At 39.0% G+C, this 144,179-nt stretch overlaps 3 protein-coding genes across 3 annotated transcripts; all 3 read right to left on the bottom strand.

Annotated features, from left to right (window-relative positions):
* Positions 1-15,804: 15,804 nt before the first annotated feature.
* On the bottom strand, positions 15,805-17,354 carry LOC134046244 (homeobox protein vent1-like). Its single transcript, XM_062496575.1, has 3 exons — positions 17,114-17,354; positions 16,711-16,931; positions 15,805-16,347 (listed from the first exon to the last, which is right to left on the bottom strand). The coding sequence occupies exons 1-3, from the start codon at positions 17,337-17,339 to the stop codon at positions 15,988-15,990; spliced, it is 807 nt and encodes a 268-aa protein (XP_062352559.1). The 5' UTR covers positions 17,340-17,354; the 3' UTR covers positions 15,805-15,987.
* An 8,319-nt stretch (positions 17,355-25,673) lies between these two features.
* LOC134045964 (homeobox protein pv.1-like) lies at positions 25,674-26,683 on the bottom strand. The gene is given in 4 exon segments (XM_062496139.1): positions 25,674-25,985; positions 26,084-26,329; positions 26,331-26,405; positions 26,408-26,683. Coding segments are annotated over 4 exon segments (909 nt in total).
* A 13,000-nt stretch (positions 26,684-39,683) lies between these two features.
* Positions 39,684-96,570, bottom strand: KNDC1 (kinase non-catalytic C-lobe domain containing 1). The gene is made up of 30 exons (XM_062496349.1): positions 96,466-96,570; positions 91,761-91,959; positions 88,449-88,507; positions 72,386-72,532; positions 70,120-70,237; positions 68,751-69,772; positions 61,268-61,382; positions 58,273-58,344; positions 58,109-58,170; positions 55,746-55,904; positions 55,337-55,414; positions 54,621-54,711; positions 54,287-54,449; positions 53,346-54,190; positions 53,092-53,236; positions 51,459-51,550; positions 49,633-50,030; positions 47,732-47,825; positions 47,529-47,626; positions 47,035-47,246; positions 45,655-45,768; positions 45,105-45,252; positions 44,661-44,840; positions 43,456-43,671; positions 43,074-43,156; positions 41,666-41,816; positions 41,138-41,260; positions 40,976-41,035; positions 40,206-40,363; positions 39,684-39,915 (listed from the first exon to the last, which is right to left on the bottom strand). Exons 1-30 carry the CDS (start codon positions 96,568-96,570, stop codon positions 39,684-39,686), a joined length of 5,739 nt encoding a protein of 1,912 aa, XP_062352333.1.
* Positions 96,571-144,179: the final 47,609 nt, after the last annotated feature.

Raw genomic sequence — 144,179 nt, 5'->3', positions numbered from 1 at the left:
GCTACCAACTTTATGTGGCTTTCAGAGGAATGGAGTAAATTTCATAAAACATGCCTTGAGGTTAAAAAGGATTAGGTCACCACTTTGTATTCAACATCAAAGACAAAAGATTGACTGGTGCGTTCTTTCAAAATTTTTGTCTAAAACTTTGAAGTTGCCTGCTCTATTTATGTATTTCTAAATAAAACACAGTTTAATAAAGGTTTAATTCTGCAATCCAAATCAAAACCAGCTTTAATTGTATTCTAAAGAAAGATTGATACACAACTCAGCTGTAGCAGGTACTTTACAAATCCACAAAGAGATAATAGCAAATATAAAGCACAAAAATCAAAAGACTGCTCCTTCACACACAAGTGAACAACCTTATTGCTCTCAGTGAGGACCCCTAGCAGAGCCCTCAGACCCCACACCAGATTTCATTATGGTTTTCTGGGGATAGAACCCTTAACCTAAGCTTCACTCACCATCTAAAGGCATTAGATGGCCTTCCTGGAGCTCAGGACTAGAGCTTAAATAGCATCCATATTCCAGCTGCCAATCCAGCAATTTAGTGTTCAAGCCCCCAGGAAAACAAAAACCCAACAAACAGCCTTCCTTCTCCCCCTCTCCCTCAGAACACCATACAGCAAAACCAAAACTGACAATTCCCTTAGCACAGCTGGTACATGCAAAGCTGTTGAAATGTGTTCACAGCTCTGAACACTGTGTCCTGCTTTTGTGCAGTATATATTTCTCTTTCCAGGTGATACAGCTGTCTGACTGAAGGCAGAAAACCCAGCAGAACTGAAGTAAACATTTCATATTAAAGATCACAAAACTAAGTACTTGCTTCAGATCACAACTGGGATGGCTTCACAGGCACAGAACCTGAAGAAAAGCATTCACTGTAAACTGAAAAACAGATTTTTTTTTAAATTCAAGGTACTGTATACAAGTATTGTTTTGTGTGACAGAAAGGAACAAAATGAACTGGAGATTAAAAAAGCAAAATTAGGAAATTAAAGAAACTTTGAAATCTTCTGACAATGAAAGAACACACAGTGAATTTCAGGAGAGTCCAAATTTATGAATAAACAACATTAGGTAACAATTAAGATTGTGACTGCTTGTGACACTGCTGTTATCTGCATTCATTTGAGCCACTTCAAGAAATTTTAGCTGATCACTTCAGATTCTAATATATAAAGTAGATTACATAGGAGATGAGATGCAGTTTTAAAGTGTAATAAATGTCCTAAAAGAAAGATAGCAACTTGAAAGAAAATGGTTAATGAATTTGTTAGCAAATAGGACTAAATATGGTGAAAGATGTTTCCCAGCCTTGGCATCCAGCACGGAGCCTCACTGGTGCCTGGATAAGCAGAGGAAAGCCTTGTACACAGACCTTGCTATCTCCCCAGCAAAGCCACATTCGCAAGTGAAGGACATTGATAGAGATTCTCAAAATAGTGTGCTGGGGAAAAGGGGGGTGAGTGAGACTGAGAACACAGCGCAGGCTTTGAGAACAAAAGGTCCTCTCACAGATTTACACTTTCCAAACACCAGTGATGTATGTGAAAGGAAACACAGACGATAAATTCTCATTCTCAGCACACATTTCAAGACATCACTTTAATTATTCCTATCACTTCTGCTGTCTATTGCACTCCCCCAGCTTATGAGCAATACTTCCCATGTTTTCAGCAGCACTTTTTGTGTACCCAATGTGCAGGTGCAGCAAATACCTTGGCAAGGGGCAAAGCGATTATCACTTAAGAAAACAGTAACACTGTATAGTTCATACTTCTTCAAGGTCTTGAGCAAAGCATAAATTCTCATGAAAACGAAGTCACTGCACTTCAAGCATCAGACAGCGAACCAGGTAAATCTTACTGCTGCTTGTAGTGCTGATCTTACCATATTTTGTAATTTATAGACTTTTTCTTTATTTCTCTCTTGCGTTTGTTCAGTAATTCAAACAAGTATTTTCTCAGGTCTTAAAGTGTCAAATATTGTGCAGTAGTGCAATATATTGAGAAGGGGATATTGTTACCTACTTGTAATTAATTTTCAAGTCAAATTAACGGAGCTGCACTTCATTTTTTTTTCTAAAAGAACTCTGCACTTTCTTGAACGTATTTCAAAAAAATAGGCACTGATGAATTTTTAACATACTAAGTACTACTGAATCCTATGTATGAATGTTGGTTACCTCGTATTTCAACCTCTGTTTTAGTCTGCAGTAGTTTTTAACAGCCTTATAGCTCAAAAAGAAATGGTACTGTGTAAGGAATATAAACCATTTTTGTTCTCCCTAATATATGCATTTATATTCCAGGTTTACTCTTGCTGCAAGTGGAGCGAATTGTGATCTGGCTCGTTGTTCCTTTTTCCTATGCATATACTTCTTTGAGAATTCCTTCTAAAGAGGTATAGGGCATGGGAAAATGGGGCAACTGAGGTACTTCACCACTCATCTCGAGCAGCACCGAGAAGGCAGTGGCAGAAATGTTTAGAGAAAACAGATGGGTGAAGAAATTAAAGGTAAATTTATGAAACTCCCAATTAATCCTCAAAACTTGTGTAAAGAGATACTGGCACTATTTACTCTGAGTTAGTGTCTAAATGTTGGTTTCCTCTTAAAACCTGATTTATTACAGGAGTAATATTTTAAGTATTTCTCCAACCAGATTATTAAATAAAGCTCTTGATCTATTCTAAAACACATGCATTGCTAAGAAATTACTCCTAAAGTCCTTATTCCCAGAAGTTTCCAACTGAAAATAATGGAAATACAGTCACTCAAACTGCAGAAAATGTCACTGTTTCTCCCTGTCTCACAGGTGCTGGGATCAGCTGTCACTGAATCCAGGTAATGCTGACTCGCAGGTGCAAAGCCCTGTCATGCAAATGCTGCCTAAGTGGGCTGTCTGTAATATATCAATTATTTTTAGGACTTTAAGATCCTAAGTACCTTTTATATGATGCATGTATGCGTGGAATTGCAAAGTCTTCTCTTGTAAAATCAGTTAATAATAAATCAAATTAAAAACATGCTAATTTTTTTTCTTTCTTTCACCCACAGGTGTCTTGGAGGTGGAAGTAGAAGATCTCTCTGCTCATTTCATTTCGTAAGAAAACAGTCATTAAACATAATTTGTGTGTTTCTGTCTAATTACTTTCATTTACTCTAAACAGCAATGTGCCACATCAGTTCTGAGGGGCAAATACTGATGTTATGAAACAATGTAAATGTACATAAGGTGTGTCAAATAAATATCTAATGCTTCAGTCACAAATCAAAAGTTTGTGTTACACTGCATTACATTTACATTTTACTGGATTACATTACACTGTGTTTCCTCACAGTTTCTAACAAGTGCTGTAAAACTGTGAGGTCAGAAGGAGCACAACAAGGTGCCTTACAAGTAATTTTACCCAGTGGTTATTGTTATGCTACACTCTTCAACATTAAATTAATATTTTAGAAGGTACTTTTCATCTGTCTCTAATATAACAGTGTCAAAGGACTATTCTATTTACATATCATTTTTTTCTTAAATTAAAAGGCAATTTAAAAAATTACATCCACGACCATATCTTTATTCACTGGTTTCATATCAAAGCTTGTGGTAAAGAGAGCTTGTAAGGGTTATTTCTGAATATAAAAAAATGAATCTATTAATAGTCATTAAAATCAAAAGGAATCCCCAGAATTTCTGCACAAAATGTGGAAAAATACATACAAACCAAACGAAAGTATAACTAAACAAGAGACAACCTCACCATATAACTTAGTTCCTCATATTTCACTGAAATTTCACATTAATATGAAATTTTCAAAGCAATTGCACCAGAAAGGTGTCTATTTTACCTTTAATATGTCTCTTTCAAAACTTAGCCTATAACAGATCCAAGATTCCTATATAACAGGACTGCAACTGATTTTTTTTTTTTTCTCGTGGCACAGAATGCGCAGTTTAAGTTCAAAGCTAATAGGAATAATAATGCCATCTCAGTCACTACCAAAAATAGAAGGAAATAAATTTGAGTTGGAGTGAAATCTATAACAATATCAGGCCAAATATCAACCACAGCAATCACAGTAGCAGCAAAGCAAGCAGCAAGATTAAAGTGAACAACATGAACTGATAAACAAACACCTCTTTTATATTATTTTGGAATTTTATATGATTTGGGGTTGTTGGATTTTTTTGAGTTTTTGTAATGCTTCTAAAATCATTTAAAGAGAGCAAATCCAGTTCTCCCTCCTAACACCACTGGTTACTGATGCCACCTTCCGTGGCTAAAGTAAAAACTTCACAAGGCACAACATAACCTCGAATGGTTCCTAAACTCCAAACATCAGTCTCTGTAAGCATCTATAAAGTGAGGAAACAACAGGACATAAAAATGATAAAACTCTGAGCAGAGCTACCAAATCTGGAAGAGGGGTTGGACAGCGATGGGACAGTGAAGCACAGATAATTTACAGGGTTTTTTTACCTCTATCCAGCGTGTACTTAATCTTTCAAACACAAACCACAACCCTATGCTTAAACACCTTCCTGAACAAGGCTGAAAGGAGAGTAAAAGATGTGTTTAAAGTGTGGGTAGAGAGACCTTCCCCTCCTTTTTCTTCAGCATAGTGCAAGATACACACTAATTTTCATTTTTTAAAAAAAATATTTTAAGTGGGAACAATAAACCTAGGAGATAAGGACAGGATGATCTCATTCTGTAAGGTTTAAATAGAAAGACAGAATTTTAGCTATAGATATCTTTTTCACCTCCTGAAAACATCGGGCTAAGATAAACCTATGGAACGATGTGATGAAAATAACATACCGAGGTACGTGTCACATTACTAAATAGGGAATACTCAGTGGTGTAAAATAGGGGGCTGGAAAAATGCAAAAAATATTGCAATATAAAGGAAATCAGTATTAAGAGTTGTAGAGTCCAGCAAGTGCATTACAGTTTGTACCACTGAGTTAAATGAGCAGTGAAAGCTTTCACCAAGTTCCTCCACACAAATGTAGTCCTGCTGCTCATTCTGTTTGTCATTGCTCATGTAACTGCAGGGGATGGGAAAAAATTGAACACAAGATATCTTTTTTCAGAAATCATGTCCTCATATTTGGAAACATAGTGCATTTATAGTATAAATGTTATAGTGCATCCTGCAGTTCTCATGGCTCCCTGTTCCTTCTTTTGCTTCACTGTACCTGGGCTTTAAACGATCAGAGAACCAACCTACCCTGGGGGAAAAAAAAAAACCCGTATCAGACAAAAAATTCTGCTTCCTCCTCCCTGTGGAATGAATACCCTGATATAATCATTTTTGTACCTGCACAAACAGCTGCATCAGTTTAGTGAAAGAAATGAAAGAAGTTGCTTATGCTGGCAGGACAGTTTGGAGGAACCCCTTTGGAACTTCAGTGTGAGAAAAAAAATTTCCCCCTCTTCTGTACCCACTTTGCCAATAACACAAAATACCCACGACAGATTTGTCCTAGAGAAAAAATCTTCATCTCTGCCTATTTCAAAGACCCACAGACACTTGTAAATGCAATTCATCTCTAAACACCACCTGTCAGCACTGCCATTTGTGACAATGGAAAAGCAATAAGGAATTGTGGTCTGTACATCCAAATACAAGGGTTTTGCTACAAAACCAACACAAATAGGAGCAACATACTATACTGTGGACACCTACATTCATTGGTTACTGTAACTGAAGCTAAATATTCAAATACTATTCCAGCACACACATGAAATTTCTTTTAGGATGCCAGTAGTCAGCTTCATTACTCCATGTGAACAAGAGAGGTACAATTCTATATGCAAAACTGCACAGATTAAACAGCTCACTGATGCTGAAAAGGAGCAGTACGTCACACCTTTTTCCTCCTTCTGATCACCTTGGACAAATTCAGGCTAATTTTCTGAGCCACAGCTAACTCTTACAAAAGACAGAAAGAGGAAAGAGAAAAAATCTTGGCTTTGGGATTAAAAATGCAAACCAGAACAAACAAACAGGAAAAAAATCCACCGAAAAAACTTTGTATTTGTCTTCGCTAATTTCGTGGGGCTTTTCACTAAAAAATTGCAATTTAATGATAATCTACACACCATGCATGTGAGCACAGAGAGAGAAAGAAAAACATAAAGAGCCTGACTTGATATCAGAACTCAAATAGCTCAGTTTGAGACTAACCTGAGGGTTTCTTGCTCTAGTAAACAAATGCTACATCAATTAAATGAACGAGCTCTAATTCTTCCATCTCCCAATACTTGGACCAGACAATCAGATTTCACACAGCCCCTAGAGAGGAGCCGCTGAGATGCAGCTTGTGCCCAGAGCTTTGCGCCAGGCTCGGCGCTCCCCCTGCTGACACCGCCGGGCCGCGGGGCCGGGCGGCAGAGCCGGGGGACGCCGGGCTCCCAGAACACCGATGGAGGCACGGAAGGACTGGATGTTGATGGAGTATATTGGAAGATGAGGTCTAGTGCTAGAATAGAAGAATCTGGGGCCTTTAGGTTTTAGGTGGTTCCCTTTCTGCAGGCCGTTCATTTTAATAGTCCAACACCCTTCACGACCTGGGGTTACAACACTTACTCCTGTCAGTAAAATGCTTCTTTTACCATTATTGATAGTCAGCTTTGATACGCATCCACAATATGGATTTATTTATTTATTTTTAAAAGTAATCTTTGTAAGTGTTACACAAACTACCATGGGCTTAAAAGTAAAAACATACTGGCATTATTCAGTGTTAAATCTAGTTCATAGAACATGCCTTACAATGTGGACTGAATTTTCAGTGTAATAAACCATTCTATTTTTTTCCATACCTCTTCTCCATTCTTCAGGACCAAGTAAGAGAAGCTGTAGATCAAGTGAAGAACGGAAATATAAAAAAAAAAAAAATTGCAGTGAGAAAAGGCTAGTGACAGAGCAAACAGGGACATGTTTCCCACGAGATGAGTCGAGGTTTTAACAAAATCTCCCAACCTCCCTGCTTTTTTTTTTTTAAATGCTGTCGAGGCGGTTAAATGAAGATTAAGCAGTATTTGAATTGTAATTCTAAAAAAATAAGTACTGTTTTACATTAAAAGCGAGCGAGATGGGAGGATGATGTTTATTATCGTATGGATGATTCAAGGAAGAAAAGCACATCCCGACCCAGGGACGCGTGGCACATCCCGGCGGGAGGCGCTGCCCCAGTGCGGGGACCGAGCGGGACCGAGCCTGTCCCCAGCCGTGCCCGGGACCGAGCGGGACCGAGCCTGTCCCCAGCTGTGCCCGGGACCGAGCGGGACCGAGCCTGTCCCCAGCTGTGCCCGGGACCGAACGGGACCGAGCCTGTCCCCATCCGTGCCCGGGACCGAACGGGACCGAGCCTGTCCCCATCTGTGCCCGGGACCGAGCGGGACCGAGCCTGTCCCCGGCACAGCCCGGGATCGAACGGGACCGAGCCTGTCCCCAGCCGTGCCCGCCGGCTCCGGGCAGTGGCAGCCGGAGGGAGGCAGAGAGGGAGGGAGGCAGGGAGGGAGGGAGGCAGGCAGGGAGGGAGGCAGGGAGGGAGGGGGCCAGAGAGCGACACCCGGCTGGAGCAGCCGTGGGTTGGAGAGCTCTGCTGAAGCAGAGGGTAAACAGCTAGAAAAGATGGCAAAAGGAAGCCGTGACAGTAGAAGTCATATTCAAAAATCAGTATTTATTTACTAGCGAGTTACATGTCCATCTGCACATCAATCCAGCTCTCACCTTATTCTACCTTACTATCTCCATCTGGAAAAAGTAAGGAATTATAGTGACCCACTGACTGTAGAGACACCTGAATTTACTTATATAAAGCAACAAATCTATTCACTACTGAATGAAACATCCTGGTTCTTCCTCTTCCCTTCCATGCTTCAAGCATTGCTCTGTGCAAGTTACAGAGCTCGTCCAACTTTTCAGTAAGTGGGTATATCTTCAAACTGTTAAAAAAAAAAAAAGCCATTTTCTTTTTTTTTTTTTCTTTCCCCTCTCTTTCCTGCTGGCTTAGAAACCTAAATGGACTCCTTGATAAACCAGAGGGGCATCTAAACTCAGAGCATATGGGGAAAAAGCATGGCAAAAAAAACATGGAAGCAGGAGGAGTGAAACAATTCTTTCCAACAGCAGAGCTGGTGTTTCATTTAGATAGGCATGTCCGTTGTATGAGATAGAAATTAATGTAGTTTGTAAAGTTTTTATCTGATTAATGTCATTAATATTTGTTAAAATAATTGAATAACCTGTTTCCAGAAGTCTTCATTGCTAGTATATTGACAAATCCAACTACACCTTCTATGCACTAATATTTTCTGTGCTCAAACCAATACGAGAAAAGTAATTGCTGCTTTGCAGGAAATTATCTTGACAACTGATACAATGATTAAAAACATTAACAACTTTGAGACACATCATAAAGTTATTTCCAGAAGACACTTAGACAACAGAAAGCGCAGCTGTAGGTGTCACCAGACGTTCTTACAGAGGGCTCTGTCAAGAAAAGCTGTCATTAAATTGCAGCAGTAAAACGTGGGTCAGTTGCAGCTCCACTGCACTTACTACCAGCTTACCAGTTACGTTCAAAGTTTGAGTCATCATGGATTTTGCAGTCCACGTGTTCATAAAAAGTGCTGATAATCAATGGAAAATGGGATAAATGTTTCATCACATCTTCTGACGAATGTTAATTGCTAACCAGAAACACACGACAATTACCTTTTGACTTGTAATTGCTCTCATGTGATGGTCGCTTATGAGATCCAATCACTCCATCGAAGTCCTTTTAATGGCAACTTTGCCTCAAGCCATGATCGGTATCTCATGTAAATCATCACAATAACACTCAGGCATGAACATTAGCGTATTTTTAAAATAACGTATTTCAAGTGTAATTTTTCAGGAGTTTATCACCTTCATAGCCACCGGTACTTCTAGTTTTGTTGAGTTTCCTGTTTAGTTCTATCATTGCAGCTCAAATGACAATTGGCAAAAAAAAAAAATTGTTTTTAATTAGGACGTCGCCTCCCCAAAATCAATCAATTACACACCACAATACCTCAAGTCTCTAAATTTGAAATATCAACCAAAGGAAACATAACAGAAAGATCTTAGAGAGGTAAATAACCACACTAACAAGAATAAAACCTATTAATAACAAAATAGAACACACTATTTTTCTAACAAAATAGAACACTATGCAGCTTTTTTAGTGCAGTCACATGCCAGCACAGGAAAGTTTAGTCATTATATCATCTACTTCTGTTTACAGTAATAGAGCTAGTGTCTGAAACAGCCACCAGAGTCACTTTCATTGTATGTCTGTACATGGTTTTCTGCATGAAAAAAAGTAGGAAGGAAGCCTCACGACCTAAACCATAGTCTGAAAGGCTGCTTTGCTTAGAGAGAAATAAAATATTGTATTAGCTTCTTGTGTCTTTTGAAATTAGGGCTTTTCTCCTGAAATCGTGCAATCAATTATTTCAATATAGTCAAATAATAGCATGATCCATGAAAACAGGGTAAAAAAAGCTGAAATACCCACAAACGGAAAAGTTTCATTGACACTAAAATACAAATTTTAAAAGTGTCATCACAGCGGCAAAATCGTCATTGTTTCAACACAAGTATTCATCTAGTAAAATAAGCACTATAATCAACAACTAGGAAAATTAATATAACAAAGGAATCCTTCTGGTTAGATGTTACCTGTAGCACTAAAATTACAATAATTCACTTCAGAAACTGTCCAGAATTTACTCATTTTTCCAGACCAAACTTTACTTTCTGGAGGATAAATTTGTAGGGTTATGAGACTAGGAAACTAAAAATAACTAAAAAATAATGGTCCATTATTTAGAATGGTCCATTCCAGACAAACCGTCCTGAACACTGAATCATTTTCCAGTAATTTTTACCATAACCTTATGGAAATTAAGAGAAGGGGCGGGGTGGTGGTGGTGGGTTTGGATTGGTTTTTACTAAAAAGAAAAGCTGTAGCTTTCAACTTGCCTCTTAATTGCTTTTAAGAGCTGCAAATTACTGTGGATGGAAGCAGGAGCACATGAAGACAATGCAACACTGTCTCTGTTAGCTTAGTCAGAAGAGCTTTTCTTTAAACCTTAAGTGTCAGGTCAGCCAAGTCATTGCTTTACGACAAAGCATATGGAGTCACCTATTAGAAGTGTCGTGTTTATTAAAAAAAAAAAAAAAAAAACAACAAAAAGACACAAAAAAAACCCCCCAAAACAACAAAAAGTTCCTCCCAGACTCCTCAGGTAGATATTAAAGAGATTTTTTTTTTTTACTACAAGAATAACAAAAGACTTTATGAAAGCAGATGAATGTATGAAGAATATTCAAAATCAGAGTGTAAAAATTTCTTAGGTGTGTCACGCCTCAACATAGTTAACAAAATTATATTGCATTTTAGGGGAGAAAATAAGAATCCTACCTGAGAAACACAGAAAACCTAAGACGAGGGAGAGCTGCGAGTGTAGCATTATCTTACTTACAGCCATCTAACTATAAATACATCACCCTTCATAAAAGGTGACATGAAATTCTTTGAAGTTTAAGAATTAGCACGTTGCCTCAAACATGTTCCGCTCCGCGTGGAAGCTGCTTCATTATCTCTGGCTGTGTAAACTCAAGCAGCGGTGGCTGTTTACTGAAACAACCTGTAAATGTGTTAGCCCGTGCTTGCCGAGGATAAGGACTGTGCCATCCCAGGCCCACTTCAGACCGTAAAAGTGGTTCTTTTCTCACCCTTATCTGAATCATCCTTGAACAGACTGCCTCTGAACAGAGTTTACACTCCTCTTCTTTGATCTACTTCATAAGAACATCAGAACTGTTTACTTTGAAATGCACACATTTCTTTCTTGGGATTCAGAGGAAAGAGATGGCTCTTTAAGACATGAATAGATAAATTCAAACGAGCTAGTAACTTTTTCAGTGTTTCTGATCTTGTCCAATATCCTGACACATAACTGCTCATTGCTTAATCTTATTCTTAAATAAATTCATAAGCATGAACTCAAATCATTCAGAACTTCCCACCCCGTTTTCTGAAAACGACCTAGCAAATTGCTATGCAAATGCCTCTGTCCTCTAGTTTCAACCATTCTCTTCCTGAAGCCTTCTTGAAATCTCTTATACTACATAAACTGAAGTCAACAAGTGTACTTAAGACTCAGAGGAAGATGAGAGTCCTGACTGCAGCACTCCACCTCATGGACAGCACCAAAATATTTAACCCTGCACTTTCCAAGTAACTGCAAGCTCAAACAACCTCTACCCACCCAGACTTAGTAAAGAGCACTGATGTCCTCACAGGCATATCGATAAGATACTGTATCAGTGTTTCTTCAAGATTTCTATCTGACGAGAACTACTCACTTGTTCCTGCCTCACGTCTCTACTTCCTTTGCTGATGGAAAGGCAAGGGGATTCTTTCAAGCCTTGCATCAAACAGGCAAGAGGGGCTCAAAATTTTAGCATAAGACTCATAAAAGGGGCTTCTTCCTGTTCTTCTTTGTTATCAGTCCCTTCCGAATCCTCGTCTTTCATAGCAGGAGATGAACGCTGGGAATCGAGGGGCCGAGGGCAGCTCGGGCAGCGTGAAGAAGCCCAGGCCGTGATGCAATTCCCAGCACCGACGTGCTGAGACGACTCCGAGCTGAACTTGGCGCCAGGCCAGGCAGCCTTGAGTTCTGCAAACTAGCGCGCTGGGAGATTAGGCGGATGTAACAATCACCTGAAAGGGGAGATTAAAGCGCCTCTCAACGAGGTCTTTTGTCCCCGGCCTCATTTGATGCTTTGGGCTTTTTCAAACCACGCCGGCGAAGGCGCTTTAAATGTTTGCCCCGGCGGCCGGGGCGGCTCCACCGAGGGCCGGCAGGGCTGGGGACATGGAGAAAGGGCCCTTCTCGGTGGAGTGGCTGGCCCAGAGCAGCCGCGGCGGAGCCCGGGAGATGCCCGGTGAGTGCCGGCCGCGCCCTCCGGGTCCCCCCGCACGGCGGCGGGCGCGGCGCTTTCGGTCCCCGCGGGCGGGGCACGGCCGGCACTGTGTCACCGCCCGCGGGGCCCGGGGCCCGCCGAGGGACGGGTTCCCCGAAAGGTTCCCCTTCGGACGCCTCCGTCTGTCCCCGCAGGCTCGCCCGGGGAGCGGGAGGCCGCGGAGCGCCCCGGGCACGAAGCGGTGCCGGAGAGCTCCGCGCCCGGGCGGTCCCGCACCAAGTTCTCGGCGGCGCAGCTGCAGGAGCTGGAGCGCAGCTTCCGCGAGCAGCGCTACATCGGCGCCGGCGAGAAGCGGCGCTTGGCCGCCGTGCTGAACCTCTCTCAGAGCCAGGTGAGCGCGGCCTCGCCCTCCGCCCGAGCGGGACGCGGGTCCCACGGGGCCGGGAGACATCGCACCTGGGAGCGGGGCCCAGGGACAGCTCCCGCAGGTGCGGCGGCCCGGGCCGCTCGCCGGCCTCGCCCCGCTGGCAGCAAACGGGGCTCGGGCAAATGGACAGCCCCGTCTCGCCCGGCGCAGCTCCGAGCGCTCCAGGGACAAGGTGCACATTGAAAACGGTGGATGCAGGTTCAAAAGACGAAACCTCGCTGGGTGGTAAAAGTACTTTTGCAATCTCCGACACTGGAGTTTTCAAGCTACTTCTTTCTTATGTTTATGTATCTCTTTGATAGGTACATTGCAGGATTTTTGAACAGAACTACCTCTACCCAGCCCTTTTAGCCCCACTGCACAAGTCTTGTGTTACAGCCCTGATCCAGATCTGAGTATTGGCTTCCCATGCATCGTGGAGTGTTCATGGCTTTAATTCTTCATCATGCCGAGACAATTACTCTGCATTAAATATAGACCAACGTTATTAGCCCTACACGTTAATTCATTCTGTTACTTTGGCAATAAGTCTGCCTTCAGGGTGCATTACTATATGGAAAAAGGATGAGGGGTTTGGTTCTTGACTCTTTTTTTTCTTATCCTCAGATAAAAACCTGGTTTCAGAATCGTCGTATGAAGTTCAAACGCCAAACTCAAGATGCCAGGATCGAAGCTCTTTTCTCGGGCTTGTTTTCGCCCTATCATTGTTACTCAGACACGGCTACATCCAGCTGTCCTCATGGGGTGGGTGTCAATGTCTCTGCTGCCTCTGCTGTTTCCCTTCACCCAGCTATGCCAAACACTGCCTGGTTGCTGCCTTCTGTTCCAACTCAGTCTCTTCAGTCAGTTTTGCCAAGTCCAGCTTTACTATTGCCTCCCGGGCCAGGATTATCTTGTTACTCTTCTGTGCTTCCAGCAGTGACTCTAACCACAGAACACGAAAGACTGATGTTCCAACCAGATCCTCCTTCCTGTTAAAAATGTCAACGATTATCTGTAACCTCAAAAAAGTGCCAAATATATCTAAGAGTAACTATTTATTTTGTTATATTAAAAATATTAAATTTTTTTAATTGTTTTCTTTTACATAAAAAGTTCTATTAGGGGACAAAATAATTTACCCGTATTATAGGAGTTATACTGAGTGTAAAAGTGGAGGACATTAAATTTCTCTGTTCCTACAGCCTTCACCATGCTGTATGGAAACTTCCATATAATTTTTCCTATCTAAAAGTTTTCAGATAATAACCTATAATCATGTGGAGATCTCCACTAAAAAAGTGGTGTACTGTTTACACTGAAATGTACGTAGTAACTATGTAATTTAATAGACAATTATGTTAAAACTTTGTCCCTTCTACCTGATGGGTGTTTTTACGGAAACATTTGTGAGGTAAAGCCAAGTGCATTGAAATTGAAATGTTACCAAAGGTAAGAGCACTATAAAGAAATCTGAACAAGTTGCCCAGTATTTTCTTTTATTTTTATATTCTACACCATTCAAGTGGTCTCACCTGTTTTTTTGATGGACATGTTGCATTTATGCACTAAAAAAGATAAAGATAAGGAATTAATTGGCAAGTTATTGATGCCAATGCCAAACATACTTAGAACTTAAATCTGCTTATGAAAACGAATTGTTCATCAATTCTGCTCTCTTTGAACACTAAAAGAAAACATTTCTTTTTACTTCCAAAAGTTGAAGCTGTAACTTGATAACCTTCCCTAACTTTTAAACTACTGTATTAGTTTAGGCTTGATCTTAGGAACCCTTAGGCCTGTTCCAAAAAGCCACAAAGCAAGTTTAATGTAAAGTGGCAAAGCCAAGCCTTTAGACAATGGGAAACAAGAGACCTTCCATCAATATAAAGCAGCTGCAGCAGATGTGACTACATCACCTTCCCCAATCCAGACCAAACTTGCTTGCCAGGTGATGGTTTAGACTACTCTGCAGTTGTAAAGAGAGAAAAAATTAACACAAAACAAAATGAAAAACCACCAACAAAGAAACCCAAACCCTCCCTTCCTCTGCTCACAAGGCAAAAAAAGTACCCTCCCCACCCCAACCCGGTTGGTAGGCAACAGGGAAGAGGGGAAGCTGGGAGACACTCAAAGGAATTTCCCCCACCACAGCCCTTCTGTGCACTACCAGGGCAGCACTGATCTGTGACACAGCCAGGCAGCTGAAGGGGCAACCTGGGCATTTCTGGGTCACTTTGAACACACTCTACAGAGAATTCTCTTTAGCCCTCCCAAGTATCTTTTTCACAAGTGAGAAGCCCCTAGGCTATTACATCGAAACTCTTGATGACTCACTGAATGAGAGGGCGGAGGGTGGAAATTTAGACTACAGTGCAACAATCAAGTATTTAAGAGGCCTTACAGGTTAACTGAGGAAACCTTATTAAAATCTAGACTAAGAAACGAGTGTTAACTAAACTCTTTTAGGAGTGAGCACCAATCCCAGGAAGAACTAAAAAAAACTAACACATTTCAGGATTACTAAAACAAAACTTTACATGCTTAAAGGGAATAGATGAAATTGCTTTAAAAAGTGCAAATTGCAAAGAATGCAATTATAATTGTTTTCTAGCTGTGAGACAAATGCCAAATTTTCAGGTTACAATCCTATTCAGATGATACGGCTTTGAACTAGACACAATTACACCCAAAGTCTTTTTTTACCTAGCATTTTTTTGGGCAATTTAAAAACTAAAATTCCGTAATGAAGCCCTGACCCGTTACTTCCTGTTCAAAAACATTCTGACTTAATAAATACTCTTACCTCTGCTGCCTGCACATGGAAAATGGGACTGGACTTGCGAGAGAAGTCGAGAAGAGAAGAGAAGAGAAGAGAAGAGAAGAGAAGAGAAGAGAAGAGAAGAGAAGAGAAGAGAAGAGAAGAGAAGAGAAGAGAAGAGAAGAGAAGAGAAGAGAAGAGAAGAGAAGAGAAGAGAAGAGAAGAGAAGAGAAGAGAAGAGAAGAGAAGAGAAGAGAAGAGAAGAGAAGAGAAGAGAAGAGAAGAGAAGAGAAGAGAAGAGAAGAGAAGAGAAGAGAAGAGAAGAGAAGAGAAGAGAAGAGAAGAGAAGAGAAGAGAAGAGAAGAGAAGAGAAGAGAAGAGAAGAGAAGAGAAGAGAAGAGAAGAGAAGAAGAAAGAAAAAAGCTCACTGACAGCTTATCCTTTCTTTGGAGGATGTACTTAGCTCAAAGCGCAGTACAGGGCAACTGGGTGCAGTCACCTCTGTCCAAGCTACCAAACACTCAACAACAGACAGACAGTCTCGGTGGGAGGGTAGGAAAATCAGACAAAACATGCACAAGTGCAACCTCTTAAAGAGCTGACACGTATAACTCAACTCATGCTTTATTTATTTACATACACATTTATGAAAAACCTGGGTGGAGCAATGAAAACCATATATATATATACAACACATTTTATACTAGATTTATTAATATTTTATTATCAAATATATAATTATTCATGTTAACATTTAACTTGCAGTAAAGACACTCTTCCAAATCAGGCAAGAGATTCTGAGCATTAAATACATAACGGTATAAACCACTTTTTTCACTATAATGCATATAAAGGATGGCATTGCCTGTCCATTTTGCTCTGAATAACTGGATGGAAAGAAGGATGAGGAAGAAGGTGTTGGTGATAGTAGGGGAATTCGTTTGCCATAAAGTGGTAGGTGCTTTGCGATGCATCGTATCTGGGAAAGGAGAAGCTGAACTGCACAGCAGGTATCGGGGCAAAAGGGAGGAGTCTCTGGTGCTGGGCAGCGAAGGGGTAGTGGAGACCATCCTGGAACAGAGTTGGTGAGGTCCCCGGGGAGTAGCTGTGGGCTGGAACAGGGGACACGAAGCTGTGCTGGTGGTCCTGGATCTGTCTCTTCAGTTTCATCCTCCGGTTCTGAAACCAGGTCTTAATCTAAGCAAGAAAAAAAAATAGGATCTGTGGGATGTAGAGGGAAGAGTGGCTGCGTTCAGGGATTTTACAATAATCAGATTCTTTAAGACCAGATATAAGGTCTGCATGGTATACACGCAGATCGCCATATATCCAGGACAGTTTACCTCACCAAGAAATAAATTAAAAAAAAAAAAAAGCCTTGATAGCCTCCCGATAGAAAGTGACGAAAATTTGCCGGAGTGGTAACTCGTTAATCCCCGAGGGATCCCAGAGCCCCTACAAAACTCGAGTGCTACGTCCGGAAAGACGGATGCGGGACCGCCGACCCTGGCTGCTCCTGCCAAACGGGGCGGGGAAGGATCCGCTTCCTGCGGGACTAACCTGGATCTCCGAGAGCTGCAAGGCAGCCGCCAGCTTCCTCCGCTCCGTGGCGCCCAGGTACTTCTGGCGCTGGAAGGTTTTCTCCAGCCGGCACACCTGCTCCGAGGTGAAGGCGGTGCGCGCCCGCCGCTGCCGCCCGCGGGTCCCGCCGCGCTCCCCTCCTGCGCTCTCGCTCTCGTAGCCCGAGGACTCGTCGGCGCTGAGCCAGCCGCCGTCGGGGGCTGCGCAGGAGGAGGAGGAGGAGCGGCGGTGAGACCCCTGCCCCGGCTGGAGATGTGCCTCCGCCGCCCCTCAGCCCCGCCAGCGTGTTGCACCGGCGGGAGCCCGGATCCCGGCGTGTCCCCAGCCCGCCCGCCCGCCCGCCCGTCCCGCTCTTCCCTCCGCCCGTTCTCGCCTCACCCACCTGGCTGCGCCGGGCAGGGGTCGGTGATATCCCGGGGATCGTCCGGGCTCCGCTCCGCCACGCAGGGCTCGCTGTCCGGCTGGGGGCTGCCCCGTCGGGGCTTGGCTCTGACCAGCAGGGTGGGGCTGCCCAGAGAGGTGGGGGCGCGGGGAGGGGGCGCACAGCAGATGTGGGGCCTGACCCCTTGGGGCTTGGTCTCCGCCGAGGGGATCTGGGCCTGATTCATGGCGAAGAGAGGCTGGGCGACCCGCGGCCGCGGCCCGCTCTTATATGGGCGCTCCGTCCCGGGAGGGGTGGTTTGTAAGTGCGAACACACATCAAAGTGGGAGTCGAGCAGAGATAGCAGCTACCGGCGAGGAGGAAAGTTCACACGTCTGGCAAATGTCTACAGCCCATGGCTCCAGCGTGTCTGCGAGGTCGGGGAGACCCCCTTGAAGTGCAAAGCTGCCCCTCTCCCCTGGAGGGCAGGGCACGGCCAGCCCCAGCCCCGCAAACGGAGCTAAAGACTGGTGGCTGCCGGACACGCATCCACGGGGCCGGGGCAGTGGTGAGAGATAAGGAACCTCGGATAGAATCTGCCGGTCCCACCGTTCTTTTCCCTCCCTGGAAAAATCCACGGGGGGCCAAAATCAAGAAGCCCCTCTCCTCCAGGCTCAGCCCTCACTCTCCGGGCCAGAGTCAGGCTGGAGATGAGCAGAGCCTCGGGCTCTCTCAGCTTGAACTTGGCGCCGTCTGTCTAGCCAGAAAACGCAGCCCATCTCCCCAATCCTTCAGTGATCAAAGCACTGAGTGAGCAGCGGAGCTCGCACCTCATCAGCTTCATACTACCCCAATCCATATGCCGATTCCCGAGAGGGACGGTGCCCTTGTAATGCAGGGAGGATGCCAAGACATCTCCCATCTTTGGCTGGGGGAACGGGGTATCTCGGCAGCTCAGCCCGTCTCCAGGTTCTTCTTTTGTTCAACTTCACCGGGCTTTCGGTCACGGCAGTAAAAAATACCACACAGACCACGAGCACATCGACAGTAGCGATAATTGAATAACTCACATTCTAACCCTCGCTAAAAGGAGAATGGAAGCCAGCCCCAATCCCTCCCACTGGGAAAATGCACTGAGAGGAGCTCAGTTTCAATGACGACTCCAAAGTCCTCAGAGTTCCTGCTCGGATGCATCACCGGAAGGAGTGGACACCATAAACCTGACTCTAACAGGGAAATAGTCTGTTTCTTTCTCAAATACAGCAATAATTTTGGTTCCCACACAAATGGGCAATGTGAGGGGTTTTTTTCTCTTAAAAGAAAAAAAAAAACCAAAAAACAAAAAGTCAACCAATCCCCAGCTAAACCACCTCCCCATTTTACAATGAAAAACATTTGGAAAAAAAACCCCCTCATTTCGTGCTATTCATTTTCATTATCTCAGCTGTTCCCGTAACTTCGCGGCCGCGGGAATCGATAGAGGGTTATCGACCCCTCCCGATCCCACAGAGTCGGCTTATCCCCACACTGGCCTCGGGGGAGGGATAAAGCCCAGGCACCTGAGCAATGCAAATACCTCACCAAGCCCACTGAGCCCGAGAGCTGGATGCCTCCTGAAGCTTTGCTTGCAACACCATCCCCTCAGGCCAGGGATGGGAAAGGCCGTGGCTCCGTCGGCACAGCCCCGACAGAGAGATCGCCCTGCTCTTTGAGGGGTGCTGGGCACAGGCACTAAAGGAGTTTCACTTACTGCTGGCACAAGACTGTCATTTTGTCTGATATGCACAAGCCAATGCAAACGCCCAAGCACTTGAATACAGCTGGATCCCACCCTGGATCAGAACCGCACACCTGTGAGTGCCACTGACCCCAACCAAAGCCATTGTAACATGAACGTTTAAATCCTAGACGCGTTTCAGTCAAGCAGGGGTAGGTCACTCACTGTTTCCAAATTTAACTAAGAGCCTGCACATTAATTTTAATGACTTCAAGTTTTAATAACTATTCCTGAACTATTCCACTTGCGTTTGGTCCCTCTTTTTCTGAAGCAAATGTACCGCTGTGTTGTCTCCTATCTTACTTCAGAACAGCAATTTCTGAATTGCCCTATATGTGGACAAATCCAAGCAGAGAAACTCATGTTCTGGACACAGAAACTCATTCATAGCAAGTTGTCCTTGGTAAAGCAGTGAGTGCTACCTGCAGAGCCTGACTACCTCACTAAAAAGAAGTTTAGAGTCAATACATGAAAACCACTATCAGGAACTCCTAAACTGAGTGCACCTCTACCAAGCAAGCAGCATGACCCCTGCTTCCAGCAAGGCACTCTTCCCCCACCGTTTCTCCAGCAGAAGAAACCTGTACCCAAGCCAGGCAGCCTTGGGTCTCCCATCCGAGCACACAGAAACACACAGGGACAACCCTCGAGGAGAGACACTTCATCCCCAGCTGCCAAAATTGAACCAGACACAAGATGACCACTCAGTGCTGTGCCCAGAGAATAACATTTGCAGTGGTAGGTTACATGTCTTATAGAACGGAACTGTTATTAACCCGGAAAAACTGCTGCCATTTCCTCTTTCTCCTTTGGCTGGGAATCGAGGGAAGCAGCTGACCTGCCCCACTGTTTGCTGAAAGTCAATGAAAACGGATTTCTTTTTTTATTAGACTCCAATCTGAATTGCCTATTTAGCGACACATTTAAATCCAACACTAGGAGCCCCCACCCCCAGATGAAAGTAGCTGCATCTGTGGACCACAAAACCTTGGAACAGATGGGAAAAGTGTGGAAGGTGTTATGTGGCCATTGCAGTTCCCATTAGAAAGAGGTGGCAGCTTGAGAAACTTGAAAACTTTAATGACCCTGAGTGGACAGAGGCCCTGCATCTGCAGTTTAATCTTCCCCTCACCTTGCAGTAATATGGAGCTCATCTGAAACACACATTTACTTCCATTCAGTTCTTTTCTATCACGTGAAATTTTTACAGCATTCAATTGATACATAAACACGATGAAAAATAAATCTAAATTCTCTCGGAAATTGTGTACTTTCCTATAGAATTCTGTATACTCAGAACTTCAGAATATTCAGAAATGTGCTGAAAATTTATGCCCTCTTGTAACTTGCTGTGATACCCTCAATGTCACTGCAGTGATTCATGCCAGGATGTGATAATCACAGATACAGCTGTCAGGACAGAGTGCTCTTCTCATGTGAGCTCTACAAGACTCTTAAGGACAAATGGTAGATTTCTCTCACTGCTATGCCTGGGAATATTTCATCTGAGGCTTTGTGCACACATGGAACATAAACCCATGGGAACAGGCAGGACGGCAGCAGCCCATCGTTCAGGCTGCAGCATCTCCTGCACAGGACACTAGATACTCATCCTTTGCCAGATGCTGAAGTACTTTTGTTGCCCAGGAATGCTGTTGGTGTGCCAAGGCCTTCAACAGACTATCACATTGATCTTGCATGAAAACATAAGAAAAAGTGGCCATATTTTGCCAACAGAAAAATAGTCATTCTCAAGGGGAATATTGCTAGCATAGTTGGGCAAATTATGTTGCAAACTTTCTTTCTATCTGCTAGCCATGCCTGTAAGTAGACCATGGGGAAAAAAAAAAACAAAAACAAAAAACAACCCAAACAAAAACCTCAAATCAATAATCAATATACAGACCAAATTGTCATAGCATGTATCATAGATTGAGAGCTGATGTACTAGGCCACCAGATCTGGAATAGTGGCTCCATCATAGGCAGATCCAATGATATTTATGAGAAGCACAGATTCTCCAGTATTTTCTTGACAAAACTGGAGAAGTGGCTATTTATAGGGGGTGCAAAAAAAACCCCAAACAACTGCAACGCCACCCACTCCACCATGAGAAAGTGAAAAACTCATCAAACCCAAACCAAAAATACCCCAACATTCGAACCCCACAAGAAACACGTTCAGCTGCACAAAGGGACAGGAGGAGAGAGCCTGGAGAAGTGTAGCAGCCCTTCGGAGGTAAGTGAACTCTTTGTAAGGAACGGGGTTTTAAAATGCAGCAGGACAAGCCAGTTTGCTGTGCTTCAGAAGGGGCCCCAGGAATCCCAGGCCCACAGGCAGCCGCAGGGCCCGGGCTGGGCTCCTGGCCAGTGGACAGCTGATGGCTGTTTGTACCCTCCACTGCTCCCCTTTGGAAATGCTAACTTGGTTATTCAGCGTCTCCTTTGATGTCTTGATAGGTGCTATTAGATAGTCAATTAGGCATCAACGAGATCGATTGTTTGGGAATATATGCTTTTCTGTTTGAAGTACCCGTGAACACTAACAGTGCCATCACCCCGCCGCTCCTTTGCCCACGGGAACAATGCGGGCTGACACACAATAAATGACAAATGCTACTGACTCAGCCGACAGTGCTGCACCCTCTTCACTCCCGACTCACACGCTGCAAGCCCAGATATTCCCATTCAGCTACTGTGGGAGCAAACACGCACTTTGCATTAAAAAGGGTTTACCAGGGAAATATTTTTGTGCGCTATGCAGAACTAATGGACAAAGCAACTCGATAAGTACAGTACAAGTCAGCTCGAAACAAACTAGTACTTGAATTTCTATGTACGCCATCGCCACATTGCCTGAGGACTTGTGACACCTCCACAGTTGTTCAGAATTGCCCAGGCAGAATAACTAAGAGCTGAAATAAGAACTAAAGCACTTAGCCTACCTGAACACCGAAGAGACATAGCAGAGACATCTCCCTACTATGTACTATTGGAGGATAACACTAGGTCGAAGCATAGGAGTTTAAGACACAAATATAAAGGAAGAGTAGTAAAATCAACACAAGGGATACGTTAAGACTAAGAAGTCTCTCCTCTTTCTTTCCCCCCCTCCACTTCGGTGGGATTTAGCAAGTTAATTGTCATCTAATTGAGTATCAAAGAAAGAGATAATGGGCAACAATTAGATGTAATGGCCTAACAGAGCGAGATCTCTCTGGATTAGCACACAACGCCGAGTAACTTCACCCAGTTTGTAAAGAGGTCCCTGGAGTGGCTCCAGCATGTCTGGGAGCTGCAGGGGGGTGATACACCCCGATCCTGTTCCCAGTCCCCTGATGGCTGCTTTAGCCAAACTGGGACGGGCGGTTCCGAGCGCGGTTCCTGGCGGCTCCCCCGGCCCGCGGTGTTAATTAAATCAGCGTTCTCCCCCTCAGCGCACGCACTGCAGGGGAGAAGGACTTTGAAGTTAGCGCTCTGGCAATTTCTCCCTCCCATCCCCTTCTCCTCCCCGGGGAGCCCAGTTTCCAGATTATACAGCCTCTTCTCGAGAGCCGCCGGGCCGGGGCTTCCGACAATTTCTCACCACGAGCATTAAACTACTCCTCCCCAGCTAATCGACTTGTCTTTTTTTTTTTTTTTTTTTTTTTTTTTTTTTTTTTTTTTTCCTTTTCCCCCTTTCTTTTCTTTTCCTCCCTCCCATTTGTAGCTGACATGCCCAGGCCGCTTGCGCGTTCCGGTGCTGGGTTGTTGCGGTGCGGTTGAACACACGAAAGCGGCGTGGTCCCCGCCGCGCTGCCCGGGATCGGCTGCGGGGGCTGGCGGCGGGCGCGGTGCCGGAGCACTCCGGTCTCCTGCCAGGGGCCGATACCGTGCAGGGGCCTGCCCTGACACTAGTGCCCCTTTACTGCTGCCGGGGCTAAAACACGGCGAAGGAGGAGTTCAAGTAAGCAGGAATAAAGCATGAAGTCCGAGTTTCTTTCTCTCAATCAAAGTAAAAACGTGCATTCGCATTTTAATGCCAGAGTTGGACAGCTTTAGCAAATGTGAAATTACTTCATGTAGAGTTTTCTAGACAACTGGAACGTAGTAATTACCTTCCAGAGGAGGCCGATTTTTGCAGGTAGGAGAGAAATTACCATGTAGACGTTCGGAGGAACCTGATACCATTAGGGACTTAGCCAAGTGAGCATCACCTCTCGCGTTCACTTGAGCAATTACCAGGAAACAGTACAGTATTTGCCCTGCCTAAACACTGGCAAAGTATTTCATGTGCTTGCTGAGTATATCTGTGGCCAAGGAGTCATTATGTTAAGTGACCATTAGCACCCCTTCGAGCAGAGATCAGCTTCTGCCTCGCCAGGTGTTCTGCAGCTCGTGTGCCCAGAGTTGGGATTCCCCGTTACTCTCCTTACCCAGCGTTCATCCCGGCACAAAACCCGCCAGCCTCGGCCAGAACACGGGGAGCCGCACACATCCACCCGGCGTGGTCCCCACAAACCCCGCGGGTTTAAATCACGGCAAGGATGGCAGCACTGCGCGTTGTCCCTGTCGCACCGGTTGTCTGTGCCTGGCTCTAAACCTCTGCACGGAGGGGAAGCTGCTGCCCCACTCCGGGCAGCGCTGGACGCGGTGGAGCCGAGCTCGGGTGCGGGCAGGGCAGCCCAGCCCGGCGGCTGCAGCCCCGTGTTACGGGCCCTGGAGGGCAGACCCAGGGGTTGAGGGCTTTTTCAGAGCCGCCCCAGATCACTTCTCACCGGGGACACGGGGGACCCGATAAGGTGTGCTCCCGCCTCTCCCTTTTTACCATTAAGGTGGGAGACGACGACACCCGCTTTGCCCGCACAAACTCCGTCCCCGCAGCTCCCCTCCCGGGAAACTGCTCCCCTCCTCCGCAGGCGGGAGCTCTTTGTTCTTCCTCTCTCCTCCTGAGCCTTTCCATCTGTCTCTCACTTTCCCCGGGCCCAGCTGTGGTGCTGCCCGTGCCCACTTCCCTTTCACCCTCCCCCATTTGGTTCGGGGGTGTTCGGCTCCCGGAACGCTGCGGGTAGTCCCGGTGCCCTCGGAGTGCTCCGTCCCTTCTCCCCCGGCTCCCCAAAACGCTGCTCTGGCTTCCGCGAGCAGGAAGGGTTATTACCATTATTCCTTTTGTACGGGCTGGGCAGAACATTTGGAGGAGTGGTGGGCCTCTCCTCTGTGGCTATGCAAGATTATAAAGGGAGCACCTAACCCTTCAACCAGTACTCCATTGAAAACGGAATAGCCACATGGAGTCTAATGCTTAATACTTTTTTTTTTTTAATAGTAAATTGTACATTTATTTGCCTTGACTGTTGTTTTGTTGCTTTAAACATGACTGCCTTAGAGCAGAGGAAAATACTCACGACTGCAGCTCTCTCTGGAGACACCCCAGTTTCCTAATGATGTTTGAAAGAGTCGGAGAGACTTATTAATGTTACCGTTTAAGGATACCTGACTTGAAGAAACAAGTCTCCATCGAACGGGAATTTTACTTACGTTTCAACAAATTTCCTTAATCCATGACTGCATTATTTTCCTGAGACCTCAGCAAGGTGAGCAAGGGCTCACTTGAGCCCTTTTTAATTAAGCTTAAACTCTTGCATTACAGACACACAATTTGTGCAATTGCAAACAAATACTAACATCTCGAAAGACTAGAAGAATACAGCATAGATTACAAAATAATCAAGGAGACTTCCAGAAGCGACTGCAAGCCCGCTGCCCACAGCAGCACACAAATGTTGCTTTTTACCAGGCAAGGGTACTCAAGTGGCAGATTGGCCCCTGTATACAAAAGATATTCAAGGCAGCTGACAGAGAACCCTCAGACCATTCATTACAGGAGTTTAAATCACCAGTGTGTCGGAAACCTTCTAATAACACCCCAGATCACCTCTAAAGTGATGGAAATTTTTATTGCTCTTTTCATGTTAGCTGACAATTGACTTCGTAAGATTTATGTCAACTGTCAAAGATCACTTCTCAGAGCCCTTTTTCTGGCCTGAAATCAGGCCATTTTGATCATCAGTTTACTGGCTCATTATCCAAATTTTAAAAGTGCATAGGGCAGTGGTAAGGAATTTTACTGCCACTTATGGAAAACCAGCTTTGGAATATTAAAATTCTTTTGATCATCACCCTTGTACCCTGATAACTGCATGTGAGATGGCTAGATACTGTTTTGTAGGTGAGAAATTTCGAGATAATTTCCATGATCTGTTTAGCTAAGAGGTTCTTACTAATGTACTGAGGCTGCTCATAAAAGCATGAAGATATACATATTTAGATTTTTTTTTTTGACTCTTAAAAGCATCTGTTCTGCTACTGTAAGGATACCAGTATTAAGTAATACGCGTATCCACATATTTGGCTAAAAGCACAGTTTCATGACAGAAATTCTCATCTAGTAAGTAGCCACAGAGTAAATTGTAGGGAGGCAGAACAAATCTAGATAAGGAGTCTATGCTTCTTTAAATGAAGAGGAACTTTCTTTTGGGGCAAGATGAATACCTCTACAATCCTTGAGAAAAGAATTCACATGAAAGCTGGAAAAAATAGGTTTATTAAAAGATTCAGTTTATATTACTGTTTATCCCACCTCGTTTATATTTTACAGTTGCCTATAAATGCAAGGGCCTGAAGTCCGTAATTCAGATTGTCCAGCGTGTCTGTAAACGTTCGGATCGCTGCTGCATCTTAACTCCACCAGGCAGTTACAGACGACGGCAACCCAGATCTTTATCAGTAGTGCAAATCCTCTTTAGTCATAGTTCGAATCAGAGGGTCAGACACCTAGCAAGAAAGCTCTGGGGTCCCGATACCCGACGAAGCAGGGTGCTGCCCAAAAGCCAACTGGCTGTGCTCTGCAGGCGCTGCTGAGGTCCAGGACGGGTGCCGGCAGGGCAGTCAAAGGGCAGCCCTCAGAGGCAGCCCCTTGCCGGGGCAGAGGCGGCGGCCGGGCCACGTACGCGAGCGGCAAGGGCACCACAGCGCCCTGGGGTCCGTAAGGAAGAGCGGGGCTGCAGAACGGCTCCGTCCTCAACTCCTGCAGCTGCCGCTTGAGCTTCATCCGCCGGTTCTGAAACCAGGTCTTGATCTGTGGGAAGGACAAAAGACGAGGTTACGACGCCGCCCAGGCTTGTTTGTCCGGTTGTTTGGAGCCGCGCCGCCGCCGTTCCCCGAGCCCGCGCTCACCTGCACCTCGGAGAGGCGCATCCTGCCCGCCAGCTGCCGGCGCTCGGCCGCGCCCAGGTACTGCTGCCGCTGGAAGGAGCTCTCCAGGGTGCTGATCTGCTCCGCGCTGAACGCCGTGCGCAGCCGCCGCCCGCCGCGGCCGCAGGGCTCCTCGGGGCCTGGGCACTCGGGACCCTCCTCCGGCACGGGCTGCCCCGCTCCCGACGGCCTCCCGCCCGCTCCTGGGGACAGGGACAAGGAGGAAAGGGGTCGGACAGGCCCGGGCACCGCGTGGGGAACCGCCCGCCTCCTCCGCCCCCGAGCGGCCGCCGCTCACGGCGCTCTGCCTTCCCGGGCCCGGGGGTGTCCCGGCCCCGCCGCCCCCCCCCCGCCCGGGAGCCCCAGGCTGTCCCGGTGGTCGCGGTACCTGCTGCGGGAGCGGCCCCCACGCTCTCCCTGCTCCTGCCGCCTCTCCCATCCCGCGGACCCGCGGGCTGCTCTCGGTTCCGCTCGCTCCGGCCGAGGCCAGAGCCGGAGCCGGGCCGGTGGCCCGCGGACGATGCTCGGTGCGGAAAGCCCTCGGTGGGACCCTCGAGAGCTTGGCTGCTCTGGGACAACCATTCCACAGAGAAAGGGGCCTTAGTCATCCTGCCTTGTTTCGGAGATGACGGGAAGGAGGGAGCGGAGAAGCACGGGCCTCTCCTTTATAGTGCAACTCCCGGAGAAAAACGTTGTTTGTGTAACTACACATCAAAGAGCCAGATAAGTATCATCTAATTGCTATCAGTCCTCCCCCCCCCCAACAAAAGATATCGTTCACACATTGCCCCGGCTCGCGGAGGCTCGGCTCCGCCGTGTCTGCTCCAGAGGAGTTCACTCCGCCGTCAGTGATTTACAGCTCTTGTTACATCCTATCCCCATGCAAATGGCATTTATGGAGCTGAGCAGCCTCAAACAGCGCTGGGGAATGTACCCCCGGGGAGCGCAGCATCCCCGGCCGCCGGAGGGAGAGGGGACGCTGCTGCTCCTTCCGATCTCCCTTCCCCTGCTGCAGTTCGCTTTCCCATTCCTTTTCAAGGACCAGGCCCCTTGCTCTTCTCAAGTCTGTTCCTTTCCGGGCTGATCATTGTGCTCCCGAGATAGCCTCAAACAGGCAAGCGGAGAAACTCACTCACTGGGTTCTCCGGGATTGCAGCTGCAAAATATAAACACCAGGCACAGGCTGAGGGGCTTGGAGGAGAAAGCTGTGAAACAGAAAAAGGTAATTGTCAAGGTCATTGGATTCTACGAATCGACAGGTTTCTGATCGTTTATATAAAAGTATGGTTTCTGGACTAACAACAGGAACACTTGGCTGCTGCAGTAAAGCCTCTGTAGTATATTAACAAAAGGCTCTCGGTGGTTTATGGGCAGTTTTTCACTGCAGGGTAACCATGAATTCCCTCCTCTTTTCACCCTCCCCTCCTGTAAAAGAAGAGAGCAGGACTCCCAGTGCATTGATAATTCCTATCACAGCCCCGCTTGGTATCAGTCTGCCTCCAGAGATCATGATTGCACATCTTTATCTGTCCATGTTATTGCCTGCTGCTTTACACCCGCCCACCACCTGCACACAAACCCAGTGCTCTGCTGCCTGTCTGCCCTGTGACTTGGCCGACCTGTTATTCTGTCACTCTGGCTGAATTCCTCAGCATTCACTTTCTCTGTGATAACAGTTACTGTAACTACAGTTCTATTTCTTAAATACTCGGTGAGGCAGAGATTTGAAGACTGAAAACTCTCCTACTGAGTTTATGTCTAAATCTTCCAATGGATTCAATTTTTAATATTATACAGATATATTTTTTCTTTCTATTAATCTGGTAAGTCTTATTAAAATCCTTTGTCAATCTTATCCTAAACCAAACATTTCAACCTCTTTTTCACTCCAAATATAGTTGCTACATCCATTCATCAAGAAATCCTGCAGATTTTTGTTCATCAGAAGATTGTTTCATTGTACTATATTCAAGTTAGACTTGTGAACCACTTTCAGGCTCTGTCTCTCATTGATTATTTATTTTCATGGCATAGCATGAGTCCTACTTTGCTTTACCAGTGATGATACTGTTCAAGAGTTTGTCTCTAACCAAACAAAAACACAAACACGATAGTCACCTTTATTTAAAGGTGTCGAATAACTGATTTAGAAGCACAACCATACGTGACCAGAGTCCTTCTGGAGCCCTTTGTTTCTGGCCTGTGTAGGTAGGGATTGACATTGCAGCCTGAGCCCACTAAACAAGCTTCCTGCAGGAAAAATGGTGTAAAAATGTGTAAATAAACATCCAAGCATTAATACCTCCTCCCATATTTGTTATCTATCTAAACAAGTCCACAAGCACTTCTAGCCTGGACAAAGCCACAGACACACACACACGTATATATGTATATGTCTGTGGTGTTTTTCACCAAACAAATTGGATTGTTTGATATCTAATTATTTGAATCCTGATCCATTTATCCTTCCCAAACATTTTCTGATTAACAATGGAAAGTTTAGAAAGTTTACTTGACTGGACTGTACAAGATTTCTCTTAAATTTCCTGTTTTATAACACACCCACCAAACCCCCACCCCACCTTGAATATTTCAGGTTCTTAATTTTTTTTTTTTCTTTAACTATTATTTTCTTTAGGTAAATGTCAAGATTTCCCCACCACAAACCTGAAGACAAATTTTAAAATACCAGAACTTCTGAGCATTAGACAGTTCTGTTGGCAACATATGTCACAGAGCAGACCAAGCAGGGAGGAGATGGAGAGGAGACACACAGGAATGTGCTCTGTTCACTGAATTACTGAAGGACAAATCCCTTTACTCAGCTGCATTTACACGTGGCCTGGCAGCAACCTCTCCAGTCAGAACTGGGAATATCAGCACCACTGCCTGCTTGCAGAATCCTGCCAAGCCTCCCATGCAGTCAGGAAAAATGCCATTTTCAAGGACTAATTCCCATGAACATGGAAAAAGAAAGTGTAACTTTTCTGCAAGCTTCCTTCTCAATTTAAATATTTCTGATCTCTATAACAGCATTCTGCATCACAAGTGAGGCACAATCCCATCCCAATGACATAAATATGTCCCATGTGCCCAGAATTACTTCCAGCCTTAGTTCTCACAGAATTTTATGTATAAATATAAACAATAAACTTATATCCTACTTACATTTTTAAATATAACATATATACTTTTTTATGTCTATACAAATACTTAAAAAAGAAGTCTATTTCTATAACTTTCCTTTTTCCAGGTTTATGTCATCAAATAAAGAGACTTGGCAAGCTGTTGTATAGGACAAAAAAAGAATACATGTCCTATGATGGAGCTCTAAAAATAGAAATATTGAATTTCATCACCCACTGATACATCTGCCTTTACAGATTTGAAGACTTTTTATCATCTGAGCTGCATCTTTATACACCACTGGTTTATTAATTGCATTGTATTGAAACAAATGGCACTGCAGAAAGATGGTGTCAAATGCTGAGCTCCCAGAGATACAAATTCATCATGGTGTGACAAAATTAAACCAATCTCATTTCCATTACACATAAAATGTAGAAGTCTCCTGGACAGGTAGCAGATGACTTCTGAATGTAATGACTGCTAAAATATTTAACAGCGGCTAGTTTAATTTTATCTAAAATTCTTAATCTGCCTTCTTTCAGTTTCTATCTATTATTCATTAAATGCTTGTTTGAAAATCTCCTGCTAAAGTGTGATTTAGAAATACCATGTCTGAAATCAAGCGATGTTACCAAAGAGATGAAAACCTGCTCATGCTAATGAAATTTGTCAGAGTAGGGCAGGGACAGATAGTAGCTTTTACTCTGCTAATACAGGGGCCAGAGACAAAGAGGTCAGACATACCAACATGATTGCCACTAGCAGGAGTCTGGAGATCCATTACCATAGATAATGGCAATACTCTCTGCAGATGTTTGCAGAATACACAGCTGCCCCCTCTGGGGAGGCAGCACCTTCCCCTTCAGCTTTGCAGAAATCTTCACAAGAAACACGGGTCTCATGTTGAGGAGGTTCTGCAGAACTACCTGCTTGGCTGCCTACTAGACAGTTGATAATGTTTACAAATATTGGATAATACATAATAAATGGAAATATTTTTGGATTACATCTCTGCCTTTGAGAATTAATTGTGGCTTCACATCTTCCAGCCCAAAGCTCAGCTCTGCCCTAGTAAGTAAGCTGAGCTCAGAGCCCTGCAGAGGGGCAGGATTGTGCTGAGCAATCCCCTTGCTATTGGAGCTGGGGAGGAGCTGAAGAGAGAGCAGCTGAGGGCACGACTGCCTTGGGTTCTCCACAGGTACCAGGGAGAACTTGGCCTTGCTGCAGTGGGTAAACAAGACCAAAGGAAGGGACTGTCATTTTGTACAAGCAGGGGACCCTTTCCCATAGCATTGGAGGGTCCTGTGAGACTAGAGGGAATTTGTAGTTCTTAGGGAGTAGCTAGGTGGTGATGCAACTCAAAGAGTAAAAACCAGGCAGTTTATGCCACACAGGGTCCATGTGTTCACCTGTGGACATGCAGATTTCCCATGAAGGTCTGTCCAGGCAAGCAGGGGCTGCTGGCATCTGCCATACAATTTACATGGTCTTTGCTCTGGTGTGTTTATCCAAACATTCAGTTTCTGAGTAATCCCTATTTAGGACTTAAAAGCATTACAAATGGCCTCCAACCAATCTCTTAATTATCAGTTATTATAATTCTTTCCTCTTTGACAGAATAAGAGCTACTTTCCAGGAGCCATTTAAAGACCATATGTGCAGAAATACCAGGAAGGCCTGGTATAAACATAGTGACAATGCAGAGACAAAAATTAAATGTCTCATCATGTTTGGAACTGATCTAAATCAACACAGCACTCAAAATGCCAAGAGCTCCCAGGCTCCTTAACACAAGGCTCCCACCAGCAGCTAAAAAGAATCAATGAGATGTTTTAAATATATATATATATATTCTGCAGAGACATGCTGCAAATATTAGGAAAGAAAACACTTACTTGTTTTAATGGCTCCTTACCCAAATTTAAGCTTAAAAAAATTTTAAAAAGAGTCAGATTTAGTATGAAGCATGACCACGTTTAGAACATGGTTTAGTACTGCTGTTTTTACAGAAGCAAGGTACAACAACAGAGCTTTTTTGTTTATTTATTATTAGACAAAGTATTATAGACAAACTATTATAAGTTGGAAAACCATCCAAGTTTCAGGAATGTAAATCCTACTTCAGCCCTCATTCCTATCATATTGCCAGAGGGAGATCTCTATGGACACTGCTCAAATGAAGCTGCTCAGGGGTCTGTAGTTTAATTCTGTTTACACTAGAAATTAGACACACTTAAACACCCTGCAATATTTTCAAAACCTAACAGAGAGGCTACCTTCACATTTTACATCAAGGCCTTTTTCTTTGTCAGTCTTTGCTGAAAGATACATTTTTTTCAGGACGATTACTTCAAAAGTTACATTTAGCAACATAGAAAAGTAAGAATGCATTAAATCAGTAATTTTTCATTACATTCGTTTCTCCCATAAATACTTTCTAAAGAAATTGAGAAAGAAATGAAAAAAAAAATATACTGACCAAGCATTTATTGTTCTTGAAAGTAACTTTTCAGTTTCGGCTATTAAAGAACTAATTAATTTTCTCTCTTGATTTTAGAGTTAGCATTTGAGCATGGTGAGTCAGTCAGCAGGAGAATGAACTGTCACAGCTGGGACATCTATCATGCTCTGTGCCCATCCTGGCCTATGCCATACAATGATACTTTGAAATGCATTGGTCTCAGCAGTGAAAATGCTTTACTGACTCTTTCTTCCCCCTTTACTTACACCTAAAAAAAATCAGGTCTTTGTATTGCTCCAAAACCAGCCTGTTCGAATTAAATGGAAATAGCATTTACCTTTTTCTTTTTTTACTGACTTCAAGGCTCTTCTCCATTTCACATTTTTAGTTATTTCTCCTCTTCATCTGTATTCTTCACTATAGACCGTTTCTTCTTATTTTCTTTATTCCAGTCACTTTCATCAAGTATCCTGCAAATGTTACTATTGCCTGATGAAGAGAGTAACTTTGGCAGGATATACAACTGTAGCAACAGAGCATAAATGACACTGTATGTCTGCCTTCACTTGTACCAAACAGGGTATAAGTCCTGACATTCCCTTAGTTTACTCATATGGGAAAAGCTGCGCTTAGTGGGTGAGGACAGGAATGTAGTTAGGTTAAGATGCTCAACAATGCCCCTGTAACCTGCAATTCGATGTCTGTGTTTCCTCCAGGCAGCGCAGTGTAATTTTTTTTGCCAGGTTTTACAGAAACGAGTGTATTACACATGGATAGAAGATAAATTGCTTTTAAGACTATGACGATGCGTGTGCATGTTCTCTAAAAAGATTAAAGGGAGCAGCTGAACGCTGAATATTAATACATGTTCGTTTTACAAGTGGAATATAAACCCCCTGTCATTTGGTGTTTGCATGCTTCTAATGGGCAGATTTTGGACGGTGGGACACCGATCCTTGTCTCCCCTTGCTCTCGGTGCAGCACCAACATCCAAAACCCTGCGGAGAGCCTCTTGTGCCATCTCCTGGCTGTGCCGGGGCTTCACAGCCAGAAAGCTGCTACAGAAAGGAAGGCAAGTAGTACAAGTTCAGCTGAGGCAGTGACAGAATCGGGGAAATATTCAGATTGGAGAAAACCTCTAAGACCATTGAGTCGTTAACCCAAGTCCACCATTAAACCATGTCCCTGAGTGCCACTTGTACACAGGAACACTGGCAGCTAAAACGACTCACCCAGCACGGCAGGTTCAGCTCTAATCCCTCTGGCTGCTGCTTTTAGCATCGAGTCACTTTTTCACTGCGTTAGCATATGTATAGAAGGGAAATTCAGCATCCCTCTAAGACATCCTTGACATCAGTTCTAGCAACTTATCCCACAGCACCACCTGCTTTTGGTATGCTTCAGAGGAAGAATGCAAATAAACCCCTGAAAACTGAAGCGACTAGAATACAATTAAATTAATAATCAAATTAATGTAATTGTCTGATTGCAGGTAAGTATTTGAATTAGTGTCCAATTTACTTTATTGAAGATCCCTACCTAGTCTCTCTCCCTTCACAGGAACAAGGAGGCCTGTGCACTTGTCAGAGTTTTACCTCACTTGTTCTTAAAAATTTACAGGAAAGCAGATCTTAGGTGCATGTTACAGATGAGTAACCTATTTCAGTGATTCATAGGAAGCTTTCCAATGTAAAAACTGAAACAAAATCAGCCTTGTTTCAAAATCAAGTGCTTAGGCTTCACAGAACACAAAAAACCCCCTCACTCTGCAGCTATTACTATTTTTTGCAGCAATATTTCACATTCACAGGTCTGCTCAATCCAATCTTTCCTATATAAGTCAAATTCTTTCAGCCTTATTTTGTGTTTCCTAACACATACTTATTGTGGTCCCCTACTCTCTCTTATTTTGGCTGTATGTATCCTAGCTGCACTGCCTAAATGGTAAAAGTATTCCTGTTGATGCTTCTCTATTACCAAACGGAGCAAAATAATTACCTTCTGTCATGTGCAGCTCTCGTGTAGTACACATCAGGTCTTCTCCCCCCACATTCTTCTTTTCTTTTTGCAAACTGTACACATGGATTCATATTCAGCTTGTGATCTGTTATGGTCCCCAGAGATTTTTACTGAAGCTCTGTAGTTATTCTTCATTTAAAATTTATCCTTCAAAACCATAAGAGTTGAAGCTGAAAATTAAACTGTCGTAATGATTATTTTGAGTTCTAAGCTTGTACATTGTATAAGTGTGCTTTCTATCCCACCTTGTATTTCAGCAGTAAAATTCACAGGCATTCCTACACATTCCATACATTGCCCTACTGCAATCCCAATAGCTTGCCTCTCTCATTGGAGTGTGCAGAGTTCCAAGCAGGTCTTACCCTGTTGTTACTGTGATAGTTCCCTTCTTCATACCAGGGTGTGTTGAGAACCAAGCATGTTTTACCTCTTTACTGTAAGCCAGAATAGTCTGCTTCCCCCCACCTGCACGGGTGTCAAGGTGAAAGCCACCTGCAGATATTAGAATTCAAATAGCAGCACCTGCATTACAGGGGGCAGCTAATGAGCAAAACAGGACATTGCACATGTATGAAATGTTCATTAGCACAGGTTTCTTTACTCACCCCCACAGCACTTGCCCTGGAGCACCACTCCTTAGCAGGGCTCCTCATTTAGCATTGGATCCTTATTTGATTGGTGCTCCAGGATTCCCACTGTGGGAACGCTACACTTCTGATAAAGCCAAAGCTCTCACTTATTTTTTTGCCTTGTCCCTGAGGGATCTGCACCTGCTTTTCACTCATAACATCTGGATAGTCCTAACTCCACTCAATTCACTTTCACAATTTAACAAGCATGTTAATTACCCTTTGAAATGATGTATTAACCAGTTGTGTATTCACCTTAGAGGCCCATCATCTGAATCTGAGTGACCAAATACAAGATCAGGCCAGGAGGATCTGGTGTCAAGGCATATATTAACTTCAACGTACAACATGCTCTTTTTATCTCTTGGGACAGTAACATTTATTATTAGGTCATTTAAAAATTACTTCATGGACAAAAGCATGCCAGCCTTTTAAAGTAGTCTCTATGCTTGCAGATTTTCAGACAGCTTTTTCAGTAACTCTTCTAGTGTCAAAGTCTTTTCTGGCTGATTCTCTGTCATTCTCTTTACCTTGCCTTTCCACTCATTCCTGTGATTTTTTACCATTTAAAAAAAAAAAAAGTATTATCTTCTGGTTCTCTGGGAACTCACTCATTCTTCCTCAATCAAAAATACAGTAATTCCAAGATGATTGCAATTTTCCTCCTTATTATTATAGAATGGGTTTAATCAGAAGTTAATGTTATGATACATCTAATTAGCTCGATAGCCTCTGACCTGCACTCCTGGTTAGCTTTGATCATGACACACCACTGTTTAGAGGGGAGGCAGTGGAACAGCAAGCACTCCAGGCTTTTGCACCATCTGTTACTTGCCTCTTCAGGTAAGCAGAAAGCTCTTATTGTATAATAGAAAAATATTTAAAAGTCCATTTTTACTGTTTTGCTTTTCTCTTGCTGACAGAATTTTTTTGTCTGTCTAGTTTTGTTCCTAACCTGCTGTGCTGTTCTTTAATATCTGTTCTGGAAAATGTAGCTGTCTTGTTTCTAATTTCCTCCCCCCGCCCCCCAGTATTTTTTTTTATTTTTTTCAGGTAATTGATGAGCCCCTAATGCAGCCACAGTACTATCTGAGTTTTCTTTCCTTTGCATGTGGATAAACGGTTGTTATACTTAAAATATAGCCTTAGAAACTCTTCTAAGAAAGTCTCAGCTCTCTTGAATTGTTCTTTGTGTTTTAATTCCTTCCCCAGGACCTCATGTACCAATTCTTTGAGTTTGTTGAAGTTTGATTTTTTGAAGCCCAGTGTTATTATTCTGCTTCTTTCATCTCTTTCTTTCCTTTGAATCATAAACTCTGATGTCTCATGGTAACTTTCATCTTGATTGCTATCCACATGCAGATTTTCAACAGTTAAACGTCTTAAACAGTAAGATTGTTCCCTATGGTTCCAGCACTAGCTTAAATACACAAAGCTGTATCTGAAGTGTGCTCACTCCAGGCTCAGAGCAAATCATATCCTGGCTGTCATCTAAGAAAGTGGTATGGGTAGGGATGTGAGCACAGTGTACTTCAATACATCCCCCGGCCTGGAGAAACAATAAATGAGAGACTATTTGTGACATTTCAAAATACACCATCCTCACAATTTTAGATGTAGCTTGGGATACTCAGTATTTCATCAGCTTAGTTGATAGAACATCAAAACTTAGTTGTTTGGCACTCTGTTGAGTTCTCCACATCTTTCTCTAGGTTTCAGTCCATTATCTTTTATTTAAATAAACTAATTTGGTGATTTTGTATTCCCAACAATGGTCTTTAGCAGAATTATCCAACCTTTGACCTGCAGTTTACCTTCGTGGAGAAAAGTTATTTTGCTCATGTTTGTGGATCTGTACTCTCATGTCGCCTGCTCTTTTCCACCTTTTATTTTCAAGTTCTTTGCCCTTTCACTTCCTTGCATCAAGACAATGAGAACTAGGAGATATTTGGAAGGAATATCAAGACACTTCTTCCCCAGAAGACGTGACTTTACTTTCCCCCTTCCCCAGAAAACCCAATAATCCTAGTCTATGACTGTGCATCTGATTATCCTGGAATTTTGCTGTTCAGGGGAATAATTTACTACAGTTACTCTTTATGAATTTTATCACATAGGACAGCAAATAAGCATCTATTTGCAGAGCTTTTATCATTCATTGATAGATTATAAACAGTCACATTAAAAGAAATTATGAGTTTCAGCAATGCCTATGAAACTAATCCAATACACAAAGCAAAGTCTAGAAGTGGTTGAAAATTTTCTAAGGAAAGGAATTTGCCAGAATCATGAATCAGTGCTAATTCATTAAGTATGTCCCAGCTCCTTGGTTTGGGATTCTATAGAATGAATCATAAGATCCAAGTGAATTCCACCCCTGTTTCCTGGTAGGCTTCTGGAGGTGTTGGAACTGGAAACCTGATTTAAAACAGAGCTGGTGTAAGAAGGACACACTTCCCAGCTCTCTCACAAGGGGAGTGAAAACCCCAGGGATCCTGGGAACAAACGTCTGCTAAGGGCACCAATACACAAAGCAACTGGAAAATCTCCCAAGGAGCAGACTTCATATCAGAGCTCCATGGGTCACTGTTTGAAACATAAACATAAAAGCAAGATGAGGGGAATGTGAAAAAAAATGAGGAATAGCTAGGACATCTGGTGGAAGTGGATCAAAGAACAAACTCAAATTTTTTTCTCCCAAAAATTCTAGTTTGGTATTGGAAAAGAAGCACAGGGCTAGACTGCAAAGTCCCTCGCTTATGTAGTATGATTACTGATGCCAGTAATATTTTGCCAACTACATAAAAACATGTTTCTTTGATGTGTTTTGTCCCATTTTTATTTTCTTAAAGGACATTCCCCACAAAGAGAGAAAACTTTAGCTCAACCCTTACTGCTTGTTAGTCACAAATAAGCAGCACAGTTATATGCTAGATGTAACTTTCTTCTGAAATCTGTGTCATATAAGATGCACGTACCTCAGTCTTCATGGAGAAAACCAAGCCAGTTTCCTTGTAAAGGAGTGGATTTTTTTCATTAGCTATTAACATTTGCTGCTAATTATTTTTTTTTTCATTAGATATTAACATTTGTTGCTTTTGTTGTTGTGGGGTGGTGCCTAAACACAAAATCTGAAAAGTCTGATTGATGGAAATACCCCAAAGGAGTACCATAACTCAATACTATGCACTAATACCAATAAAAGATTTGATACACTGAAGCACCTACAGAAGACATGAGCTGATTTTTAAAATCTTGCATAGCATCACTTATCATCATAGAATAAGCAATATTTTCTAGCTGTAGTAACATAGAGCTAAGAAATACATGACCAAATTCTCATGAGTGCAAAATATAAATGATAAGAAGATTCACAAAAGCAATTTCAAAAGTCTGACTGGTAACTGTATAAAATGAATTTATTAGGATCATGTGATTAGCAAGTCTTGTGGAGTACTTTGCGTTAGTAAAACTTACGCTACTTAAAATTTTACTGTTGTTCAAAGGCAAGGTGTGGGCTTAAGTAAATGGTAATCTTTAATTGACAAAACCCCAAATAATTACTAACAAAACACATTATTTAAAATAAATGCATACCAATAAAATATGTGAAATGTATGTCTGAAGATAATGTTATCATTAACAATCTTACATCATAAAGGTAAGAGGTAAATATTAAATGTTTTCACATTTGGCAATTTTTAGAGAAACAGCAACGTGATTTACTTCCCTATGGGTAAGTCATAGAATACAATAATTAATGACATGTTAAACCTACATATGGAAAATAAAATAAATCATATTTAAAGTAGGACAAAAACAAGAAAACTCTGTTGACGATTGAGTTCTTCAGAGTTTAAACGAATAAGAGCCAAAAGTTAGTAGTACTGTATTAGTAGGAAAAAGTAACTGAGCATTTAAAGGAAAGTATGGACACACCTTGTTCTTACTGAGGAAGATGAGAGAGGGTTGAGATGTAATATTGCTGTTACTGACAAGAGAAAAGGAGACTTCTTCTTATACACTGAGAAAGCTACAGTTTAGCATGAGCACGTGCACTTCTGTCAAACACAACAGTACAACTGTGAAATACCAGACATGTACACACTCCCATTTCTTACATCATTATCCTTCTCCATCACTAACACTCAACAAGATACTTGTTCACAACCGCCCTTCACTTCTCTCAAAACGTTTTCATTTTTTAAACACAATTTTAAGCAAATCACTTTCAGAACAGTGCTTAAGTGCTTCTTGCCCTTCCCTACTTCTCATTGAACACTACCATTGCTCCCTCTGATAGAAATACTTGTATTTTCAACTAATTTGTAGCCTTAACATTCTGGTCTTGCATAAACCTGGGTAGCTCAACAAATTTTCTAGCAATAGCAACACATTTCGTGGCCATTCACGTCTTGTAAGTACAAGCTCTAAGAATAGGTTAGCACCACAGTTTTACAAGTTGCACATCCAAATTTCACATGGTTATCTTCTGTTGGACGCTGCTGGAGCACTGTGATCTACAAAAACAACCTCAGGAGCAAAAGCCATACTCAAATGTGCACACATACAGACAGACTAAAATGGCAAAGTGACTCTTGTGCCAAATACAGATAAAAAAGCAATTTCACATTTACTGTCACAATGCCAGGAGTGCAGAAGCAGAGCAACGAATTGGCAATACTTACATTCAGATCTCACTTTCATTTGAAAACAGGTTAATCTGATGACTTTAAAATCAAACTAAAAAAAAAAGTAGAAGGATAGCATTTCTCTCCTTCCTTGACAGGAGAAATAGACAGCCAATTATTTATGTCAGTTTTCATAATACACAACATAAAAGCAAGACACACCAACAGCCAATGATTAGCAGAGGATCTGTGTTTCTGAATTATATGCACAATGTGACAGGATGTAAGTGTACTGTGTTTATATAAAAATAGATTCAACATTTAATGAACTATGTTTTCAACTCTCCTAGGCCAACTTGACAACAGGAGCTGGAATTTAAACTTTCTCCGCAGTATTTTTTAGATATTGGTTTTCAGGCTAATTAATTATTTATGCTAAAGAAGAGCAACAAAATTAATAAACCTTTTCATCTACACTCTTCAATTTTATATCTCTTTTTATTCTTTTGATCTGCCATCCAGTTGCCACTGATTCAAATTTCATTAGTCAGCATTTTATAATTCCATGTTATGAAATATAATAATTCCAACTTGAGACAGTATCTTCTGTTGCTTCCTTTCAGTATTTGCTTGGAAATTGGTCCAGTAGATGAAGTCAACTTAATTCAGTTTTACAGTCTAGACCCAGAATAGAACAGATGAAATATAAATAATTACTGAAATGTTGCTTTCATCCTGCGCAGTGTGTCCTGAATTTTTCGAGAATGTTTTTCTGCTGGTATGTGATGGAAGTTGGCACAGTTGTCAGCTGCCAAGGCAGAAATGTCTGCATCTTTAAAACGAGTTATTCTTTGTCTGAGGTAAGACTGCAGCTTGAAATCTGGTGCATACGTATAAGGATTCTCTTGAAAGGCATGAACTTGGCTCACAACTTTTGCAATATTTCTTGTAAGAGAATATGATAAAAAAGATTAGTTTGTTTTGTTAATGATAAAAATGAAAGCATAAAACAAAAAACAAACCTTAAAGGAAATTCAAAGGCATCAAGCATTTTATTCCATTGTATATCTACCTCTAATTACATATCTAAACAAATGAGACTATTTGAACTGTTAATTGTGAAATGCTGCATTAGCTCTCATTTTCTCATTAGACAATATTATCAGTACACACATATATATGTTATTAGTATAATAAAAATACAGGGGATATAAGCACATAATTAAAATAATTACCTAAGTTTAGTCCACTTGTGAGCTCCATTTGTCATTGTGAATCCTCCAGTTTCAAGTTGTTGGACATGCATAGCCAAAACATGGGCTGATGGAATTGTTGGAAGAGTTTTGAATCTGTCTCCTTCCATCAGACATAAGCTGTCACTTTTTAAAAACACCTAGTTAAAAAACGCACACAGATTAATCTCACATGAAGTCCTGGGAAAGTTTTTACAAGTTCTCCATGTACTTCACACTATCTATTTATTTGTCATTAATATTAACTTTCGGCACTGAAGTTGAAGACAGACCTGTGAATTCATCCAGCGGCAAATTTCTTAAAGTACACAAATAAAGTAACTTTAATCAAAAGATATTTCATACATAATTTCAATTGTTCTAAATCACAGGCAAAACTGCATTTTAAAACCTCATGCTATGTTTCAAAATCGTACAGATCACTCAAAGAATGCCTATATTAAAATAGGCATTTGAGATTTTTCAGAACGCATTACAGCTGCAAAGCTTCTGCAGAAATCTTCTAATGCAATGTAGCATATCTAATGCTTTAGCTTGCTTTTGAAATTTTGATTTGTCACACAGGACACACGTTAAAGAAATACTGAGATTAAAACTTATGTAACTCCTGGATTAGGAGCAAAAATCAAATTAAACTAATTATTAAAAGCAATAATTATGGTTTTCATCTTGCACAGACACCCATTTAAGCAGATCTTGCACCTTCTCCAACCCCAAAGATGGAATTTTGCATTAAGGACTTCATACTATACCTCAACAGCCTTGAGTTCCTCCATTATCTCGGCTACTTTTGCAGGTAGAACTTTCCAGGCCTTACAATAAAACAGATTATATTTTTGTTTTACACATTTATGTCTATATTGGAACAAGATTATATTAAGCAAAATGGTCACAGAACAGAGTCCCAAACTTACTGGCAACTGTCGTACAATAAGATTTTCCAAGCCTGCTAGGATTTGCATTGCAGTAGCAAAATTTCTTTGTTCATAGCAGCATTTTGCTATAAGAAGAAATTTTGATAACAAGCTCACCTGCCGCTGGAAAAAAAATTAAGATATATAATATACATATATACATAGCAAACCTACATGATACAATTAAATGAGAAGGAAGAAGAGGTATTTCCTTTTACAATTTGTTATCAGAACTGCTGAGTGTACTAACATTTCCCCTCACACAGTTTTTCCCTTCCTGTCACTCAGATGTCCTTGATAAAAGGTTTGACCTGCATTCCCCTCAGACAATCCATTTCTTACATCCTGTTAGACACCTGCTACTAAAAAGCATCCAAGACCCTCCTTGTGACAACAAATCAAATTGTTAACTGCCCACTCACAGGTCTATTTCAGACTATTTCTTGCAGGTTTGCTACATAGCAAGTAATAGATAATGACAAATAAATAAGTGTATTGTAGTTAGTAGTACAATAAACAATGACAAACCTTAGTTGTGTGACATGTTACAATTTCAGCAGCAACCCAGGTACTAATACTGTCTGCATTTTTTAATAACTGCAGAAGGTACTGGTCTTGTACACACTTTGACAGAAACAGATTACAGACTTTAAATGAAACTGTCTCAGCAGAAACTGCCCTAAGGAAAAAACAGAAAAAAAAAGAAAAGCAAAAATAATTCTGGCTGATACTGGATTTTTAAAGAAAACTTTGATTGTGAAGATGTCAGCTTCTAACAATTTAAAATAATTTTGCATTGCTTGCCGTCTTGATTTTATACTTCATGATGTACACAGCAAGCCATGTTACTTTTTCTTCCTTATAATTACAAGGTAAGTATATCTGATCAAAAAATAAGCATATACAGGATATACTTCTATACATAAAAACACTTTCAACACTCATTAATGCATAATAAACTCCCAGCCAATCTGACACAAAATAACAACTAGAAAACCAAATTCAACAACCACATAAGAAATCGAGCTGGATATCAAGTGGCACCACCCATGAAATTTTCCATGACTGAACCCCAAAATCTACATAAACCAGGTGATCTAGCCTCAGCCATTGAACAACCTGTAAAAATGAGTTGCTTTAGATGTACATTCCCTATCCTTAGAAGAAAAAATCTACCATAGGTAGTGCAATTAACAACTACTAATTAGAAGTTGAATCCACTGGGTATGTAAGAAGAAGACTAGTATAAAAATAATTAGGTCTATGTGGTTGGATGAAAACTTTAATTACTGACGAGCAAATAATTTAAAGAGGTTAGTAACCACTCCAGAAACTACAGGAAAATTCCCATGTATCTATGAATACCAATAATGAATCTCCCTAACATACAAAAGCAACATTGTACAGAGAAGCTGTGGAGTCTCCATCCACCTTCAAAACCCAACTGCACACAACCCTGGGCAACCTGGTCCAGCTTGAACCTTGCTTTCAGCAGGGTGGTTGGACTACATATCTTGAGAGGTCCCTTTCAACCTCAGCTATTCTGTAAGACTGTAAATGTCTTTGAGATTTTATATACATATATACTCAATGACCAAGGGTCCACTTCAGAATCCGTGACATTTTTTCCCTGCCAAAAATGAAACCTTTCAAGCAACCCCCAATGCAAGTTCTTAGAAATATTTTGGCCTCAACACACTTCAGCTTTCAAAGAAATCACCTGGCAAATGGGGCCTTCCATATACATGCATGTGCATAGGTACATACCAGTATCCACATATGAAATATGATATTAAATAACCCATATAAACAGGCTACCTAGTCTGTAAAAAATACTAAGTATTTAAATTTTCTCTGTTCCTGGAAGAATTTAAAGTGTAACACTAAGTTATTGTGTATCTACACACTCCAAGGGCAGTAAAAACAAGCAACTTACTTTGGCACAGCAACACATTTGTCTTTAACACCAAGCGCTCGGGAATTTAGGAAGTGTACTGGATGACATTTATTAAATACTTCCTAAACAAAAAACCAAGATAAATCTGCTGTTAGTTCTAACAGTTCTTTTAAAATGCTCGAGGATTAAAAATGACAGAGTATGTCCTCCTCCTACCCCACCTGCATGAATTATGAGAGGGATCCCAGCCTAAGAATAGCATTAGATATTCTAAATGTCACTGTAGAGATTAACAGAAAAGTTTTAATTCAAAGTCTTATAAAACAATATGAAACAAGCTTGAAACAATAGTAAAGAAAGAAGAGAAAGAGTAAGAAGAGAGATATTATTTGTTCTTCCAAATGAACCTAGATCTTTGTACCTGTTGCAGTAGTGTCAGCTGCCAACAAAGCTGTTGGGCACTGCACTCGGTCAAGAGAGCTGGTCCCACTTCATCTGCTCTAGCTAAGGAAACAGAGGATTCTTCTGCCAAACTGCTACAGCAGGGCTTTGGCAAAACTGCTGAACCTGCACGCAGTCGCTCTCTCTGACACTGTGCAATTGGTCCCATACCTTTGGATAGTTTCCAATAGAAGTTCTGTAGAAAAAATAAATGTAAGGTTACAACTTCTCTAAAACAAATACTAAGTCTCCCTTTGATGTAACTTTCAAGAAAGTGTTGTTAAGAGAAACACCTTTGTGCATGTAAAACTCTTAAGCTAATCTTCAAGGTTAGCCCAGAACAAACTGGTTTACTCAACACTGCTATTTTAAGCTAATAGAATATGCACAGTGGGTGAGTCTAAGCAGGAGGCTGCCAGATCTCAATCAACAATCAGTATTTAAAACAAACCTCTATGTATTCAAGCTTGCTTCCGTCAAATATTTTACTTATCCTTTTTGCTTTAGAATCAAACATCCCTTTCCAAGAAATACTTGGTTTATCGTTCTTTTCCCTTCTTCCATTTTCCATTATCATTATTGTGCAGTGACAATAAAAAAGTCCATGTTCTCCTATTCTGTTTGCCCTTTCTTGTCTGAATCCCCAGTATACCCATGGAATTGTGCACCTTTATCACGAGGCTGATGTTTAATTCAGCTTGCAAACTATTGATGCATTTGACTTCCACATGTTATTTTGATCACTCTGTAAAGACATCTATTTCTGGGAAAAGCCTGCAGTAAGTTCAGACAAGTTCTTGCTACAAGCTTTGAAGTTCTAGCAGGGAACCTTGTAGCTCCTGCTGTTTTCTTGTATTTATATTCTTACAAAGATGCCTAATAAAAAGCATTAATGGTTGACGAGGGAAAAAGGTTTCCTAATAACTATGAGTCACATGCTAGTGTCTCAAAATTTTGATTATCTCATCTGAGGTTACTGAAACAGCTGTCAGGAATAAAAATGTAAGATTTTTGTCACGGTTACAGAACTGTCTAGATCTTAGATATTTTCAAAAGAAAATTTAAAATGCGGGTACAAAATTCTTACTAAGTTGGTCTGGACTTTAAGTTGGACACTTCCGGTTTTGTCAAAACTTAATATACGGAAATGTGCTCCATACACTGCAGTCTGAAGAAAAGACACACCTTTCTGGAAACATCTTCTGAGAGCTTTTTACACAGGGAATGCAATGTTCTTCTGCCCTCCTCAGTTTCCTCTTCACATTTGTCCACACCAGAGCACAGATCAGGACTGCAACTTTTCCTGGCAGAGGCGTCCTCCAGCAGTGACAACAAGCGCTCCCCGTAGCCATTTAATGAAGCAACCTGGGAATGCAAAATAGGCTAACAGCACACAGAACTCAATTTCCCAGAAATTATAAGCAAGTTACAATACAGTTGTAAGATTTTTACCTGTCGAAAACCAGACATACTGAACATAGCTGTCAAATACAGCATAATTTTTCTTTCATTTACTTTAATTGTACTTAGGGCAGCTTTTTTGTAATAACTTAGATTTGTTATGGGATATGTAACAATTTTTTTCTTTTTTTTTTTTTTCTTAAAGGATCTGCTGAAATTCTGAATTACCTTGGAAGAAATAAAATCTTTTAGGGTGCCCAGAAGATGAGTATTTGTTGCGAAGTCTACACTGTAACAGTCTTCAATCCATGCCTGGAGGATGTAGAAACTGCGGTTACATATTTTGGTAAGGGATGTGGAAGGATCCAGGCTTGCACTGGTGGGAAGAAAAAGAAACTTATTATGTCAAAATTGACATTCAATTCCAATTTAACAATAAGTGTTGACAAAACCCACGAGTTTTATTTGGTATTTAATGTAGTATCTTAAATGCCTAAATTTCATGTCTCTAGAATCCATGGCTCTTGGAAACAAAGCTGAGGTTGTAATTACTACCCGTTAGTGGATAACTGGTAAAAGTGAGAAGCAGAACTGAGAAGTAAACACATTGTCAGATGCAGCTCTTGCTCTCATTTTGCTCTCACTTGTTAAGAGAGTCTTACAAAAACAAACACAAAAATCATTTTAAATTAAGTAGGACTTTTGAGAAACAACTATTTGTTATAGGGAGGAAACTCAATTTTACTTTGATAATGTTTTTCATGGGAATTTACTGTACCTGGATAAAGTGCTGCTGATTCTATCAAGAAGAAACTGCAAAAATTCTTCTTGTGTGCAGAAATAGCGAAATGTGTAAAGAAACTGTTGTACATAACCTTCTAAAAAGGCATTTCTGAAAGCACAAGAAAAACTTCAGACAAGCCAGAACTTGCATTTGACTACAGCAACAGCAAAAAAAATTCCTCAAAATATCAATAGGCATTTTAAATTACCAAGCTCTTCATAAAACCTTGGTTCTTTTTAAAATTACTTTTACACATCAAGTACTGTGATTGCCAACCCTGAAAGCATAATTTGTTTTATAAAGAGTTTCTTTACTTTCAATTTTGTGAATAACCACTTTGACATTTCTATTATTAAGGCAAGTTGCAATCTAAATAGTATGTAAGAACATAGTACATTTTCTTTCTTTTTTTCTATTATCTAGCTTGATGTTGCTTTAAAACATTTTCATTATAATAATAGCATAATAAGTAGATACATTAAGCAAGGAAATATTCCCTGTAGCTCTAATTAAAGGAGAAGTTACTTTAACAACAGAATACACTCATTATACACACATTAAAAATGAGGGCATTTTATTTTTTTATATACGTACACACTCTCAAGGTCTTAACACAGGTTAATTATCTTTTTTCCCTATTGGCTTACAGCTAATCATGAGAGTTTGGGTTTGATGAATGTGGAAAGTCAAATTCCAAAACATTTTCTTCACTTTTGTGCAAAATATTAACTACCAGGAAAAGCAGCACTTAGTGTAACTAACTGGGTCTCAGAGTCAGGATGAACTGTGAGGAAGTTGCTCCCTTTGCAGTGGCACAAGTCTGAAGGAGCCTCTGCCAATTTATATCCTTCACACTATTACAGCTTAGGTACCTTAAAACAACACTGCCCTCACCCACCTCTGTCCCCCATGAAACCCCGAGATAAGCCTGCATCTTGATCAGTGCCAAGGACTGATTATTGGGGCAATAATCTGTAGAACCAAACTTAAACGTTTTCCTATCCAGACCTTATTAATAAAAAATGCCAAATTATATGATTATATGTTTATATGAAAAATTGTACTGCTGGCAGTAACGAAGTCTTGATTCCATGGCAACTATCAGAGCAAACCTCAAATAAGTAAAAGATAAAAAAGTTTAAAGTTGATAGTTTTTATTTATTATCAAATACTTTTAATGGAAGCCAGATGATCTTTTGACATTTTCACCTCCATTTCTGCAAATGAGCGTTCACGGACATAACACAAACTTGAGAGAAGAGAGAAGAATTTATTAAATGTTGAGTAACTAGGATTTATCACAGAGACAAGTTTTTCCTGATTTAGCAACTATGCTTCAACCCACTCCCAATTTATGTGCAAAATGTACTATACCTGGAATACAAGTAAGCCATTAAACCGAGTGGTGTTCCAGCCTGCAGAACTCTCACTCCATTTTGACTGTTATACTGGTGTCTCTCTGTGTTATAGTAAAGGAGCAATGATGATTCATCCATAGGTGCCATGTCCACGGTGTCAGCTTTCCCATTGTGAATGACTGTAGGCAGCACATAGGATTCCACACCCCACTGCTCTGCATACATCATCTGCTCAATGAAGCAAGGCCACGATAAAACAAGAAATTGAAGAGGAAAATTCACACAAAATACAATCATTATAAAGACAAATTGCTTTTCATACAATTGATGTTTTTTTCCTTTTAAAATAATACTAGTAGCAATTACCTTCAATCATTCTTTTGGATCTTACTTAATTTGGCAGTTTGGCAGAAATTATTTCACATTTCATATATTGATCTGAGCAGCCAGTTACACTGATGCATTAATGAAATTACAAATGAAGCACAAGTGAAATAAAGTCTGACTTGCCTGCACGTATTTCTTCACCAGTTCAAGAAACTGCACTTTTGACTTCATCTCCTGTAGCTGTCCTCTCAGTTTGGGCAACATAGATTTAGTTTCAGGACCTTCAGATTTAAAATACATGGTATAAGAACACCGATGATTTACAGAACAGGTCCTTAGAAGTACCATGCAGCCATTTTATTACTGGCAAGTTGCTGCAATCTTACTTTTGCTTCCTCTTTCTTTCTGCAACAGCTTCTGGTAAAACCTTATGGTCTTTCTGTAATTTTTTGTCTCCATCATTAGCAATTGTTCTAGTTCCTATTTAAAAAGAAATAGGATTCTGATCAGAATGGTAAGCAGAAAGTGGTCTTAGTAAGAAAGTGAAATTTCAGAAGATAATAATTTTGTATGAAGACAAAAGAACATCCAAACAGACAAGGATATGACATTAACAATGAAAAACTACCTTTGACATCTGTATTTACAGGCAAGATACAGCAGAAGTTGCCTGTTCCCAGAAAAGCATTAGTCATGTCACAGTTCTACAACTTAAGAACTGGAGCAGGTTTGTTTATGATGAGACTGTGTGGAAGTTTGCCTGAATCTGTTCACATAAATGCACCTTTAGTTATTACTGCACTTCGCTGGTTGTTTTCAAGAGCATTTTTAAACTTAAAATCACAAGTCATCCAGAATTAAAATTTGTATGTTCTGAATTTAGTGCAGGCCCCAGAAACACTTCAAACAGCTTTGCAGCAAGAACTGAAAGTCTGACTGAAATCAATGGCTTCCAAACAAGTATAACTACTTGATATTATACAACCAGGTCAGAAGGCAGACCAGAGAGCTGCTCTAGAAATAAAGGACATATAAGTTTCAAAGTTCAGCTTTCATATTTTCTATTTATGTATTTCACAAAATTGAAAAAAAAAACACCTAAATTTCTATAGAATTATGTAACTTAAGCAATAAATAGAAATGAAAGTATATCAGGCCCCTCAAAATACATCAATTTAAAAGTAAACATTTACATTTATAATTGTTTGCATATCAAAGGTTTCATTATCTTACCAGCCAGTAAAAATGAGCCATCCACTTTGGGCTCAGCTTCTGATTTATTATGACACAACAAACATGATGTATGTTGTGCTTTATAGAAGTGGTGACTTTTGCACTTGGGTCCTAAGTTAACTACCAGTGACCCACTTACATGAAACAGCATTTTAAATGCAGTCAGTTCACAGAATGCAGCAGACAACTCCCACAAGCAGAGTGATCAGAAAACACACAGCTCAGAACTAACATATCAAACAACAGATTGGTAAATAGGTTAGCTTTAATGGGATGGACTTGCTAGAAATTAATTTGAGCTTAACAAAAACTTGTCACTGTTTTTCAGAAAAGCTCAAAAGGTTTAACAACATAGCTCATTAGCATAGAGCCATAAAAGCCCCCTGGATTTTTAAAAGATGTACTCCTACAGAAGCATTACACAGAGAACAGGGAAAGCACAGGAAAGCTATTATCCAGATTCTAATTGGAAGCTGCTTGCTTTTACTTCAAGATCTGCTTTTGCTCCATTAATTATAGCAAAATCAAGGTGATTAAGAGACTACGTAAACAGAATGGGAATCAGGAGAAGTGACCATTTGGAATCTGGTGGACAAAGTGGTTTGTCCTGTAAAATATCCGGGGTTGAGCTGCAATGAAGTCAGAGGCAAATCCTCTGTTTATTCTACAATATTTTCCGATTTAGGTAGGTCTAGATAGAAAAACTTTGCTATGCCTGTGGTGTGCTCCAGTCACAGTCATTCTTAGCTCTTTTCTATAGTATCACCACCATGGGGTTGGTGCAAAGGGCAGACAGGGCTTTTCCAGTCAACTTTAAGAACAGAAGATGGGTTGTAGATCACTGATTGCACTTTTGTGTCAGTGGGCTTTATTTTGGAATACTGCACCTCTACTGTGCTTTACTGCTGAGATGACAAATCTAGAGGATTTTAAACTGCTTAAGAGCCAGTACTTAAAAGAATAAATAGTGTTTTGACTCACTATAAAAGAACAAATTTTATCACACTTTCAACCAGCAAGATGTATCTTAATGATTTAAAATCAGTGTACTCACCACTTTTTTAGCATCTATAGTTTGTGACTCACTTGATTTCTGATTTCCAAGGTTTTTCAAGTAACTATGAACTCCTGAATCAAAACATTCAGCTCCATAAAAAGCACTGCTCCAACCAGGACTACAGCCACAAAAGTCAGGTAGATTGGGAGATGCCAGGTAGCTGTTTCCAGCTCTCTTTATCATGGCTTGCTCCTCTGAACTTGCATTTTCTTCTGCAAAGCCTGGACCACAGCCGCCGCTTTGCAAATATTGTTGCTCTTTTGCTACGGGGATTGTACTCTGCAGAGTCAATTCTTTTTTGATATTATCCAAAGGTGACTCATCAAGATTCATTTCAACTAATGATGTTTTTATCATAGGCTCAGCCTTCACTTCAAAGTTCGCTTCCCCTTTTCCTAAAGAAGGTGTGTGGGGAAAAAGAAATAATGGTCACGTGCTGTAATGCATGCTTTGTTGAACTTAAGCACAACAAACACAAAACACCATTATGGGACTACCTATGTGCTCTAACAGTGGGTTTGGATGCTTATTGTGACTTTACATTTCTTTTTCTCAACTACACATTGTAGAATGATAAAGGATAAAAACATTACAGAACTATTAAGCAACAGTTAAACAATATATTTCTGAAAAGTACAAAATATTTTCCATGCATATTCAGCAAGCATTTAAACAACACAGAGAAACTTTGAAACAGAAATTAAATATGTCAGACCTAAGCACGTATTAGTAAAATGCTTAGCTTTTGAGTTTTTTCCCATCCATAAGTCTTGAAGCTTTTATTCCATACAGAGAGGGAAAGAATACTTTATATAGCCAATAGATATTAAACTTTCTAGTCCTACAGGACTCAATCCCTTGAGTTATGATGGGAGTTTTTTGCAGTTATAACAACTACTACCAACCTTCAGGGACTGAGGCGACAGCCAAAGGTTGGTATAATGCTGACAGGAGCATTTATACCTGCCAGAAGTCTCCCTTTTCACTAGAGCAACCCTCCAGGGTTTAGATATGCCACTCTGGAGTCAAACAAATTCCTGGTGCAAAGAAATCACACACTCCACAGTAAAGTCTAGCTCTACATTTGCAATCATTCTGAACCAAAATAGAAAACTGTAATATTGAACAGTAGCAGCCAAGTGAAAAATTACACATATATGTTTTGCTATAAAATCAACAATAAAAATGTATAAGCCCTTCTGTAAAGCACACACATTTTCACTTTGCTCAAAACAGAGAAGCAACCAAGTTTAAATGCTGAAATTTGTAAGAACTATCTTGGAAAAAAACCTCACACTGGTAAAACAGCAACCAAATAGAAGCTGTCCACCAATGTACCAAGCCTAGAAAGGGTAATGGCTTTGTTAAAATATCAGGATTCACCAGCCCCAGCTCAGTTTTGAGTTCACTTACTGAAAGATAGATGTTTTGTAAACTTCCAGTCACAAAGTATGTCAGGAGAAATGTAAAACCCAAACTGAAGAAGTATAAATAAACAATCCACTAATATAGTAGACACTGGAATATCTACTCAAACACAAGAAAACCACATACAGGAGTTACCATCTTTAGGGTTTTCAACAGAACCATCTGTTTAAATAAAAGTAAAAATAAATAACATCCCACAAAATAACATTGGGTCATATGTAAGCTTCAAATAAAAGACATTTATGTCCTTAAGGCATTGATCAGGTTCAGTGAAAATGTCTGTAACTGTTAAGGAGAGTGCTATCCTGAAGACACAGGCAAAGTGTCTCAAAGCTTCTGGCACTGATAGTTTCCCAGCACACACAACAATCTAGAAACATGAAATCCCTTCTCACCCTCTGTCTGATCACTGCTTGCCAAAAAGCTCTCAGATTTCTTCACATCTTGCAATCTACTGTTGCATTTTGCTTCATCTGCCTCAGTTATGCTGAAAATACAAGGAGACTAGGAAAAATTAATATTTCCTATGCTTTTATATTTACATCAGCAAAATGAGATCTTACAAGTTACTGTATCATGCACATAAAGGGCTTTATAGACTTTATCTAATTCCTAAAGTTTTCATGTTCAGCTTCAGTTGTTATTTTATGAGAAAAAAAAAAGCTCAAATGGCTATTCATGCACAAGATAGAGATTTCTGTGTACAGCATTGGGCAAAACTCCAACAGAACTATCAGAGCACACACAAACAGAAGCATAACTCCAGACTCCTGCAGTGGGTTTTTCACTCAGGATTCAACCTCTGGATAAAACTGACTCTTAGTCATCCCTAGTTAGATTCATAATCTTAAGTCAAAGAAGCTCAAACTGAAAAACTGCTATCAGACTAATGTTAAGTAAGCAGTGTCAGAGAGATTTCAAGACAGGCCTCACATGTGATGTAAAAGCTAGACATGCATTTTTCTCTGGATAATAAATTATTATCTCTCCCTGTCAAAAACCACTTTGTGATGGAAGTTCATACACAGAATAACCTTTCATGCATGTCAGTAATTCAGCTGCAGCAGCTCAGGTTTCTCCTACCATATGACTGAACTTTGGGGAACTAAGAGTCTAATTTCCAACCTGTTTTCAATATCTCCTTAAAAATCCCAATCCAAATGCAAAATATATTGGCCAGCATACCAAGGTTGGGTATTTGGAGGTCATAATAGATTATCTCTGAAATTTTCTGTAAGGTTTATACACTTCCCAACACCAAAGTTTTTTCTAAACTCTATCTACTAAGGTTCTTTGCCAAAACTTCAAATTTGTCATTTCCAAAAACCCCTAAATTAACTTTGGCATAAATTGATTATTTTTTTTGACAGTCTTCAGCAAGAAGCTTTTATAAAAGTGTGCTACATTTGGAGGCTGCAGTAAAACAAGAATTTAAAAATTATTTTTCAGGTAGATACATACGTCACTGAAGACTAAAATTAAAAAAAAAAAGAGAAATAAATTTAGCTGTTTTTTTGTCACTTAGCAGCCTACTTACAAAACACTGCCAGGAGAAACACTGAGTCAAACTAAACCAGTTAAGCAAAACATTTATAGCAAAGCTAAATTAATTTCCTTTTTCTTGGGTGCGATTAGAACACATGAGGTATAAAGAACTAATATCAAACAGAATAAACAAAATGAACAATAAGAACAGTATACTTCTGATTAAACAGATTCCTTCTAACAAGACTGTGAAGCTCTCCATCAGTGGTTGTAATGGATCAGAACTGGGTTTTAATTACTCAGCTATCCTAAGATGGAGTTACAGAAAAGTGTGGTACAAAATATTTTTGATTGAACCATTAAGCACTATTTGCCATGGAGAAAGCTTTGAAAAACCCTGAACTGTGAAATTAATGGTTTACAGGAAACAAGTACGAATGCCTGAAGAGAAAAACATATATTCTTTCCTGCTCCTGTGAAGTAGGGATAAAAGCATTAAATTCAAATATAAGAAGGTAGAAGTATGGTAGGAAAAACACCTACCATAAATTTGAAGATCTTCCTCCATTTACTACCTGATAGAGATTCTCCAGTAACTTTTCATCCCAGTAGAGGTCACAAAACTTCTCACAAATTCTATCAGAGAACATACCAAACTTAATTTCCTTTAAGTTTAAAATGAAGTTACCTTGTTTAAAATAAAAAAAAAAACAGGAACAAATAAAAGAGGGAGAAAAAAATTAATAGCGATATTCTTATAAATCAATGATAAAACATACAGAAGAAAATGCACATACCCATATCAAAAACTTCAGCTCCATTCTCTAAATAACCATCAAATGCAAACTCCTCTTGTATAAGATGAATAACTTCTTGTAGTGAAGTGTCACTTGTTGTGTTCTGATGGGGCAGGACTTTACCACTGAACAAACTGTAACTGTCTTTACTCACTGAAGTACATGGTGTGTGCTCCTGTTCAGTGAGAAAACTGTTTATGCTGGTAGCACACTCAGTTTCTTGGCAGCTGGTTTGAACAACTGGGCTACTTTGATAGAACTGGTTCTCTGTATCAGTAGTCTCATGACTTTGCACTTTGCAGAGGGAGGCATTATTTTCTGCTTGCATGCTCATTTTATAACTTGCAATAGTACTTGAAAGTAGCACTGGCAAACTGTGATAGCAATCATAAGCAATTCTTGAGCGAAGAGGCTTATTTGGTATTTGCTCTGATACAGCCAAATGTACTGGTACAAATGTCAGAACTCTTTTCTCTGAGTCCTGTTTGAGAATGATGTTATTTATATGAAGAAAATTAGGAGATGTAGGACAAGCTGAAGAACTGGAGGGATCTTCAGATAAAATGCTCTTCTCTTGTAGAACATGTGAGGAATCAGACAGTGATGGTAACCTAACTGTAGAAGTAAATTTATTGACTGAGTTTTGCTCTTCTGAAGACATCTGGAATGAGTGGCTTGGAACTTGTAAATCACACTCAGCTGTTTCAGGTACAGTTTCAACAACACCTGGAATATCAATACCACAGCTTTTGGAGTCTTCTATATATCCTGATTTGTTGTGGTTCACGTGTTTTTCTTTCCTTGTCTCTTTCTTGAATTGGTTAGAAACTGGTGTGTGAATCTCTCTGAAAAAAAAACAAAGTTTTTTTTTAAAGGAAAATTCAAGTAGATTTAACAAAGAAATTTAGGCTTTAACTTATTCTGCTTTAGGATATACTAACTTTGTTATATTTGCATCTTGTTGCAAAATAATAGGCTTAAAGTGAGTTGCAGGAGAGGTAAATGCACCAGGTAATATTGCTTTCTCACAGTTTAGTGAAATCTGGCATGGTACTGGTCCTTTAACTGCTACAAGTTTACTTTCAGTGGTAAAAGGCACAAATCCTAAAAGCAGAAACACAGAAAGGTGATCAATATGTAAAATATAAATGTAAGGAAAGTAGCAATCAATTTAGATAGAAAAACAATTGCATATTGGTCTGAGAAAATCTTATGTGGAGAACTGAACTAGAGAATATTAAACCAGAGTAAACATGTCAGAACCTGACTGCTTACCCAGACTTGACTCTGAAGGGTCCATTTCATGTTTCTCAGTTTTAAATTCAAAAGGGATGTGATCTTGAGACAAGACTTCTTCCTCAACAGCCTAACAATAAACATTTTGGTGTTATTAGCATTTTCATTTTTCAAATTCTGCTCAGCACATTACTATAGAAAACCCCAATCCTCATATACACTAGAATATTACAAAGCAACAACCTAGCCATGCCAAGGTGAGGAATTTAAAAAATTATATACAGAAGTCTAATGATTGGTTGAACCGTTTAGAAATCTTGATAACTTGGTGTTTTGAATCAGAACCTTAACATAATCAGAGTTTTGAACAAACTCAGTTCAGTGGATTGACTGAATCTTGTGTGCATCATATAAACACATGTGAAACACAAACAGAAGCCAACAATTGCATATTAATTTCCTCTGTGGGGTGGTAAATCAAAAGAGAGATTATGAAATTAGTTACTTGCTCTTCACCCATACAGACTGCGGAGTCAGAACATCACAGTCTGTGATTACTCCAACAGCAAGAACTAGAAAAAGGCAATACTTACAGACTACTTGAAAATTAAAAAAAGAAGGCAACCAAAAAAATCACAACAACAAAACCAAACTCAAAATCTATCTACACTTGCAGGGGACAAAATTCTTACTGGAATACATTTACAGAATTAATTGAAAAAACATACAGAATTGAAGGAAGGTGGCACTCTTACCTTAAAGATGGGTTTACCCAGTAATGTCAAAATATTTTTGCTGTTTATACCTTGTTCAAGTAAATAATGATTGCATGTCTGAAAAAAAAAATTGTAATTTTTAGTCAGTAAATAAGCTTTCCATCAAGTGAGGTATTCTTGGATAAGGACAAGGTCAAGATAAATAGTCAATTAGAAGCAACCTAAGTTTAAAAAGTCTTACGAACCTTGTCCAAGTCCAAATACCTTGATAATTTCAGTATAAATTAAAACCACACCCCTCTGTGTCCCTAAGGAGGCAGCTTTAAAAACAAAACCCAAAGTGACTGGTTATGATTTAGTTAGATATCAGTCTATAACAAGTCTTAAGCTATTATTTTGATTTCAAAAACACTAAAATGAGACTTCAGAAACAACTAAATCTAGTAACCTTAATTGCAGCAGTTAGAGAAGGTCTTTCTTCAGGGTTTTTTCTTGCCATATCCAGAAGCAGTTTTTTAAATTTTCTTGGCAATACTAGTTTGTGACTCGGTGGAACATTGTATTTTGCAGCCATCCACAGAACTGCAGCAACACCATAAACACAGACCTATTGGTATAACGTAAGAGACAAGAAAGATTTAAACAGACTAAAAAAAGCCTCCATTTCAAAAACAATTCCAGCAAATTATCCAAAAATTCCTCCCTTTTCCTGCCAGAAAAAAAAAAGAAAAAAACCTTACTGTACCTTTTAAAGTACAGATTATATCTGCCTTTCGAGGGTGCTGATGAAATCCCAGTCCATTTCAAAATCTAGCTGTTAATAATGCATGCAGGGCCAAAAACACTGGCTATTTTTCTACTGGTGGAGCAACAGACATTAATTGTCTTACTCTTTACCTAGGGATACTATTCAGGAAAAAAGTATTTTAGAACCATTTTGAAGAACTTCTTTCTCAAGTAAAAATATTGCTGCAAGCTTCAGAGTTCTACCATAAAATCTAGTCAGCAGCAATTTACTTAAAAAAGGTTATTATAATGCAGCAAGTAAGTGGCACACAGTAATTACAAGCTAGCCAGCACAAGTCATATTTTATAGAGAAGATTACACCTGTCAGAAGTATGAGGCACTGTATATTTATTTTAGCAATTATTGTGCTACCTGCAGCTAGACCAATTGAAGTTGCCCCAGTGAGGGACCTTGAAAAGGACTTGGTCTTTACTGGCTTTCTTGTTCTGTGTGAAGAATTACCATTTTCAGAGTCAGATTTAGTCCACTTAATGCTTAGTTTTCCTATGCTTGCATGTACTATAAATGTAATTTTAAGAAATTTAAAGCACTACACTTTATACTGCCTCTGGAAGATATTACAAAGGCTCAATGCACAGAACCTTAAGCACAGTAGTAAATAATCTGTTCCCATAAAACAATGTTTTCTGGCACTCTTTTGAGCAAAGTGAACAGCAATGACCAAAACGTAACAAGCAAGTTCACTAAAAACAAAATAATCTCGTGAATAGTTCCATTTGCACTATGGAACAAAAGTTACTAATAGATACAAAAACACCTGAAACTGAGAAAGCAGATAAATCAAAAGAAAAATAATTTTCTTCCTCTTGGGTTTAGAACTTCAAGATTACCTTAAATTTATTTATTTAGGAAAAACTTGCCATCCAAGCCATCAGAGCCTTCAAAGGAAGTTCTTTTTACTGTTACTGTGACTGACACACAGTCTGCATTCCCATACCATAAACTGAACTCAATGTTCATAACTAGAAAGTTATACAGCCATCAGGAAAAAGGCAAAAAACTCCATCAGCTTAATCTATATATAATGTTGTAGAAAAAGAAAGAAACAGATGACTTCAGATATTCTAAAGAAAACAAACAAAGTGCAAGAACTTTAGGATTATTAATTTCTATTGTCTGGTGAAACTGCTGTATTATATTTCAGGGTTAGTTTAAGCTTCTGAAGCCTTTGAAAAACCTGCTTTGGATCAAAGCAGTTTAAGAAATAGCAATTTTAGGAAAGAGATAAAAATATTTTCTAGTTACAGATACCTTTACAGAAAATGAAATGTTTTTAGTAGATTTTTTAATGAACTTTTCTGATTCATGATTATTATGTCTAATTCCAAAGAACTCATGTGACACAAGGCACATATTAGCTAACCTCTTTTCTTGTTACATAACACAAAGGTACTGTAAATTCTGTTCCCCCAACTTTTAAGATCACTGTGGTACAGTTTGCAATTCAAAAATAGTGGCAGTGGATTCACTTGCTGTTTGACATTTTTATTATCTTTGTTCTAAAAGCTCCTTATGGTTTTCATCCATAGGAAAAAGTTCCAAGAAAACTATATTGGGAGAAGACATCATTCGTAATGCTTCCAAAAGTAAAAACGTACTGGTAATGATATTTTTATCTAGTCTTCTAAATATGAATAAGTTTGGGCTTTTGCACAGACAGTCTAAAACACTGATCTTACTGTGACCTTCAGAATGGGAAAAAATGACCTCAAAGTCTTTCTTACTGCTAACACACTGAAAATAATTAAGTCTTATGGAAAGCCACCGAATAACAAATTTTCAGCAGTTTCTCCAAGAATTCTCGAAGGCAAAATTACAGAAGCAACTAATTTTATGAGAGATCAAGATATTTAAAAAATCCCCACAGATAATCAAGAAATATTGGGAGAAATGAGAAATATTAACACAACCTTAGAAGAGTTTAGCTTTCTTCTTCAACTAGCAGAGATGTAAAACTGTCCTTTGATGAAACATAAAGCAACCTACATAACCTACCACATTACCTTCTCAGTATCCACATCCTCTTCTTCAATTTCAGGAGCTAAATAAAATACATCACAAGATTCTAAATGAGAAACGAAATAAGAAACAAAAGGTAAGATGTTTGCTTTCTTCTCCAATTCCCCTGAAAAGAAATAAAAGCTGAACATGTAATGTCTTATTCTACCTTCAGCTTTTGGAGCAGCAAAGAGGATCCTTCCATGGCAGTCAATCAGCACAGAGTCCAAACATAAGACCACTGCAAAAAAAAAACCCACAAAAGGGGAAGGCATAATAAGTATCTGTTCTTGTAGTTATTTAGCACTAATAGAAATATTTTTAAAAGAATTTGCAGTGTCAGAAATTACTACACAACAACTGATGCTTTAAATAACACTTATGCTACAACAGACACAAGCCAATAAAGACAGTAGCTGTGCAATTACCCAAAGCAATTTCTGCAGAACAAAGACAAGAAACTGGAACCTATTCATGTTATACCCAGCACTGAAAAGGAAGGTCAAGAAAGAAACAAAACAAAAAGAAATAAATGCAATGCGTAGATATACTCAGGTCTTCTCACAAGGTACCAATAAAAGATGGTCGATTTTTCTTCAGATTTTAAGTCTCTCTTCCCTCAAGCCCACAAAAATAGAGGGTCATCATCTAGAGAAAGCTGAAATACATGTGGCCAAATCCAAAACTCCTCTAGGTGCAACAGGATGTAAAGTCCAGCACTTCACAAATAGTTATAATCACACTCTCTCAGTGAAGAAATGTTACATATGTCAGCATTTGCAAGGACATGAAATTTTCCATTGATAAAAAAGAAATAATGGACCTCTAAAAGCGATTTTAAATTATCTGAGGTGGCAAAACTGTGTCTATCTGTTTGCTAACTTCAAAGCACATTTTAACTGAATGTGTTCTAATATATTAGGCCAACTGGCCAGTAATGTAGTCCTCTATTTCTAGACTACCATCAAATGCACTGTTTTCTTATTAAAAACAAAGTACTGGAAGAATAGATTCTTAAAATAAGAAACGAAATCATTAAATGTATTAATTATTAAATAAAATATTAAAGATGTCCAAGAGACACACAAACATTAATTAATAAATAACCAATTGAAGAGGTCTAAGAGGAAAAAAATAAAGTAAGAAAGGCAGTAACACTTGCTTTTTCAGTTACCTGTACAAACCACATCTAAAATTAAATTATTCACTACACTTAACATATATAAAGGCTTGTCTACTATCTCCAGTAATATTTAAGCTGGACCTGAAGTATACGTCTTGAAAAGTAAAGCTTTCCTAAATGAGAACCTTTGCTGATTATTTCTGCAGAGGCAGCTTCACGCTCACTTGTCTTTGTCAGCAGTAAATGCCCCTGGCCATGCTCACAGGAACCAGATCTCAGCTTGGTCAGTACAATGTAAGAATCCTCACCTGGGCTCCCTGCATCACCCAGGAGCAACATGTAAGCAACATCCTCTGGTAAGAGGAATTAAGTAAAGTCCCAGTGGAGATTACAAACAACTTCTGTGGCAGAATTGAATTAACAGATACACAAAGAAGAGGCTAGCCTTGGGATATGTTTTGTTAGCCAGGTACTTCCTGCTTAGGATAATGAAAAAAGTGTATTCAAGGAAGGATTTGGAGGAAACGCTGTCTACATGAAGAAATAAAAAATAACCTTTTATTTAACCATGACTCATCAGCTACCATTCTTACTCTACCATTGTCAAGACAAAAGATATTTTTACAAGATACATGCAAAATATGTATCAGCTTTACCTTTAGTATTAGTCAAAAGGAACGTGGAGAGAACTTCATGTGTGTGTGTGTGTGTGGGGGCAATGAAGTAGTAACACCTCTATAAGCCTTTCCAAAATGCACAAGAGAATCCTATTGCAGAAACATTCTAAATCTGAAACTAATATTCAACTTCAAGGTAGCTTTAATTGTCAAATACAGAATTTTTAAGTAAAGTAGCTTCCATTTGGTGGTTTGTATCATTATGTTCCCTTCTACAGGCTACATAAGGTTCAGATGACAACTTTCAAAATTAAGACATAAATTCGGATACATGTGAGTGCAGCCAAAGAGGCTGGCTAAGCATATTATGTTAGAATCAGAGCCATTATGTGCACTTATCTGAAACCTTCAGAATCATCAGGAACATGCTATGAGGCTGAAATAATCCTTCTGTTACAAGCTATATTAAATACTTAGTTTTATGGGTAACAATTCGTAAGGTGCTCAGAATCTTCATTTATGGCTTAATTCCTTTTAAGCAGGTTTGTCTCATAGAAATAAAATAACTGAAATCCAAAGAGATGCAGTAAGTTGCAGACAGTACATTATTATCCAGTTGTTTACATTCACTTACAGGCTTCAACCTCATCCCTGTCCATACTCACAAAAGCAAGTATTTTTTTTTTTTCTTTAAATCAAGGAAAAGAAAGGCAGGGTGGTGGTGGAAACCTCTGCTCTGTTTATCAGAACTGCTATAGGTTCATCATCAGTATAAGCTAAACTGTCATTCAGAGTGTCCATGGAAACCTAGGATGGTCTTCTGAGTGACACACAACATACTCCAATTTTGTCAAAGGACAGTTCCCTCTTCCTCTCTCAGAAGTTTCCTGCTGATAATTTGTCTGTAAACTGAAACACAGGGGATGTGGAAGGAGTAATGTCAAGCAAAGAAGGAGTGACGAGATCCCGGCTACTTTAAAATGACCAAGTTCTGTATTGTAGAAAATACATCAGGCATCATTTGTCACAAAGAATTCCAGGCAAAAGAGGAAGTTTTTTATATACATGTATGTATATATATGTAAAACCTATTTCCTCCTGCTTGATATAAGTTGAAGTACAGATTCTCCATTCCCAAAAAGTCTAAAATTTGTTTCACTGCTTGAAACCTTAGATTCATTTCTGCTGCAAAAGCCATCAAAACTCAGGAAAAAAAAGAGAAAAAAATACATTTATCAATATGTGGATGAAAACTCCAAATTGAGTTTTGTCACAATTTAGGAGAGTCAAAATAAAAATACTGTCTATTATTTTCTGCACACAAAATGAAAGCCAAGATCCTTTCAATCAACAGAATAAAGGAAAGATTAACACAGTGAACATAAATAACTAGGCAAAATACTTAATGATAATTAAGACTATACCTGGATAATCTATGCAAGTCTGCAGAGTACATAAACACTCATGACATAATGCCCAGAGTTCATAGTCTTTCAGAGGCCTACCATACCAGGACAACAGGAGTTTTAGAGAGATCCACTGAAAAAAACAGGGAGGATGCAGAAAGTGATAAAAAAAATTAATCACAAATTAAAAACATTTACTAATGCAATAAAAAAGTAAAACCTAATAAAAAACATGTTCAACTTAAAAAGCAACAAGAAAATATATTTATTGCACTTACCAGTAATGAATTAATACTATTTATTGAAAAAGCAGGGCATAGCTAACCGTATAAATGAATTAATTGTTTCTTAATTGCTTCAGGAAAAGTGAGCTGTCTGGAAGGTCTTTCTTACCATACTAAGGAAAGACTCTTAGAATGTCCTTTGTGTAACAGACATATTTTTTGATGAAACATAATTACATAATTATAGGGACAACACCTAGACTGAAAAACATAAAAAATTCAAATTATTGCCATCAACAAAACAGTCTTACATTCAAAACCTGATTTTTACCCTGACAATTGCATGTCTTACCTTAAAGATTTCATCAACATCTCTTGTTCTTCTGTGAAAGATGCTAATAATATTGACAGAATTAATGACAGGTTTATTTGAAATCCCAGCACATTGTTTCGTTTTTAATCACTGGCTTCTCAACTTGCAGTAACAGTGTCTGTTTTTCTAACTATCAATTTAGCTTTTGATATCTAGCATAATACTGAAATGTGACAAAGATACTGCTCCATGGAAACTTTCTGTTCTTCAGAGACACGCTTATGCTTTGTGATTTTTTTATTTTTGAGGGGTGGTGTGTGTGTGTGAATCTAAGAATTGAAGATTTATAGGAATGCACAAACACCTTCCCCACCAAACTGTGCTAATGGAAATGCTGATCTCTAGTAGTGCCTCTTGACATCAGCTGCGCTTTATGATCTCCATCTACCAAAGGAACACTAAAAAATTCATTGTAGGCAGAAACCTCTGAGTGAGAGCAGACCAAAATAACTCTACTTAAAAAGAGCACAGCATATTTTTTTCTTGCATATGCAGTCCTGAGAGAGTCAATTTCAGGCCATGTTAGAGAAAAGAATTACCAGAAGTAAGTCAGGATTAACTCTGGAAAAAAACAAACATTCCACCCTCAAAAAAAAAAATAAAAAAATCACCAAGCAAACAAAAACCAATCAAATTAAAAACCAACCAAACCAACAAAAAAAATCCCAAACACAGAAGTGAAGCACAGGAGACAAATAAACCACCCCACCCCCCCCCCCCCCCCCCGCACTTTTTTGTGGCTTTTACAGACACCTTTATAGCCCAATGAGTATTTGTAAAATCTACATAGACTAAGGGTCTCTCCCACATACAATGGCAGTACATCATTAACTTTGACAAATCGGCCTCTGCATTGTCATTTACTAAACTAACATTTTTCATCCTTTTACTGAGATGCTATTTGGATTTTACCATGAGATAAAATGAGATAAAATGAGATAAGTCAGTTCGTAATGACTACTGCATTGAACAGAAACAGCTTCAGTGCAATCTACGGAGAAAAGAAGAACATCAATTTCTGTAGCTAAAACTTCATTAATAATTTTAACCAGAAAACCTCCTCAAAGAACACAATACTTTAGGCTCATATTGTCTAACTATTCTTTAAAGTGAACCAGATAAACTGTATTTTTAAACAAAATATGTCAGGAAACACACCTTCTGATTTACTGAAAAGTTTCATATTCTGCCTACCTCCAACAGATAAAAATGAACTTGGTGCTATTATTCTTCTATCCTACACTGTCACACATTGCAAAAATTAGTAACTTCAGCATAGACAGATTTGAAGCCAGGTGATAAGATTCAGTTTCATTCTCCCATTTTGCCATCACAAGCACCCTGGAGTGCAAAATTCTTTCATCCATGTGGTTTTTTACTGTATCTAGAAAAGTAAGCTCTTGAACTGTCTGATAAAAAGCCATCAATCACACAGCAGGAAGGGAAAGGACAGATAATCAAAAGAATGAATTAGTCTATAGAGAGCATATAGGATAGAGCTTCATACTGTTGATAGATTACTATCTCTGAGCAGCACTGATTCCCCCTCCAGAGCACCGTGGCTCTCATGTGCCTCAAGTGTCCTTGCTCACAGACACTTGACAAAGAAAGGAGCAGTCCAATCTTCAAATTAACCCTGCACAGCTGACACGAGTGAGGAGAAACCATAAGAGAAATTTCAGACTGACTAAAACATTGAGAAGGTTTTGCGATTTAGGAATTTTCTTCTAGTAAGTATACACTAGTGCCACATGTTTCTCTGTAAGAGAATCCCTCCTCTTGAAGTTTATATCTCTAGAGGCTCTAAAAGCTGCAGTGAAAAAAGATGGACTTCCTTTACTGCATACACAAATCACCTTTCACTTCAGGAAAAGCTGATGAATGGCTAGCCAGGGAAAGAAGAATCTGTCAGCAAAATGGAGACTGAAGTTTTCTGTACAGCAGAAAGCTGCAAAATATTTCTCATCACCTCCGGGATATCCAAGCTCTTTAGAGTGAGAAAGAGATGACAGAAAGAAATTTAGGCACAGCAGGAAGGTAGGATAAGCTAAGAGCAGCAGCAAAAGTTTATGATAAGACAGGATGAGATTAGAAAACAGAGGATGAAGAGGCACCAGAAAACCTCTATTTTGAAAGAAACAAGTATGTAAGGAAAGCAAATCTTCGCATCAGTGAGAATCACTACCATCCACGGGATGGCCAAATCAACCTGAATCAGGAAAAAAAAAGGATGCAGTCTGGTTACAGGTTGGTGAAGTTTGGTGAAGTTTAAATGTACATGTTCATCGTTTCTCTGGCAATCATTCTAAAGAAATAAGAAACTTCAAATATAATATTGTTAGCTGGTATTTGTGTGCTAGTTGGTTTCTTGTCATGCTAAAAATACCTGCACTGCTATTATTTCTTACTATAACTCATGTCTCTCCTCACCTTGATATCAATTTTACTCCTGAAAGAAATACCTGAGAAGATCATTCTCCTAATTATTCCAAATTCCCACCTTCCTATACAAGAAAGAGAAATGTGGAAGAGTTTGGATGAAAACTGAGGGTTCAGACCTGCTGGGGACTCGTGCTTCTAAAACCTTGCAGAAGTTACCCCATGTAGTCAAGGTACGTGACAAGACATGTTGCATCACACGTTTGCATTTGAGATGAAAAAATGCATGCATGCAGTCTGAGTCACATTTTTCAAAGGAAAAAGAATACACTTCTCAACCTATGGTTATGAGGCAACTTTTATTTAAGCCTCAATCCTTAAACAAAGGTATTTAATGCAAGGCTCCTGGTAGCTCACCTCTGAGGTATTTTAACACAATGCATGTTCTAACTCCACTGAACCTTGGTTTAGTAAACATGTAAGTGTAAAACTCCTTATTTAGGGATGTCTCAGGTTTGGCTGTTTTGGTTTTTAACATGCAAGTCTCTGATTCATGACTATTTCTGTTTCCTAAAACTTAAAAATAAAATCCCCACTCAACTACCAAGAAAAAATCTGAAGTACTGGTATATATATGATTGAATGTTTTTAGTCAAACCATCTGTAGCATGCATTATTTCTTATCTATTCACATATTTTAGCAAAGCAAGCTCAAGACGACTCTTCAGCATTTATAAATCCACTTCATTTAAACCATTATTTTAATATTGCGATTAAACATTCATTCATATATTATCACCAATGAAACTGCACCAAAGATGAGACAAAATTATAATCTAATGTCTCTTTCCAATTTTTTTCATGTTCTAAACCAGACCTTTTCATAACAGAAATTATATTGCCTATTTTTTAAGTAAGAAAATGTTTTTCACACCATAGAAATGTTGTTAGAAAATACAGAAATAGCCAAATGAGCCATTTGCCTATAGCTACATCCTGGTGCCATTTTGATTTATGCCCAAAGATTACATTTTAAATCTTATTTGTTGGAAAAGTGATGGGTTTTTTTGCAGTGCTGCAAAGATCGTTTAACAGATCTTCTACTTAATTGTAGGTACCAGAATTGTAAACTCCAAATTTAGTAAAGCATTCCAACTATGCAAACATAATCTATTTTATGAACATAATGCAGGCATGTTTTAAATAGCCAAAGCAAGACTTTCATCCTTCTTTTCTTAGCAAGTGTTATTCTGGGAATTGACAACTTTTTTTCTTTCAAGTGTTATTTCCCCAGTGTTAAAGTGTCAGCCTCTAGCTACATGGCTTTTCACTTCCCTCATGCTTGACAGGGTATGAATGACCAACAGAAAACAAACTTGCATATGCCAGGTTCCCATTAACCCTTCCCAAGTAAAGGCCATAGCATTTAATCACAGAGAAACATTTAAAAGGGTTAGAGATGAGACACACCTGATTGGAATGAAACTGGTTAGAGAAATAAAAGAACCCCACTCAAACTTGAAGTGAAAAATATTTATTTATGGCATGCAAAACTATAAAAGTTACTAGGAAAACCCTCACAAGATACATTGCAGTAGCCAGACAAAAGCAAGCAAGTATTTTTAGTAATGCTTACTAGCAGTAAAGCACACAACAATAAGAAGCAGTGTTTGAGCATTAGAAAAATATTGTCCACTGGAGAAATACTGACAGGCAAGAAAAACTGTCTGTTCTCCAGAGCAGACAAGGTTGATCTTCAACGGGATGGGGCTGGTATTGCACCTTCTCTAAACAACACGAAATATTGAAAGGAATGCTACAGATACCATTCTGAAAGCTGTACTTGTTGCAATCATGCCAATCTGTTACAGAGAACTCAGGAAAAAGCAGCACTGCAAGTCCTCTGAGGTGCTTTCCTTTCACCCCACAAAGCAGAAACCACATTATAGCTGGGGCTTCACACTTGTGCTTTTGCAGCAAATGAACAAACTCAGACACATGCTTTCTTTAAAAAGAAAAAGGTATTTGGTAAAATTCTTGCCAATGGGAACTTGAGAGAGAGATGGCAGTTGTACTTTTGCACAGTACAGCTTTTTTTTTTTTTTTCAATTGTCAGATGGTAACACAGAGGCAGCAAAAACTGCTATATTTTGGAAGACTGAGAAAAAAAAAACAACTCTTTTCCAAAAGAGAAAAGAAGCTGAAAACATTAACCCACTGCATTTCTCTACGAAGACTTGCAATAAAGTCTGCTATACAGTTCAATGACTTCTAACTATGAATGACCTTCCTTCAGAAAACTAAGGATTACTAGGCTAGAAATTCAGCATTTCAGGAAGCCATTTCAGAAGCCTAGGTGTTAATATATTTAAAGGGTTTTTTTTCTCCCTACAGTAGTTAAATAATCGAAGAAAATTTTATTATGTTTGCTTTTTTTTGTTAAGACCAACAAGATTTTTCTAAATAGCACATTTTTATGTGGCGAGCCTGAACATTTGCTGGAATCATTTACTAAAAAAGAGAATATAGAACATGAGTCTATCAAATGTTTCTTCTATTGAAAAGACAGCTATAAACCTCTGATATAACAAAGAACCACCACCCTGCTGTCTTCATCTCAGATGCAATGTATTACAACACTGCTTAATAGGGCACCTGGAATAAGAGTTACCTTTTTTAATTCACAGTGATTGAATTGTGAGTTCAATCACAGGTGGGAGCAGGATAATCTTACTGTTAGTGGCAGCCTACTTTTTTCCAAGAATGAAATTCTCTTCAGGCTGAAAGGACACTTTATTTAAATTGATGACGAAATATTTGAAGAAAAAGAAGACTTCAGAAGAATGGCAGAATAACCTGAAAATGCATTTTGGTTTACTTTTCTGTGTGTCAGTCTCAAATGCTGCAGCATAAAAAGCAAATGAGATTTGTTACAGCTTTTAATTTCATGGAAAAAAATTTGGAAAACTATAATTCTGGGGAAGATTATTTTCCTAAAACTACCTTCATGCACCCTGACTTACCCTGGTAATCCAGTAAGGACAGAATATAGGTCTCATTTCAACATTTTTTCGTCTTTGAAAAAGATCCTCTATCACTATGCTCAACAGAAATAGAAAAATTAAAAAAAAAGTGTGTACAATAAATGGATTATTTCTCAGACTCTGAAGAATACATTTGCAGAGTTTAAAAACTAAATAAAGGATTCAATATGCATACCATGAATAACCCCCTCAGAAGGCAAAATCACGCCACGTGGTATGTACCCACACTTACTATCCTCCTGAACTATAATTTAATAAGCACACCTGTTGAGGGAGAAGAGACAGAAAAGGGAAAAAGGGACAGATTCTTCAATTTGCTCTAGTATTTGAGCTATGATGAACCAAAGACTCTTTACACACCTGATAATTCTAGGTTAGTGCTCCAGTGGAGGTGTTTGGTCAAGGTGAAAAGAAGCATGAACAGAGACTGAATATAACCCTAAGTGCCACTGTATGGCATGGCTGGAAGATGGGCTGGTAGACAAAGAGAACAAGGCTGACTTGCCAGCAGACAAGCAAGGAAAAAAACTAACATCTTCACCTAAGAATAATTTCTGGAAGCAAAATGTGTGAAGTTTGTGCTGCTCATTTTAATCCTGCCATAACAAAACTGGAGAAGGTTAAACCACCCTGCAGTTTTAACCAGCAGCTCTCTACCACAGGGACTCTTTACACCTCTGAGTGTGGCACAAGAGAAAACCATCTAGTCAGAGACCAAACTTGTCCACCCTGAGATACGTAATTTGAGCAGAGAAGAGACCATATTACAATTATCTATCAGCAAATTCTGGTAGATTCTCCCTCTCTTATTTGGCTATTTATAAAGACTTAATGCATGAGACAACATATCCATCATATTGTGCACATATTTCAATTCTATAGTGAAACATACATAACAAACAGACGGCCATTTGAGAACACAGAACGAATATAGCGTATGTACAATTTCAAAAAACTTGAATGTACATGTAAGATTAAAAAAAATATGCAGACTGTATCCTCCTGAAGCTTATGGGATATTGCCATAGATTTCAATGAGGTCAGGTTTACAGTGAGGAATTCTGCAATTTTCATAAGCACCTGGGAGGCTCACTGCAAGATAGTGAAATTTATGCATTGACAGTAACATAAAGAGTTAAAAATACATGTATGCTTTGGTCATGTTCTCTTACAAATGTAATCAGCTATTAAGGAATGCTGCTCTAACACACGAGTGATTAGACTCCATTTGTAAAAAAAATTAAAATGGAAGTTGATTTTACAACAGCATAAATTTTACTGTAGCACTTTACTTTTTAATTTAAGAGGAAAAAAGGATCACCATGTTTCCAATATTAACTCAAAGTGTGCAGACTAGCAAAATTCCATTTTCTGGGATGCTAAAGGGGATAAGGGGGGGAGAAATCACACAGCATTTAAGTCATTTCATCTCCACATAAGTGACTACAGCAACTATATAACGAAGACTTTATTTTTACTACCTGCTCATTACTTTTGATTTCTGAACCTCTGCCTCCAGAAAGATTATCTTCATTATTGTTTGCACTCATCACACCGTTGCTTAATTCTGGTGGCCTAATTATGTTTGATCCATGTCTGTTCCCACTGGGTTTTGTTCTTAACACTGAATCCATCTTGTTAAAATGTGGTACGTAATTTTCATTTGACCCTTGAAAAGTTTCAGAACAGTCTTCCAACACCATATAGTTGTCTAGCACTTTTGCTCCAGCAATTGACTGATTTGGGCTTTTTAGTGAATCAGTTGGTTTTAGCACTTCAGAGGTAGCACCAGAAGAGTCTTCTTTGTGATCAGATGAAGAAAAACCTATCTTTTTACCATTCATAAATGACATATGTTCTTCTAGATTCAAGCCAGACACTTGTGTGCATACACATGGCGCTTCGAAATGACAACCATCAACTTGGTGGTTCTTTGATTCTATTTCTGGTGGACGACTGACAGCAAACGAATTGAGATTTCCCTTTGAAAAAGCAACCTCATTATTATTGTCTAGAGGTAGTGACTCTTGTGCTATGAAGTGATTTTTCCTATCTAGTGGTCCACTGTTGGTTACAGAAGTAAAAAAGTTATTTGTATCTGCAATTTCGAGTGGTAGCTTTGGAAAGGTTTTCATTTTCCTCAAAGAACCTTTCTTAAAATGGTCATCTCTCTCCAGGTCAACAACACATGATTTTATATCCAAAGCAACACTGGCAAAACTGTCAGTATACACTGCGTGTTTGTCCTCTTCTTTGCTCTTTTCACTTTGAGTAGCAAGTAGAGAATGTTGAGTTTTCTCATTATCCAGATCAATTTGCATTTCCTTTAAACCACTTTCTCTGCCAGTCACCATGGTAACTACAGAAGAGTTATTATGATAGGCAGTTGTCACCTCTTCCACTGCAGACAAATCACCTGCAATGTTGTTTTTCTCACTTGAATATAATTTGGATCCCAAACTTCTCTGACACATTCTTCCCTTCCACATGTTATCACAGACATCTAGATACAAAAACAGATGCTTCTATTAAATGTGTATTTAAACCTTCTAATCTCTCCTTGTAAATCTTAACATTGCTTTTTTTCTGCCATTGTTGTTATGTATCTTTAGTATGTTACACAAATTCTCAATTTCTGAACAAATCACTTTGAATCATAAGGGACACTTAAAACATATTATGTTAATTAAGAGTTGCATGTCCCTGTTTCCTCATCACCAATCTACAAATATTTAGTAATGATTTGTTGTAATCTAGAAAGGAACCTATAACAGGAGAGTGGACAAGCAGTCTTTGAAAAATCATTAGATATGTCAGGCAATCTATAGACTAAATACATTTTAAGGTTACCTTGAGAAGCACCAAATGATTCGATTGAAAGAACTCTTCTTCCAACAGCAGACAAGCTTCGACAAATATTACTTGATGAAGCAATCATCATTTTTTCTTCACATAACGACAAAATGCTCTAGAGAAAATTAATGTTAAATATTTCTTTAATAATAAATAGATTTGTGAATTTTGAATAACATGAATGATGTTAATTCCCACAGTACATCTGAATTTATATGATGCTACATTGGAGGTCTTTCTTCTGCAATTCTTTATACTGTGTTTTTCTATTATGTGGTTGAATTAATTTCTTGTTTTTACCATGGGCTACTACAAAGTCATTTAATACTATTCAAGTTTTAGCCTACAGTTATAACATCAAGAGCAACAGATAAAAATTATCTTAAATGTTATCCTTTATGAATAACAGAGTGAAAACGCAAAGAGCTAGTGCTGATTACTTTTTTAAACAGTCAATGCTTCACTTGAATTCACTGAGACAGGCAGGATAATGAATGTTTTTATTACTGAAATTATATTAAAATTAAACCCTGAATATTTCAAAAACTGCAAAATACAAATATCTAAAAAGCAATATTCCCAGTTAGAGAAGGCAATCGTTATCAGATCACAAGAAGTAACAGTACTTCCTATCTCTATTCTGCAGCCTGAGCACCATTTGCTGGCATTAGCATTGGTCTCACACATAATTAACCACAGATATTCACACATTTAAAAACCTGTCTCTTTGGGCTGGATGTAGAACAGAGCTGCCTTTCCAAATACATCCCACCATTTCCTCAGTAACTATTCCTAGATGAACACTGATGAGACCTTATACAGCTCTTAGGAGATACTCTCACTTCCCCATTAACTCACTCAACTGCTCCTCTGCTGTTGTGTGTGGAAGGAAGAAATTGGCTCTGTTGGCTCACATATGGGATTGAGGAAGGACAGGAAAATGGGAGACAGGTATCCAGCTGTGCTGAAGTCTAGCAGAATGCCTAGAAAAGTCTAGGGGTTTTCCCTGCAAATAGCTCCCACAACTCTGTTCAAAAGCGTCCAGTGGAACAGGAACACAAGGAACATGCAAAACGACCCTTATGTATTACCCAAGACCAATTATTTTTGGGATGATTTAAATAGTCATAAACAGCTATCAGGGTCTACAGACCACTTGGAGATGAGAGAGTGCTATGCAATCTCTCCTCTGACAACTTAACAGTAAATGAACAGAAACAGAGCAGCTGACCAAGCAGGCTCCATATTAAGTATGGCCTCCTGCCTGGGCAGTCCTCAGTCAGGGAGCCAAGATTTTTTACTTTATAAAAATGAATCTGTTAATTTTTCTGTTGCAGCACTCTTTCTGCAAAGTATTGATCATAGGTGCTGTACCATTTAGAATATACACTATCAGCTCAGGAAAATGAAACACCCATGTCTCCCTCAAGACACACACCCCCACCACCCCCCCAAAAAAAAAAAAAAAAAAAAAAGTAGATAGCACTACTCTTAAGTAAAATAACTGAATCCAAGAAAAGTCACACTGCACAACTGTTACTCTCTGGTTACATTCTCATAGTCTGCAAAAACATTAAAGTTAAACTTCTGCACATGAATGTCAAATAACTATTGGGTAACCAACATTTACAATGTAAATGCTTTGAAAACATCAACTTGGAAAATCCTATATAGTTTCAAATTCTTTCTAACAGCTAAAGGTAAAATAAGAGGCTAAATGGAACAAAATACAAAATCCAATAAAGATATCTAAGCCTTTATGTATTTACAGAAAAACTAGTTAGTAGTAATGCTTTGAACAACACTGCTATGAACATGCCAAGGAACAGAGGTTTCCTGGGCTAGGATCCCTACATCCCCTTCTTAAATGCAATCCAATTATCACACAAATTTCACAGCATAATGCCAAGGCTTTTTTTTTTTCTAATGACACTGTCTCTCTGCAAATCAAGTATTAAATGAGAAGAAAAAAGTTAATGAGAAAATTTAGACCTACCAGTATATTCACCCAACCTTCTTAAAAATCCAAGCACTGTCTAACATGAACACCTACTTTTTAGGTTGTATATCCATTAGAGTGGGAAAAAGGATAAATTTCTGCACAGTCAGGGAAGACCTCTGCTTTTTGCAAAACCTGAGCATACTGCTTATCAAGACTATCTTGACAATTACAGAGATTAATGAGAAAGAGATTAATGAGCACACCTACAGAAATATCAGTACCACTTTTTTAAAAACAAAAAAGGATGTAGGGCTGTTTTACCTCAATATCTGGCCTATTTGCAGGATTCTCTTCTTGCATTTGTTCCAGTAGAGCATGCAGATCTTGTCCGAATTCTGATTCTGTCTCAGGTTCTACAATATATTCTATTGCTGCTTTCAGTGTGGCACCCAAAGAATAGATGTGTGCCTGCATGAAGTTTAAAAAAAGACAAATATACTACCAATTCTCTCTCTCCTGCCACCAAAGCTTCAAGATCACACAAGCTTACACTATTTTCAATTTTAAGGTATCAGTTACTGGAAAGGTGGTTTAATTTAAACATGACAAACAAAACCAGCTTCAGACTTCCTTGGGGGGATACACTTGCTGCAAATGAAATGAAAAATGAAATATTGTGGGGTCCAGTTAGAAGTCTTTCCCTTGCCAATAACCAGTATTTTAAGTATTGCACCAGGCTACAATTAAATATAAAACTGAGAACCCTGTATTTGTGTAAGTATTATTTAAAGTTAGAAGAATGCTAAAAAGTTTGATTGAAGAGCGATTAAAGCGACATTCAGCAGGGAAACAAAATATTAATTTGAAAAAAACCCTTTTCTATATAGAAATATTTTATGAGTACTATCAAGCATAAAGAAAGGGAGAAGAAAAAAATACAGCATAATACTACTTGTCACTGAAGACACAACAGAATTGTAAAAAAAGCTCCATGTTTTCCACCTCTGCTTCTCTTAAAGCCCACAACCTCGTGATGGGTTGGGATTAGGTGAACCAGCAACTTTCTAAAATCTAGTGCTAATGCAGTATATTTCCCACACAACACAGCTACCTCTTAATTTTAGAAGCATCTTGCTTCTTGGGGAAACAACAAAAAAAAATTAAAAACACCTTTTCAGATCTGCTTATCCATGATGGCCTGTATTTCATATTCCATTCATAGAATTAATTTCAGAAAAATTTATAAGCAAACGTAAGTGCAAGTTTGGATAAACATTTCAACTGTGATGCAGCATAGCCAGGAATTCAAATGTCCTGAACAGTGTCCTCTGAGGAGTATAGATACATAAATAGAATTATGACTGCACTTGTACATTAGGTTGGTTTTAATGCATTTGCTACACACTTGACCATCTCTCCTCTTAGAAAGAAGACTGACTTGAAGGTCAAAAGTAATTTGCTTCCTCTGCCCACTCCTAAATTTCTCATTAAGGTGTGTTTTTGTCTCTTAATGGTATGAATTGTACTTTTTCCACAGATATGCTTGTAGATTTACTTTCTAGTGAGGCAGGACACCTCCATGAAGGGAATTGTAACACCACCTATCAGGAAGAGTCGTGTGTGTGATATTGGACAACTCCTCTCTTCCCACCTCCCTTCCATGCCATCCCCAAACAAAGAACACATAAACCAGTGATGACTGCAGACTGTGAAGACTTGATTTATTTTTGGGACACATCAAGATTAGGACAATCATCAGAAAAGCAGACTATATGCCATCTGATCTAGATAGAAAAGATAACTTTTTTTCCAAAGCAGTAATTTAAATTTCAAGTTCTTCACTGTTATACAACTTCATCATTAAGCAGAAGAGGTAACTAAAGTTTTGAGAATCTCAGAGGAATTAAGACAGGAACTATTTTATTTTGATGTAGCAGAAGAATAAAGGTCATTCATCTACTCCAAAAGTAAGGGTTCCTTTCCCCTGGCCCCACTCCCTGTGCCACATAAACTACCACAACCCACTCTGTGGCAGCAGTCCTACTGAACCATACCCCTGACAGATTTTTGAGGTTTTTTTTTAATAAGATGAAACAGACTAAGTTGGCAAAAGAATAGAAAACCAAGGTGATGGAAAATAGTTTTTCTTCGTACACACCACAACTTTTACCTATACTTTTTTCAGCTGCAAAAACTGTACTCCACCTAGACTAAGAGAACTACTTACAAAGGAAGTACAATTCTTGTAAGTAAATACTTAAAGCTTGGTGGTTTACAGTCCACATAAGTTAACTTGCTATAAAATTAACTAGGTAAAAGTAACATTACTCTAAGCCTGCCCAAGACTGAAGGCCTGAAAAGGTAACTGTAGCTGAAAAAAAAAAAATAATAAAATCTACATTTACAAACTAGTATCTTTCACTTGATGGAAGAAATTTAAACACAATTCCTTCCAGAACAGGAATTCATTATGGTTTTAATACTTTTTTTCTGTAGACTGTTCCATAAGTTTTTGAAGAGTGAAGAAGCGTACAGTGTAGAACTTATTAACTGATTTTGATACTAAACACTGTTTTTCAGTAAGGGATGTAATTTTCCATTTCTTAGTGGACAACATAACATAAAACTGAACATAAAGTTAAGAAAAAAATACGGAAACAAGGACAAACTTAACAATGTAGAACAGTTCAATTTAAAGAGCCCTTTGTATAAATGGAGTATTGCGCTGGGCAGTTTAATATATTGGTATTAGTAAATTATTCCACCTATTTGATAGGATCTGCAACAAGTGACATCACCTCTGTTCCTCAAAGTTACTATTATAGAAACAAAGTAATCACTCCTTTAAGAGCTGAAGTTAAAAGCCACACTACACAGGTTATGGACTAATGTCACACAGACCAAGCCATGTTAGAATACCAGAAGAAATAATGCCACGTAGTGTGGGGACACCTCTGAAGTCAGAAGGCACTTCCAAACAGAATAACTTCTGAACAAATAATTTCTTTCAGTAACAAATGTATAAGAATTCACTATTTCTTATAATACAGAACAAGAAAGCCTATTTGAATATAATTTCATATATACAATTTACCAGCTCCAAAAGTGGGAGAGAGATGAGGAGCTTAACTTTAAGGGAACAAATGAGTTTGATTTTGACAAATGCTGGATGTGAACATTACAGGACATAGGAACAAGGGCAGAGCAACACATTACCTCATCCCACATTTTCCAATTAATAATTTCTGTTCACAGTGGGGTATAACTCATATGCCCTAATCTGCCTTTAAAAGCATAAGTGTCTGAAATGCAAGCAGACAGGCTTCAATTCCATTTTATTGTCCTAATGAAATTCACTGTGTCTGTTCTTGTACAACAGAAAGGCCAGTCTCAGGCTGAAGTAAGATCTTCCCAGCACACAAAAAGTTGCTCTATTAAGGTACTTCCTTTCCTCTGTCATGCACAGAAAACTAGTTCTGTAGATGGTAGTTTTAAACACCATAGGCTTGTAACTACTTTCTGTGTTAAAACATTTACAGTGGATGCAGATACCTTTTTCAATTTGAAACTTTCTTTCATGTAAATCCCCCTTATTACCTTTCCCCCTCTCCCAGCACTCCAAACACCACCACTGCCACCCCAAAAAGAAAAAGAGGAAAAAAACCCCAGCTATTTAATCAATTTCCCAAGCTGGCAATAAGCATAGGTATCATTTAAAGTAATCCAGCATAATCTTAAATCTGTTCTAGCTGAAGCAATGAGAAAATGAGTTTATGATCATCCACTAGGTGGGGCGTTCCCCAAGTTAATGCATCAAAATGCTTCTACTTAACTGCACAGCTGGGCTTAGGAAGAAAATTTCATTTCCTGGGAAAGAAGAACAAGATGGGTATATGCAATAAATAAAGCAAATTCTTAAGTATAAAATACCTAATGCTTACTAGAAGTGACTGCTCTCACTGAAAACAAATCTCACAAAAAAGCTAAAGACTTTTCAGTCTGCTCTATGGAGAGTAACAAAGAGGAAAAGGCAGCAAACAACTTTCCTTCTGGCCAGTCAGAACTGGGACTGAATTGGCCATTAGGAACTTTATGAAATAATTAAGAGGGCCTTTTTCCTTAATTTCTGAAAAAAAAAACCCAAATAAAATCACTATCACAAAAAGAAACAAAACCAAAAGCCCAGCAAAACAATCCCCCCCTACACACATAAGGAAAAAAAAAAAAACAAAAAACCAACAACCCTCGCACCCACTTGTTTTAAATGCAGGTAAGGAGAAAAGCTTTTTGAATTATAAGCATTTTGCTTTACAGGATAATAATTTAATAGCTGACAAATAGCATGCATTTCCAGAGAGATCCAAAAGAAAACCCAAACAAACTCAAAGCAAACTCTTCAAAATTCCTAAGGAGGCACAGGAGTTAGTAACAAGACTAAATGTCACTTGTTACAAAGATATATAGACCATGGCAGCAGGACTCCACCACAGTGTCAGCCCCAAAAAGGATGGGAGGAAAGGGCAGAAGCCACATTAGGAAACCAGTTCTCTAGATTTGGTCCTAGAGACTATGTATCCACTTAGCCCAAAGCCAGCAAATACAACAAGAATCGTAGGTAAACCACTATGTCATGCATTACTGGGAAGGCCATCATGGAAATAATGTGCCCTTTAAGAATCCCAATGGCAGCACAAAAAACAAAACAAAACAAAACAAAAAAAACCCAAAGATGTTTGAAGAGAGTAGTAAGTATGATTTGAGGTAATAGAAATCCTTTCAGCAACATGTTGAAACAAAGGAACTCATGTATTTCAGAGAAAAACTTGAAGTTCATGATCATACAAGTAGTTTCAAATGAAAATAACTTCTAATACTAGAGTGGTTTCCAAGTCACGAAGGCTTAAGAAGACAAAAAAAAAACCCAAAAAGGTAATTCAAAAGGTGAAGATAGTACATTTTTTTAAAATTATCAGACTAAATACTGGAAGCAGTAAGCAAGGTTAAGGAAAGCTTCCGCCATCATGTCGTAATTTTGTATCATGATTGAAATACACTCCAAAAGGCTTCAAGTTCAAGTTACTTGCCTTGTTGCATGCCATTTTAGAATTATTTAACACTACAGGAAGTGAAATCAGAGAACAGTAATGATCTGCTCTAGTTTCAAAATCTGCCAATCAAAAGATCGGGAGAGGAAGTAAAAGCTCCAAGGGTACCCAGAGAGCGTGACAGAGGCGTTGCTGTATCACTGCTTGGCAGGCTGAAGAACTGAACTTCTCCAGGAACTCACATTTGCAGAAAAGCACTACAGGAAAAAGCTGACAAAAGAGCTTTTGAATAGTGACTGCACAAGTATGTAGCAATTACAAATAATGGGTATTTATATTTTGTACTGAGATTTCACCAAATTCAGAATTGTAGGTCTTCCAAAGAACTGAAAAAGACTGACCATAATACAAGTAATACTTCCTGAAAAATATTTCTGATTAAAGGACAAGTTACAGAAATTGTGTAAAACAACTCTTGGTTTTGATATTCTTACCTGACCCTTATTTTACTTTGGGTATTTTTATCTTGTCTTTTAATTGAGGTTGCACAGATATATATAATTCCACCCTTTCACAATTCAAAGTATTTAAAAGTTCCATAAATTAAAGCTTCAGTGTGATTTTAAACCACAAAGTTTTATAAAGAAATTCAAGGTAATGCCTGAGAATATTACTACTGGGAGAAAACATTTAATATTTACCTATGTCATTTTTCTATGTAGTCACTCTAAAATGTGCTGGTTTTATGCAAAAGAAAGTCAGTAATATTCCTCAGTATAGGTCTATTATTTTCAACATTTCATTACAAATGGACTAAATGCCTTTCTGCATAACTGTAATTACTGGAAGGTGCTACATTAAATATTAGCTTAATGTTCATTTGGCACTCTGGACGCTTTGATAATTAGTCTGCAGAGTGTGCTAGTAGAGCACAGCCACTGTAGACTATTCACAAAATATACAGCCTAGCTCAAAGTGGTTAACAAATCCTGGAATGTGCATTTTCTCCTTCTAACTACAGCTAACTTTGCCTGGAAAAACTTGTTCCCCAAAAGACTTAAAAAAAAAATAATGGGGCTCAAAATGCATCTACAGGTCAGATTTTCTCACGGCCAAAATTTGCAGGTTATTTTAACTCTCAAATTGTCTTTTAACTAACCTAACAAAAGTAAGTGAAAGCTTTAAAGTTCGTTGATGTTGTTAGGCAACATAAGGTCATCAGTTTATATCACAAGACACAAGGCTTTGTTACCTAGTCCCTTCATTTTACTGGTTCTGGTTTCTGTGACCTCTATTTGTATCATCCAGTTTGAACTGAGAAACACTGCTTGGGACATCAACCTAATCTCAGTTTTATAGTTGTAGGCTTCTTGTCTGTAACAGTTCATGCTAAGTGTTTCATTTCCATGAATTTTTCTAAAGTTTTATCCATATGCAACCTTTTTCATCTATGTTTTGCAGCAAGAATTTTCACATTTTACAGCATAAAAAGGCAGTATTTTGTTTTAATCCACCCATGTACATCTCATTGTTGCCACCCACTTCCTCATTCCTGAGAGGTGACACTCACTCCATGGCTGCTGCCACACTCACAGATTTCTAGCAGAGTTTATCACTCAGGGCATTGTCTTCCAGGCTAAATAGTATTACTTGAAGTAATTGTTTCTTTTAGAAATGCTGTTTCACCATCTGCTCCTGGAAATTTATGTCACTGCTAATTTTGTCAGGTTGGTCACTAATATATTCTGACACTCTTAATTGAGTCAAATTTTTGGTAATTCCCCATAAAGAAGAGTTGCAATATATGAACCTACTGAAGGTCCGACAAGATTAAAACATGTTCCAAAAAAATGTACATAGCTTTTTGGCTATGGCTTTCTTTGAAAAACTCTTTCGTATCTTATTCATTTGCAAACATTGCAGACTTTGGGTAGCATTTCTATGTTTTGAGAGATTTGAAAAATATCAGGTTTACATTCTTTTGTAAGATTTTTCATACTTTTTGGTAAGCCTCAGGGCTTCTTTTCAGATCTTCTTTGACAGGAGATACATATTGTTTTTCAAAAAATAAATCATAAGATACACTTACAACAGTCTCTGTTATAATAATAATGCAAACATTATTTTAACAGCAATAGATTTTAGCTTTCCATATGACTCTGTTGATTGCTGTCCATAGAGTATTTGCCAGCATCTATAGCAGTAATCACTTTAAAAAGAAATATGTCCATTCAGAACTATACCCATAAACGAAGATAAAAAATTCAAATTTTTCAAATGGACCTCAATACAGTTTCAAAAAGCTGTTATTACTTAAACTACTGTACTAAAGACATACCTTAAGCCACTGATGGCAACCTCAGTAAAGACTCATCTCCTTCTTGGAAGTCACATGAAGATGAATAAACACAGAATCTTGAGCAAATTTAAACCATGCTATTTGCAGAAAATTACTCATGCATTTGCAGAGTGAAGACACAAATTAAGAACAAGTTTCTTACACTTCCATCCCACTTTTAGGCTCGCTTAATCACAAAGACACCCCAACACAGATGAGCAGGACACCAATTGACTCCCCTCCTGCATGACTGAATAAGTATAATTATGACAGGTAAGGAAGAACAAAAAACAAACAAACAAACAAAACAAACAAAAAACCAAATAAAAAAACAAATAAAAACCAAAAAAAAAATCACATCCCATTAAAAAAAAAAACAAACACCTCTGTTGAAGACCTCAGAGGTTTAGATAGCAAAAGTTACTCATATTTATCTTTAAAGCTTCTTGAACAATGGTATTTTTTAAACACTTCTTTTGAAATGGAGTTTTATGTGTCACAGCTTTCCTTATGATTTATCAGCCATTAACCTCCTTACTTTTAAGTTACTTGCCACAGGTAATTCATTTATCACTTAATTAAGGTAACACAACTTATTCCCTGTAGGCATAGAAACAAGGAAGCCTGAGAAACTGTTACGTGTGTGCTGAGCAGACTGACTCTGTCTTCCCTCAACTGCATAGGATTTCTTTTTCATTTTATGGCAAATACAACGTTATTCATAGGACTGAAGTTCCTTATTTAAAAAAACCTATTCTTTTATTCTTAAGCCTAAGAGACGGTGCCTACTGGTCAAGTCTGTCACTCTGACCAAAGCATTCACACAATTCTGAGGAATACTTATTACACACTGTGGAGGTAAAAAACTGAATTGCAGCACTTCCAGTTAAAAACACTACAGGCCAGTACACTACAATAGTATCCCAGTTCTTTTACCATGACATGAATCAGTGACACCCAGACTCTGACACATACAATATTCATTACTGTACAAATACCATTTAACTCTTGTTTAACAAAATAATCAACGTAGATTTCTATTTTGTTTTTCCTATCAGGATCATATATAAGATGAAATGCAAAATGTAAAAAGCTGGTTGGACACTTCTGTACTCACATCTCTGCATAATATCTTGTTATGATGACACTCAAAAAACCAATTTTCACAGAACAGCTGGAGGTGACAGAAGCAGCCAAGGAACAAGTAGCTCTCATTGTATATTACAGGAATGTAAACATTTGGTGGGGGAGGGTTGAGGGCTGATTTCAGATTAGTTATGATTTCAGTTTGATTGTTTCACAGGGGAATGTTTTCTGCAGAAGTAAACCTTGCTCCTTCACTACTCAAGCACAGAAGCAGTACTACAGTTAAGAGAAAGGAGAAGTCTGCTTGGTGTTTTTGCTGGTTTTGTGGGGCTTTTTTCGCCTTTTTTTTGTTTGTTTGCTTGTTTGGGTGTTTTGTTTGTTGGCTTCTGGTTTTGATGGTTTTGGTTTTTTTCTGGGTTGTTTTATTTTTAAACTTGGTGAAAGCGCTGAAAATGTCACGAATCCTGGAGTAGGTATATACAAAGAGATTAATTCAAAATGTGTTGCAAGATCATCTAAGAAAAGTTAAGTCACACTCAATACATTTCCCAGGAGACACTATCCTCAGCTTCAAAAGCATGTTTGCAATTATTCTTCTGAGGTTTCCTGAAATGCTGTAAGGACACTGACATGTGAGTGACAAGCATTTTGTCAGAATTTTGAAGGCTGTGTTGATTAAATCTCAAAAACCTAATCCTCTACAATCATCTAATTCACAGTGGAAACTGAACTAGTATTGAAATTTTATCTGGAGATTAGGAAGGCATCTACCATCTACTTCTAAGTCAATCGTTTCCTGAACCTTTCAGAAGCAGGGGTATTTATGAATGTTCTCACATTCTGGTGAAATGGCTCTATTTTCAGTTCATGCAAGCATTAAAAATTAATTGCCATTGTTTCAGTGAGTAAAATTAATCCAGATCCAGAGCAGCAACGATCATGGATCTACTAGTGACCTGAATAGCCACGTAGAACAGACATAAAAATTAATGAAAGAGGAATCTTTTGATACAAAGTATGATAAGGAATAATTCCATGTTGCCTTTAAGGGCTCAGGCTTACATTTCAACAACACTGTTAACCATTCTAAGGAGTCAGTGATGGAAGTAAGTGGAAAGGACTGGAGAAAAGTTCTGCAAAGACCAGTATGATGATGGATCCATCAAAGAAATGAGTTTGAATGGGTAGCACCAGAAACTGACAGATAATAATATGAGGACTAAAGAAGACAATTTCATCCATAGCTGAGAAAGTATCAGTAGTAATGAGAAGAGTTTGCATGGAAGAGGCTGGAGACAAACAACTGAAACAACAAAACATTTGTGCATCTTTAGCATTAAGAAGCCCAGAGATTTATGACACTACATGTATAACAGGAAAAAACATTTTCTTCTCTTTTCCATAGTCTTTTGCCCATGATGGAGACCATCCACAAATTTATCCAACACAGCCCTTCAAAAAAAGTAAATTTCAACTACAAGGACCACCTGTTTCAAAACAGAGCACAATCCTGTCTTCACATCCAATCTTTTTCTCACAAAACAAAAATTATTAAATAAGATACTTAAATTCTTTTGTACATCAGGGCATAATCTTCAGGAATCTTAGGGGGAAAAAATATATATCTTAACTTCAATAATGTTTTCCTATAAGAATCTTGTACCCAAATAAGGAAGAAACCTAAAATTCTATTTGTTTTCATTGACCACGTTACCTGTACAGCAATTTTTCTTCCAAAGACATTTTTCTCCCCAGGAGACAGACTATTTCCAATAAAAATAAGTCAGTCTGAAAACCTGTTTCAGATTTAGAGGCAAAACTGTAGAAATACTGGCAATGTGCTCCAAATGTTTGCTAGCAAAGACCTAGATGACAACTTTGCAACCCCGACTTCAGGACTAAATAAGAAGCTGTAGGTTTTTGAGGTAACCAAATTATTAAGATAGCCTAGGCATTAAGAGAAACAAACAAACAACAACAACAACAAAAAGACTGCTATATAAAAAAAATCCCAATAGCCTCATTCTTCATTTTGTTAACTTTATGTATAGCAACTAAAGGGTGTTTGCTCAAACAACTGAGTTCCTGAAAGGAACTTCAATTGGCAGTGATGCAAAAGCAAGAACAGGAAGATTCCATTTGCTCTTCTATAGCACAGTAGAGGCAGAGGTAACCAAATGAAAGTAATTTATTTTTGTCACTGAAGGAAAAGACAGCTTTAAATAATGCCCAGAAGATCGAATGCTTTAGACTACAAGAGGAGATAAGTTACTATTTGCTGATGACAAGCCTTACTGCTGTTAGATAGAATTAGTCTCAAGGGGAGACTACATGAAACTAAGGGAAACAGAACTGAAGAAAAAAGGCACTAGGTGTTTCAAAAGACTTGTTTCCCACGTCAGATAAACACAAAATCAAAAACCCCTCTAGGAGAGCATATGAAAGTTTTCTTTTTTCATCCTGCACTGAGGGCTAAAGAAAGAACAGAACAATAGAGATAATCTCACAGTATTCAAAACTACTGCTTTAAAAGACTAGCAAAGTCACAAAGACAAGCCTTCCTTTATACTGTCTGCTGTTTAGATTTGGGAGAAAGATGAAGGCTTTCACATTTAGAGAAGGACCAACAACTGAGACACGAGCACTAGGTTAGTAATGATCAGCTATTGAGAAATACTGCAGCATGAAACTGTCTGCCCAGTTTTCTTCAGTGGGCCTGACATAGATAAATAGACAGATATATACACTCACAAACCCTGAACCTTTATCTATTCTGCAGAACACTGTTGCATGTGACACTTCAACCCGTGCATTTATATATATACAAAATTTGTATGTATGCTGCATTTATCATTCCAACTGCCTTATCACATTTCATAGGAATAAGCTATATAAATCTTAATTTAGTATTCAAAAGCAATGTAATAACATTTTATTTTGTATCTTTTTTATTTGCAGCAGTTCTACCACTTCATGTACGTTTGTTTACTTTTAAGGTTGCTCAAACACACTGATTTTTTTATATAATATAAATCAACTACAGCCCACTGAGAACTGCAAGTTGACAGTCATGACATTCCAACAAAGACAGCGACAGCACTCAGCCTTTTCCAGCTGTGATTCCCTCACAGGTGAGAGATCAGCACACCCCACTCCTGTCCTGATAGATAAAAGCAAGAACAAGTTCTAGACGAGAAAGAGAGTCAGTGTGAACTTCCCCTTCTCTAACCCATATTTCCTCCTCCTCTTCAAGGTAGTATTTAACTCAGTATCACAATTTCAGTTCTTTTAATTTCTGAAGGTTTTAATCCTGACACACAGTGAGACTTTTGAACTACTGCATCTTGTCACCTCTAAATAATGAAATGTCATTAATAGAAGTATTATCCAATCTCTTAGATTAAAAAAAAAAATACACAAGAGTGAAAACTCACAGATTTCTATTACAAAGGTTCACCAGAACAAGCAAAACTGAATAGACACATTATTAAAACACTATAAATGCAAGCTCACACATGGTGGACATTGGTCCTTCATCTCACTGAAAGCTCATATCTTAGAAATGTGGTGTTTCACATCAATGAACCTCTGTATGAGACTCAATGGCACTTTTGTGATGCAGACAAATAGCTATTTGAAACTGGTTTGAGACAGCCAATGTTTTTAACCTGAGGCAATCTTGTATTGTAGTGATAGAAGTAAGGCTATTAATGAACTCAACAATATTTAACTATTCATGTTGAGCCTCTCATTGGTCAAATTTCACAAGTCTAACACTGTACTGCTCAGGGCAAGAAAATGAAATAGGAACCATTTTCATCAGGAAAAAGGCTAAAGTTCTTCCTATTTAGAAGGCAAAATCAGGGTACATTTTAAAAGAAGCCTCAAATACATATTTTTACATCTCAGTCTCTTCCTGCCTTTCAAGAACAGAAAAATTCACATTCTTTGCTGTTCTCTACAGTATGATGAGTAGAAAATTATAAAATTAGATGCTAGTCTTTATAGTCCAGATGTCTCTAACTGACTTCTAGCTGAAGATTCAGTGAGAACAAAGATGTGGTCAATACTTGCAACAGCAAATTTAGGCACAACTTCCACCTTAGAGGAAAAGCAGAAACTGAGATCTTTCCATCAACGCAGGCAAGTGACAGCTTCAGTCATCTGAAAAGTTACTGAGCACAGTTACATCACATGCCTGCATCTGCATTAAGAAAAGAAGTGCAAATGATAGTAAGTGCACTGTACAGAAATTCACCTTTTCCTGGCAGTTACAGTATGGATCATAACTCTAAAGCCTAACTCCTATTCTCTCTCTCTCTCTTTTCAGCACCAGCTCTTAACAGTACATGTACTAGAGCACAATGGTAATGGAGGTCTGTAAGGAGATGGCACAATTAGAGGAAAATCAACATGAACAGATAGGGAGGAGATTCTCTGCTTTAGTTCAGTGCTGTCCTAGAGCCCCGCAGTACCTGCTTGGCTGCCTTTCTGCCCTTGTACTGCAACCATGCAAACACCTGGAAGAGGAGAACATACCAGAAGTGGCCTGCTCAATTCTACTCCAGCCACTTAGCAACACAGTGACTTCAAGGTCTCTTCAGATGCTCAGAAACTGCAACCCTTCCTCCAGGTCCACAGGATGGAACTGTGGCAGCACTAAAGTCACCATGGAAAGTTCAGCTGCACTTCACTGTTGGTACCACAAACCCCTCACACAGCTAATTCCTTCTTAACCATGTTTCTCTCTAAAAAGTCTATTCTACCTCAATACTGAAACTGAAGGGCTAGTTTTCACCTTCCAACTCTCAACAGTAGTTAAAGCTGGTGCTATTATTCCTACTTTACATTCCTACCTGAGAGCAAATCAGGAAAGAAGGCACCAGTCTAAAACCAACCACATGAAATCAATTACTTTTCAGTCTTGTGCACTGTCATTTGGACAAAGCTTTAGATCTCTTGCTATTTGAAATTCCAACTAAAAACTGACATCTTTAATAGCGTTGTTCAGACACCAGGACAGAATGCATTTCAATTTGTTTCCTGTGTCTATTACCCTTGTGTGCTAGTGAGTGCCAGCTAAGTTTAGCAACTAATTACGCTGGAGTCACAATACCATTAGAGGTCTGGATCAGTAATTCACCAAGCAGGAAACAAAACATCTCTTGTTGAAATAACTGTAGCTTTAATTAAAGGATTTTCAAAAAAAGAGCTTAAAGAGGAAGAAGTCATCCAGTAGCCATACAAACCTCATTGTGTGCATCCATTTTAGAAGCCACAAAATAGGTTGCACTCAAATCAAGCAAAACCTCTGGCTGACATAACTATTTTAAATCAGCTGAGCTTTGACACTGGAGTAACAGCTGTCAAAGATCATCCTGAACATAATTAGTAGTTCCAAACTTTATACTGAAATCAGACAGTTTCAATACAAGGATTACTTGTCATTGTTCTAAACAAACCAGACCAAGCAGCTGCAAAAACACTCCAACAAAGAACCACCAAGTCAAGTCATCACCAAGGAAGGAGCAAGCAGTAATACAAGAGACTTGACACCCCTGTAAAAACGGCAGCTTATTGGAATCAAAGAACTTCATAATACTGAGAGAGCACAACAGGCCAGGAGATGTATTTAAACACTACTATTCTGCTATTGCAATAGCAAAAGGCTACAGCAGGGGTAAGGCGATAGGCAAAAGTCTCAAAACTTTTGGAAATGAGAAGAATTATTAACACCAAGAAGGAAATGGCCAACTTGGAAAGATTACAATATTATAAAACCCTTGAAACAAGTATCTAAGCATTAACCCATTGCATATCTTGGAAACTGCAAAAGTAAAAATGAGCAGAGATCAGCATGGAATCCTTGACAGAGAAATTGGTCTGGTACTAAAGCACTTAAAAATTCAACCAAACTCTACATATGCCAAGAGGCAAAGCTTTGAAAGTTCCACAAATAGTCTGAATCCCACACATGTCTGGCCAAACGTACACAAGTCCCAGAGTAAAACAATACATTTCTGCCTTAATTCAGGGGAAAGCCCTTGCTTTTCAGTCTTGTATATTGCTCTAGGGTGGTCAGTGTGAAACAGCTAAGGCAGCAGGACGCTGTTGTTGCTCTGCTCTCCCTGCTTTGGAACACTTTCCATCTTGCTAGATAATGAAATAGCAGCAACATAGAGAAATCAGTGCACTCAGCCCTTACCCCACTGCACAAGAGACAAGGCAGAGCATGTCGACTTCCTTTCACACAAATGTGTACCTTCACTGACCTTTGCAAAAGGAGTAAAAGGGTCAATGTTCAGAGCCATTCCTGACTCAAACAGCTTTCACTGACTGTTTAATTGATTGTGCTGTGCTTGGTATTGGGATTCACTGGGGCTTAACAGGCTTGTATATGCTGCTGAAAGAGAAGAGTTAAACAACAAATCTGTACACAGATGTGTTTTATCCAAAAGGAATACAATGGCCTTGTCTATCAGATGGAACAAAAACTTCAGGTCACTTAGTACTACCATAGTCTTCCCAAATTCCTATTTCAACTTGTTCCATCTCCTTGGTATTTGAACCTCTTTCAGCATTTTATAAAGTATTTACTTTATGCAGACAAGTTCAGCAACTTCTAGGCAAGGAAAAAGGGTTGGTGGAAATCAGCTGGCCAAAGGAGCAAAAAAATGCCACAAAACTTGTGTTTCTGTGTCAGGCCTTGGAAGCATGTTAAGGGATGAAGAACATATTCATGTAAAATCTTAAGTCCAGCTTCAGAAGCAAAACAAAAAAAAAAAAACAAAAGCCAGTCAGCTTTGGGCCTCATCTTCCTCAATGACATCTGAATATAAAGACTTCCATAGTCACCAAGTTTACAGGCACTGCAGGCCACCTTCTAACAATTCTTGTCCACAAAGAAAGACTTCCCCAAAAACCATCATGGGGATGAGGCAGAGAGTGAACACAAAATCACTAGAGCTCTGCTGGCCTATTTAGATACATTAATAAGTAGGTACATTAATAAAGCAAAGCAACAACTGAATTTTTGCCTCTTTAACCTTCAATGACTGTACTATTTCATATTTTAATCTACCACCCTTCCTGCCTTATCATTCTCATTTAACATGTGGTACTTCACACTTCTGAGGCTCACTTCTCCTCTTCCTCCCCACCTCCCCCCATCAAGAAACACAGAACTATAAACATGAGACTGTGAAGGCTGGGCTATGAAAAGCAAAAGATTCTTGTATTGAACTATAGAGAACCAGATTTTTTAAATATACCTTGAATTAAAGGTGTTGCTAATTTAAAGCATTTGAATGATCTAAGATTACATGCCAGAAAAAATAGTGTATTAAGAAGAAGGATATTAAGCAAGCAAGTGCTCCTGTAGCACACAATGAGATGGTTGACTTGGGAGGCTAATGAATTAGTATAAACAATTTAAATCTAATTTAATTTAACAATGTAGAGCATTTGTGCATTGCAAAGCAACAGATAGCAATCTGTTTATTCATTAAATCAAAAATAAAACTGCTGATTATCCTTCCCTGAATTATTTTATTGAAGAGGATAGCAAACAAATTTTACATTTAGTCATAAAAGTTCACGGCTAGTCCCCAAACAAGCCAATGTAACTAGTGAAGGGTACCAGTGAACATAATATAGGCCAGCTGTGGTTTAGCACAACACATTATTCAGCCAAAATAGAGTCTCACATTTTAACAGTTAGTGAATGCCAAAAATTAATATGGCATTTAAAGTCTACTTTTTATTTCACAAAATATATCTAAACAGCACTATTTACTACTCACAATCTTCAGAAGTTCTAAAATTATATACCGAGAATGCTGAGCATTTGGTATAGCCAGAGGTACTAAAACTATTAACCTCCCCCTCTATTTTACAGATAAATTTATCAACTTGCCTCAAAAGTGTTACCGGTGATATCAAATTCTGGTGGAACAAAGGCACCTTCTGGATCATCTTTGAAAACAAAAGGAAACATGCCAGATTAGAAATTAGTAGTCTTGTTTAAAAAAAAAAAACCCCACAAACCAACTTGATGATACAAATTTAATGATACACTTCTATATGATTCAAAAGAAATTTCGTATAGCAGTATTTTGGTTCACTCCAATGTACAAAGAACTTGTGATCCATGTTTCTAGGGCTGGAAGTAAAATAAAGTGATGCTTCCAAACTTTCTCCAAGAAGGTACCATAACTTCCCTACTAAGAAACAAGACAGATTAAACAACCACAAAGAAATAAATTTAGCACATCTAACCACTTCTTGCCTTCAGGCATTTATGTTTGGACGCAGTTATCACCTAAGCTGGTGTGGCTCAGCTGTGCCTTAGAGGTTTGATTTGATTAATTGGACACTTCCATTCACTACTTTCCACTACAGACCTGGGTGATAAGGGGTCAAGCAGCAAAGCCAGTCTGAACAGCTAATTGCCTCTTCATCTACAGGCAGCTTAGAACTCTGACCTTTCTACTTAGTTTGTTTTACTTATGATAAAAGAGTAGAGGAAGTAAATTCCCCACACATGTGCTGCTGAGTGGAAAACTGAGCTACTGCAGCACACAATTCTGAGTGACGAAGTGGAAAGAAAAGAACATCTTACAACAGACTGATGCTGTTTCTGCATCCAAGCAGGTACACAGTATCACACTGCACTTAAGTCACATGAACCCAGTAAAGAATATCAAGGAATTAAACAAGAGCACACCTAAAAAAACTACTGTCCACATACATATCCAACTCACTTAGTCCATCCTTCTGGGAAGTCAGGACGATTGAGACGATTTACATACAAAAAAGTGTTTCCCTTCTCAATAATAAGAAAAAAATGGTACGTTCAAAGGCACAGCATAACTGTCATAACTTTAGCTTTAATATAACTTTTGTGCCTGTACTTTAGAAGTGATATGCAAAGTTTTTATTAAACCCAGTTATATGGCAGAGACTACTAAAGAGGACTTTTCTACAGATTCACACGTTGCAGCTACATGGCATGGCTGACTAGCCAGATGACAGTGACTGATTTACAGCTCCTTAGGACATTCCCAAATGTACTTTCCCACTGAAAAAGAGGGTTACGCAACTAATTTTGCATTCCTTACCCACCACTATATTTTTTCCTGATTTTGGGGGTGGGTAAGGAAGCAGAAGGGGAAGGGAACTAATGGACAGATGTTTTGTTCTCCCATCTCCCCCATCTTCAGACTACTCTCTCTTATCTCCCCACTACCTTTTCCCTTTCTTTCCATAGAACATTTTAAAGGCTGTACAAGTAATTAACTTATCACTGGTACAGCTCACTGTATTATTTTAATATAATGTTTACAATGGGAATTGATATGATCTGAAGAGACAAGAAGGTATCAGACCCCTTGGCAGAATATCCTATTGAATGTTTGTCACTTTAGCACCACAGAACCTGCAGGAAGCAGAGCTTGCTGCTAAAGCAGAGATGACAGGCTGTTCATTTTCTCTCTCTTGAAAGCAAATCCAGAGCTTATTATTTTCTTCTGGAAGATAAATCCATAGGCAACAACTGCAGGGAAGCAAAAAGGATAACCTCCTCAAGTGTCTACCTTACAAACTGTATTTTAACCAAACAGTAACAAAATCTGAGAGAAAGAGCCAAAGACACGGTGTAACGTGAGAGTAGTGAACACAGGCATAACTTTTCTGCATTCTTATGGAAAACACACTTTTCTTTAAAGAGAACTAATGAAAAGTCTTTTCCTTGGAGACTAATGTGCCTTCAGGGAACTAAATCTTTATACATTTGCTTTGCACAGGAATTTGTTATCCCACATTTTAAGTACTTGAATACAGCATTCCTGGATCAATTGTTTGCCAGCTATTCAATTAGACTAAAACATTTAAGAAGAAATTGATTTTCCTCTTTCCCAGCTACAAGCAAAGATCTTAGTTGAGGGACATTTTTCATCCAGTAGATTTATGCTCTTCAACCAGTCTTTCATCTACCCTTGGCTTACACAAAGCCAGCTTCTTTTTCTTTTTTTAATTTCAAAGTATGACAAGCTCCTTAAAATAAAGGAAATGGATTCCACCTTACCCTATTAATATGGAACTCAAAGTTGTCTCATGTCTATTTAAGGAATTAATAAAAAATATCACAATTATGAGGATATATTTTCATCTTTATTAATTATATTTTATGATGCTCTATTTATATGAAATACTATTTTTAATTCTAAAGAGGCAGCAAATCCTCATTTGTTGCAATGTTACCTTACCTCAGTTTTACTCTAGTATTTTTTCTAAATACTGTGATCTAGATTTTTGCCTAAAAGAGTAAACACTTATCCTGACAGAAATTTAAAAATAAATTAGGTTAAAGAAATCACAACAAAAACTTGACTAGTGTGTATCTAGACTAGAATGGTTCTCCTAGTTATGAGCCAGCATAATTTTAGAAGTACCACAGAGTAAGAGCTGTTTGGCTTTCTTTACTCTTCTTCTGTAAAATCATTAGCAGTCTTACAAGCCATCATCTTGAGATGCATCACATGAGAAAGGAACAGCAATCATAACATGCTTTTTTGTCTAAGCTGAAACAAAGTTTCTTTTTTTAAAAGTCAAACAACTCCCTGTTCATCTGCTATATCTGAACATCTTCCATGCTACTCTCATACGGGTTTTTAATATATTAAAATTATTTTCTCAGTCAGTCCCAATACTTGGCAAGTTTGAAAATCACTACTTAAAAGGATAATAATTTTTAATTCAACAGAGAGCTTTTTTTTAAAAAAAAAACTTTATTTGAGAAAACTTTCCTTTATAATAGCAACTATGAAATAGAGTTTCTCCATTTTTTATGGCCACAATCACCAAGATCACTGAATATCAGAGTTCTCTAGAAATAGAATATACCCATGAAATCAGAAGATCTGTAAGAGGTGAAGGACATGCTTTACAAGGGTAGAGACTTGCACACACAGGTACACAATCTCTGTGTTTAAAATGGACATGAAGTCTTACCACCTGGACAAGTCTTAAAATAACTAGGAGGACTTTTCTAAGCAAATTCAAAACAGCCTTTGTTCATCAAGTACAAAACTGAACGTGTAGTTTCATGTGTGTGATATTCACATTCACATTTATGTTAATTGTAAATAGAATGTAATGTTCTACTGCAGTTTCTCACTATGAGCTTCCACAGCTCTAAAACAAACTACCTGGAAACACAGATACTCACCACTGAGCTGTTCCATGAAGCATACATTGCCATTGGTGTTAAAAGCCAAAGTGTCAGGAGTGATGCAGAGTGTCTGGAAGATTGCAGAATGGGCAATGCTCTTCAAAGAATGGCAACACTCCAGGCAAATTGCCCAAATATCTTGCTCAGTAAGACAGCTATCCCGCAGTGACAAAATATCAGCAAGGGACACATTCTCCTGCCAAGATATGAATTAATAAATTACCCTGGATTTCATGACACTACTTTCTGTATAATAGATTACATTTGACACAATTGGCTATAAGTAATGTTTCCAGCAAGTTCTCAGCCTTTCTAGGACACTGATTAACACCCCAAGAAACACCGAGTGCACCACTTTACTCTTAACATAGAGATGTTTTAAGAACCACAGTTAACCTCAACAAAGATATCACAGTATGCCAACATAAACAAATACTATGGGAGATATGAAGTTACATCAACACTACATCAAAGGAAACAGACCACTTGGAGGTAAAAGCAGAGACACTAAATGACAACATTTTGTTTCACCCGTGCCTTTCAAGCTCTCACAGATGTCTTTATATAAACTACTTTAAAATTCTCTTCACAGCACTTCTCTCTGCCATTTGTAATCTGGGTAAAAGTTCCCTTTAGATTAGCCTGTCTTAAGAGTGATGCTGTTGTGAACTTTAGTGGTGTAGACCATTTAATACTAGGACTTAAAACCAAATGCTCTGGTTGCCCTAGGCCTCCCCATTACATCCAGAGCTTTCAGTGATCAAAACAGCTCATGGACTTATGTTTCCAAGTTGCTGTCCTAAACTGTAGTCAGCTTGCATTGACCCTATTATCACAGTAAGGCTATGAGTCCAGTCCCAAACAAGCATATTTCTAATATGGCTTTCCTGGTCAAGATGTTCAGAAACAGTTCTTGGCTCAAAGCAACCAGCCTCTCTACGGATATTTTGGAATACAAACCAAATACATTACCCACAGCTGCAGAAGTAAACTTTTCACTAACTTAAAGGAATGAGGGAAACAAACTCAAACAAACAAAACATCAATTCTATCTATAAGGAAAAATAAGGCAACAAAAAGGGAAGGCAATCTACAGAGGTTACTTTGTATCAGAGCTATAATTACTATTAATTACACAGTATTGTCTCATTTGTATGCAAGCAATTAAGACTAAAGACTATGCTTCTCTGTGATATTAAAATATACCCAGAATGGAAGATATAGATAGACATTGCTTAGCAAAGAGAAAAAAAGGAAGTATGTCATTATCAGCAAAAGAGTATGGGAAGTAAAAAACAGCTCAGAAAACTGCTGTGGTTTAAACTTTTAATCCTTTGCAGGACAGCTATAAATTTCTTTACCTACTCCAGCACTGGAGAACATCAATAATGTCTGGATTACCATATACAGAAGGGGTTAACAGATTATAACATGTCTTTCAGAGAATTAAGCATTGCTTTCATAATATCCTTCAAATAAGAACCAAACCTCAGCCAAAAGTGTATTGTGTTTTTTAGTCTGAAGTATAATGCTTAATAAATATATATGAGGTAAGAAATAAAGCACACTCACTGCTATTTGGCAAACGTAGATTCTCTTTCCAATGGTCTTATTTTTCACAGATACAGCCTAGACACAGATTGATTTAGTAATGGCAGCATTACTCCAGTGCGTTCTATCACTAATCATGGATCCTGGGCTCATCAAATTCAGTCTTATATAATAATGGACAACAATAGAGCTCAGCACAAAAATCTTATTTTCTCTGTACTGTACTCAGTATAATTGTATAATGCTGCCATCAGAGTTTGAGGGTAGATAAGGAGGCTTTCCACATCTCCATAGGGAAGCTGTTCCAAGCATGAGGAGCAGCAAAGAGGCTCCTCTATATGCAAACAAAAACACATGGCAAAAAGCTCTGCTACAAACATTAGGCTTTGAAACGGACCAAACTGAGTGGTGAGATGAAGACATTGTTGGAAAGAAGAGACTCATTGCTTACTCCATGGCCAGCACAAAGAGTTAAAAAATGGAAATTCTATGATCGAAAACAATGAACAAGTAATTATTTTTAACTCTCCTAGAGCCCTTCAGCTAGGTGACACAATAGCATTTGCTACAACAGAGAAATAAAGAACATTTCACTAATGAAGATGCAAACCTAAGAGTTTCGTCTGTGCATATGGATAAAAGAGGCTCCATTTAGAGTGTACGTAAAAAAATTAAATCTGCAATCTTTAAGACAGCCTCAATATCACATTCCAGTCACAATAAGGTCTTGACAGAACTTCTGAATCAAGATCTGAGGCTGAACTGATAATTACAGATAGTAGTTATTAGCAATGATATCTACAGCACAAACCTACAAAGCAACTTTGTCCTGTGGTTATTTGGGAAGTAAACAAAAGGTAATGAGCTCAAAGTTTAGTTTATCTTCCTTCCCAGGGATGAGAAAGTTGTCATACAGAAGAGGGGGGGGGGGGAAGGAAAAAAGACCTGTGAATGTTCCATGGCTTCCATCAGCAGTGGATGGCTAGGTGAAAATAAAACTAACATTAAAAAAAGATAAAGCAAAATACCACCACCATACTGCAGGCCTTTCTATTTCCAGTGCTACAGGGCAGTAAGTTACTTACTTCACAGAAACCATGCATTTCCCAAATGATCACACTTCCTTGACCTCAGCTATTAAAGCTGCTATTGCAGCTAAGGAAGGCCTTTGTAGAGAACGAAGCATTGAGACTTGCATTTTACTAGCTTGTATCCCCAAAGCAATACAGACCAAAAGTTATCACTGTGGAAAAACATCCTGTTAAAACTGTAACACAGCAGGCTCTGGCGAGCTGAAGCTTCTGGTAAACAACTGCTTCAGTACTTTGGACCACTGGAAGTTGCTTCATTCAAATGTGGTGAGTATTAGGCATTGAAACTCTCTTGATCTCACTGATGCCTCTTTCTTGTCTCTTTCAGCAAAAGACACTAGTGTCTGATTTTTTATATAAAGTGTCTGGTTTTAACACTAGGAACTACAAAAAGTAAACCTGTCAGGCAACAATGCTTAACTGCTCACTTTAGCTTTCCCTTATATTTTCTTCAGCAAGTACAAAACAGCAGAGATAATTAAGAGAGAGTAGGAATAAAAGAATTAACTGTCCACAGAATATTTCTTAAAAATTTTGAAATTGAACATTAAGGAGTATGAAATGAAGAAAATTCTGGTAAGGAGAAAAAAATCAAAACACACCCACATCCTTAGCATTTTCTACTCTTCAGCTCAGGCAGATTCCTGCTTCACACAGTGGCAAAAAAATCACCTGCATCAGACACCAACATCATTCTTTATACTTGATACAATGATGAGAAGACTCCACTAAATGACTAAGCAGCTCAGAGTTCAGTACAACAGCACTCACAGCCTTCTAACACCTTTCTGCCATTATAATAAAACTTCAAAACAATCTATTTCAGAATCACAGAAAACGTGGCAAATGCCATCCATTACATTCATCACATCTGAAGAAAAACACTGGGTTGCCTTAGTAAGCTCTCTGAGTACTCTTCATAGCAGCTGGTTTTTATTAACTTATCACCAGGTAATAGGTCATGCTCATTCTCCTAAGAAAGATACTGAAACTTTTAATGTTTCTGTAATAACTAAATAGATGGAGACCCACAATCAAAGTATACATTGAGCAGGTATGAAGAATGGGCCCTGTTCTTTCTTGTACAGAAAAGCTGACCCTTAGCCTTCTCCATTCTCAGAAAATACTCTAAGTATTTAAGCTAACGTGTAAAAAGTAAGGCCATTACCACCTTCCTCCTCGATTCTGCATGGGCCTGTCTGGAAGGGCCTACAGCACTGAACACTAGAGACAGTGGAAAAGCCAACCTGCCAAGACATTGGGTGACTTAGGAAAGCTGAAAGGGGCTTTGGTTTTCAAACTTGCTTTTAACTCCCGATTCATCATGGACTCTTGACATAGCAAGTTAGAAAGTTTGCAAGATTTGGTTTGGAGAATGAGCAGCTCACATATGGTTCACCAAACCTTTACTTAAAAAAGGAAAAAAAAAATTCTCCAAATATTTTGCCCCAACATTCACAAGGGGGTAAGACACACATTTCACATTAGAAGAGATAAAGGTGAGCTAGAGGAACAAAAAACAAGGGCAAAACCTATAACAGAGCCAGACAAATGTGATGATAAGAAGAGGTTATTTGGCATAACAACTGAACAAACAAATTTAACAGTTTGATATTTTTGGTTTTTATTTCCCAGTATCAAAGGCCTTTTAGCACAGGGCAGCAATATACGGCTGTACAAAAAAAGTGCTCGGCAGCTTCGGGAAACTGCTCTGCCCATGTAGATTTCCCTTGATCGAGTGCGACAAGGACACGTACTCGCCGACTGCAGCATTAACCCACGGCTACGGCAGCAGTGACGAGACACCCCGCACTCGAGGACCATGACTTTGCTGTTGAGTGGAGAAGGCGCACGGGAAAGGGCTAAGCTCAAGTTGGCGGCTGGGACCGCGGGGCAGGATGCAGCGAGGAGCCGGCGGAGCACGCCCGGAACAGCGAGCGGTGCGGCGGCCGCGGCCCGGCCGCTCCCGGGGGCGGGTGCGCTCCCGGCCCGGCCCGAGGCCGCTGCCCTGCAGGCGAGCGCAAGGGCGGCGGCTCCATCCCCGCACCTGCCTCACTCACCTCATCCTCCAGCAGCGTCGGCAGAGGCTCAAAGTCGTAGCAGTTCACCTCCTCCTCTTCCTCCTCCTCATAAAACACGTCCTCTGCAGCGCCAAGATTCTCCATCCCGCCGGGCGAGGGAGCAGAGGCTTCACCTCCTCAGCCTCCCTGCGCGCTCGGAGCACGGCCCTCGGCCCCGGCCGCGGCTCATCCTCACACCCGCCTGCGGGCTACCCCCGACGGTGACCCCCGCGGCGCCGCCCGCCCGCCCGCTTTAACCTCCTCCCCTGCCGGGCCCGGCCCGGGGCAGCGCTGCCATGGCAACGGCCGCCGCCGCCTCGCCCGCGCGGCCTCACTGCGGCGGCTCCAGCCTTCCTGCGGCGCCGCCCGCCCCCGCCGGCCCCGGGAGTCACCGGGAGTCACCGGGGGCGGCCGTCCCCCGCTCCCTGTGCCCGGCCGTCCCCCGCTCCCTGTGCCCCGCGCCCCCCGCTCGCCGCCGTGGGGCGGCGGTGCCGCGGCCCTGCGCCCTGAGCAGCGCTCCCGCCGCTGCGGCCGCCGGGGCCCCGCGGGAGCCGGGGCCGGTTCCCTCTCGGCTGCCGTGCAGGGAGGGAGGGCCGAGAGGGTGCCCGGTGCGGGACCGGCTCTGGGCCGGGGCGCTGCTGCCGCCGCCGCTGATCCCTGCCCTGCCTGCCCGAACCCTCGGGCTCGCCACCGGCTCTCCAAACCGCTGGATTTACTGCATTATCTAGTGTTTAGAATTGAGACAGGTGGCCAAGTATTTGCACCTCACGACATAACTCTTGCGGTTCGAACCGTAACAACCACAAACAAAAGCAAGGCGCTGTCACCAGTTTTACGTTCATTAGCCCCAGCCCGTTTTTGCTGTCCACAGGGCTTAGGGTGCCTCAAGTAACTTCGTTAAGACTCCTCTTGAAATCGAAGATTCACGATCAAGGATTCCTTCAAAACCACCACCTGCATAAACCAGTTTTTAATTCAAGTAAACCCCGTTGGAAAGCTCAGTTTTGAGTAAACAGGCTGTAGCCTGGGAATGGGAATCGGCATTCGGTAATGGACAAGTAACCCCTGAGCAGGTGTCTCGTCTCCTGGTTTAACTTGAAGCCACATCACAATCTTTTATCTCCATAGTAAAAACATGGTGGATGGAGAGAATAGACTCTTTTCTCCAGTAATTACATTTTAGAGCTACTGGAAAATAATGGTACCAGTTTCATTATTCTGTTTTCCTCTCTCTCTATAATTCTGTGTCAAAATGAAGTATGTTAATTAATTAATCTGTGCATAATACATCAAGCAAAGCAAGAGGGTTTTTTGGTTTTTTGCATGTAGTATTCTATGGAAAAGATTAATACTCTATTAAAATATGCATTAACAAACACTGTGAAGCAAACAAAGGTACATTGATTAACTGCCCCATAAAAGTCATCCTGCAGTTGTAAGATTTCTCCCAATGAAATGTTATTTGGATACATTCCACAGTAATGGTATGCTACTGAGAAAAAAGCCAAACTCAGACAGATTACAGTCTTTCATATATATGACTGTCTTCTTACTAACATTTTTGAACTAAATTGATATGAACAATAAATATATATATACTTACAATCTGGTGACTCAGGCTTTTGTGAACAACTGTTGAAGCATGGGAAACAGTGAGTGCCTGGTACTTCTGAAAAAAAAAAAAAAAAAAGGCCGACATGAATCCAGTAACAGTCATTATAAAATGTTTCTTAAACTGCATTTTACCAGCATTTTTAGCAAAATATTTTCCTCAGGCAGCACAATCTATTCAAGAAGAGTCCAAGAACTCTGGATTTCTGTGGGCTGGACTCAAGTGTATTGTAAAAACAAAACAAAACAAAACAAACAACAAAAAATAAAACCAGCAAAAAACCCCAGGAAAAGTTTCTCTGGTGCCTAAATCATGCCTAATCCTAATATCTACACTCATGCATCAGTATATTTTAGATGGCACTCCATTACAATCACCGCTTGAGCATTCACAAATATTTCTGGAAGAAGACTGCTTAATGTAAACCTGTGGAAGCTGCACAGAAATTCATATGTTACTTTTAAAAGGATCAATATTTTTTGTTGACTAAGAAGTCCCCTTTCTAGTAATTGAGTGACAAAGCATTTTCCTGTGAGGTTTGCAAGCTTCGGTTCAGACACCTGCCCTGCATTATTTGTGTTATCAAAATATTTATATTATTTATAATATAAATATAAATATTGATATTTATATTATTAATTTATTATTATGTACCTAGGCTTGGGTAGATTTTGTCAGAGTAAGTGCCTGACTGTCTCCAAGTGATTCAGGATGCTTCAGACCTATCTCATGGTTGCTCTGGTTAACTTATTTGCTCTACTGAAGAGCTGTTTATACAAAATGGAATATGTACTAAATGGAAAACAAAATCAAACAAACAAACACAGCATTGCTCTGTAAAAAAAAAAAAAAAGCTTGTAGTGGACTTAGCCTTATTGCAAATGTCATGACAGGCAGGACAGAACAGTCCCTGGAAGTGACAAGGTTTGGTATGTTTTTTCCAGAAAAATTGCTATGCTAAGCCTTTGCTCTCATCAATAATATTGTTGTTTTGCTTTCCTCACAGCTGAGGCAACTGTCAGAAAAAGCATTGCAACTTATTTGATACATTCACATGGCAATTTTCAGGTTAGAATATTCATCCTTATTAATTTCTGGATTTAGTCATTGCCCACAGGAATTGTTGGAGGACACGCAACACTACCCAGTTCAGCATTATAAAAACCTGTAGATGAAACTGTCAGTTTGTCTGCAGTTATGTTTTCCATTCTTTTTTCCACAATATTGTTTAAGTAAAAGTTCCTAGGAGTTTTTTATTGGTAGGCATTTTTGAAAGGCATTTTGATGGATGTATGTCTGTGGAAATTTACTTCCGAGTCTGAGGTTGACTGAATATGCAGGTGAGTATCATATTAAACACAAATACATAGAAGACAAATCAGGTTCTCATAGGTGAGAGTTCTCAAAAGGCAGAAATAAAAATATTACATAATAATCTATAGCTGGAAAAGAAATCAGAAATTTTTAGCATAGATTAAATGAATATACTATGATTAAAATAGTTTTTTTAGACGATATTTGGGACAGGTTTTACTATGAAAGTACCAGAGAGAGGTTTCATTTACCCGTGATCAGGTTTTGAATATGAACTGAGATCTTTTTAGTAACAATAACACCAGGAATCACAATTATTAGAGATTTTGACTTCTTAATACTAGATTAGAGATGGAAAGCTAAGCAAAGGCAAACTCCAGATATAGCATAGATATTGTACATGGGAAAACTCTTGACCAAAAAGTCATTAAACGAACATGGAGCTTTGTGGTTTAGGCTGTATGATCAGACAATGTGGAGGGAATGGATCAAATACACCTGATTTTAGTCCTCCCAGGTTTAGCATGCTTCCCTTAAGCTGTATCAAATTTATAGGAAATGCATTGGAATTAGGGAAGTTTGTAATTTTCACATACTGAGCACTTGCAGCGGAGCAGCTGACTTATTTCTGTCATTGACAGCAGCTGATAGCAGATGTCTAGAGAAGAGTGCAGGAGCAAGGCAGTTAGGTATGATGTTCCCAGAGCCTCCCGAGTGTCACAGCTCAGACAGTCCCTAAGGCAGTGGTAGGGTCTACTGGTTCAAGAGACACTGAATTTGTTCATTCACTCTTTGAGTCTGAATGCATTTACTATCTACCATATCCTATTACAAAATTCCTCTACTGACCCACACGTAAATTCTTTGTTTCATTTGAGCCCCCAAACATCTCATACTTAAAAAGGTGGTGGATAGATTCTTTGTCATCTTTCAAACACTTATGATACTGTTGAGTTTTCGTATCTCCCCTAGTTTCATCTTTTCAGGCTGAAAGGCCCTGCTCTAGCTGTTAATTTGAGTACAATAGAAATGATTCCATAGCCTTGATAATGCTTTAGCATTTTGCAATATTTTTTCTAATGGTGTCATTATGTAATTAAAAAATTGTGAAGAAGGAAGGAAGGAAGGAAGGAAGGAAGGAAGGAAGGAAGGAAGGATTTTTTGCAAATACATAAATGATCTTCAAAATAAAAGGAAGTACTTCTTTTGACTGTGATTTATTGATTTAGTTATGAGCTGCATGCCTTTTAGTTCCAGGTAGCTGCATTCATGGGATATCATAAAAAATAATTCAGTGGGTACTGGCTGTAGAGAAAGCATTCCTGAGAATTCAGGAAGTGACTGCCAGCTCCCCTCTCTCTGCAACGTAATCTAAATACAGGCTACACAAGAAAGGAAATTGTATATGGTACTCCTGTTTTGCCACTTTGAGTCACTGGAGATGCCTTTCATGTTCTTTTGTGGGTTTTTCCTTTCATTATAGCACTTTCGTTGTTCTTTTTAATAGATTATATAATCATAATTGACTATTATAATTTGGAGTACCAGCCTTGTAGATGAAAGGTACACATTTGTTACACTATAATTAGATTGTACATTCTCCTTTTAAGGGTTTTCATTTAATGGCTATTTGCCTGAAGGTTCTCATTTTAATTTAGCTTGGGTGAAACTGAGGGAACTGAAGAACTGCTGTATAAAGAACTGAGTTTTTTTTTGTGTGTATCCTTTTCAATTGTTTGGGTTTTGTTAATCAGAGATCTTTTTATTGCCATGGGTTTTAATACTTTCACTGTCTGTGAAACTATCATTCTTCCTTTAGCAGATATTTGGATTTCAAGACAGAGACAAGCTTTCTGCCAGTTGCCAATTGCTGCTGCCTTTGTGGCAGCAGTGAGAAAGCATTACAATAAAAAGAAAATTGTGTTGCTGCTACTGAAAAACCTGAAAGAATTCAAAGGTAAGGAACTACAATTTTTAAGCTGGCCCCATTACTGATATGACTCATAGAGGAGCATAACTGCTTGCCTGAAGTGGTAGGTGAGTTCATATTCCAGGTACTTCCAAATCTTACAAAGGCAATAGGGTGAGTTAGCCATGCATTCAGGAAGAAAATCAGAAAATTAGATGCATAGACTGCTTACAGTATGAGAAACCTATATAGAGGCCTAGTATTTTCATGGGGTTGAATGGTATAAGAGTTATCCTCACAGTCATGAAGCAAAGTCTTCAGTCATTATAGACACCTGCCACATCATTCTTTGCAAAGAAAAAAATCCAACTCCACCTGCTTCTACATGTTAGGAACTTCTTAATTTCCAGGCTTTACTTACATTCGTTCACTTTTGCCCCAACATTGTCTTATTTTGTAATCTCTTCTATTTCTTTACTGATTACCACTTTGTGTATACATCTGTTCTGTTGCTTTTGAACTTTTTCATCTTTTCCTAACAGTGCGTTTTCTTAAATCCCCATTCTAGTCATGATTGCTTTTCTACTACATTACACTTTTGTTGTATTTATAATACTAATAAAACTTAATTTCATAATTTCCTTAGGTGCTTAGGAGATCTGATATTTCCCTCTTCTATCTCTCCCCTTGATGTATTTCTTTAGGTATGTGCCTTTTTTCATCTTCATAATTTCTCACATATCCACTGTCTAACGACTTTGATTTCACTTCATCTTTGAATAGTAGTTTCATTTGTTCTCATAAGAAAGATGATAAAAGGATTCTTGACCCTTCTCCTGCTCAGGACATCTTTCAACCATCTAATACATTTTTCAAATGAACTGCAGCAGCATCTCCAATTCCTGTATTCTTTTCACATGAACTCTACTAGGTGGCACTCCAGGCACAGATAGCTCCCATCAGGAGCTGCTTTAGAATAATGTGCTTTGCATTAAGGCATCTCCACTTTGTCATTTTTTAAACATCCTATGTTGATGCAGTTGGGTGTTACCTTCCTCTACCAGCTGAAATGCAGAGATAGCAGAAGTAAAGAACATAATTTGGGCCAAATTGAAGTCAAAGCAAAATTGTCATGGCATGATTTCCTTTGAAGAGAACTCATTGATATGCAAGGTCAAAGACTGGAATTGTTTTTATGTGTATGCAAATGGGCAAATAACCTAGTAATCATCTGATATGCAAACACACCTTTATTTTTCACCACTGGAAAATTAGGACTAGAGGAGGTATGTGTCCAAAGTGAATCTGGTGCTAAGTCTGGTATTTGGGAATTTCTGAGTTGTTTTCTCATTAATTCAATTCGATTATTAGGTTTGTCATAGGCAGTATCCATCCAGAAATATACATGTGTGTGTTTATACACATGGAAAGACTGAGAATGGGATTCTTCCTATTGTTATCACTCTGAAGCATTATATGGCTTCCTTTATCTTACAACAAGTTGGTATGGCAGCATAGAGTCCACTTTGCTTGTTTCTCATGGTAAAGTGAGGCATCATGAAAATAACTTCCAGCATTATTCAGGAGCTTCATACCAAATGGAAATTTAAGCCATAAATCTGGAAAGCCAAATTTATACAATAATTGCAAAACATTCTGCAATTGATTCTGAACAGCTTTAGTTTTCACATTATATTGTCTTCATAACACCTATTGGTCCCCTCTCTCTTTTAACTCATTTTACTGGTGTTCATTTGAAAACACAAGAAAAAGTTGCACAGAAGATGGTTTTAGAAGAAAAGGTGCAAAATAAAGTTTAATATGGTGCCTGTGGCAATTTCACATTGAAAAAAGATGCAGCGTAGTACCAATCATCCTTCAGAGAAACATCTCATAATGATTAACTAAGACAAATTCATATGAAAGAAACAAAAATTAACTAAGTGCATGCCACATTCTAACCCTGACATTGCTTGTATTTTTGACATTTGGCTATTTCTTTAAGCTTCCCTCTAGAGATTTATGAGATCATTATCAGCTGCTCATAAGGGAAAGGAGAACATTAACAGGACAAAGTTGTGTCCCATCTATGGGGCAGTGAATCAAACTGAATTGTTTAAATTATTCTTGAAGCTAATAAGCCAGCAGGAAAAGCCTATCCTGAAGACCTGATGTCTCCAAAACAATCACTTGGTGTCTCCAACAGCTGATACCCAATCCATGAGTGTTTGTGTTCTACTCCTTTCCCCAAAGACATGACCATGGCTGTCCTGGGAATCTTTCTCAATAAAACATAATGACAAATTAGAACATAGGTAGCACTTTCTACTAGGGACAGAGGCAATATGCAATATTTACAATTTAATATTTTTTGATTTGCTGTGGCTGCTTGTCTCCAGTGAGAATTTAGCTACTGTGTTTCACACTTGGGTCAATGCAGTTCTTTCTTTCTGACGCTGAATTGGAAAGGCATTAATCTGTTCTCCATTCTTACCCTAGGAAAAAAACCTGTTCTCCATGGAAGACCAGAGGCTGCAGTACTTCACTGTGAAGCACTCAGGAGCTGAGATCAGACTGTTCTTGGCAGAGAGCCCTATGTTATGTTACTCTGTGCCAGAGCTGATTAGGATGAGTCCGATCCCAATCAATTTCAGATCACAATGCTGAACTCGATCTTTCTGCCAAGCCCTTCAATAGGTAACAAAGATAGTCAGAGAAACTTTCAAAGGTACAGATTATCCAAGAAAGTCACTTGACCTCAGAAGAGCAGAGGTTTTTTACATACAAACTGAGACAAATCTCATACAGGGTATCAGAAAATGTTGAAGAACACAGCAGGAACCATACTGATGCTATTAAAAATGCAAATTTAATTTCCAAAATAATTCTAGAGAGACTTTTATTTTTCACATAACCACAACCAAGGAGGAAAAGGGCATTTGCCAAGGGTGACCTCTGCTAAGATAGCTTTCAAATGCTGTGAGTAGTGTATGGTCCTGGCAGATGGAAAAAGTAGTCCTTTATGCAGGCCTGCTTCGTGTTTGAACCCTGATGCCACACACAGCTGAATGCCCTTTTTGCATTCTCAGAAAAAACCCCAACACTTCTATTTCCAGTCTATTTCCAGACTATTTTCTAACTTCTCAACTCAGCTACTGTAGTGAAAAAAATCAATTATTTTTACTACCAAATCTCAATTTTGTGACTGCTGCCTAGATAATTTGCTGATGGATACATTAGTAATATCTGTGTGTTGTCTCACTGGGGACTCCTTTATACTGGGAAATGCTTCTCTGAGGAGAAACAGTTGATACCCAGAATCTAGCCATAAAACTTATAAACACAATCTGAAAACATAGCTGAGTCTGAATTTTGTACACTGCACATGCAGATTAGTGGGAGGAGAGAAGAGCTCCTCTTACTAAGAGATCTCATCAGGAGAAAGGAGAAAGTATCCCCCCAACCTTCAAATGACACAGGCCCTGAAGGATTGATATGCACTCTGGTTTATATTGTTGTAGATTTTTAGACTTTTAAATAACTAATTCCAGGCCAGAGGTGACTGATTTGCAAATACTCTTAAAGACATGATCGTTAGCTGTATATTAGTGGAGCTCAAAATAGAGTTTAATGAGCCAGGAAGAAAGAAAGATGAATTGCTGAGTTCAGCTAAAAGACTATAGTAGCTACAGCAAGTATGTGTTTGAAACATTTGTCATTAATTAGGTATCGTCAGTTACCTCCTGGATGAAGGCAAAGCCATCTTGGGCATCATAAAATCCATGAACTGCAGTCTATGTCTCCAGAATTTGATAATCCAAATTAATCAACTGGGCAAAACCCTCTTCCAAACCATTAGAGCTATTGATTCATCTGAATCTATAACATGTTATTAAATTTTCATTCTTACTAAAGATAGTTGATTTATATTAAGAAGAAAAAGAGGGAAAGATTGTGTATAGCATGCAGTTAGGTAGAAGAATATCCAATAAAGAAAGTCTTTAGCAGACAGGGAGAAGCAGAAAGCATACAAGGCAGTTCTTCCATCCAGTACTGCATATGATAAATTTATATTCATAGATTTAATGCAATCATTGGTGTCTGCATGAACACACCTTTCAAGAGGCAGGGAAGAGCCAGTTACTTGTCTCTCAGAGCAATACACCCTATTTTTCACCTGCCTCACAAGGACAGGTAAATTATTTAAATTCAACTTCTTGAAATATACCCCTACTATTTGTAGGAGCATAGGCAGGAAAAATGGATAAAACAAGCAAAAAAAAGTTCACCTGCATGCAAGCTTCAGACTTCCCTAATTCTGGTCACTCCTGACTACTGCATGGAATAAAGAAAAAATTCTTCTTACCAATTCTTCTCTCTGAATACCCTCTTAAGACCTCTTTCACTTGGGACCTAAAAATACAAAACTAGAATCACTTACATATTCAATATAACAAATTCCACTTGTCCTAATGCAACTAATGTCTTCTAGGTCCCCCAGACATCAGTAGTTTTCAGAGTGGCACATGACCAGTGGAATGACTATTTTTCTTACCTCGTGCAAAAGGCTGTCTGCTCATGACCAGATGATGTGGCCTCCAGGAATGTTCCCTTGAAGTCAGAATTTCTGTTGGCCTGCTCTGACCAGTGTGAAGCCAAAGGACTGGACATTTTGTTTGGTGTGAAGGAGAGCCTTCAGGTGGTACAGAACCAATACAGGAACATCCAGGCCATCAAATATTCTTATGGCTTATTCTGTCCTTGGCTCGGGGTGGAACAGGGTAAAAGCTAGCAGCAGGTTGGTGTGCCAGTTCCCCTTGGCTGTGCCAGACACACCTCAGCTGCAGCCGACAGCCTGGCACAGGGGCTCCATTAATCAAGGGAGGTTATATAACAAGCACAGAATTCCAGGTAGAAAAATTCAAACGTATCTGCACATAAAACCCTCATTGTCCAGTCCAGTCACTTCTGCTGTGCACCAGCTGCTTTTGTGAATAGTTTTTCAGCTTATCCTCAAATGTATCTGTCCTTGATCATTTAATCAGTATTTAAAGCTCTGTGATGTTATTGATCCCACTCGTGCCTCCAGCATGTGTTTCCAATGGAAAATCCAGCAGAGAGCAAAAGTGCAGAATACCTTTTCATCATCTGCAAGAAGAAAAAGATGCATTTTTCTCCTTTCTGATTTTATAGTTTGTTGTATAATAGCAATAATGTCTTTTGCTTTCATATACTTGCAATAAATGGCTTTTGAGATCGATGAAATATCGGAGCTTCACTTTGGCTATTAATCATTCTTAGTAGCATTTTATTGCTCCATATATTACAAATAACAGAAATTGTTCTTTAAACCTACCCAGATAGCTGAGGACTGCAAATTTCAAACCTAACTCTGAGAGACAGTTTCACTGATGGAAATCCCTGTGCTGTCTTTTATATGAGTAAGTAATAATAACAGCACTATGCCTTCCACCTGCAGGTTTCAACTCCCACTATACAATGCATTATGGAAAAATGAACCTTGCTTCTCTGTTTGAAGGAGGGGAGAAGGTGAGTTTGTGGGTAAGAAATACCTGTGAAGATCTCTCACCATTTCTTTTCTCATTATCTGAGAAACCAGCATTTGGAACCTGTCAGAGTTCGTAATACCTGCTCTTGGTGCTATCCTTGCTCCTTGGGAGCCAACCCTCTGGCTGCAGCTACAGAACATGCACTGACTGCCCTGGGAGAGAAGCAGTGTTGCTGTTCCCCATCAACATCAGCAAGACTGGAGTGAAACGACTATTCACCCAACAAACTTGCTCCGTATGTCTCCTAATTTGACCAGTTTCCAGTCCCCCTGTTTGCTTCCTGTTCTCCTTCTGCCTAGGGTCTAATCATGGCTTTTTGGGTAATCTTGAAATAAAAATGGACAGTGACCTCAAAGGAATGAAATTTCCCAAAAGTTCAGTTTGGGAAAATATGTTCTAACCCTGAGAATAATATTATTTGCCTTTCACAAAGAAAGCGTTACAATGAACTTGAGCACAGTGTGCTATTCTCTTCTATTAGAGTCTTCTGCATTGACATACATCTGCCTCTTGGATGCTTCTGCTTTGATCATCTATCATCCTTTATTCCAATAAAAATACAGAACCTATTTCTCAGTTCAGTAAAATTCCATATTTGTTTACTCAGGTGATGACATCAGTGTAATTTGTTTGCGTCCACATGAGATTTACCAAATCTAGGTAGAAACCATCACTGTGACTCCCATGGCAATGCCCTCTTTTTGGGCATCGTGAGTTGCTAAAGAGCAATGAGAGCATTCTCACAGCATGGCACAAAACACCTCACTATTGCCATAGGCTGGGTTAGGCCAAGCTGTGTGTGAATCCTGGCTGTCTGGGGATAGATGTTGTTGGGAGCTCAGAGAAACAACCCAAGGCATGTCCCTTGTTTCTCCCATGTGCTGTGTCAGGGTAAGGGCAGATGGCCAACAGACCTGAATGGCAGGTCCAGCAGCAGCACTGACAGTAAGAACGTACTGGGTGTGCACACTGGTGTCAGTTTGACAGCACTGCATCACAGACTTCCCAATTCTAAAGATTTGAGGTGAAATAATATGAAAATGGGATGTTCACTCACCTACTTTCCTGCAAGTTACAGAAAGTCAAAAAGAAATTGGGCTGGGATATCACAAGTCTTTTGTTTGGGTCTCAGCATGAAAAAAAAAAACAAACCACAACAGGAGAAAAGCAGCTTTAATTGATTTGACAGCATTTTCATAACAGTCTCAGTGGCTGGCTAGGGTTTTTGTTTGTTTGTTTGATAACTAAAGGACAGACTTCAATTTCTTCTGCCATGTCTGCTGTAGGTACTCTACTTTTCCAGTGTTACATTATCTTCAACATTGCATCACGGTCCTAAAACTTTATCCAGGTTACTACCTCAATACCCTCAATACAATAAAGAGTTTATTTTAATGTATTCTGCAATTTAATAATAATCCATCCTGCTGAGCCTAATTTTGCAGGCAAAATAGGTCCATACTATTAATGACAGCAATTTTGGTTTATTGTAACACACAATTTCAACAGGCAGTGTGTGAAAAGAACACTTGAAAAAAGTCTACTTTAAAACTTCCTTGTTTTCAACAAATCCCTTGTTGTATTGCATTTCCACTATCCTTAAATGAGACATTCTTCCACCCTCTAAATTACCTATGTCTTAAAAGTGCCTTCATATTCTATGGATTGCTTCCCTTTGAATATTAGGAACCATATTTTAATAAAGGAAGCAGAGATGATTTGCTCTTTATTCTCTGTCTTGACAGAAGAGAATCAGAAAGGGAGAACTGGTTTCTGTTCCTTATGCATCACTGGCCAAATTGTTTCCACATTTCCAGTCTAATCTAAATTACACTTGTGTGACTCCAAACCATGACGGAAGAGATGCAAGATTGAAACTGAGAGAGCTCTTGTAGCTGCTCTTGAAAGTTTCAAAAAGTAATATTGAACTTCTCCAGCCTCCCTTACTCTCCTGCCCTCTTTTCCCAAAGACATTTGTTAGAGATGTAGGAGATCATTGTTCATACAGCTCAACAAGGTCTTGCCAGGCCTCCTCAGAGCTGGGTTAAGTGCAGAGATCCTCCCTATATCCAATGAATGCATATTAATCACATGAAAAAAATAGTATTTTACCTCCACCTGCTTGAGGAGGAATATGAGGACTCTTACCTAAATATAAAAACTGATGACCATCTCAAATCAGAGATCCAGTTAGTTCAGTTATTCTGTCTCTGCCACTGGTCAATAGAATATGCTGAAACAAGATTATATGAACACAGCATGTACAGAGTGATCCTTCCTCACTTTTAGAAACCAGCATTTTACTGTGATTACAAAAAGACCCTTGTTAACTAGTGAAGAGAGAACAGGAGTCTGGAAAGATGAGCTCTCTAAATGACTCTTCCCTTGAATTGCTTTGTGCCCTCAGGCAATTCACAAAGGTTGTGATTCATTTACCAAATCAGTATGAAAATATTCATCAGACTTTGCAAGTTGGTAGGGTCTCAGTGCCCTTCTAAAGCTGTGTGTCACTGCAGCAAAGCTTGTGAGACAACAGCTGTAAAATCTGTTACAGCCAGTAAGGGGAAAATGTGCCTTAGAAATGCTCTCACGTCTTGAAAACCAAATAGACAAATGAGGTTGTAAACTTAGATCCAGGGCAATTTGCACAGAGTAGAAATGACAAAGACAAATTAGAGCTATGTTGTCATATTAAAGCAACTTTTTTTGTTTATATTTTAATAAAAAGAACGAACAGGAGAGTTAGTGGGGAGAGAACAATAGAATAAATACCTTTCAGCAAAAATTAGCAGTCCCGTAACATAGACAGAGAAACTAGTTTCACTTCATTTGAAAGATAAAGATTTTTCTCAGGACTTGTTTTACCCAAAAGTGTTTACTGCGTCTAAAGGAAGTATACTATACATTTTTTCTTACAAAAATTACAAGATTTATGAGTTTTTCTTTATTTGAAAATTGATTTCAGAAACCTCTAAGGTATACCACAGTTAGGTTTTGGGAACATTATTTATCATTTTTCTATTTTGAAGATGCTATTGTGAATCCATCAGTATGCCCTCTTGTTTCACAGTAGTTTCCCAACATCTTTATGAAAGAGTTTTACAAAATTAGAAAAGAGAAATATAGTCCTAACAGAAAAGAACTGTACCTCATGCTATCTCTCTTAATTTCTGTTTATTCTTCCATCTCCAGGAAAAAATAATAAAAATGAAGAAAACTAATTTATGCAGCAAATTGCACACATAAGTGGAAAAACTATGCATGAGTTTCCTTACTATATTCCAACAAATTGCATATTATCCATCAATAATATTATCCAGTCATGTGGAATATTAAATAATAGGTTGGCTGCTTTCCATGAATTTCATCGAATTTTCTTTTTATACTTAAAAAAATTCTTACAACTTCAGTGAGAAAAAGGTCAATCAGAAAAGTCGAATCATTTTTTTTCACTATGTCAGACAGAGCAGAGATTTTAGGTATCTTACATAATGGAGTTCTGTCTTGCTTCATTTGATAGGCTCTCCTCTTCTGCTTTGTCTGCTACTTAATATGGTGATAAATTTTCCTCTAAAAACTTCCAAGCATCTTTCAGATTATGAAAAATGTATTTTGTTCATTATAAAACTGTAATTTATCTAGTGGCAAATTGTCACATAACCCTTAATACACGTGTAGACTGGTATATTTCTCTTGTTCTTTAGGGTGTCATGATCAAAGCTTATAACCATTGCATTTGCTTTTGGTCAGAAAATGCAACACTTAATAGTAAAAACTAATATTTTTAGAAAGGTTCCCCTTCAGCATCACATGCCATATAAAAGTATATACAAGGGTTTTTTTGCAAAACATTGCTTGATCAGCAGCAAAGAAATTGCTTCCTATTAAAAACCAGTATTACTACATAGCAACAACCTCATCAGATGGGTTTGCCTGCACAGAAAAGCTGACCAGAAAAGTTATTTTCCAAAATATAGGGGTTTTTTTTCTAAAACAGCTAATTTCTAAAGTAATAGTTTGCTTTTTAAATGCAATGTCAGAGGGAATACATTCCAATCAATTTTGTTGCATAAATTTCTCTGTGAAGTACAGGACATAAAATTTGCTCTTTGCCTCAGTCTTTTAAGAGCAGCATGAAAGTCCCTAAATAAAATGGCTGGGATCACAAGCAGCTGTGGCACTTGATCTGCCTCCATCCACAGTAAATCATCAAGTCACCATACTGTGTAGTCATAACAGATACTTCCCAGAATATTCTTTCTTAGCTCAATGAACTCATATGCCTTCGGTTATCTTTTAGAAACTAGGGAATTCCACTCACAAATCCATTCTCTAAGTGTAATTTCATTACAGTTTGATTTGTGCAACGGAAATAGGCAAGTTAAAGAGAATGTAATTATGGTTATCAGGAAAGTGGTGTAGACCACAAGTAACCAAACTCAGAAAATAAATTCTGCTGTGTCAGGGAAACTATTTTATTACTGGGTCTCTAAAAGCAAAAAACCTATACAGTAGAAGAATGCTTTAACACAACATCAACATCACTGGTAAAAATCTAGAAGGGTATAACAAGAATATCTGACATACTATAGCTGCATAAACTCAGTGCAGTTGTCAGCTGTTTCATGCCAACATCTGTACTAATAGTGGGCTATTAATACCACTATTTTTTAAAATTTAGAAAACCAAACCCCAAAACACAAGCCCAATTCTACATTAATTTCTTAAATTTACTTCATAGACTCAAAACTGTCTTCCCAAAGCTATAAATTTATTTGGAATAGGAACAGACCTAGGCAAACTGGATAGAGTTTGACAGAGACACTTTTCTAACTTATGCCAAAAAACATCCCTCTTTCTTCCAGTATGTGGTAAGGGATTAAGAATGCCTACTCATCATTCCTACAACACTCCGAGAAGTACAAAAGCCAGATAAATATTACATTTCATTTTGAATAATGTTCCAAAAGTAATTCTGGTTTTATTGCACGCATGACTTCTCACCTTCACAGGTCTGTGTATCTGGGAATGAAACTGAACATTTGCTGGACTCAATGTTCTCTTTTCCAGCCTAAGTTGATTCTGTGATTCAGTGACTGTGGGACAGAAGTGCTCTTTGGTTAAATTATGTCATTACATGATATATTACATTTCTTCATACTATGGCAAATGGCCAACAGCACTAAAACATAGATTTAATTAATGTCTAAGTTAATTGCAATGGGTGCTGTGCTCTACTGTCAGGAGTTATGTAACCATAAAGTGGTCAGTGAAACTAAGTTGAGATATTCATCAGAAAATCAGGGCTACCAACCTCCTTAGACACCCGGTGGGTTACTTCAACTCAGAGTTAAATTTCCTGACACTGTTCAGGTGTTTAGGAGTGACTTGAGTGAGTGTTTCCATCAAAGAACAGGACAGTGATGTGATGCATTTGAAGTTGCTCCTTCATCTTTATGGAGCAAGAGTGTCAATTATTGTCACAGAACTCTATAATAAACCCTGCTGACCCCTCAAGAATTTTCAATCTTTTTACATTTTAAGATAAATCATATTCCTAGTGATATGTAAAATGTTACCTTTAGACCAGGTTTTGAGAACCTCACAAGTAGGGAATTACAGGACAATAGCAGAGAATTTGCAAGGAAAACCTTTCACAATGAATCCCCTCCAGAAGGGAAGAATTTAACATTTCAGTCCTGGTGAAGCAGAAGTCCTGGATAGCATCCAGCAGCCAACCTGAGCAGAAAAGCTGCAGCTTAATTCCTTCACTTAAAGGGAAGGAGCTTTCCCACTCCAGGCTCCCTCCCTCCCGGGGCAGCCCAGAGCCAGAGCGTTATCTCCTGCAGTAAAGGACACCATTTCACACATCATCACTTCCCTGGCCAAAGGTGGTAAGACAGCTCCACTTCCATCAAGCCCTGGCTGTTCCCCAAATACAGAAGAGGGGTTTACAGACTGGATAAAGTACCATACATGCCAAGGATGACAAATTAGCAAGACATAATGAAGTAATAGCAACCACCACAATAATAAAATGATCAAATAGAATTTGTGCGTTAAAGGTGTGTGTGTGTATTGTTTGCCCTGAGTTTTGTTGTGCACAAGCACCTGGAAACTCCCCTCCTTCTTGTCCTGCTCACATTTAGCTACCCACCACAGCTACAACCTGGGATAATAAGCAAATTGCCACTCAATCCTCATCAAACCTCAAAGTTCAGCCATCTGTATGTTCTGAATGAACAGAATGTGTGGCTGGGCTCTGAATTTCCTGGAATTAATTAGATGATTCTGAGCAAAAGCAAGACACAGACACATGGAAATGTAAGGGGAAAATGCATTTATAAAGGTTGTTAAATGATTTATGTCACGTTAGTTGTTTTAGTGCTTAACTTAGTGCATCTAGGGAACTATTTAATTAAGTTTTCTCTGAAAGATCCCAACTATTAGCATGTTATGACAGGATTGGGAAATGTAACTATATTCTCAGTTGAGGCTTTAATATAAATATGTAATATTGACCTGGCTGCTTCCAAGTAAGACACTAAGGTATGAGTTCATAATTGTCTTAGCAAAAAAAAAAAAAAATAGATTTGTTGAACAAATATTCCTCACTATCTGCTTTTGAACCAGTCAGTCATTATTTGGAACTCATATAATTATTTGGAATTATTTGGAATTCATATAAATTTGATCAGGAAATATCAGTCAAATTATTCCTTTGTGCTATCATGTTTGTTTATTAAGAATAGTGAAAAAGTTGTGGTTCCTGGAACAGGACAGCAATTAAGGAACATTAAACTTTGGGATTCTCCTCTTCCAATTCCGAGATACTTTCTGACAGCACCAAAGGTTCTCTGTCCTCAGTTTTCTTTAAGGTCTTGTTATATGAACATTTTCTACTTTATCTTGGATTATTTTGTGCTTTGTCTTTGCTTCCCTTCCTATTCATCTGTACCTGTTCACAAAGATGTTGCTCAAACAAAACAACAGGTAAATTACTATTCATGGTAAATATGACAATCTTCTCAGTCTGTCTGGAGAAGCTAAAGGAAGAGGCTTTTTCTATCCTGAAAGCTAAAAAAAGATATCCAAGATGTTGAAAGGAACAAAATTATTCCATTAGTATATATCCCTTATCACCCTTGCCCTCAACTTCAGCCAATTTATATTACTCATGCAGCAGTTATCCATCTATATTTATATAATTATTTGGATTATAAAGATAGAAATAATCTATTTATACATACACATAATATAATAATGTATTATAAATACATCTATTGGTAATTTAAATGGACTAGGTTATATGTGCTATCCCCCAGGCCAGTTCTGAAGTCTGGATTTGATTTGCCCATTGACAGACAATGTGTGTGTATCATGCCTGTGGCTATTTCAGCCCTTGGGAATGATTCCAGTCAAGTAATGACTTGGGAAAGGTGTGATTTACCAAAGGACTGTTTTTGCATTAGTTCAAAGGTCTATTAGCAAATACACAGAAAAATTGCAGCTTTGGAGGGACAATAATATAGAGGATTATAAAATGCTGTAATTCAAGGCACACAACTCCTTGAAGACATGAAGTGCTCCTTTTCTCAGTACCATAACCAGAATTAGAGTAATAAAATGACCTTAGAATCTGATCTATTTAGCCCACCTTTGTTAATTAGTAAGAATGTTCCTAAATAAATAACACTCCCAATTTCCTTCAAGAAAGGGCTTGCTAAGATCTGAAAATCACGTTTTAACAGGTTTCATTATGGTTATGACATATCAGAGAGAAACAAGTTATAAAACACATCTGAGACATCAAGTGCGTCCCATCTCTGTAGGCAAGACATGGATACAAATTTCCAGAGCTGTGAGTGGGACGTTGGGATCCTCATTAATGGCATTTGTGTGAAAAATCTAAAGGGATCTTTCTGGGGAAAAGAAAAGATAAAAGCCCTGGTTTTGCATGAAAAACAATGTAATTGAAATATTTTATTCAGTCAGTCTCACAGAAGCTGGAGGTAGAATTTCTTGAATTACTAGAATTCCTGCTTCTGAAGGGCTTGTGTCTCAGAAAATGGAAGGTTGCCTCCCTGCTTTCATGAAAGACACAGCTGTGCATTTCACTGCAAAGTGCATTACAGCACAAGAGAAATATCTTTCCTTTAGTTTTGCAATGTGTTAAGCATACCCCAGCTATGTAACAAATAATAAATAAAATAACAGTGTAAGTGTGGCTGGGATTAGAATACTATTACCATGCTCTGGAGTCTCTGTCATGCTCTTTCATCTCACTCTTGACAGCCCACTTGCCAGTTCACATCACAGTTTGAGAAAGATCTGCCAGAACATCAGCTACGCATGAGAACAAGAAACCCAGGATCTATTTTTTATTAACTTGCTGTTTGCATTGGCGGATCTCAACAAGACCTTTGAATACAGCTTGTGAGTACTGACCATTGCAGAAATGGAGTGCAGTGTCTAACATTCCTTTCCCATAAATTCTTAATCTGTCTTCTGAGGGAACTCACAAAATACATATTCTCAAATTTTCCCTGCCCTTTACCTGCTTTAATCCTTTACTTGTGTATGACTACACTGCATGTACTAGAAAAGCCTGGAGAGGTCTGCCTCTAGCCACAATTATCTAGGATGTAGTAATTTGACACATACAGGAAGATGAATACAAACTGTATAATAAATCCTGGAGCTCACCCTGGCATGGCATTGATGGAGTTAAACACAGTCCCAAGTGCTGTGGTTGCTCCACCTTTATATTTTATCTGACAGTTCTCTTTCTCTCCCTGGATTGTCATGTAGCCCTTTTGCTCTGTCTGTTCACATTACACAGTAACTCCTCTGGTGTCTCTTTCAATTTTTTCCGTGCAAATGCATTCCCTTTCATACACTAAAATTTGTGCACAGATTTCCTTAAGCTCACTCTTGCTTTGGCACACCTACCTTGATTAATAAATACTTAATAATAAAAAATACTGATTAATAAATGCATGCTCCAAAATAACAGGAGCATCTACGAAAGTTGATTTTCCATGCAGGTCTTAATAGACTGCTAGCACAAACTTTCCCAGTGGAGGACCCCTGAATTCTTCTGTGGCTGAGCTGGTTCCAGTCTGTATCAGCAAGCAGAGGAACCTCCAGCAACATAAAACGATGGTGACAAAGGCTTTGCTAAGGAAATAGATTCAGATTTGTGAGAAGAGAGCATACCTGTTCTCAGGCAGGGGCAGACAGAGTACAAACCTAGTACTACAGGTTATATTGCTACATCCAGCAAGACTTGGTGGATCTCTTAATCTCCAAAAAGAACTGGCAGGTAGGATTTGAGGACTTGAGGACATTCAAGTTTTGCAACTGAGAAGTTAATATATCCCTGAATAACTCTGTAGTGCTCCTCCTCCTTCCCCAGATGACTTTGGATGTGATTTGAGCTGACACCCATAGTCGTGTGTTTGAGCAGCTCTATTCAGTGCTAGGTTACAGTTTACACATCAGCTTCCCAGACCTAAAAATCATGAAACTCATGATTATATTTGTCAGCCCATCCTGAGTTTTTACTTCCTTATGAAATTTATTGAAAAAGAAATATTGAGCACTTCTTTTCCCCCTTCAGATCTTTTAAATTACAGAAAAACTTACTGAATAATATACATTCCTCCTAGAGGATTTGTATCTCCGTATCAGAAATAGCTCATAAAACAGAGAAGCTTATTTTTAAAACTTTGCACAACTAAGTTCTTGCTTGTTAATATATGGTTTTGCCCTTTTTGATTTTAAAACACACAAAGGCAACATAAATGAAAACACATATAAAAGTACTCCATGATCTATATACTTTCCACAGAAAATGTAAACATTTAAAATGAATGAATTCTGAAAGGAACAGCTTTGAATGTTATTGACTGAAAAAGCAGATGGTACAAGGATACATTAGTGTCACAGAGCATTACCTTCATCCTTAGGAGCAGAGATGGCATCTCAATGATGCACTGGGCTTTTTTCAGTGCTTTCTAGGTGGTTCAAGTCATAAACATAAAACCCCCTGTTTCTTACTGAAGTTGTGTACCAAAGAAATTAATGTATCTATGATTTACTCTTCGCATATAGATTGCTCCTCTAAGGGGAAAATTCAGCTTAAAGCTGATAAGTCATTTAAATCTTACCTAAACTATTAAAATAGGGTGTAAGTATGACTTCAATAATGCATGAACCTTAAACTAGCCTTTGCAGAAGGGTAAATTCAGTTTCTTTAACCCTAACACACTAGAAATGTTTTAAATTATAGGGATGATAAAGATTTGGCACATGAAGATACCTACTTGTTTCTTTCAATTTACTGTCTTTCCAGAAGCCTGAATATTTTTCCATTGCATAGCCGTTTGAAATATGCTTGTAAGAATAATTCTTGAGTACTTTATACCAATATTTGCCATTATGCAAACATAATGAGCAAATCTGTGCCAGCTCCAGGTTGCATACTGTGAAAATTAGGTGCAATTAGAGAATCTGGTGTTTCTGAGATCTTATCATTCTCTAGGACTCTCTGAAGGGGAGGTTGAGGCAAGGGCCCTTCTCACTGGTTACAAGTGATAGCACAAGAGGACATGGCCTCCAATTGCACCAGAGGAGGTTTAGATTAGAGATTAGGAAATATTTCTTCACTGAAAGGGTGGCCAGACATTGGAGCAGGCTGCCCAAGGAGGAGACAACACTTCCAGCAATGGTGATTCTAATAAAATGAGTGCACTTGAGGACATGGTTTGGTGGTCATAAGGTAGTGCTGGGTTAAGAGCTTGATAATCTTGGAGGTCTTTTCCAGGTTTAAGACTCTTTCATACTGAGGGTCACAGTGTCTTGCCCTGGGCTCTACCATTCCCCAACCCAGAAAGCAGCAGCAGCAGCCACGACGAGGCAGGGAGGCAGCTCTCCCTTCTCTCCCATCCAGCCAAAATTTCTACAAGAAAGACAAACTAGAAAAAAATCCCCGCATGAACAAACCAATAAAAGGGATCCTATTCATCACAGAAATATACTTAATGAAAATAAAATTCTTTCTATTAAGCACATAATTCTCAGTTTACTTTGCAACAGTCTTAGGACAAGATATTTTGCTAGACAGACTGCAGGAATATTAAATGCCTTCTTCTGTCTTCACTCTGAGGTCACCCTTGCCTCTTACACCATTTCCCATCTTCTCAAACTCACAGGAATGGACAAGCCTGTGTCACTGTGTGACTGAGATAGAACCAGGAAGTGTTCCCACTCCAATGACATTTTAATCTCCATTAATTTTCACCTACTTTAAAAGAAACTCCTCGGGACAAAATTCAGCACTCATAGTCTATGTAAGTGCTCCCTAGGGTTTGCTATTCAGCCAGACATTGAATGTGTGTCTGGATGGCACCACACGGAGAGCAGCTGTGTGCCAGCTGGATGGAGGAGCTGGGTGACCCTGTGAGTCTGCCTGCTCTTCCTGATCAAGGTTAAAATAATTTATACTAAACTGCCATCTGAGACCGGGCCTTCATCCAAGCATGCACACCAGTCTACAGTGTCCTTTTGCTAAAGAAGATGCTGAGAGCACAGAGCCTTGCCCTCAGCATAGAGAAATAGTCCCTGTGCCTATGTCCAAATTTCTCATGCATTTCAGATAAGAAGGTGGCATGAAGACGTGCCCATGGCAGCACAGTTGCCTTTGGAACTGGGATGTATCTGCTCCCTCCGGGAACCCACTAATCACACCTCAGCAAGACAAACTGGGCAGCTATTCCTTAAAAATAAACAGGGGAAATTCTGGAGATCTCTCCAGACTGTCCAGATTTTCTCTGTCTTGCACCATTTACCTTCTGATAATTTTGAACCATTCACATAAGAACTTCCAGGAGACCATGGGGAAAAATCACTTGTTCCTGTATATCTGTCGCCCTGTGTTTTATATCACAACTGGGGAAACACACAGGAACAATAGGGAACTTTAATGTGGGATGCTATTAAACAAAAAGAAAGAATTTATTTGCTGTAGCTCCAGAAGTGTTTTTTATTACTAATCGACTAATTAATAAAAAAAATGAATATTATTTTTAAATGACAATCCAGCTTCAGTAAAACTGGTGAGAAAGAGTAAACTGAAATTAGCCACAAGAGAGCTCATTTTCTTCAAAATGGCCAGTGCAGTCATTTACTTTGACAAAAACACTAAATAAGTACGAAAGTTTACATACTTCAAATATGCTGTGGTTTATATACTGCTATACATTTGCAAAAATATGGCAAAAAATGATTTGTCTTTAAATATTGAAGTTGATAAATGATCAAATGAGAAAGTGTTCCTGCAATACCTTAACTAGCAGGGACAAGATGATTCACAGTTGACAGGAAGGGTGACAAAAGGTGACTGTAGCGATGCATATGGATAAAGGCCTTGCAGGCACCCACAGTGATTGCATTTGGATTCTCACCCACTATTGTTCTGATGAATAGAACCAAAACAATCCCCTTCCAAGTGGCAAACATGCCTGCTTTGAATAATCCATTCAGCCCTAGTCAAACTTGCAGATGAGATTTTGGAGTCTGTGAAGACAGGCTGAAAAAAAGAGCTTCTTGCTTATTTTTTAATATTGAAATGAGACGAGACAAGCTGAAAGGAGGTCACAAAACCCCATTTTTGATGGGTCCAGTTATGACTCAAACTGTGATTTGCCCATAAAAGAGGGAAGAGCCAGTGAAATGCCTTTTGAATAAACTTTTGGAGTATCTGATAAGCAGGAGTGGGACCAGGTAGGTACTACCTCGTTAAAGGTGGGGTTTGTCTCATCAACTTCAGCCATCTGGAAGTCAGGCATATGGCATGAGCCACTTGCTGGGTCGTGATTAGAAACAATGGAGAGAACAAGGCTTTCAAAGAAGGCGGTAAGAGCTGCCTATCCCAGGGATGGACACATTTTTGACTTAAAGCCTTTGGCTTGTAAGGTCAGTTTTTGTCTCTCTGTGACAAGTTTGATTTAGATATCTAACATGTAAATAGCTGTAATTAGTAAAGATTAGTATTTTAAATGCTCCAACTGCTTAATGAAACACAGACATTCTCTTCTGAAAACCAGGTTTGTTGGTGAAAGTAGGTGATACAGATTTCAGCTGATGGCGAAAAAAAGGTCAATCCAACACTGCCTGTTCAAGGTGAGACCCAGTTTAGGCACAAGGGCATGTTGAGCTCCAAAATATTCCTAAATATTTTTTACACTGGCATCCTGACTCCTCCTCTGTTGGTCAGTTGTAGAGATAAGATGGGAGTTCCTTGTGTCACAGCCTTATGTATCAAAAAAACCAGCATGTCACATTGAATATTTATAAGCGTAATGTTTCAGGCTCAATTTTTTTCTTGTGACAACTTAGACAAGTGGAAATAGGCTGGTTACTTGAGCAGAAATTAAATGAAACACAGTGAGAAGTGGCAGATTTCCTCTTCTGTGTAGGTTAATGAGACCCTGTAGGACAGCAAGAAGGTGGGTTTAGCTGTTCTGATTAGCTTGACCTAAAAGCCACTTCATGATTCACACACAGAAAATGTAATTTAAAATGATCAAATTGACTTTCAAATAAAGACTAGTTAACAATAGAAAATTTCAAATACCCTCTTCATAGAATCTCTTCTCCTTCCAACCCCATGCCAGGTTTTATTGAATGTAATGTTCTGGGCTGTGAACAACTCCCACCAGAAATCGTGTGTGTTTTAACACACAGGAGAATTTTTGAGCACTCTTGCAAGTCACATCTTCAAACACCCTGGCTCTAAACTGAGGCATGTGACCATGCCTCACCCTTTCTCCTGCCTCCTTGCTGACCTCCACAGCAGTTTGTTTGAGGGACCCCTGTGCTTGGCTTGCTGGTGCAATCTATCTGGGAAGGAGCTTGCTAGAAGCCTTCACTGCATGGGAATGCCCTGCTGAATGCCTGCTTTTGGGAAGCTGGCCTGGAAACCCACTGGGAATTCTCTTGTTATAGCTGAACACTGTTCCTGCCAGGTTTTCTCCTACTGCTAGCTATTTTCATTGGTGGTGCAACTTCATTACTGGTAGGGAGCTACTGGCATTTTAATCAGGGTCATTTCATTCTAATCTGACTGCTGGTGAAAAGGGAAAAAAAAAGGATGTATTTGATCCATCTTCTAGCAAGGCAGAATTTTTCTTGTTGAATACTACAGAGCCAGAGAGGTAAGACACTTCAGATGATTTGAAGCTCAATTCTACAAGCAGTGGTTTGAAAGGAAACATAAGCTGCAGGTTCTGCTATAATGAGAGCAACAGTCTGAACAAGTGAAGGAAAGTTGAGACATATATATGTAATGTAAATCTGCACATTAAGTGCTCTTTGTAGTTGTAAAAACATATTTGGACAAGGGATTTCAAACAAGCATAGGAGCATGTTCCATTTTTGACTCCCCCATTAGTACATAGCCTGAAGTCTTTTCTAGGCCAGAAAAAAATGCATCTCCTTAATGTGGTCATTGTCCTATAGCAAATTAATAGAGATCATCAAGTCATTCATTCTACTGAAGGCCATCTCCAATCTATCTCATTAGCACAATGTTCAATCTAGTTAAAGCTGAGTCAAACTAAAATAAGCAACTAATGGACTGAAACAATGCATTTTTTTGTATGAAAGTTCCTGAACTCAAAATACAGTATCTCAGATACAAGATCAAATTATAGACTGCAGATTTTTCTTGAGAAGAATTTTAAAATAGTTTATAATGTATCTAATGCCTGATTTCTTCTGTGAGAAAAAATACTATAAAGGGATTATATTGACAAAATGCAACAAAGACCAAGTTAAATCTTGGAAAAGATGAATTTTCTCTTGTATGTCTGAATATTATAAAAGTAGAGATTAAAGAGCCCCACCAAATACCATATTTACATTTGAAAGCAAGAATAAACAGCATGTAATCTATGCAGATTTTAAAACAATAGGGGCTCTGGCACACATTCCAATTTGCACCTACATAGCCAAGCTTTCCAGCATCTGACTGGTGAGATGTGTGTCTGTTGCTAAGGTTCACTTGTGTAAGGTATGTTCTAATACTCCTATGTATAAAACAGACAGAGAGTCTCACATTTCACTCTGGATATCATCCCTACAGTTCTCTTCTGAAATTCTGGCTACTTGTACCTCTCCTGGTGTCACAGACAAGTGATTGCAGCCTGCAGGGGACCCAGGCCATGCTCAGCACACAGCTACACGCTCACTTACAGGCAGACATTAGGTGGCTTTGCCAAGCCAGTGTGAAGCAAATGAAATCTGCCCAGACAAGCTGTCAATTTGCTTTGCCCGGGGTAATAGACTGTGCAGTTCACTCTGTGGGCTTATGCAGGGTGGACATATGCATGACCATGTAATTTCTCATTTCAGAGCTGTTGTTTAACTTAAATAGCTTTCACAAAGGGGGAAAAAAAAAAGCAAGCACATCTAAGGTGTTCTCTTTAAAATTGTCTTGAATATTGGCTGGAGCTGATCCTATAAATACAAGTTAATTAGTGTATAGAAATGTGGGTTTTATGACCCAGTAACTGTAATATGAAAGAGATAGAAAATACTTTATAGCCCTAGTGCCCAGTGTAAAAAAAAAAAAAGCCAAGAAACTGCAAACCAACATCACAACTACGCTGGTAGTTCCCTGAGAAATACCGAACAACAGCTAAGCAAAACAGATGTACTTAGCTTATCCAAAAGTTTGGATTGTAATATGTTTATCTATAAAGAGGAGAACACAAGCTCACCAAGAACAGTCTTGGTGGGGATCAAAAATACTGGCAGTGGAAGACAAGGTTTACATGTACAGACTGCACGGGTTTTAACATACACTACTGAAATGAATAGTACTGAAAAGTGTCAATTTGCTTTCTGGAGAATATTTGTTAATCAAAAATGATCACTGGGTCCTGATACATCAGTCAGAGTAGGTGGTCTCTTCTGGCCTCCAAACCCCATGAAAACGAGTTATAAGTGGCTGGTCTCAGGAACACAAAATATAGCAAGATCAGTATTTCACTCCTTGTTAAAATGGTCAGAGTTTTGGAATGCCACGAACAGCAGAGGAGAAATGGCTACGCTATCTCTTTGGCAAGTTTGTGCAGATAAATTCTAACCTTTGATTATATTAATTTTATTATATAAAATAGATTTATATTGATCTTTATTATACCAAGCTTTTTCTGGTTTATCAAAACAATTTTACTCATGACTAAAATAAGAAAAATTGCACTCATTTTGCCCGTGAAACAAAATGAGAGCTTCACATAACAATAGACTACCAGAGATCTGGAATTTCAGAGACATTTGGTACAATGATTCTCATTCAAATTATTTTTAATACACTACTGTATATTAAAATATGATATGTCAAATATGGGGCCTTCCTAAGATCTTTGAAAGTATGAAGCCATCAGTGTACCTGAAGCTTAGAAAAAAGAGAACCTCCATCTTCCCAAGAGCTAATTTTACTGTCATAGTTTACAACATACAGCTGTAAGAAAATGTTTCTGTCCTTGAAAGACTGACAGTGCAAATTTGCTTCTCAGTATAAGGTGACTTTTCTCACACATTTATAAAAACAGAATATTTTCCAGATTTCATTTGCCCACAGTACTTGCTAGGAAAATGTCTATCTTGTTCAAAATTTTTAATTGTGAAAGTAAAATCCTGTGAGAAGAGGAGTCCTCTGGGAAGCTCTAGCTATAATAGCAATGTCTGTAACTTGTGTTCTTTTGTGTGTGTGTGTTTGTGGTGGCTTAGTTTTCTTTTATTTTGAAGGAGAGATATCTTCTCTTTGTGACCAAGTTGTTTGTCTCCCTGTTGAGCTTACATTATTTGACATTTCAGGGGGAATGACTTACAGTTCAGAGGCATTAGAGTTATGATCATCACAAGCTTTTATTTTGGTGAAATAAACACATTTCTCTGTCCCATCCTCTTGCCTGTCAGCACTGACAACAAAGGGGATGCAGACAACTGTCAGTGCTATTAATGTGTGCTGGGGAAAGGAAAGGGAAAGGATAGAGCAAGGAGCTTTTAGTGTTATTGTGGAAAGTTTCTTAATCCAGTAACAAAATCCAACAAGTGAAAGCCCCGAATTTCACAGTTACAGTAATTCTATTATTCAAATCAAATTTTTGCAGTCTGCCCTCATGCTGGCATCTATCAAGATTTAGTGTAAAAACCCCACACAGACAGTTAGGAATGAAATTTTCCCTGTGTAGAATGGAGTCTCTTGCAGTCCAATGAAATTCATGAAATTCAAGGAACTTTTGAATAGTTCAGCCTCCTGGTTATTATATCTGTCCCTGTCAGGAATCTCCAAAAAGCCCATTTGCTGGAACCTCAAGTTCAAATTTCATGCTTTGTATTACCATCAATGGGGCCTCACAAGAGACTAACAGGCTTTACATTACTGGGCAGCTACACCACTCCACACAGACAAGAAAAAGGCAAACACTGCCTTTATTAAAGAGGGTAGAAAGGAGGACCCCAGAAACCACCTGTCAGCCTCACCTCTGTGCCTGGGAAGATCACGAACAGATCCTCTCAGCAGTTCTGCTAAGGCACATGGAGGGCAGGGAGGAGATTTGGGACAGCCAGCACAGCTTCACCAAGGGCAAATCCTGCCTGCCCAGCCCAGGGGCCTTCCATGATGGAGAGGTACATCAGTGGGCAAGGGAAAGGCTCCAGATGACATTTGTCTGTATTTCTGCAAAGCCTTTGACACAGCCCCCCACAACATCCTTCTCTCAAAGCTGGAGAGAGATGGGTTTGATAATTGGATTGTTGGGTGGACCAGGAATTGGTTGGACAGTCACATCCAGACTGTTGTGGTCAATGGCTCAGAAACCTGATGGACACCAGTGACAAGTGATGCCCCTCAGGGGTGCATACTGGGATGAAAATTGTTTAAAATCTTCATCAATTACAAAGGCAGTGGGATTTAGTGCACCCTCAGCAAATTTGCAGGTGACACCAAGCTGAGTGGTGGTTTGACACACCTGAAGGGTGGGATGCCATCCAGGGGGACCTGGGCATCATGAGGTTCAACAAAGCCAAGTGCAAGATGCTGCACTTGGGCTGGAACAATCCCAGACATGAGTACAGATTGGGAGAAGAAATCATTAAGAGCAGCCCCACAGAGAAGGGCTTGGGGGTGCTGGTGGATGTCCTGGAGAGGCTGGACATGAGCTGGCAATGAGCACTTGCAGTCCAGAAAGCCAAACATGTCCTGGGCTGCATCACAAGCAGGGTGAGGGAGTGGATTCTGTCCCTCTGCTCCACTCTTATGAGACCCCACTTAGAGTGCTGCATCCAGCTCTGGGGATTTTGGTACAAGAAAGACAGGGACCCATTGGAGCAAGTCCAGAGGAGGGCCAGATAAATGGTTGGAGGGCTGGGGCACCTCTGCTATGAGAAAACACAGAGAGAGCTGAGTTTGTTCAGCCTGGAGAAGAGAAAGCTCCAGGGAGATCTTACAGCAGCATTTCAGTGCTTTAAGGAACTCTACAAGGAGGATCTGTTGCAATAAGACAAGGGCTAATGGTTTTAAATCCAAAGAAGGTAGAGTCATGCTACATATAAGGAAGAAATTATTTTACAATGAGCGTTGGAACTCGTTTCCCAGAAAGATGGTGCCCTATCCTATTCAAGGCCAGGTTGGATGGGGCTCTGAGCAATCTGATCTTGAACTTGTCCCTGCTCCCTGCAGAGTTTGGACAAGAAGGCCTTTAAAGGTCCCTTCCAGCCCAGACCATCCTATGACTCTCAGATGCCCGCTTTCATCCTTGTTGTTTTGCACCTATATTCTCTTTAACATTAACAACTTTTTTTTTTTTTTTTTGCCTCCACCATATTGCCAGGAAAAAAGGGATGAAAGCAAAAATGACATTTCTGTGCCTGCAAGACAGACAGCACAGCTGACAAGATACTGTGTTGGTGACAGACTGAAGAAATCTTGTCTGGATAATGCAAAGCACAAAACAAGCCAAAAATTCAGTATCACAAAAAAGATATATATGATATTTTTCCATACTCTACTCATCACATTTCTTACCTTAGTGCTTTGCTCTCTCTAGCAGTTAATGCTTGTTGTGGTAAATTCTGACCTCTGTCATGTAAGGGGATCATGAGCTTTTGTAATCCTGGAACAGGTCAGGTATCTGAGGGCAGAAAATAAAGGTCAATTGTCTCTTTGCATCATTCCTGTAAACTGCAGCAATATTACAGTGGCCTAGGTAGTTTAAACCAACCATAAGGAAAGATTCTGCCAGAAGTGTTTCTGCAATTCTGAATTTAGCTTCAGGAGACAAAGAAATACAAACAAATCTGCATGTCAGGGGTAACACACACACACAAAAATCTCTCTCATAATGGCAACATATTAAAATACATGTAAAATAACAAAGGAAGGGGAATCAAAAGAGAAAAATAAGTTCATTTTTTTGTGTAACTTCCTCTTTATAACTTTAATTTTGCATTATCAAAGTACAATTGAACTCATCACTACTAAAGCACCTTTAAAATACTCACAATAATTTTCCTTTCCCCTGTAGTTCCCATGAAACAGATGCACGTGCCTATTAAGTTATATTTTATGATTCATTGGCAGCAACCCAGCTCAGACATACCTTTTTGCTTGCTACAAGAACAACCTAGATCAATTGTTTTGGCAAATTAATTCTTCATGAATGACAGTAAGGACTAGTTCCTAAAGTCATAAAATAATTTCTACTGCAAGGCAAGCCAAAGCAATCCATAGCTGGGTGTTTGTAAGCTATCAGGGTACAAAATTAAGGACATATGTCCTGATTGCACTTAATGCATTATCAGAAAGCAGTCCCAAAATATGGAGCAAAATAGGTTCAGCCGTGGGATGGCAGCTTTAACTGAGTCTGCAGGTGGCTCTCTATGGGTTACTGCTTCTCTCTAGTCACCAACTCACTTATTTTTGTAGCCCTCTTAATGTGCCTGAGTGCTTCACTTCTGCAAGGTGATGCTGAGAGGGCCCTGACAGCTATAGCTGATGCATTTAGCCCTGAGTTTCAGCAGTAAGGTGGTGGCTTCAATAAAAGTACCGAGGAGCTTCTGGGGTGATGAGCCAGAGCACGGTCATCAATCCTGATCACTGCCTGGGAACACGTGGCACTCATAGTGTGAGATGGTTTTTAGTGAAGACAGAGTGTATGACATTGCATTATATAGCAAGGGCCTTAGATAAAACAAAGCCAGCTGAGAAGGACCAGGCTGGTTATCTTGATGCTCAAGTTGAGATAAAACAAAGCCAGCTGAGAAGGACCAGGCTGGTTATCTTGATGCTCAAGTTGAGATAAAACAAAGCCAGCTGAGAAGGACCAGGCTGGTTATCTTGATGCTCAAGTTGAGATAAAACAAAGCCAGCTGAGAAGGACCAGGCTGGTTATCTTGATGCTCAAGTTGTTTCCCCCATCTCTAACATTAGCTTGAGAGTCTGGAATAGCAGAGGCTGCCCCCCTTTCATTATATATCTGCAACATAAACAGCTCTATAAGCAAGTCTCCATCACACAGGTCATTGGGGTTTACTATGATCTAAAAAGGCAATAGCTTTAGACGCTTCATCATATACTACAGTGGAAGTTATTTTGTGTATCTCATTATTTATGTAACAAGTCCCAAGGTGCTTTATGAAACTTTTAGACTCTTTTGCTTGATGTTTGAAATACTAACCATACAATATATTTGGTAATTTTATTTCTGGTTTTTGTAGTTTGCAGATAATTGTGCCATGGTAGTTTAGTTCTCACAGAAAAATACTGACTTCTGCTTCTAGAGGGAAAGCTACTTGTAGTTGCCATTTCTAACAAAGTAAATAATTCAGAGATGTCCACTTGAATCTGCAGCCAACAATAATCACATTTCTTGAACTTGAAAAGGAAATCATAAAATTGCAGAATCACAGCATGTGCTGAGTTGGAAGGGACCTACAAGGATCATCAAGCCCAGCTCCTGGTCCTGCACAGGAGCATCCCCAAGAGTCACACCTTGAGCCTGGGGAGCCTGTCCCAGAGCCCAGTGAAGCACCTTGTCCTGGTATCCACCCCAAACTTCCCCTGACACAACTTCAGGCCATTTCCTCAAGTCCTGTCACTGTCACCACGGAAGGGACATCAGTGTCTGCCCCTCCCTTTCCTCGGAACCCTGAGGAAGCTGTAACTGCAGTGAGGTCTGTCCTCAGTCTCCTCCAGGCTGAACAGACCAAGTGAACTCAGCTCCTCCCCTTACAACTTCCCTCAAGAGGGGTGTGGATTCATTTTAACTCCCTTTTATTACATGACTGTGAGAGTATGCATCTATCTAATTAAATGCCTTTCCCCCCTCCCAATACAATGCACTGTATCTCCCTAGTAACATAACATAAATAAAACTGTTTGTGAAATTATAATTTTAGAATAGAATTATAGTATATAATATATCATAACTATTTTTTTTTTCATAAATGCTTTCAAATATACATACAAAGAAAGCCCTGTGACTTAGTTATTGTGAGACCATATATCATGGCACTATCCAAAGAAGTGACAAGGTATGTAAGACTGGGGAGTAATGGAAAACAGTCACCTCACAACCAAACTGGAAATCATTCTTTTCTGTAAAGTATGCTAAATCTCAGGGTAAAATACCTCAGTTTTTAATTGGTGCCAAGAATCGAAATCACCTAATCTCTCCTGGATCAAGGATCATGTGAAGTGACCATCTCAATTATTAAATCACAGTTTTATAGCTTCACCATGTTCTTTGTCTTTGTCTTGGTGTGTCTGAGAAATTAAATCTTCCAGTGATTAACCATCTTTTAGTCTATATTTGAATTAGCATAGGTCCAGTTGGTTTTGAGCCAATGGTATCATTTACACTTCAATAATTCTTTTCCTTTCCTTGTCTTAGTACCCCCTGCAGCACTGATTTATTTTCTCTAAATAAGCCAAGATCATATTTTATCAAACTTTATTCTGCCTTCAAATGTTGTTATATATTGTCCTTTGTAGTCTTCAGGTCAAATAATAGAAGAGCTCTAACATCAAATTGCTATCAGAATGTGCTTTGTTTTTTTAAATACAGCTAACCAGAACTGTTTCTTGTGTTGCAGATAAACTTCAAATAGTGTCTATTATTCTGGTATTTTTTTTAGTTTGCCTGCTGTATCTGAGAACAGTTTTTACTCCCCCCCCCCCCCATTATATTAATGATTCACAAATATGTTGTGATTGTTCAAATGTTGAATTCCAAATGTATCATTATTACTTTCCTTCCTAAATGCATGGCTTTCTTATACCTCCTTTATTCAGTGAAAAAATCTTTTACTTGCTATGGCTAGATATTCCTCCACAGTGCCATTATTAGTAATATTTGTTCTAAAGCCTGTTTCTGGAAGGTCAAAATCCTCCATAAAGACAGTAAATCTTCCCTAATGCTAATATTTCTCTTTCTAATAACATTATGGAGATCTTTATCCAGCGCAAATTAAACTCTAGGGGGCTAAAGCAGACAACATTATCCAAACCTTTTTCTGATCCTTCCCTAAATTGTTTTTTACTCAAACTTATCCATTTTATAACATTATCCTTTATTTTTTTTTAAGCCTAGCACATTATATATTATAATATTCTTTCACTACCCTGCCTTTTATTTCTAGCTTGCCTGAGCAATGTCTACTCTTCCTATCTATGTTGCACCCTATTAATATAAGTCTGCCTCAGCTGGGCTACCCTAATTATATCTGGCTTGACACCTTGCATCATAATTCAGTTTCATCTCTTTTGTTGTTCAGATGATTTAAATTCCTATACTAATATTTCTACTGCTTCTCAGTTATCCCAGGTGATCACCTAGCTAGATTAGGAATATTTCATTTAAGGCACTGCTCACCTGACTACTGCTGTCACCAGCTTTTTCTCCTTCAAATTACTCAAATGACTCATTCCCTGTAGCATCTTCACTAATTCGTGCCACCACCTATAGCATTCTGAGCAGCCAGGGGTGGAGCAAAACAGTCTAGAAAGCAAATGCCCAGTCCCTTCTAATAGAGGAAATCCACAGGTGTGAAAGGACCCTAAGAAATGAGGACAAGAAGAAAATAAGTTGAAATTTAAAGTCACTCACTTTGAAAGGGGGTTCACTTGCTCATAAGACCACTCATGTGAGGAGACAGCTGGTGGCTTCCTTCACCCCCTGAGGGTTTCCATGGTCTCTGGAATTGGTTTCCCTTCATCCTCCTCTATAGAGGAGCTGTGGTTTAGGATGATGCAGGTTTGAAAGAGCACTGGCTTTGATGTTAGGAAAAACAGAGAGTCAGATGTTTGCACAAATTTCTTTAACCCAATGATAAAATACTGATCAGTTAATAAAGGTATCTCTGAGAATATCAGGCTCTCAGAAATGAAGCTGCTGCATATGATGCTGCATAATTCCATATAATGTGCTATTTAAAATAGTTGTCAGCAGGCAAAACCTTGTTCTGGCAGGGAAGTGGCAACATGTGCAACAGCTTTTTGCCTACTTAGCATCCATATTTCTACATTTGAAAATGTGAGAAAATTGTTCTATTACTTACAGATCATGCATGAGCTACAGAGGTAGGTGTTTGAGGTCTTTTTATTATTGTTGCTGCTGAATATTATTTTTTTAATTCTGTAGAACTCTGTGACAAAAATACCTTGTCGTTCAAATGAAGAAATAAATTCTAAAATTTATGAAGCTCTGACACTGGAATAGAACATAATTATCTGGAGAAGAAAGATTTCTCAAAGGACTTTCATCCCAGGCAGAAATGGAGTCAGATGAAGGCAAATAGTGAAGTCAGAGCTGCCAGTGAGGATAAAAATGGTAGGATGTATTCTTTGTGCAAACAGTCAAGCAAGAAACATTGTTTTGGTAGGAAATGAATGGGACAAATCTGACCTTCATTATGCCACTTCCTCTGAAATATTAAATAGGGCAAGTACTGAAATAAGGATTAAGGCTATTTTTGCTGTCACTGGAGCAGCACAAAACAATCTTAGTGAGGACTAAGGTCAGTCGTAGGATTCTTTTAATTAAAATAACCACTATTAAGATATTTACTGTCTCTAATAATCATAGCTATGCAATTTGTACTAGAGTAAACAAATCATGCTTTAGGAGTTCCCAGCTGACTATTACAGCTTAGTCTGTCAGCTGTCATTTAGTTACAAAATCAATTTTCCATGTAGTTTATTTGCATAAACAACAGGTTTTTTTCCCAAAGAGCTTCACAGAAATAGAAATCGCATTAAACAAAAGTAAAATTAGGTTAAAGTAATGTTAATAAACTGACAAGCTCCCCAAAGCCCAACTAGTCAAAGATTTTTTGAAAATTTCATGCTGAGTTTTTTTGATGTGTTCACCTCTCTAGGCAGACTTACACTGTGTTAAAAGAATGATCATTACAGCTTCTTGAATCCTGTTAATTATGCATGCGTGTGCAGGGTTATTTGTAATTGGTCCCTCTCCAGATATTCTCTCATCTCTCTCTCTTTTCATGAAAATTTAAAAAATATCTACACTGACTGACATTTACTCACTAATATCTCCCTCTGTTTGTATATGTCAGGCATCCTGTTCTGATGTGGGCCAGATTGGACAGATATTCTCACATTAATTTTATTCGGATGGACGAGTTGCATCTGCCAGCTTGGTGGTATTGGGCCACAGACACAGTTTCACCTCACTGTAATGGTAGACAAGGTGCAATGAATTTTTAGTTCAAATACAGAAGAGTTTTCATACCTGGCACACAGAGATCGATGTATTAAACCTACTTTAATAAGAGAGAGACCTCATGGAAGGCACCCGAAGACTTTTCACGGGGTAAGAAGCCAGTGGGGCCATTCTGCAATGTAGGGGTTTGGTGACAAGTCAGACGGTTCAAGTTGCTCTGTACAGCCCATTGTAACACTTACAGTCTTCCCCTGATCTTCATTAATATTGCCTGTGTCTTCACATCCTGTAATATGTAACAAATAGCTATATTTTCTAGGCAGAAGCAATATTTTACTCTCTTGCACAAATTTATTTTATTTTTAAGTAATATAAGTTTTTTCTCCACATATTGTCCCAGTATCTTACATTTATCCCCATCAGAAAATCTTGCCCCTGAGATATCAATCTCACCAAAGATTTTAGGTTAGGTAACATTGCAGGGAATCCCACTGGAGGCGCAGTGGCTAAACCATGGTTTTCACTGGAAAATACTGAAGGATGGGCTTGCAAATAGCCAGATTTCTGTGGAAACCTCTTTTAATGCACATCAACTGCCCTGCAGGACTTGAAAGAATTGTTAACAAGTAAGTTTTAGATAATACCTGATCTCTTCGATAAAATTTGCATTACTCTACAGTCCCTAGTGAGCCTTTAGCTCTTGCATTTATGTCAGTTTTACTGAGAAAGGAAAATATTGAAGCTGCTGACTAAATAAATAGAGCTTGATGCCCATGCTCCTTTCTCTTGATGACACAGATGCAATTAAAATTTGTCAGCACAGATGGCATTTGCAGGTATGGCAGAGTCACAAGAACAAGAAAAGTCTTAAACTGCCATGAACAGCTTTACCTTTGTGGAAAGAGAGACTTCTCTGTTTTAGAGGATATTATTTCTTTCCCATGTCATTCAGCATATGTTTATGCAACGAAAACTGATCTTGTTATTTGTATTTCACTATATTTCGGGCTAGGATTTCCTTTTCTTCCCCAGAGCTTTATCTGAGCTGCTCTTGCTTGACTGCTTGCAAGCCTGCATCTGATTGCAGAGTGAGTGTGCTCTCACACTGTCACATAAAGAGCTTGCACTGCAGTCGTGACTTGCATGAGCTTGGGTTTTGTACCTTTCTTACGTCGAGTCCTACGGAGATGACGACATGCTGATTCATCCATGAATAATCAAAATGAACTCCTAGACAGTCTCAAAAATAGACTTCTTTGCTCACTTCTGTTAACTCCAAGCTTCCTGAACAATACTGAGATGTAGGAGAAAAAATAAGTCACACATAATATGTGTTATATGCTGAGACAATGAGATGAGACATTACAATAGGGAAGGGAATAAAGTTTAACTAAACACTGCAGTCAAAAACAGGAGCATACATATTTTTAAAGCCAGTTATGGCTTTCAGTTTGCAGTTGAACACATCATCTTTTGATTTTCCCTGCTGCTATTTTGATGCCCAGCTCACCACTTATAGAATTATATGAATTCAATTTTGTAGTATTAATATCTCATTTAGACTACTTCACATGTATTAAAAAATGCAGAATGTTTCAATTTATCTTAAACCTCTTTAATAAATTTTACCTTTTTCCCTGAATACTTTTTTTTTCTTTTTAAACTGAAATGAGGTGCTTAAGCATTGGCTGGTGAGAAAGGAGGAACACTGGATACTTGCTGGCTTTTATAGGGCAGTAACTCATGGAAAGACACAGCAGCTGGGCAGCTCTGAAACATCTATTTTCCCCTCACACTACTTTCCCAATGGAATGTGGGGAGCTAGAATTGAGCGATATTTATTCCTCTAATGATTTCATTTCAGCACCAACAACCGTGGATAAACTTTCACAATTTTTCTAGAAGACAAATTCATGCTTTTCCTTTAAAAAACAGGCAGAAGATATTTTATTTTCCCTGTAATTCCTAAACAATGTGTCTAGAGATTGATGTGCATCCTTAGTTTTATGGAAAAAAAGTAATATCAGGCAGCATCTAGAATTTCTTGTTTATGAATTGGAAGATTTTATCAGCATTTGAGACCAAAAAAAAAAAAGTTAAGTGTTTGGGCTGTCACATTAATTTTGTTATTACTTTTCAGACGACTTATCTCATTTTCCTCTAATATTCAGCCAAAATGATTGTTGTGTTTTTATTTGCTGGCTGTTACAATTATTTTTAAAGTTTAGAAAAACATATTGTGTCCGGTACTCTTTTATATTGAATTAAAAATTACAATAGAAGTATTATAAAGAACTTTGAAATAAAGAACTGTCCTCTATTTAAAACAGAGGTTTCTGTAAGGCCTTTTGCACTGTTGATATTTTTGTTTGTTTTACAATTTACAGACACTGAAGTGAGGTGACCTTCCATCACAAACTGCAGTGAAGCTTAGGGGTGGCCTTGGGCTCTGATATCAGCTGCACCTCAGTTCAGTAATCTTATTGTCTCTCTCAAAATTAGGTCATCTGAGAGGCAAGTCCTTGTTCTTGCCCGTGGGGATATTACATACCCTATCTGTCTATACAAAGAGATTTAAATGGAACTGGTCGCCCAATATCTGAAGAAAAGACTCAGGTTAAAAGAAATCAATTTTTCTACAAATGCCAGGAAAGTGCACTTTTACTTTTGATGAAATAATATAATATCTGGCTTATGATGAAAATCCATGCAGCGCCTGTGTATTTTCTTGTATACAAGAGAAAAATACAAAATGATTTTCTGCCCCCCAGCTTTGTACTGAAGAGCCACGTGACACATTCTGTGAAAACGAGCATCTGTAAAGGATCGTGTCCTTATATACAGCTGTTAAAGACCTAGAAAGCCAACAATGTGCTACTGACATATAAATAATACCTTCTGTGCACAGTTAAACATTGGTGCTATTTTTGCCAGATTTTAAGCTCTTTTGAGGCCAATTGGAACAGCTGAAATAGAACATTAAAAAAATGTTTTGATGCTGGGGCACAGATGGCTGTAGCCCAATGTGTCAAAATACATGTTTCGTTTTTGGTCTAATGTGCAAAAAATAGACCTTCTCAATTATTCCAATAACCACAGGTGCAATAATGGACTCTGTAGCTAAGAAGAGCTATTTCACATGGGCATTCAGAGAAATTCTATGTATTCTATGTCCAACGGTATGAAAAGGTAAATTACCTTAGACCAATGACTTACTGCCTTTGAAAAGGTGCTAACAGCCACAATCAAGCCTGAAGCTTTAATCTTTTATTTGGCAACTGAATTTCACAAACATATGATTGGTCCTTATGATAGAGATAGTTTGGGAAGATGCAGCAGACAACAGATCTGTTAACTTTAAATCAATGCCATATGTGTGCTTAGGAAATTCAGAATGGCTTGAACAGACTTCAGAACTTAAACGCTTGTCCAGACTTTTCTAGAAGGCTTTGATGAATAAATAGAAGAGTCAATCAAATAAAGGTAAATTGTTTTCACAGCCAACATCTACCCAGACTGGAACTGGATGGCAACAACAAGCCAGGTGCATCCACCAGTTTCTGCAGCATCAGAGAACAGCAGGGAACAGCCATCAGTCAGTCTCTTGACTGCTGGGTTTGTAGCTCAGAGGACAACGTCTCCCTGCTGAAAAGGGGCAACCCATCAAGGTCAGAGGCACCTCACTGAAATGGTAAAGAGCTCTGAGGAGAAACTTCAAATAACCCACAGAAAACAGTGTGGGAGAAGATACCAGCCAGGCAGGAGACAAATGGCTTCAGCTTCCAATACTCAGGCTTCTTGGTTACAACTACAGCACAGGGCTTTGTTGGTGAGATGGAGTCATGTGAGAGAGGGGATGGTAATTGTCATGCTACAGCACAACGGTAAAATGATTCACGTTGTCATAACCAACATTTTACTTCCCATGTGAAATTTAAATCTGCTCCAGCTGGTGCAGTGACAGTTCTCACAGCCTGCACAGCCACTCAGGGAGTGGGAGGGGGGGAGCCAAGCCAAGCCTGCTCACAGCTGACTCTGGAAGGCACCTCTCCTTTTCCCAAGACAGTGCCCTTCCAGGCCACTCTATGTGCTGCTGTTGCAGAACTGTGTCTTTGCTTCATTTCTTCTGCAGGGAGATTGCTGCATTTCTGCTGAAGATGCAGGATTGTCAGTTTTCCCTGGGCACTGCAAGACAGAAGGCAAAATGAAGTTCTTTTGGCTGTAAGGGACCTGTAAGGATCTAAAAGCCTGAAAAAACCTTTGAATATATTGCAATATTAATTATCTTAATCTAAACAAGCTGATTTCTTTCATGCCTCTTATAATATGCTTACAATATTCCATGTGCCTCAAAACATTACCTTTTCTATGAAAAAAATACTTGGACCATAATCAAGTATTTTTAAACAACTACTAGGGCTGATCCTCTGCTTGAGGATGAAGTGCTTAGTGTGGGCTTTATATGGGGGTGACCTAAGAGAGGGTAGGAAGGGGAATGTGGTGCACACAAGAGGTAAAGAACAAATCTGCAGGTTCATGATTTGAGTTCTAGGCTGTTAAAATGTTCTTCATAATGATAACAAAATCTCTGACCAATGAAGATATTCCTAGAAGAGGTATGGATGTGTAAAGAAGGTCTGTGAAGTTTCCTTACTACCTTCAGAGGGCCAGCATGAGGAAAAGAAAGCAATGAGAAAAGCCAACACCCCCATCCCTTATGTCTGTGAGAAGAGGATTCTCCAGAGTAGCCACAAATGTCAAAGTGCTTCAACTTCAGATGGTTATGATAGCTGGCATGCAACGGCAGCCACAGAATCAATTCTGTCTACATTCTGCTTCAATTCCAGATGGATAAATTAGGCCAGTAAGAAATGATGCAGCAGACAATGACTGGTAAATGACCCAAAAAATCTAGGCCAACAAGATTTCTAAAGAGAGAGATGTTAGAGCCACAAAACTTGCTAGAGGCACAGAGAAGTTGTTGAGTGAGTTAATTGTCAGCATCCCTCAAGTTATTATAGAAAATTCTAAAGTTAAGGTTGAGCAATTCAACCTCTCATGTATGAGAAACACAGCACTTAGTTACTCAAGAAAATTACAGCACTTAATTCTGAGTACAGAATTCAATTTCCAAGGATTAATAAGTAAACACCTTAATTAATGCATGACTTTAAAATAATTAAAATAAGTCCTTTAAGAGATTTAACATCTTTTTCAGACTTTTATTTGTCCTGAATGATCTTCAGAATAATAATTATGAGAGTGTTTCCTATTTGCAATCTACACCAGCCACAGTCAAAAGAGTGATTATAATTAAATTAAATTATTAATGATTTCTGCTTCTAATTGTTATGACTAGATAGACTGTGGTCTGACTCATTTAACTCCTAACAAGAGAAACTCATCAATATCTAATGGTTTATGGGGGAATTTCCATTTGCAAACTACATGCATCTGAAATAATTCGAATTAGAACCACATGGCTTAAATTCTCTAAAAATAACACATGGTAGTATTCTTTGCTTGTAAATCAAGACATTTCTAAGGAAGAGAAATTTTTAAAAAGGAATGTAAAGTTGCTAATGTATATCTGAAATATATAAAAGGCCTAATTTTGTCTAGCCTGTGCAAAACTGTGTTAAAAGTATCACTAATTTTGCAGTTCCCTGTGCCTCTGGGGAGATACTTGCAAGTGAAAGAGCAATTATGGCTACTGAAAAACCTTCAGAGGTTTTAAATTGTTCAATCCTTTTATACAGAGTTGGATTACCTTTAACACTTACAAAATTGCAGGATCCATTTAAAACCAGTAGAAAATACTAAAGATAATCAGAATATTTCAGATTAGAAGACATAGTCTGAAAATATGATCTGTTTGCTCAAAACAGAGGGAGGCAGTAGGAAGTACTCAGCTGATAGCTCTGTAATGTTAATTTATGTGTGTGTGTAGGTGTGTGAATCTCCACATGTACAAACTGGACACATGCACACACATATACACACACTGCACATATGTGCAGTGTAGAGCTGTGTAACTCCTAAGTACCAGTGAAAGAAATAACCTTTTGTGCTGTGCACAGTCTTTTCAGGTCAGCTTTGTCCTCTGGTGAGTGACAGCGGTGAGGCTTTTTCCAGAACAGGCTCACTTCAGGAAGAGACCATCTGGATGCTGTCTGAGCCACACAGAGCAAAGAGTGAGGATAGAATCCGAGATACAGCAAGGAGCTTTAGGGGCAACACAAGAGTGAAAGATGAAGAATTCAGATGGCTTAGCACAAAAATGAGAAATGATACTTGGTAGATGCAGTGCTTCTGGGATGTGTCAGCAGAGGACATTTCCAAACTGGCTGTGGTTCTTATGTTACATTACTCAGGAACAAGTGGTGACTGGGCAACTAAAATAATTACTAAAAGAAAGAACAGAAATAATTTCAATCCACTTTGCCACAGATCTTTAATCAAAACAACCTTTCAGATATGTGGACGTTTCAAAACAAATAACATAGAAAATCAAGCAGAGCTATGTGCTGCACAGCAAAATCATTTTCAGAAAGGAAGAATAAAGAAGAGGACAACATGGATGCCTGGCCCTGAAGTTACACAACATGCCTGAGAAAGGACACAAGTGATCCTGTCACCAGACCCAGCATGCTGCAGCAGGCAGGAGAAATGGAGAGTGTGGGGACTGCAGCCTCATTATCTCCCTGGATAAGTTCATATCCAGGAGGAGACAGAAAAAGACAGCAAAGAGCATTTCAGATCACAGCTATGACCTACCCTGTCAGCAGAAGACCTGGGGCTGTCAGGTAAGGTGAGGTCAGCACTAAACCCGAGCTGCCTTTCTAGAAGGACAAGAAAAAGTGAGTGGAAGTAACAGCAATGTGAGCAGTCGGTGCACAAACCAAAGTCAGGTATGGAAACCAGGAGGATATGAGAAAAAATATAGTGCATGAGACTGGAAAGAGGGACATAAAAAGACCATCTCCTAGTGCAGTCCAGGAACAGAAATCCTGATCATGACAGTTTGAGGAGAACAGCTATCCACAGGTACAAATTCTGGGACTTTGGACCAACAGTAAGTGCATAACCAGGATTGTGTCTAGCCAGAAGATGCCAATCTCTGTGCAGTACTTTGGGATCCTGGCACAAGGTTGCTTTACCGTGTTCCCAACAGACTAAAGACTCAATCATTTTACATCAAGATCAAATAAATATATAGAATAAGGAAGATGAAACTTTGGACTTAGAAACTGGAATAATATTTTGGGAAACTTTTGAGATCTTCAATTTCTCTTCTACTGTAAATGTGAAATCTGGAATTATTTTACCAATTACTGGAAAGACAGAAAAATAGAAGACTATAAAGAATGTGTTCTACTATCAGCAATACTGAGAAGTTTGTAAAAAACGAATTAACTTAGAAACATCAGATTCTTAATATAGCTCAAAGTTTGGTCATTATGTGCTAGAGAGGAGATAAGGAGTTTGATTTAATGGACTGTTGCAGGATAGAGTGATAACATCTAGTTAAGCAAGCACCATTGTGGCTTTTGTCAGAAGTTAAGGGAGTTTTTAATTATAAACAGTAACTAGAAACTTTATTATGTTGCAGAATATAAAGATTTTCGATTCAAATGTACAGCTCACAAAGAACCTGGAATAATAAACATTAAAATAGCACTTAAACTTAACGGTGCCATGAAGGTCAAAGTCAAGGTTGTTGGAATATACCCGATTTCATAGTTTCTCCATAGGCAGATTGAGACATTGTCCTTCCTATTCTATCTCACCTCGACAATACCTATCTGAAAGGAGGTTTTTTTCCTGAGGCTAAATCTAGTGAACATCAAATATAATGTAAACTGCCTGGAAAATTTTACCTTGTAGTTCTTACAGCACCAAGGTCAAAAAATTTGTGTTTGAAGGGAAAAATATTTTGCTAAAAGATATGGTCTCTTGAGGTAAAAATTTCAACATACTATATCACTAAGAAATTTTTATGACGTTAATTACTTTCGCAGATCAAAGGAGAAGTGCTACTTTCAGCTCCTAATCACTGGACCTTTTCCTACCTTTGCTGCTAGATTAAGGACCCTCCTGTAAAGTACTTTCTACCCATTTAGTTACCTAAGGACAGTGATTAAACCACTTAACTTTTTTCCCCCCTCTCTTCCCTCTCTCTGTAATGTGAACAAATAACATGCCTTGAAGCATATTGCCAGCTTTCAGCCCATCTTTGAGGCTACTGTCCAAATATAATCTAATCTTTTTTCATCCTTCCCGAGTGACCATCACAATAGACCAGGCTCACTGGTCCTGCTCAATACCCTCCTTTACAACCCCTCCAGGGCTTGTGGTTACTTTTACAATCACACCATTTCAGCAGGCTGTTGTGCTCCTTCAATAGCCCATCACAACACCCCCCTCCCTTTATACTCCATTTCTCCTTCATTTCCACCCACTTGTCCTCTGGACCCTTCTGTTTGTGAATGCATGCCAGGACATGTGGCCCCACGCTATGACAGAAAGCCTCCATTTAATGAGGTCTGCAGTTTGTCAGCCTCCAGATAAGGTTCTAAACCATATGCTGAGCCTTTGCTTTTCACTGTGCATTTAAGTCTAAGACCCGTGGCAACCAAAGGAAAGGTTCCTGCCTACAATTTCAACTCTAAGTCTAAAAAAAAAAAAAAAAAAAAAAAAAAAAGTTTGACTAAGGACTGCATAAATGAAACATTTCCTCACATCCAGCAGTGGTTGCAGAAGGAAGGAAAGCCTTCACTGAGCTGTTCAAAATGCCTCCTTGACAATCTCTTTGATTGTTTCACCAATTTAAATTCAAAACTCTTATTTCTACCCAAGATATTTTCTACTTACTTTGTCTAAATAAAGGACTTTTGCTAAATCTTTTTCATCCTACAGCTCCAGGGCCTTTGAAATTATAACCTGTAAATTTTGTCTGTATCAGCAGTTTCTCCACACCAACCTACAATGAAATATGTAAGCCACTTACACCACAGACTATTTAAGTCATCCCAGATTTGATTGGCATATTCTGATCTTCCTGGTTTTGTTAAGCAAGTCGAACCTTAATAGCACACTGAGAAGATGAACAGACTAATGAAGCAGATTGCATGATCTGAAATCATTCCCTTACAGATAAAGTTAAGAACTGCTGATAGTAAGAGGATATTTTTCCCCTCTTTCAGTGGTTGTTTTTCACACTTGGTGTAGTGCTCTGTTATGCAGCTCTCTGTCTCTGTGTAATCTACATACCGAAGAAAAATAACATCTCAGTGTAACACTGACAATTGACTTCTTGTGTAATTAAAAAAAAGACGTTAACTTTTCCTCTTTTCACTCCAATATTACAAAAACATTTTAAGTGCATGTCCACACTGGGTCCTTAATTTAAGGCAGTCCACCAGTATATCAAAAGGTGCAGAAATTTTTTCCATGGTATAACTGTGTGCAACTTATTTTTACCCAGGGGAAAAGCATTGTGGGTGAAGTGTAGCAGCTTTGAATGTCCTAGAGCTCTTTACTGGGTGTCACGTTGCTTGTGCTGTGCTGTCAGGTGGAATACAACATCGTTATAATGCTGGAATTAAGGCTTCCATACTGACTCAGAATGGCTGGGGGTTTGTTTTGTTTGTTGCAGCACTTAAACTATTCCCCTTAATATCCTAGAAAAGATGAGCTGGTCATTTAACTCTCTCCTCCCTGCTTTTTTTGCTCCTCATATATAGGGGCACAGGGAAGGTTTCAATATGATTTATTCCAGATGGAGAGGAACTACCCCTCCATGCTGACGTTGCATTCTTGTGCCATCTTGTCAAGGGGACTGGGATTTTCCAGCTCCTGGTTTGCGCAATGGGCTCAGGGCTAACAAGGAAGTGGGAGTTTGAAGGAAAGAGACCTTCCTGGAGCTCACAGCAGAATGACCTAAAAGACCTATAATGACCTAAACCCGCCGTGAACCTCTCCTGGAGTGCAAGGGTAGCTGCTGGCTGGAGGAGCTCACTGCACAGTGCCAGAGACAAAAGTGTGTCCATCCCTCCGTGGCCAGAGCTGGCACATCCTGCAGGTTGGAGGGGCAGGGCATGTGATGCCCTTCCAGGCAACCCCAGCAATCTACTCCACGGGAAGCTTTCCAGTGTAGGCTCTGTTGCAGGGAAGATGGGATTTACAGGCAGCCCATTTGTCAACACAAATTATCATCATTAATAAACAGGCTTCCTACAGTCAGGCAGGCACTTCCTGACTTCAACCTGCTCCTTCTCCTGATAACAATGACCACTTGGGACAATTATACAACTACTTTGAAAAAAAACTCCAAACAAACAAGCAGAAGCTCAATGGTAATTCTTCCAATCTATTGCTTCCATTCTAGTACTCAGCACAGGGAAGGTTAGAAAAGCAGAATTTGTGTTACCAGGAAGCTTCAACATAGAAATTCTTCTAAGAACCTCTTCTCTAAAAGTTCCAGGAAAAAAGGAAAACAACCCACACAAAAAAAAAAAGAAAAAAAAGAAAAGAAAGCTTACAGTGAAATGACTGGTTTAGCTCTAGATGTACACAAAAGCACACATTTAAAGAACACTAAATATGCAGCATCAAAGCCAAAATGTTAGAAAGCAGCATGAACTCAAATACTGAAAAACAACATCAGAAGACAGACTGAAGCTGTGAATGAAGGTTCCAAAGACAGCCTTAATTCTAACAGCTCCTCAGTTTGGTGTGTTTGACTTTCAGCTTCACTCACACTGTTTGAAATTGGTTGTCTTTTTTGTGATAGCTCCTGGATTTCAAAAGACATTAAAAATACAAATATTCTGTCATGTAGGACATGAAATATCTGCTTTATCAACAGCTTTGAGCATCTGTGATTCAGCACCCAGATTTCTGACACATTACTGGAATACCTGACAGCAGTAATACAGTAATTTTGAATGAGGACAATATTTTAAGTTAATAGCCATTTTACTAGTAGGTTTTCAGATATTTACTGATGGCAGAGGAGTCACAAAGCTTGGCTTTCACACCCAACTAGGAAAGACTTATGGATATAATTGGTTCACCTTCTTCCACCTTTCCCTCAATGACCAGTTTGGTCTCAGTTTGTTTCCATCCTCCAAGTCCCTCTTTTAAGTTTTGTTCCTTCCCTTTCCCTGTCATGTTGCAGCTCCCTACTCACACCTACCTCTCTCTTTCTGATCAGTTTACTCCATTCAACTTGATCCAGTGCTAGAAGCTCAGTCTCCTTTTGATTTCTTCTAGCCCAGCATTCATCTCTCTCATACAAACCAGTCAGTTCTCTCCTCCATTCCATCATGGTGCCTCTGAATGGGAGGCAAACTGGAACATTTGGCAGAGAAGATAAGAACCAAGGCCCCCTGTTTTCAATCCTAATCCTAGCTGAAGGCAGCTGAAGTGAATCATTTACAAGGCTGGTCCTTCAGAGCCCCTAGGGCTTGCAGCAGCTGCACAAGATCAGTCCGTGTGGTCCCAGTTGGGGCATGCACAGCCTAAGAAGGGAGTTATTTCACAGTAATATATTGTGATATTTTTAGTGACCAAATGATCTGTACTGAACCACTTTCAAGGGATGCCCTTTTCTTATAATAGCCATACTTCTCAAAGGTTTCAAATAATGGGCCTCGAAGACAGAGCTACTACAAAATCACTGAAAGGTGTTATTGTGGACAGACATTCTTTCATGAAGCCTCTGTTGAAAACACTGCAGCTGCTTTGGCTGGACTCTGTAAAATCATCTGAGGGCAGTAACTGCTAAGGGCATAAATCAAGCTAAATGCATAACTTTCAGCTATGTTCTAATTAGTGGAGAACAAGGTCCTGCAATGGAAAGAATCAGGGATTAAGTGACTGTAACTGCTTACAGCTCACTAACAAATGGGCTAACAAAAGAGTAGTGTGAGAAGAATATGAAGAATGTGTTTTATTGCTTTCTCTTCTCACAGAAATTCTCCCTACTCCCAAAATAAACTCCTCCTGCTGCTTTCTGCAGGTGTTATTGAGTACCTGGGAAACAAATCAAGGAGTGACTGAAAACACTGACTATGCTGGAGAACCTTGCCTGGCAGTGTGCTGCAGGTTCAGGCAAACAGCTGGAACAGAGTGATGGGCTGATGGGAACAGTCAGTCATTTTGTTGTTCAGACTGCAAGGCACTACACAATTCAAACAGATCAAAATGTAAAGAGACAGCAGTACCTATGGGGTATGCAGACACCATGTTTACAAAGAACCCCTTACCTCAGAGGCATGGCTAGCTGCACAACTTCAAGGCAGGATATTCGTTTGAGGTTGAATTTCTCTAGAGTTTGCAAACCAAATTGCAACCCTCCCTGCAGAGAAGTGAGCCCTCTAATATTGTCCTGAATTCACTGACGGCAGCCTGTTTGGCTCTTGAAAAAACTCAGGTAATATACTGGTCAGGTAAGGGAATAGGGATTCACTTGCACCTCCACAGACCCCCTAACAGAGAACAAAAAGCCATGGTTTATAGTCGAGGTAATTTGTAGACTAAGTTTTCTT

Source organism: Cinclus cinclus, chromosome 7, assembly GCF_963662255.1.
Source record: "Cinclus cinclus chromosome 7, bCinCin1.1, whole genome shotgun sequence".
Taxonomy (NCBI): Eukaryota; Metazoa; Chordata; class Aves; order Passeriformes; family Cinclidae; genus Cinclus; species Cinclus cinclus.
Note: the sequence above shows the minus strand (reverse complement) of the source record. Positions and strands in the feature narration are given on the sequence as shown.

Excerpts from the sequence above, each read along its gene's own strand:
- LOC134046244 (XM_062496575.1), bottom strand. The coding sequence starts at position 17,339 with ATGAATCAGGCCCAGATCCCCTCGGCGGAGACCAAGCCCCAAGGGGTC. Across the intron at positions 16,932-17,113 it reads CCCCTGCCCGGCGCAGCCAG|CCCCCGACGGCGGCTGGCTC; the intron begins GTGGGTGAGGCG and ends CCTCCTGCGCAG. Across the intron at positions 16,348-16,710 it reads TGCAGCTCTCGGAGATCCAG|ATTAAGACCTGGTTTCAGAA; the intron begins GTTAGTCCCGCA and ends TTTCTTGCTTAG.
- KNDC1 (XM_062496349.1), bottom strand. The coding sequence starts at position 96,570 with ATGGAGAATCTTGGCGCTGCAGAGGACGTGTTTTATGAGGAGGAGGAA. Across the intron at positions 61,383-68,750 it reads AAATCAAAAGTAATGAGCAG|TGGATCTCTCTAAAACTCCT; the intron begins GTAGTAAAAATA and ends TGTTTTTTTCAG. Across the intron at positions 58,345-61,267 it reads GACTTGCATAGATTATCCAG|TGGTCTTATGTTTGGACTCT; the intron begins GTATAGTCTTAA and ends TTTTTTTTGCAG.